The 144,179-nt window shown below is 44.8% G+C and overlaps 2 protein-coding genes across 5 annotated transcripts; one reads left to right on the forward strand and one right to left on the reverse strand.

The window, feature by feature from the left end:
* The first annotated feature begins 11,986 nt into the window (after positions 1-11,986).
* On the forward strand, positions 11,987-44,836 carry c6h1orf35 (chromosome 6 C1orf35 homolog). Its single transcript, XM_041189108.1, has 8 exons — positions 11,987-12,214; positions 14,877-15,027; positions 24,201-24,246; positions 25,463-25,545; positions 38,011-38,083; positions 39,639-39,721; positions 42,461-42,592; positions 44,396-44,836. The coding sequence occupies exons 1-8, from the start codon at positions 12,121-12,123 to the stop codon at positions 44,493-44,495; spliced, it is 762 nt and encodes a 253-aa protein (XP_041045042.1). The 5' UTR covers positions 11,987-12,120; the 3' UTR covers positions 44,496-44,836.
* A 256-nt stretch (positions 44,837-45,092) lies between these two features.
* Positions 45,093-68,639, reverse strand: arf1 (ADP-ribosylation factor 1). Of its 4 annotated transcripts, none has more exons than XM_041189113.1 (5): positions 68,502-68,639; positions 54,755-54,941; positions 54,040-54,150; positions 47,274-47,398; positions 45,093-46,808 (listed from the first exon to the last, which is right to left on the reverse strand). In XM_041189113.1, the coding sequence occupies exons 2-5, from the start codon at positions 54,900-54,902 to the stop codon at positions 46,647-46,649; spliced, it is 546 nt and encodes a 181-aa protein (XP_041045047.1). In that variant the 5' UTR covers positions 54,903-54,941; positions 68,502-68,639; the 3' UTR covers positions 45,093-46,646. The 4 variants fall into 4 exon arrangements, with proteins under 4 accessions (XP_041045047.1, XP_041045045.1, XP_041045046.1 ...); XM_041189111.1 differs by lacking the exon at positions 68,502-68,639 and adding an exon at positions 68,303-68,448; XM_041189112.1 differs by lacking the exon at positions 68,502-68,639 and adding an exon at positions 65,981-66,073.
* Positions 68,640-144,179: the final 75,540 nt, after the last annotated feature.

Here is a 144,179-nt window from a genome sequence, read left to right on the forward strand (position 1 = left end):
TGTGGATTAAATAGGGAAAAACTGTTCCTGTTTGCAGAAAGATCAGGAACCAGAGGACAGCAGTTTGAGGTGATTGGCAAAAGAAGCAATCTGAGGAAAAACCTGATTTATGCAGTAACTGATTAGGATCTGGAATGAACTGCTTGAGGTTATGGTAGAAGCAGATTCAATTAAAGCTTTCAAAAGAAAATTAGATAATTATCTGAAGAGAAATTTTTACAGGTCTATGGGAAAAAGGCAGGGAATGGGACGTCAGGGTGATTTGTTGAGAAACCTATGGAATCTGCTCTGGTTGCATCTGTCATTTACTCTGAAGTGTGGTGTGTCCAACCACAGTTCATCTGTTAATTCATATGTACCTCATGCTTATGCTGAATGTTAGAGTATAAGATACATACTGTGAATTATTTTATCTTTCTGAACTTGTATCGCAAATATTGTTTTCATTTGTTCAAAACCGGTGGAATCTTGTGGCTTTATTCGATAAGCAGGTGTCTTGAATCCCAACCTTTACCTACTTTAAACAAATGTTAATGGTCCCTAACCAGACCTTCCCCCCACCTCCACACATCCTGGGGTCTGACCAAGGATCATAACAGCTCAAATATGTGGAGTGCTACTTGAACCTACAACCTTTTGACTCAGGAAAGCAAGAGTATGACCACTAAGCCAAGGCTGACATCTGATAGTAAATCAATCTTCAATTAGTTTCTATTGCAAAAAGAAATCTCCTACAATCACTATGGCAATGACATTGAATGATCTCGCTTCAGGCATTATTCAGCTGGAGCCTGTCTGACAAAAGTCCTGCTCCCACTGAGTCCAGTGCAGCTGTTTGTATGAATTGATGACTACATCTGTTAATCTACAAAAAACTGCTGACTGCATTACAAGTCAAATTAACCCTTGTTGTGTGCGAATGCAAAGAGTCTTTTCTGCTGTACAGATTCACATTAACAACCAGCCACGCTCTGAAGTGTCACTCATGTGAATTGTTCTCGAGATGGAAGTCTGGTAAATGAACATTAGTAGACACTGGCATCACAGTTACGCCTGACCCTATCCTTCCTCAATATTCACAAACATGTTACAGCAGTGAGTACAGGGTACTGTGGAGGATCAAGAACTTGGGAGTAAGGAGGTTTTGTTGCTTCGCTGGCACAGGGCCATTGAGATTGATTATAGTGCCATAGTTTCTGCCTTGCATTTTACACTCCTCCTCACTCCCCTCCCCTAGCACCTCCTCTTTCTCAGGTTGACTTGTCACCTTGTAAGAACATTAGAAATAGGAGCAGGAGTAGGCCATTCAGCCCTTCAAACTCACTCTGCTCTTCAATGAGATCATAGCTGATCTTCTAATTCAACGCCATTTTCTTGCACTATCCCCGTATCCCTTGATGATTTTAATATGAAGAAACCTATCAATCTCAGTCTTGAACATACTCAATGATTGAGACTCCATAGCCCCTCTGGGGCAGAGTATTCCAAAGATTCACCACCTTCTGCATGAAGAAATTCCTCCTCATCTCAGTCCTAAATGACCTACCCTTTATTCTGAGTCTGTATCCCCTGATTCTAGACATCCCAGCCAGGGGCAACATCCTTCCTGCATTTACCCTGTCGAGCCCTATAAGAATTTTGTATGATTGAATGGGATCACCTCTTATTCTTCTAAACTCCAGAGAATAAATGCCTAGACTATTTAATCATTCCTCATAGGACAATCACCCCATCCCAGGTATTAATTTAGTGAACCTTCGTTGCACTCCCTCTATAGCAAGTATAACATTCTTTAGGTAAGGAGACCAAAACTGCATACAATACTGCAGGTGTGGTCTCACAAAGGCTCTATATAATTGCAGTAAGATATCTTTACTCCTATACTCTCAAACCATCTTGTAATAAAGGCCAACATACCATTTCCCTTCTTAATTGCTTGCTGTACCTGCATGTTAGCTTTCAGTGACTAAGAACAAGGATATGCAAGTCCCTTTGAAGTTCAACACTTCCCAGCCTCTTACCATTTAAGAAGTGCTCTGTATTTCTGTTTTTCCTACCATATTGGATAACCTCACATTTCTCCACGTTGTGGGCTGAATTTTCCCAGAATTACACTAAGTGCGGTAGCGGGCGGGTAAAATGAAGTTCTACCCGCCGATGAAAATGGCGGGTTTTCATGCCATATCTTCCTAAGCCCACCTCATTATATATTCACTCCCGCAAAACACGCCGTTTCCATGGTGAGCAGGCTCTCATTTGTCCGCTCGCCATCACCCCGCTGTTGTATCACGCCAGCTGCCATCTTTAAAAGGCAGCTGCCAGCAAAGCGCTCATCCCTGCCACCAAAGGAAAAATTACTGCAGCCCCCCTGCTCCAATGACAGGTCCCTTAAGCTACTGCTGGATGCCATGGAGGCCCGTCAGGATGTGCTCTACCCCCGCTCTGGCCGCAGGATGGGTAGCAATGTCACCAACCTGGCTTGGGACGTGATGACAGTGGTGGTCAGCGCCAATACCCTGCAGAGGAGAACAGCCACCCAGTGCTGCAAAAGGATGAATGATCTCCTCCATTCCGCCAAGGTAAGTTCATCACTCCCAACTCACACACTCACAAACCTATCACGCACCCACAGGGCCTTCACTCACTGCCAGTGCAATGGACATCACCATTCACTCTCTCACACACACCGTCATTGTCCTCATCCCATCCATGGGACTACTCAACACCCACACAGGCCAGCATACTTATCATCTGGCCTGGCAAGCTTCCTGATACACTCTTCCCATCTCTACCCATGCAGGGCAAACTGGCTCACAACAGGAGGGAAAGGTTGCAGACAGGTGGAAGGATGCCAGGATTCAAAGTTCTCCAGGAATTTGAAAACAGCCATCTAGCATGCCGGAGATGACCAGAACGGGTCCTGTGCTGATGGTGAAGTCGGTACCGATCCATTGAGTGAGCATCCAGCAATGCAACATTCATCAGACAACCATGCCATGAGTGATATGTCCTCTTTCACAGGCCACTGCCATGCACTAATTATCTCCCCTTGCTGAGGTGATAGCGCTAGCATTGAAATGCACTGAGGTCAACACTGCCAGGATGGCGGCCACCATGGATACCTTGGTCCAGGACATCACTCCTGCACTGCTGTGTGGGCTTAATTCCATCGCTGATGCTATAGTTGGCCTCCAACAGTGTGTATGCGAGAGGGGTGCTAGGTAGCTCGATCTCTCTCCAGCTAACCCTTCCACTCATGGAGTCAGCCAGGGACCTCGGGCACCCATAGGGAGGAGGATCAGCAGGTGCAGACTCTGGGGCCATCCACTCAGGTGACTCTGGGCGTGACTGGCCCATCCAAATCCCATCTTCCTGTGACCTCCACAGATCCAGCTTCACAGGCTGAGGAGGGTCCCACTGTCATACAGCAGGACCCCGAAAGCAGGCCGGAGCATCCAAATCTCAGCCCTCCAGAGGATGCCCACCAAAATCATCACAAGCAGGGTTTCACAGTCAGCAGGCTGCCTCCAAATCCACTGTGGGTGTCCAGGGAGCACCAAGATATAGCAGCAGTGTTAGGGCAGTTAAGGAGAATTAGCTCTTTTAAAAATTGAATTCAAATTCCACCATCAGCCGTGGTGGGTTTTGAACCCAGGTCCCAGACCATTACCCTGGGTATCCGGATTATTAGTCCAGTGACAATACCACCATGCCATCATCTCCCACAGCCTGGGCACGGTTGTTAATCACTTGTACATAATGTTCACTATTGTCAATAAACTCCCAAGAATGTCCCCCTGCCCATGGCTCCTTGTTCTGATGAGCAGTGTTCCTGTCACTCAGGTGTGAAACATTTCTGCACAAGATAAAAGGCAGGTGTCTCAGTCCAGGGCCTCTTTCCTGTGCTCTGTGTGGCCTTCAGACTACAGTGATGGTCCAGCCTCATATTCCCTGGAAACTTTACTGATGCCTGCACCTCGGCAGTGCTGGTCATTACTGCCAGAATGTAGCGGACAGGCACCACAGAGTTCTTTCATACCCTCTGTGTTCTCATCACCTTTAAGGTGGGGCTGACACCAGCATCTGTGACCAATAATGTTGTGCACCAGCTCCTGAAGGGCTGCTGAAGGCAGACACAGCATCAGATGCATCTAAAATTTCATGGCTGCGTCTCTGAGACGGCCCTGATCATGGAGCGCAAGTGAGCTGCCCTCGGCCAGACAGGAGTTGGACATTCTCAGAGGCCATGTGTAGATCTACGGAGTGTCCTCAGTGCATGTTGTCATCATGCCCCTGTGATCGAGCTACTATTAGGGCCTCCACTGCATCTCCATGATAGGAGCATTCTCACAGAGGGTCTTGTGCTGCGATAAGCCAGACTGGAATCAAACTTTCACAACTATGATGTGAGGATCTACGGGGACTCCTCACTGCATGTCGTCATCATCCTCCACAAATCTGGTAACTATAAGGGCCTCACGAGCATGCCTGCCTTTTCTCTCCAGTGCAAGAGCCTCATCCCTGTTGTCGTCACCGCTGAGGATCCCCTCACCCTCATCCCCGTCAGCGTCTTCCTCATCAGAGGAGACATGCAGCTTCTCCATCTCCTCCTCAACCAGTTCCTCACCCCGTTGCAGCGCCAGGTTGTAAAGGGTGCAGCATACGGCGATGGTGCGTGATACCCTCTGTTGATTGTATTGCAGGGCTCCACCAGAATGGCCCAGGCACCAGAACCGCATCTTCAACATCCCAATGGTCTGCTCCACCAAATTGCGAGCTGCTGTATGAGCCTCATTATAGTGTTGCTCTGCTGCAGACTGAGGCTGCTGCATGGGTGTCATCAGCCACGGCTTCTATGGGTAGCCCTTGTTGCCAAGGAGCCAACCCTGCAGCCTCTGTGGACCCTGGAAGACTGCAGGGATCTGTGAGTGACTCAGGATGTAGACGTCGTGCACACTCCCTGGAAATCGTGCGTATACCTGCAGGATACATTTCTGGTGGTCGCATGCCAGCCGCATGTTCAGTGAATGGAAGCCCTTGCGGTTAATGTATTCCACCGTGTGTAGCGACGGAGACCTGAGTGCCACATGAGTGCAGTCAATTGCACCCTGCACCTCTAGGAATCCTGAGATCAGGGCGAATCCAATGGCCCTTGCATCTTGGCTGTCCCAGTCCCAAGCGAAATGCACAAAGTTGTGTGCCATGGAGAAGATGGCATCCATGACCTCATGGGTGGCGGATTGTGAAATCCCACAGAGGTCACGTGTGGAGCCCTGAAAGGAGCCACTGGCATGGAAATTGAGCGCTGCAGTCACTTTCACAGCCACTGGCAGTGGATGCCATCCCTTTGTCCCCTTGGCGCCAAGCCCTGCAGGAAGTGGCAGATGTGAGCCATCAGGTCCCTAGACATGTGCATTCATCGGTGACACTGGTTCTCAGTCATCTGCAGGAATGGCAGGCGGTGTCGCGAGGCGCCGACCGGCTTTGGCTCCTTGTCGCTCCTGGTCAGGGTGTGTGGGAGCCCCTGGTGCTCCTTCTTCCTGAGGTTGCTGCTCCTGCTTTTGCGCATCCAGGAGCCTCAGTCGTTTTCTCCTCCATCTTCTCTCCTCTCTGTAGGCCATCAGGCATACAGCTAGGTCACCAGGATCTATGATCATGATGTGGTCCTCCTGCAGTGTGAAGGAGAGAGAGATGTGGTTATCATGGCTGTACTTAGCATCTTTTCTGGCTCTGTGTGACCTCCCCTTAACACTCCCCGGAAAGTGCTGGCCACCCCTGATGGCCAGAGATGAGTGCGTTGCATGGCTGCCCTGTCAACCTGCGACATGGAGGACACTGGTCCAAACCAGGATGCTGAGATTGCAAGGGGCTGTGAGAGCTTCCAGCAGTGACTGCTACATTCCCAGCGTTAGTGAGGAGATTGTGTAACGTGTGTAATCCAACTGCTCCACGGTCCAATAAAGTGATGGCGGGCGGACTCAGTCTGTGCCGGGGTGGGGTAGGGGGGGTAAGGTAGGGAGCACTTGGTGGCCCTTTGTTGCCTCCACGAAGCTTGCATAGGTGGGCAGGCTAGGAGCCTGACCCCAATTATATCACTGCGGCTGCGCCTGACCTGTCTTAGTTGCAGAAGCATGGTCAGTTTATACAGGTGTCCCTAATGTGTGGCAACTTCCCTCTCTTACCCTGCCACCCACCTCGATTGCCTGTATGCGGGATGCAGCGCCAGGGCAGCAGTTGACCCACCCTCCACACCACCCCCACCCCCCCACCCCACCCTAAACAGTCACCTCCAAGGTTGGCCAGCATTTGCCTCCAGACATCCCCCACCCCTTAGCAGTCGCCTGCGGGGCCAGGCATCAGTTTCACCCACCCCCCGGCACCCCTGATGCCTGTAAACAACAGGCGAGCTGAGGAGAACGCTGCTGCTCACTCACCTCAGTTCCACCAAAGTGAAGGCCGCCAAGTGCACGTCACCTGTGTGCTGTTGTAAAACATGTCAGCGAGCTTTCCCGCTGATGTAGATGGATGATACAGTCGGGTTTCAAGAGCCTGGTGGGATGGCCTTTTAATTATATGCTATTGTATTACAATTAGCTCCCCGCCGACCAATGGTGGGAAATGTGGCCCCGCCTATGGCGGGCTGAGCTGGAGCTCATAACTTGCCTTCATGCTGTTGTGAAGTGGGTCCCGCCATACAAGTACAAGTTTTTCCAATTTTATTTTGATTTGTGGCCAGATTTTTATGTCCTCCTGGAGTTGGAAATGGGGTCGGAAATCGCCAAAGCTTTGTTTATTTCACATCAAATTTAAATTTCCCATATTAAAATTGGGCCACGTAATCTTCCCATAGGCAGGAAAAGGTTTGGGTTGGGGTCCGATTGCAGCCCCGCATGGATGCCCTCTGAAGTTGGGGTCACCATTGACAGCCCTAGGGGAAATTTGTTTTTCATATCTCCAGGATTTTTGTCCTGTCGGGCAGGATTTGGCAGGCTTTGGAAAACCTGCCTTGTTTAAGAGCTCAGGAATCTTGGGAGAAGACTGCTAAGGAGTCAAGAAATGTCATTAATTAATTCTGTATTATAGGATAGAAGTGTCTTAACTGCAGTGACTGATCAAAGAGTTCTGTCCTGCAAAGTTAAGTTGACCATTACATTGACTAGCAATCTATCCACATAACTGAAGTTCCTCATCCCTAGAATCATTCCCATAAAATTTCTCTACACCCTTCCAAATACCTTCATATCTTTCCTAAAGTATGATAATTAGATCTGGACACAATACTCCAGTTGAAGCTGGATGACTGCTTCATACAGGTTTACCACCTTGAGATGCATTAGAGTACTTTTCCCATTGGAATAAGTGCCAAAATGCATTCAAAACTGTGGTAAAATGTGCTTGGGAAGCTTCCTGCCATGATCTGGACAGGGATTTAAATGTCCAGAGTTTTTTAAATTAGAAAGAAAATTGTGCTACTGCTGAAGTTTAGGAAGGAAATCCAGTCACCTATTACACTCCTTTGATTTTTTTTTTATTTGTTCATGGGATGTGGACATTGCTGGCTAGGCCAGCATTTATTGCCATCCCTAACTGCTCTTGTTCAGAGGGCATTTTAAGAGTCAACTACATTGCTGTGGGTCTGGAGTCACATGTAGGCCAGATCAGGTAAGGACAGCAGGTTTCCTTCTCTAAAGGACATTACTGAACCAGATAGGTTTTTATGACAATCAGAAATGGTTTCATGGTCATCATCAGACTTTTAATTCCAGATTTTTTTTTTTGAATTCAAATTTCACCATCTGCCATAGTGGGATTCAAACCCGGGTTCCCAGATGTTCCTCTGGGTCTCCGGAATACCAGTCCAGTGACAATACCAATACGCTACTATCTTCCCCATCGACAGGCCATATGGTCTTAAATAGACGAAAAACACCATCTGGTCTTCCAATTTCAATGGGCTTCATTGTGTGGAGCTACAAAGGTTTGTTTTGAAAGCTGAGGCCATTATGGATACTTGGCTCAGTTTCAAAGGCTGTTGAACCACTTAGCTCAGCAGGAGTACACAGTTTGATTGGCAATTTTAAGAGGTTGTTAAAGGATCATATGTTTTTGGCGTGGTTACTGAATCGATGTTTGTTTTTACAATTGAATGACTACTTAAGAGGATTTAATTTTTTTCAAAGGAATTGATTTTTTTCTGCATAGTATGGATGACAGTACGTTTGATTTACTGCTTAGATTGTAGGAGATTTAATATTTTTTTAAAGCCCATTACATGGCTCCTGGTGACTGTACATAGTAGATACTGGGTGATTGGCCATGGATGATAGATGGAGAATATGAGGAACATCGAGCAGTAAATGTTTTGTTTTGGGTTTTGGAAGAGTGGGCTGATTGAGCAACCTGCACTCTGCCTATTACAAACAACCGAAGGAACATGCTGAAATAAAAATAGAAAGTGCTGATGAACTCAGAAGGTCTGGCAATATCTTTGGAAAGGGAAACAGAGTAATGTTTCAGTCTAATATGATTCCTCTTCGGAATTACAAAGGAACATGCTGTTTGATTTGATCAGCAGGTTGCTGGGATATATGACCTATGTACTGAAAGTCACACACATTGTTGACCAATTGTGTGATAGGCAGAATTTCTACTGTTAGATGTGCTTCCATGATTGGGCAGCACTTGCTGAACAATCCTGAGTTTGCTAGTAGCTATGCTAACAACCAACTTAAGATAATCAGACGAGCTTGTAACGAAGCTCAATTATGATTGCTAGAAGTGACATACATTCATAGGCAGGGACCCATTCTCTGCAAATAAAAGGAATATGTTCAAGCCTTGCAACTTTTTTGAATTACCGGGAGTTGGTGAGCATATAGTTTTCCGTTACTTTAACCATGGGAACATCTCAGGCAATCGGAATTGGCTGTCCAACCAATCAGCACCCTTTTCTCCTGTAGCATACTGTTGCAGACAGGAGGGGTTTTAATTTAAACAGCTCTGATTTCTCCTTTCACCACCCATCCTTAAACAGAAAGGTATTTTGATTTGCTTCCACCTTTATAAGACTGAAGTTTCTTTGTTACCACAAGGCAATATTTCTGGTTCCACCAGCTAGGTGACATGTCACGTGACCCCGTCTCTTCATTTTGGCTTTGACAAAGGGTACATATTCCGTTCTCTAGGTCTCTGAGATTGTGAATGTTCCAACTATTAAGTCTTAACGGAGTTTGCAGGGTCCTTTGTTCATGCAGATGAATTGGTTCTGGTTGGCCAGGCCTGACTTATGAAACGTAGATGGCCTTTGTATAATTCCCTTTGAATTTGGTTTCTGCAGCCCACAGGGGATCATTAGGGTCTCTTCAGAAATAAGGAGATGTCAGTTGCTGCGAAACTGCCATTTTAGCTGGTACTGTTCGAGAGTCACAGACAGGCATAGCTTCAGCCATTTAAGAAAAAGATCTCTGTCCACTTTTTAAAATTTTATAAATTAGTCATGAGGATCTCGCTTTCTCTCTCTTTCTATCTATCTATCTATAGTATATATCCTGGCAATAAATTGTTGTGATTATTTGAAATTTGGTGTTCTTGCATTTGTACAGATGTGTGCAAGGTGAAAAGCTTTGGCAACATGCCTCTCTTTTCAGCAATATTTAAGACACTTGACCTTTTGTTTGAAAGGAAGATGGATAATATTCACACATTTGAAAATAATCTGGGAAAGAGCAGAAGCATTGCCACATATTTTCAATAATTCATGAAACAAAGGTGTAGTGCCAGAAGACTGGCAGATAGCTAACATTTTACCTATATTCAAGAAGGGAAATAGAACATGTCCAGGGAACGAGAGACCAGCCATCTTAACATTGGTGGTGGTAAAAATAATGGAACCTCTACTAAAAGAGAGAATAAAAGAAATCTAGAAACCAAAAATAGAATAATAAATAAGTTTTGGTACAACTCCCCATTTCTGTTAATCTCTCCCCAGTTTCTGTTGGTCTCACTATCCCTACCTCAATTTATGTTGCTTTCTCTCTCCTGCCAGTTTCTGCCGCTCTCTCACTCCTTCTGCACTTTGTGTTGATTTGTCTCTCCTCTACAGTTTGTGTTGTTCTCTCTCTCATCCTTCCCCAGTTTCTTTGTTAGGATTCACAGCACTTCCATATGATGTCCATCTGCCTCAGTGTTGTGACCCTCACAACTGATAAGCAACCGCTACATTCTGAATAGCAGTAGACAAGCAGACCACAAACAATGCAGATTGGTTTCAAGTCATGACAGCCTGGGTGCTACATATCCATGAATTGCACATAGAGAGACCATTTTCCTGCATTGCCAGCAACAACACTTAAGAGATCACTGCCAATTCCAAGTTCCTGTGTCATCGTGATCACCCGAGCTACCTTCTGCTTTATCTGGATGGTGAAAATGGATCATGTTCGCAGTGACACAATGTACAAACCTCTAGATAAAGGGGGAAAAAAACAAGCCCAATGTCACCCTCATCCTGATGGCCACCTTTATGTGCAGCTGCATCAAGCTTTGTGTAGACCCTCGGATGCAAACCCAAGTGTCACTGTATGTTGAGGTTCTACCTGTCCCCGCTGTTGTAAAGGATGTGTCTGGCCACATTGCCATGGAATTCTCCAAGTAGTTGGACCGCGCTGTATCACCTACCCCTCAATGGAAAAATTATGCAGTAAAATGCCTTTGATCACAGGTCCATCAAGGAGTGGTCTGCACGTAGTGTCCTGGAGGCTCTGTGGGAAAAGGAGATGGCAAATCCTGTTGGATGGTTCCCTGAGCAAACTGTCAAAGCCATTTTTCAGAATGCCTCATCTTCAGAACTTTCAAACAAGCACCAAGACGTAGCTTAGCTGATGGTGAGAAAGACCCCCCCCCCCACCTCTCCCCCCGTCAGATCCTTCCTATACCCTTGGAGTCTCAACCTCTCCACACATTGCCCTGCAGGTGGCTGTGGCAGGGAAGAGGCCATTGTTCACCTCTTTCTGGAATGTGCCTTTGCAAAGAAGGTCTGGCGAGAGATGCAGTGGTTTCTGCCGAGTTTCATCTCGAGCAGTTTTGTGAGGCAGGCCTCTGTGCTCCAAGGGCAAGGAGGAACCTAAGAGTGGAACATACAGTATTGAGGCAGGTAAAATTTTATTGCACTTGTAATCCTTAAGTTGAAATATTTTGTAATATACTTTTACAAATTTTATGAATAAAGTATATTTTTGGGGAAAATATGTTCCAGTAGACTCCAAAAGCCCATGTAGCATTGCAGGAGTGCTGCAGTGTCAGAGGTGCTGTCTTGCAGATGAGACATTATATGGAGACCTTTTCTGTTCTCGGGTCAAACTTAAAGATCTTATGGTACTAGCAGGGGGATTATCCCCACGTCCTCTCAACCAACACCAAAAAATTATCTGGTCACATCCCATTACTGTTTGTGAGGCACACACATTGGTTGCCACCTTTCTCACATTGTAACAGTTTCTACATTTAAAACATATTTTGTAAAGTGGTTTGGGATGTCCCATCTCACTGGTATTGAACTTACACTCAAACAAAAACATATTAATTATGGGGTTGGGGGGAAGGTGTTTGCCTGGTGAACATGGCCATAGCATTACCCCACAACAGCAGGCAGCGAGCACCAAGAGGGATATCCCCCTGCACAATGATAACAAACGCACAGGAGGAAAGGTTTGCTCTGCACAAAACTGGTGGGATATAACACAGAAGCAAAAGAAAAACTGCGGGTGCCGGAAATCTGAAATGACAGAAACTGCTGAAAATACTCAGCGGGTCAGGTAGCAACTGTAGGGAAAAGGAAACAGCGCAAACGAGCTCAGGGTTCTCGCTCCACCGACGCTGCCTGACCTGCTGTGTCTTTCCAGCTAGATACGCTGGAGGGCGGCAGAGATTTAGCTCCGCACAAAGATGGCTGCGCACGGTTCCTAATTGCACAAAAGATGCCCCTCAGTCAGATGGTGGCGCTCAATCGTCATCCACATGCGCCACCTCTCCGAAGGAAGTCGAAGTCGCTTTTCCTGCTAGGCCGTGGCTGTTGGACAGGATCGGTTCCCGTGTTTTAGTTGTCTTGTGTCAGGCTGTAAGATGATGGGCTCGGCCCGGGGAGGGGTACGCGGCGGACAGGATCAGTTCACCTGGGAGGAGGTGAAAGCGGATAAACATCGGGAGAATTACCTGGGTAAGGAGAGGCCCCGGGAAGGGGCGAGGGGAAAGTGGAATGAAAACAGAGAATGCTGGAGAAACTCAGCGGGTCTAACCGCGTCTGGAGAGAGAAACAGAGTTAACGTTTGGAGTTTGTATGACTTTTCTTCACAGCTAAAGAGAAGTAGAAATGTGATGGATTTTACGCTGTTTAAGCGGGGTGGAGCAGGTGAAGCTGGATGGAAGGGTCTGCAATAGGTGGGAGTCAAGGAGAGGTTGATAAAGGTGTCGCGGACACGACAAAGGGAGTGATAATGGTAGTGGTGAAGACTAAAGAAGGTGCTGATAATGGCATAAAGGTAAAAAAAAAAAGCAGAATGCGTTAATGGCAATACGAGGGTCAACACTCATGAAGGAACAAGTGACAGATGGCACTTTTGGGGGGCAGTGGGAAGTGGGGCTGGGGAAGGGGCGAGGGGGTGGAGAGATGGGAAGGGGCTGGGGGTAAAGGAAGGGGCAGGGGTGCAGGAAGGGCAGGGGAAGTGAAATTGGAAGGGGACAGAGGTGAGGAGGAAGGGGGCAGAGGTGAGGGGAAGGGGGAAATGGGAAGGGGGGAAGGGGTAAGGGAGGGGGAAGGGGGAATGGGGGGAGGAGGAGGGGAATGGGGAGGAGGGGGGAATGGGGGGAGGGGAAGAGGGAATGGGGAGGGGAAAGGGGTGAGGGGGGAATGAGGAGGGGAAAGGGGTGAGGGGGGAATGGGGATGGGGAAGAGGGGGAATGGGGAAGGGGAGGGAGGGGGAATGGGGAAGGGGAGGGAGGGGGAATGGGGAAGGGGAGGGAGGGGGAATGGGGAAGGGGAGGGAGGGGGAATGGGGAAGGGGAGGGAGGGGGAATGGGGAAGGGAGGGGAGGGGGAAGAGGAGGGAGGGGAGGGGGAAGGGGTGAGGGGGATGGGGAAGGGGAGGGAGGGGAGGGGGAAGGGGTGAGGGGGATGGGAAGGGGGAGGGGGAAGGGGTGAGGGGGAGGGGGGAAGGGAGGGGGAGGGGGGAAGGGAGAGGGAGGGGGAAGGGGTGAGGGGGAGGGGGGAAGGGAGAGGGGGAATGTGGAGGGGGAATGGGGGGAGGGGGAAAGGGGGAGGGCTAAGGGGAGAATAGGAAGGGTTAAGGGGGGAACGGAAAGGGACGAGGGGAACGGAAAGGGACGAGGGGAAAGGGTAAGGGGTGAGGAGGAAGGGGGTAAGAGGGGAGAGGGAAAGGAGAATGGGAAGGAGTGTGGGAGACGGGGTGATGGGGAGGAGGAATGAGAAGGGCTGGGGAGGGTAAGGGGGAATTGGGGAGGATAAAGGAGATGGGAGGAAGGGGGTGTGGAAGGTGGAAATATAGGGTAGAGGCAATGGGAAGAGAGCAGGAAAGAGGCTCAGTGGGGATAAGGATTTTTGAAGAGGGGAAAGGGTTTGTTGAAAGGGCTGATGTGGGGTGAAGGGGTTTGGGAGTGAGGTGGGGAGGGGGAAGGTGGAGTGGGAAAGAGGTACTGGTGGCTTGGGGAGGGGGAATGAGGAGGGAATAGCGACAGAATGGGGGGCATGGGGGTGTTTGGTTTGGGAGCTCTTGGAGGGACAGGGAAGTGGGATGCGTGCGGGGGGGGTGCTTTGAGGGGAAGGAGGTTTGGGGAGGGTGAAGGTGGAATGGGAAGGGGGCTAAAGGGGATAATTGCTGGTTGAGAGGGGCGAAAAATCTGGAGTGAGGGGCAGGGAGAGGGGTAATCCCTGGGAGGGGGGAGTAATCCCTGGGAGCAGTGGGGTGAGGCTAATCCTTGGGGTAGCGGGTGGGGGGGGGGCACAGTTAAGAGCCAACCACATTACTGTGGATCTGTAGTCATATGTAGGCCAGACCATGTGAGGATGGCAGATTTCCTTCCCTATAGGGCATTGGTGAACCAGATGGGTTTTTACGACAGCTGATGATAATTTACTTACTAACTTTATATTCTAGATTTTATTAATTGAATTTAAATTTCATCAGCCGCTATGGTGCGATTTGAACCTGTACCAGACCATTAGCCTGGGCTTCTGGATTACTAGCCCAGTGACATTGCCAATATGCGCCACTGTCTCCCCAATCCCTGAGTGAGGGGACAGAGGGAGTGATCACTGAAATAGGGGGGTGGGGTAGAAGGGGTAATCCTGAGTGAGGGGAAGATCTGAAAGGTGTCTTATCCCCAGTATAATGATGGGGAGGAGATGGGTGGTAGGTATGGGTGTAATCCCTGTGACAAAATCACTTAGCAAACTGTCACTCCAGTGCCCTGTGTCCCTGACTGTTTCTATACTGATAATAAACAAGCTGCTCACATTGACAGTCCCACATTGAGTAGCAGAGGCCCAGTATCTAAGTGAACAACATTATGGTACAAAAGTGACTTTTTAGATATGAAACATTAGAAGTTGTGAGTCCTTTTTTAAATGACCGGTTGCATGGACATCGAGGGAAAATTGACAGAAGATGTGTGCTATTGGCAGGAGATTGGTACAGATTATTATTGGAGCAACAGATTATGGACTTGTAATGAAGTGAATTTTTGTTGGGACATTTGGCACAAGGAGAGACCCTGAGCAACTGGATCTGAAATGGGGGTCTTACCCTAGGATTTGTTGTTTTAGAATATAGATGTTATTTATGTCTTGTTCGTGATGGCTTGCAGGAAATTCACTGATGGCACCAGTTGGACGATGGCAGAAAGGAAAGGACCTTACCTGGTACACAAAGGAGAAGAAAACAGAGGAGGCACAGTCTCGCAGCGAGGAATTGATGGCTGTTCGAAGAGCTGAGCAAGAGGCCCTCATGGCAGCACTGTGAGTGTTGAGAAAAGCCTGTATCCGCTCTCATTGTCTCCCTCCAGCCCTGAAAGCTCTGAGCTACAGTTCCATGGGCAGAGGTATTCCTGCAACATCTCTCGCAAGCTTCTATATGGAGTGCTGCAAAGCCATTCAACCGTGAGGGCCACACCTCATGTCAACACACCTGCCCGGGACTGGAGTGCAAAGTTATTCCTGATCTCGATATGAAGCAGTGTTTTTACCAATTAAGTCATTGGTGGCCTGGGGTGGAGGAGTGGGGGTGGTGGGGGGAAAAGAGTAGAAAAACTCCTGACTATAACAACAACTTGGATTAATGTGCTGCTTCTTATGTAGTTAAAATATTCCAAGGATTTTCCCATGATTGTATTTAGACCACCATTGATACTATGTCAAAGAAGGAAATATTGAGACAGTTGTCGAAAAGCTTGGTCAAAAAAGTAGGTTTTAAACAGCATTTAAAGGATAGAGATGGTGAGATATGACGAGGCAATTCTAGTGCTTAGGGTCTCGATGGCTGACCACAACCACTAAGGGTGGAGCGAAGGAAGTGGGAAATGCACGAAGAGGTGAAACATAGAAAAGAGGAGCAAGAGTAGGTCATTTGCCTCTTCGAGCCTGCTCCGCCATTCAGCATGATCATGGCTGATCCTCTATCTCAAAAGCCATAATCCTCTCTCTCCATTCTCCTTGATGCCTTTAGAGTCTAGAAATCTATCTATTCCCTTCTTAAATATATTCAGTGACTTGGCCTCCACAGCCCTCTGTGGTAGAGAATTCCACAGGTTCACCACCCTCTGAGTGAAGAATTTTCTCCTCATCTCAGTGCTAAATGGCCTACCCTGTATCCTGAGACTGTGACCCCTTGTTCTAGACCCCTGAGCCAGAGGAAACATCATTCCTGCATCCAGTCTGTCCATCCCTGTCAGAATTTTATATGTTTCAATGAGATCCCCTCTAATTCTTCTAAAATCCAGTGACAACAGGCCTAGTTGGCCCGATCTCTCCTCATATGACAATCCTGCCATCCCAGGAATCGGTCTGGTGAAGCTTCACTGTACTCCCTCTATGGCAATTATTTCCTTTCTTAGGTAAGGAGACCAAAACTGCACACAATACTTCATGTGTGGTCTCACTAAGGTCCTGTCCAGCTGCAGTAAGACATCCTTGCTCCTGTAGTCAATTCCTCTTGCAACAAAAGCCAACAAACCATTTGCCTTCTTAAAAAATGACATCACAGGAAAACTGTTACCTGATTGGTTGGTAGGAAATCTGCATTAAATTTGAAAAAAAAACACTGCAAAGCTAATTAATAAATTAATTATCTAAGTACAGATGGCTGGGCAGGTGATGTACTGTAGCTGTATGATGTGGGAGCTGGCAGATCCCATTACGTGCCGCAGTGACCACATCTGCAGCAAGTGTTGGTTGCTGGAGGAACTCCTGCTCAGAATTGATGAGCTGGAGTCCGAGCTCCGGACGCTGCGGCACATCCGGGAGGGGGAGAGTTACCCGGACACTTTGTTTCAGGAGGCGGTCACACCCAATAGATTAAGTACCTCAAGTCGGGTCAGTGGTCAGGGTCAGCAGGGTGTCTGCAAGTGAGGCAGCTAGAGGGATCCTCTGTTTAGGAACAGAGGAGCCTCAGCTCTTGACCTTGTCCAACAGGTATGAGGTACTTGCTCCCTGTGTGGATGAGGAAGAGGGCTGTAGGGAGGATGAGCCAGCTGACCACAGCACTGTGGCATAGGAGGCCATTCAAAAGGGGGGAGCAAAAAGACATGTGATAGTTGTAGGGGATTCTATAATTAGGGGAATTGATAGCTTCCTTTGTAAGCAGGATCGAGACTCCCTCATGGTATGTTGCCTGCCCGGTGCCAGGGTGAGGGACATCTCTGACCGGCTTGAAAGGATATTGGAGAGGGAGGGCGAGGATCCAGTTGTTGTGGTCCACGTCGGGACAAATAACATAGGCAAGACTAGGAAAGAGGACCTGTTTTAGGATTATCAGGAACTAGGAACTAAATTAAAGAACAGGTCCTCAAGGGTTATAATCTCCGGATTACTACCCGAGCCACGGGCAAATTGGCATAGGGACGCGAGAATAAGGGAAGTAAACACGTGGCTAAAGGAGTGGTGCGAGAAAGAGGGGTTCCATTTCGTGGGGCACTGGCATCAGTATTGGAACAGGAGGGATCTGTACCGTTGGGACGGTCTCCACTTGAATCGATCTGGGACCAATGTTCTAGCGAAAAGGGTAAATAGGGTGGTCAACAGGACTTTAAACTAGAAAGTGGGGGGGGAAGGGAAGGGTAAAACTCCAAGAAGTATGACTAATGGGAAACAAAGCAGCAGGTTGGCGTGTGGGCGGGTGGATTCAACTTCATGGAAAATTATGAAAAAACTGAAAAGAAAGGAGAGCCCAGGAGAGGCTATTAAAGTCTCCAGAACACAAAATAGGACAGTGTTTGGAAAGGGCTAGGAATCTAACTTCAAGCACATCAGATAAAGGGATGACAATGAGAAAGGGGACGGGAAATACAGGACTGAAGGTGTTGTATCTGAGTGCATGCAGTATACGAAATAAGGTAAATTAGCTTGATTGGAAATGGCAGGTATGATGAGGTGCGCATTATGGAGACATGGCTGCAAGGGGATCAGGACTGGGAGCTAAATATCCAAGGATATACATCCTATCGAAAAGATAGGCACGTTGGCAGAGGGGGTGGGGTTGCTTTGTTAGTAAGAAATGAAATTAAATCGATAGCAAGAAATTACGTAGGGTCAGATGATGTAGAATCTGTGTGGGTAGAGTTGAGGAGCTGCAAAGGTAAAAAAACCATAATGGGAGTTATGTACAGGCCTCCAAACAATAGTCAGGATGTGGGGCGCAAGATACACCAGGAGATAGAAAAGGTGTGTAAGAAAGGCAAGGTTACAGTGTTCATGGGGGATTTCAATATGCAGGTAGACTGGGAAAATCAGGTTGGTAGTGGATCCCAAGAAAGGGAATTTGTGGAATTGTCTACGAGATGGCTTTTTGGAGCAGCTTGTGGTGGAGCCCACTAGGGAACAGGCAATTCTAGATTTAGTGATGTGTAATGAGGCAGATTTGATAAGGGAGCTTAAAGTGAAGGAACCCTTAGGAGGAAGTGACCATAATATGATAGAATTTACCCTGCAATTTGAGAGGAAAAGGCTTGAATCAGATGTAATGGTATTACAGTTGAATAAAGGCAATTACAGAGGCATGAGGGAGGAGCTGGCCAGAATTGACTGGGAGATGAGCCTAGCATGAAAGACAATGGAACAGCAATGGCAGGAGTTTCTGGGAGTAATTTGGGAGACACAGCAAAAATGCATCCCTAGGAAGAAGAAGCATACTAAAGGGAGGACGAGGCAACCATGGCTGACAAAGGAAGTCAGGGACAGCATAAAAGCTAAAGAGAAAGCATGCAATGCAGCAAAAGCAGTGGGAAACCAGTTGATTGGGAAGCCCACAAAGACCAACAGAGGACAACTAAAAAAGAAATAAGGAGGGAGAAGATTAAATATGAGGGTAAACTAGCCAGTAATATAAAAGAAGATCGCAAGAGTTTTTTTTTTAGATATACAAAGGGTAAGAGAGAGGCATAAGTGGACATTGGGCTGCTAGAAAATGACACTGGAGAAGTAGTGGTGGGGAACAAAGAAATGGCGGAGGAACTGAATAGGTACTTTGCGTCAGTCTTCACGTGGAAGACACGAGTAACATCCCCAAAGTTCAAGAGAGTCGGGGGGTCGGGGGGAAACCAGGGGACACAGTATTATTGCTAATTTGGTTTGGCCAGTCTATATGTAGATTAAAGTTACCATGACTACTGTAGCATGCTTGTTACTTGTACCTTTAATTTCCAGTTTAATGCCATCCCCTACCTCATCACTACCGTTTGGAGGCCTATAGACGACTCCCACCAATGTTTTCCATCCCTTGTTGCTTCTTAGCTCCACCTAGACTGATTCTACATGTAGATTTTCTGAGCCAATATCCTTTCTTACTATTGCATTGATTTCATCCTTAACTAACAACGCATGCCACCTCCTTTTCTTTTTTTTGTCTGTCCGTCCTAAATATTGAGTACTCTTGTACATTCAGCTCCCAGCCTTGGTCACCCTACAGCCATGTCTCCATAATTACAATCAGATCGTACCCTCTTACATCTATTTGCATTGTTAATTTGTCTACCTTATTGTGAATGCTCTCTGCATTCATATACAGTGCCTTTAGACTTGTCTTTTTAACATTTTTACACTTTTTTTTGCACTATAGCCCTATTTGCTGTTAGTTCCTGTTTCTTCTGCCTTGCGCTTTTGCTTTCTACTTTTCTGTCTTTCATTCCTATCTTTGTTTCTCTCTCTTGTGTCTCCCCGCTCAGGTTTCCACACCGCACCCCCCCCCCATTCTAGTTTAAACCCTTCCCACAGTGCTAGCAAATACCCCTGTGAGGGAGAGACCAAGCGCAGACTAGGTGACCGTTTTGCAGAACACCTTCGGTCTGTCCGCAAGCATTACCCGGACCTCCCTATCGCTTGCCATTTCAACATTTCACCCTGCTATCATGCCCACATGTTGGTCCTTGGCCTGCTGCATTGTTCCAGTGAAGCTCAATGCAAACTGGAGGAACAGCACCTCATCTTGCGACTAGGCACTTTACAGCCTTCTGGACTGAATATTGAGTTCAACAATTTTAGATCATGAATTCTCTCCTCCATCCCCACCCCTTTTCCGATTTCCCCCCCCCCGGCTTTTTTTTCCAATAATTTATATAGATTTTTCTTTTCCCACCTATTTCCATTATTTTTAAATGTATTTCCGTCCATTGTTTTATCTCTATCTTTTAGCCTTATTCGATTCCTTCACCCCACCCCACCCCCATTAGAGCTATCTGTACCTTGCTTGTCCTGCTTTCTACCCTTAATTAGCACATTCCTTAGATAATATCACCACCTTCAACACCTCTTTGTCCTTTTGTCTATGACATCTTTTGGCTGTCTCCACCTATCACTGGCCCTCTATCCAGCTGTACTTGTCCCACCCCCTCCATTAAACCAGCTTATATTTCACCTCTCTTCTATTTTTATTTAGTTCTGTTGAAAGGTCATACGGACTTGAAATGTTAACTGTGTTCCTCTCCGCAGATGCTGCCAGACCTGCTGAGATTTTCCAGGTATTTTTATTTTTACCCCTGTGAGGGTATTGGTCCTGGTTCTGCTGGGGTGCAACCCACTCAGCTAGTACAGGTCCCATCTTCCCTAGAATCAGTCCCAATGCCTCAGGAATCTAAATCCATCCCTCCTACACCATCTCTCCAACTAAACATTCATCTGCCCTATTCTCCTATTCCTGATCTTGCTAGCATGTGGTATAGAGTAACCCTGAGATTACTGCCTTTGAGGTCCTGCTTTGTAATTTATTTCCTAGCTCCCTATATTCTACTTTCAAGATCTCCCTCTTTTTTCCTTTGTCGTTGGTACCAATATGGACCATGACCTCTGGCTGTTCAGCCTCCCCCTTCAGAATGTCCTGCAGCCGTTTAGTGACATCCTTGTACCGGGGAAGCAACATACCATCGTGGTGTCATGTCTGCGGCCACAGAAATATCTATCTGTTCCCCGTATGAGAAAATCCCCTATCACTATTGCTCTCCCACTTTTATTTCCCCCTCTCTCACCAAACCCCAGCTGAAGCACTCTATTGCAGCCCAAAGCAGCATTCCAGTGCAGACAAAAGCAGCACTGTAGATGGGTTGCTTTTATGCATCTGAATCTAGCTTCTGAAAACCTGTTTAAGTGAAGAAGTCGAGAGTTAGTGATGAAGGGGGTGAGGCAATGGTGGGATTTGAACACTGAAGATAAGAATTTTAAAATTTGTATTTTATTTAACAACTTCTTTGATTCAGTGTTTTGTTTATATACTATAGCGCACTGCATTTCTCAGTAGCTGTTACTGACTTCCTTCCTTACTACAGTGGTTTTGAACCCTGACTTCCTGCTGTTGAGCTGTAGTTTACAAACTCTGCCGCTCACAACTGCTTCCCAATGTGATAATAAGGTACGTCTGTGGATATGGTCCTGAAAGCACTGGATTCTATGTATGTATCCCATATAGTAAGGTTCAGTGTAAGACCTGCTTATTCAAACGTTGATGAATTGCTCCCTCGACCCAAGCAGGTATTTTTTTTAATCACACTGGGTGCTCATTACTCTGCACAAAGGATCCAAACTGATCTAGCTTCTATGCACTTCTGGGTCATTATTATTGTGTATAAACCATCCTAACCCTAGGCCATGATTAGCCTAATTAACTTTTTGACCATCAGAAAGTATAAATAATTAAGGCATCAGAAAGTATAAATAATTAAAATTTGCAAAGTGGGAACACTTTTTAAGGAAACATAACTGCGATAATTGTGAAAGGCTAGTGTTTATTTCAGTGCCCAGTATGTTTTATTTTATTCTTTCACGTGGTATGGGCTTCGCTGGCTAAGTCAGCATTTAGTGGCCATCCCTACTTGCCCTTCTCGAATTGGTGCAGTAATGTTACTTGGATTAGTTCTTTGCTCAACTGGACCACAATTCAATGAGTTCTCATTCACAGGAACAGCTTTAGAACTTGATTCCCATTGACTTCAGTTTTGCTAGGACTCCTTGATGCCATTCTCAGTCAAATGCTATCCTGATATCAAGGGCAGTCACTTGAGTTCAGCTCTTTTGTCCACGTTTGCACCAAGCCTGTAATGAGCTCAGGAGCTGAGTGGCCCTGGAGAAACCCAAACTGAGCATCAGTGAGCAGGTTATTTCTGAATAAGTGCCTCTTGATAGTACTGTCGACGACCCCTCCATCACTTTGCTGATGATGGAGCGTAGACTAATGGGGTGGTAATTGGCCATATTCGATTAGTCCTACTTTTTGTGGACAGGACATACCTGGGCAATTTTCCACATTGCCGGGAAGATCCCAGTGTTGTAGCTGTACTGGAACAGCTTGGTCAAGTGTGTGGCTGGTTTTAGAGCACAAGTCTTCAGTACTATGGAATGTTGTCAGAGACATTGCCTTTGCAGTACCCAGTGCCTTCAGCCACTTTTTGATATCACATGAAGTGAATTGAACTGGCTGAGCCTGGCATCTGTGCCTTGTCTTTTGCATTGATGTGCTGGGCTCCCCCATCATTGAGGATGGGGATATTTGTGGAGCTTTTTTCTCTGGTTAGTTATTTAATTGTCCAACACCCTTCACAACTGGATGTGGAAAGACTGCTTAGCTTTGATCTGATCCATTGGTTGTGGAAGCGCTTAGCTCTGTCAATTGCTGCTTCTGCTGTTTGGCATGTAAGTAGTCCTGTGTTGGAGCTTCGACAAATTGACTCTTCATTTTCGGATATGCCTCTTGTTGCTCCTGTCATGCTGTCCTGCACTCTTCATTGAACCAGGGTTGATTCCCTGACTTTGTCTTTTGAAAAATACAACCTCGCTGTAATTATCTAATAAGGCTCTGAGGAGCTGTGGAGAGTTTTGGTCAGTGTTTCCAATAAAACTAACTGACTTGGCACGGATGTGACTACAGTGATGCCATTTTGGCCACATGCACTCATTTTAGTAGAAAATGCTTCACACAACAGGTAATTGTATATTTACATAAACATTTGTCACCGTTCTGTGACTAAGGAAGTAAAGCATTGCTTTTCATCTTACATTCTCAGCAAAAAGTTTAAAGTTTACATGAGTTTACATATATCATGTATATGAATATTGAAATCTCATGACCAATGATGGTGTCAATGACTCATTTAATTATTAATCAGAAAAGCTTTTTTTCCACATCTAGATGCCCACTAGGCTGCTTGTCCATTACATTAGCCGACAGCCACAAAACTGGTTTAGAAAACACAGTTGTTTGAATGTACTCTCAACAAGGTGCCTACCCTTCAAATCAGGAGACCTCAAAGGCATTCCACAGGGATTGTGTGATGCAATGTTTCTGCAGTGCTTTCCTTTCAATTCATTCTATTTCGTGCGCAACACCAATCTGACCTTTTGGAGACCAAGGTCCGCCTTCACATTCACTTCATCACATTGAGTGGCATTATGTAGGATTGCATTGGATATATGGCACTACCACCTCAGGTCATTGCTGCAGATGTTCCTTAGGACTGTGTTCTAGGCCTGACCATCTTCAGCTGCTTCAGCAATGATCTTCCCTACAACCTAAGAACAAAAGTGGGGATGCTCACTGATGATTGCACTGTGTTCAGTTCCAAACTCTTTCAATAATGAAGCAATCTGTGCCCATATGTAGCAAGCCCTGGACAACATACAGGCTTGGGCTGATGTGTGGCATGAATGTTATTGCCACTTAAGTGCCAGATAATGGCCATCTCCAACAAGAGAGAGTCTAACTGTCTCCCTTTGATATTGGAATTACCATCACTGAATTCCCCACCATCAACATCCTGGGAGTTACCATTGACCAGAAACTGAACTGGACCAGCCATATAAATACTGTGGCTACAAGATCAGGTCAGAGACTGGGAATTCTACAGTGAGTAACTCATCTCCTGACTCCCCAAACCCTCCCCATCATGTACAAGGCACAAGTCAGGATTGTGATGAAATGCTCCCCACTTGCTTGGATAAGTGAAGTTCCAAAAATATTGAAGAAGCTCAATACCATCCAGGACACAGTTGCGTGCTTGATCAGCACCCCATCCACCACCTTAAACATTCACTTCCTCCACCACAGTTGCAGCAGTGTGTACAACCTGGGCTGTAACCAATGTCAGTGTTTTCTGGGATAGTGTAGAGGAAGCTTTACTTGGGAATGTTTGATTGGTCAGTGAAGAATGGACCTTATGCTGTAGCTAATCTGCTGTACCTGCCCTTGAGTGTTTGATGAGACAGTGTAGCGGGAGCTTTACTTTATAACTAATCCTTGCTGTATTTGAACTCTGAATGTTTGATGGAGTGGTGTAGAAGGGACATTACTCTACATCAAACCTGTAGTATTTAAATTGGGAGAATGCGTTCTATTTCAGAATACTCATCAATGGCACTTATCAAGCACCATAAAATAATAAATTCCTCCAACAGGAAGTTACCATAAAGCTGATGATATTTTCTTCTATTGTCATTAGAGGGTACAAGAATCCCAAAAGAAGACCCACTGGAGTAACTAAAGAGGTAAGGAATGAGTGAAGTGTGCTATAATGAATGTTTCCATAGCAGGTGTGTGATCTTTTATGATAAACTGCACCCTGTGTGTGTGATCTTTTAAGATACACTGCACCCTGTGTGTGTGATCTTTTACGATACACTGCACCCTGTGTGTGTGATCTTTTACGATACACTGCACCTTGTGTGTGTGATCTTTTACGATACACTGCACCCTGTGTGTGTGATCTTTTACGATACGCTGCACCTTGTGTGTGTGATCCTTATGTAATACCGTCTGTGCATTTATACATCGCCTTTCACAACCACTGGACATTCTAAAGTGCCTTTCAGCCAATGAAGTACTTTTGAAGTACTTACAGTAAGGAGGATAGTGACGGACTTCAAGAGGGCATAGATAGGCTGGTGGAAGATTACATTTATCGCAGAGAAATGTAAAGTGATACATTTTAGTAAGAAGAAAGAGGAGAGGCAATGTAAAATAAAGGATACAACTCTAAAGGGCTGCAGCAACAGAGAGATCTGGGGGTACATGCTCACAAATTATTGAAGGAGGCAGGTCAGGTTGAGAAAGATATATGGTATCCTGAGCTTTATAAGTCGATGCATAATAATAGAGTACAAAAGCAAAAGCGGTTTGATGAACCTTTATGAAACACTGGTTCAGCGTCAGCTAGAATATTGCTTCCAATTCTGGACACTGCACTTTAGGAAGGATGTGAAAGCGTTACAAGAATGCTTCCATGGAAGAGGGACTTCAGTTACGAGGATAGATTGGAGAAGCTGGGGTTGTTTTACTTAGAGAAGGTTGAGAAAAGATTTGAAAGAAGTGTTCAAAATCATGAGGGATCTAGACAGAAGGGTTGTGAACCAGTCAACACAGGGTTAAGGTGACTGGCAAAAGAGTCATGAAGAAAAACTTTATTATGCAGTGAGTGGTTAGGATCTGAAACACATTGTCTGAGAGTGTGGTGGAGGCAGATTCAATTGAAGCTTTCAAATAGGAATTCGATACCACCTAAAGAGAAAAAAACTGTGGACTACAGAATAAGATTAGAAGAGCAGAGCTAGCTGAGTTGCTTTTGCAGAGAATTGGCATAGACTTGACAGGCCAAATGGCCTCCTCCTGTGCTGTAACCATTGTATGATTTTATGATTCTGTGGATAGCGAGGTGTATGTTGTTGAATGCTGCCTTTTTAAACATTCATTCTCATCTAATTTCAGGAACTGGCAGAGGTCTGTAAGCGTGAGGTCGTAGAACCAGACAGTAAAGATGTTGACCGAGTCCTTGGGCTTGGCAGTTCCAGGTAGGGAGAAACATGTCTTAACGGTTCTAGTTCTCCCATATCTATCCATTATATACTGTACCATATATTACTGTGTATAGCACTCTCAAATATTATATACTAACCTATCATTACTGGATATAACACTCCTTAATATTTTATAATAACTTATGTGCTACTGGATATACCTTCCTGCATATATTCATATCCCTGAAACCTTATACTTTTACTCTAATCACTTGACATATTTATGCTGGTCAACTGCTTCTATATTTTCATAAGATTCTTTCGGAGACAATTCTTTGCAAGGCTGAAGACTCTTAGCCTATTTAGTTCTGCCTTTTGGTTAACTCCCAGAACCAGGCATAGAACTACATTGCTCTCCTCTGTGCTGGAGAGTCCCCTCTGTGGCAGAGTCCACATGTACGTTCAGTTGTGTCCTGACCAGTGCCTTGCACAGATCCAGCATGAAACTGTACATCCAACTGGGGGGGGGGGGGGGGGGGGGGGGGGGGCGGGGGCGGGGGGGGGGGGGGGGGGGGGGGGGCGGTTTGGTAGTGTGTGGAGGGGCTTGCTGGTAATGCTGGCATTTTTCCCATCCCACAATGACTCTGGGCAGGTGGTGCTGGGCCCCACTATTGGCAATGTTGGCTTTCTGTACTGAAGTGAACTAATGTAATGCTGAGGCTTAGCCATTAATTGTCACCATAGGTTGAGTTAACTGAGATATGAGGCTTGGGGATAGATCAATAGAGAAGCAGTGGCAGGCGTTTAAGGGGATTTTTCAAAATACTCGGAATAAGTACATTTGTACTATAAAGAAAAATTCTAAAGGGAGGACCCACCATCCATGGTTAACTAAAGAAGTTAGGGAAAGCATCAAACTTAAGATAAAAGCATATAACTGTGCAAAGATGAGTGGCAGGTCAGATGATTGGTCAGAATATAAAGAACAGAGAATGACTAAAAGGTTAATCAGGAGAAAGAAATTGGAGTATGAGAGGAAGCTAGCTAGAAATGTAAAAATGGGTAACAAGAGTTCCTACAGCTATTTAAACAGGAAAAGAGTAGGTAAAGTGAGTGTTGGTCCTTTGGAGAGTGGGATTGGGGGTAGCTAATAGTACATAATAAGGAAATAACGGATGAAATGAAGAAATGTTTTGCTCTGACTTCATTCTAGAGGATACAAGAAACATTTCAGTAATAGCTGTAAATCAGGAGGTGGAAGAAAGAGGGGAACTTGGTGAAATTACAATCACTAAGGAAGCGGTACTGAGCAAACTGATAGAGCTGCGGACTGACAAGTCTCCAGGTCCAGATAGACTTTATCGTAGGGTCTTAAAAGAGGTGGCTAACGAGGTAGTGGATGTGTTTGTGTTAATTTTTCAAAATTCCCTAGATTCTGGAAAAGTTCTATCAGACTGGAAAGTAGCAAATATAACCCCTCTATTCAAGAGACCAGTCAGGGTCAATCTGCCTGATTTAAATTCAGACAGTGCTTGGCAATTAACTGTCAGTCACCATCACTGGTGCATTCTCCACGGCAACGCCTCTACCGATCAGAGTCCACTTGCCAATAATCAGCACTCTCTTCACATAAAGTATATATTGTTATTTTTCCCTGGTATTGGTATTCTTGAAAAGTGTCCTCATGAGCGCAAGATGAAAAGCTTCAGCATGTCTCTTTTTTCAGCAATACTCAATTTATTAGAGTTCTTTGAAGGAGTAACTTGCTGTGGATAAAGGGGACCCTGTAGACATACTGTACCTGAATTTCCAGAAAGCATTTGATAAGGTGCTGTATCAAAAGTTATTGTGGAAAATAAAAGTTCCTGGTGTGGAGGGTAACATATTAGCCTGGATAGAAGATTGGCTGGCTGGCAGGCAGAAAATGGAGAGTATGCATAAATGGGTCTTCGTCTGATTGGCAGGATGTGACAAGTGGAGTCCCGTAGGCATCTATCCTGGGGCCTCAACTTTTTATAATTTACATCAGTGACTTATGAGGGGAGCGGAGGCATTGGAGCTAAAGTTGCAGATGACACAAAGATAAGTAGGCAAGTATGTTGTGAAGAAGACATAAGGAGTTTGCAGATGGATATAAATAGGTTGAGTGAGTGGGAAAAAGCCTGGTTGATGGAGTATAATGTGGGAAAATATGAAGTTGTTTACTTTGGCAGGAAGAGTAAAGTATAATTTAAACGAGGAACGACTGCAGAATTCTGAGGTGCAGCAGGATATAGGTGTTCTCATGCGTGAGTCACACAAAGTTAGTATGCAGGTATAGCATGTGATCAAGAAGGCTAATGGAATGCTATCCTTTATTACGAGAGGACTTGAACATAAAAGTAATGATATGCTTCAGTTATACAGGGCATTGGTGAGACTGCATCTCAAAGACTGTGCAGTTTTGGTCTCCTTGTCTAATGAAGGATGTAAATGCATTGGAGGTGGATCAGAGGAGGTTTACGAGATTGATACCTGGAATGAGTGGGTTGTCTAATGAAGATGGATTGGACAGGCTGAGCTTGTTTCCACTGGAGTTTAGAAGTGTGAGGGGTGACTTGATTGAAGTATATAAGATCCTGAATGGCCTTGACAAGGTGGACATTGAAAGGATGTTCCCTCTTGTGGGTGAGTCCGGATCTAGGGGGCACTGTCATTAAATTAGGGACAAGGATGAGGAGAAATTTTTTCTCTCCAAAACTGACTTTGGAACTCTTTGCCTCAGGCGGTGGAAGTGGTGTCACTGAATATTTTTAAGGTAGAGGTAGATTCTTCTTAGGCAAGAGAATCAAAGGGTATTGAATGTGGAAGTGTAGAACTCAACACAAGCAGATCAGCCATGATCTTATTGAATTGCGGAACAGGCTCGAGGGGCTGAATGGCCTACTTCTCCTATTTTGTATGTTTGTAATTATTGAGGGTGAGCAGGAGATGGGATCTGTAAATCTCACTCAGTTGAATCCTCCTCCTAGCTAATTTGGGTCAGTGATTTGAAATTAGTTCTCAAAGAATTAACCTCACAAGCAATGGATCAATTAGTTAGAATAATAGAAAACATAAAATGGTTACAACACAGAAGGAGGCCATTTGTCCCATCAAGTCCGTGCCAGCTCTCTGCAAGAGCAATTCAGCTAATGCCACTTTGCCGCCTTTTTCCTGTAACCTGTAATTTTTTTCTCTTCAGATAATTCTCTTTTGAAAGCCTCAATTGAATCTGCCTGCACCACACTCTCAGGCAGTGCATTCCAGATCCTGATCACTTGCTATCTAAAAAAGCTTTTCCTTATGTCACTATTGCATTTTTTGCCAATCACCTTAAATTGGTGTCCTCTGGTTCTTGAACCTTCCGCCAATGGAAAGGATTTCTCTCTATCTGGATGCCTCATGGTTTTGAAAACCTGTATCAAATCTCCACTCAATCTACTCTAAGGAGAACAGCCTCAGCTTCACCAATCTACCCACATAACTGAAGTTCTTCATCATGGAACCATTTTCATAAACCTTTTCTACATCCTTACTAAAGCCTTAACATAATTTTTACAGTGTGGTTCCCGATTTGGACACACTGCTCCAGTTGAGGCTAAAAGAGAATTTTATAAAGGTTTTATGTAATGGTTCTTGCTTTTGTACTCTAAGCCTTTATTTATAAAGCCCAGGATCCTGTAAGCCTTATTGATTGCTTTCTCACCTGCCTTGATTTGTACACTTATATCCCCAGGTCTCTTTGTTCCTGAACTCTATTTAGAATTGTTTCCTTTATTTTATATTGCCTCTCCTTATTCTTCCTAACTAAATGTATCACTTCACACTTCACTGCAATAAGTTTAATCTGCAACATGTCTGTCCATTTCACCATAGGAATTTAGGATTAGGAGCAGGAGTCAACCATTTGGCCCATCTGAGCCTGCTCCATCATTCAGTATGATTATGGCTAATCTGGCTGTGGGTTCAGCTCCACTTTCCTGTCTGCCTCCCATAACCATCAAAAATCTATCTACAGCCCGTCTATATCCTCTTGATATCTATCACTATCCTCTCAGTTCACAGTGCTTCCAAGTTTTGTGTCATTTGCAGATTTTGAAATTGTGCCCTGGACACCCCAACTCTAGGTTATTAATATGGATCAGGAGAAACAGTGGTTCTAGTACCGATTTCTGGGAAACCCACTGTATATCTTCCTCCAGTGTGAGAAAGAACTGTTCACCATTTAATTAAATTTGTTTTTTTTTCCCTCTCCTTTGTTTTGTTATTGTGTGAGGATTGTCTGCTTTCTCAGATCACTGTAGAATAGAGAATAGATTATGTTCCAGACTCTACCTCATCTCTAACTGTGGGCCGAGAGCAGTTTGTAATGCTTTTTTCCCCCTCTGCAACAGGTTATAGAGTTCATATCCTCCCCCAGAGACTTGAGCACATTATCTAAGTTGACACTACAGTGCTGCACTTTCGGAGGTACCATCTTTCCGATGTGACAATAAACTGAGACTCATTCTGTCTGTTCAATTGGATGCTAACTATCCTGTGGCAATACTCAAAGGAGAGCAGAGAGTTCTCCCCAAGTCCTTTCTGCTTATTGGGAGCTGTGTTTGTTTCTCCCACAGTGATTGGTTTTCTCTACTAGCTGCTAGGTAAATGCGACTCACTTAACACTAACAGAATTACCTGGAAAAACTCAGCAGGTCTGGCAGCATCAGTGGAGAAGAAAAGAGTTGATGTTTCAAGTCCTCATGACCCTTCAACAGAACTGAGTGAATCTAAGGAGAGGGGTGAAAGATAAGCTGGTTTAAGGTGGGGTGGGGCGGGGGGGGGGATGTTGGGTGGGGGGGGGAAGTGGGGGGGGTGGTGGTTGTAAGAACAAGCAAGCAGCGATAAGAGCAGATAATCAAAAGATGTCACAGACAAAAGAACACAGCGGCGTTGAAGGTGGTGATATTATCTAAACGAATGTGCTAATTAAGAATGGAAGGTAGGGCACTCAAGGTACAGCTCTAGTGGGGGTGGGGTGGAAAGGCTAGCAGGGCATAAAAGATTTAAAAATAATGGAAATAGGTGGGAAAAGAAAAATCTATATAAATTATTGGAAAAAACAAAAGGAAGGGGGAAGACACAGAAAGGGGGTGGGGATGGAGGAAGGAGTTCAAGATCTAAAGTTGTTGAATTCAATATTCAGTCCGGAAGGCTGTAAAGTGCCTAGTCGGAAGATGAGGTGCTGTTCCTCCGGTTTGCATTGGGTTTCACTGGAACAATGCAGCAAGCCAAGGACAGACATGTGGGCAAGAGAGCAGGGTAGAGTGTTAAAATGGCAAGCAACAGGGAGGTTTGGGTCATTCTTGCGGACAGACCGCAGGTGTTGTGCAAAGCGGTTGCCCAGTTTACGTTTGTTCTCTCCAATGTAGAGTTACCGTATTGGGAGCAACGAATGCAGTAGACTAAGTTGGGGGAAATGCAAGTGAAATGCTGCTTCACTTGAAAGGAGTGTTTGGGCCCTTGGACGGTGAGGAGAGAGGAAGTAAAAGGGCAGGTGTTGCATCTTTTGCGTGGGCATGGGGAGGTGCCATAGGTGGGGGTTGAGGAGTAGGGGATGATGGAGGAGTGGACCAGGGTGTCCCGGAGGGAACGATCCCTATGGAATGCCGCTGGGGGGTGGGGGGTGGAGGGGTGGTGAAGGGAAGATGTGTTTGGTGGTGGCATCATGCTGGAGTTGGTGGAAATGGAGGAGGATGATCCTTTGAATGCAGAGGCTGGTGGGGTGATAAGTGAGAACAAGGGGGACCCTATCATGTTTCTGGGAGGGAAGAGAAGGTGTGAGGGTGGATGCACGGGAGATGGGCTGGACACGGTTGAGGGCCCTGTCAACGACCGTGGGTGGAAAACCTTGGTTAAGGAAGAAGGAGAACATGTCAGAGGAACTATTTTTGAAGGTAGCATCATCAGAACAGATGCGATGGAGGCGAAGGAACTGAGATAATGGGATGGAGTCCTTACAGGAAGCGGGGTGTGAGGAGCTGTAGTCGAGGTAGCTGTGGGAGTCGTTAGGCTTGTAATGGATATTGGTGGATAGTCTATCACCAGAAATTGAGACAGAGAGGTCTAGGAAGAGAAGTGTTAGAGATGGACCATGTGAAAATGATGGCAGGATGGAGATTGGAAGCAAAATTAATACATTTATCCAAGTCCTGACGAGAGCATGAAGCAGCACCGAAGTAATCATCGATGTACCGGAGAAAGAGTTGTGGAAGGGGGCCGGAGTAGGACTGGAACAAGGAATGTTCCACATACTCCATAAAAAGACAGGCATAGCTGGGGCCCATGCGGGTACCCATAGCCACACCTTTTATTTGGAGGAAGTGAGAGGAGTTGAAGGAGAAATTGTTCAGTGTGAGAACAAGTTCAGCCAGATGGAGGAGAGTAGTGGTGGATGGGGATTGTTCAGGCCTCTGTTCGAGGAAGAAGTTAAGGGCCCTCAGACCATTCTGGTGGGGGATGGAGGTGTAGAGGGATTGGACATCCATGGTGAAGAGGAAGCGGTTGGGGCCAGGGAACTGGAAATTGTTGATATAAGGTGTCAGAGGAATCACAGATGTAGGTGGGAAGGGACTGGACAAGGGGAGAGAGAAGGGAGTCAAGGTAACGAGAAATGAGTTCCATGGGGCAGGAGCAAGCTGACACGATCGGTCTACCGGGACAGTTCTGTTTGTGGATAATTCCAGGTAATTCTGTTTTTGTTTTGGATTTCCCGCATCCGCAGTTTTTTGTTTTTATCTCATTTAACACACTCTACTTATAATGTGGCTGCTTCAAATTAATTTACTGTTAATCGAATTTCCTGCTGACCCAATTCCCCAGTAAACTTAAGCTCATCTTGAATTCTGCTACCTATATCCTAATTTGTGGTCCCCAAGCACCTTAATTTAAAAAAAATCATCCTTGTGTTCAAATCACACCATGACTATGCCACTCCCTATTCCCAACCTCCTTAAGCCCTACAGCCCTTCAAGAATTTTACATTCCTCCATTTCTTTAACCCCGCTGTTGAAGGCTGTGCCTTCAGCCATCGAGGTCCTGATCCTAAATTTTCCCCTAACCCTCTCCCTGCCTCTCCACTCTCTCTTTTCATCTTAAAATCTTTGGCCACTTACCCTAATCACTTTCCCTTTGCCATTTTTTTGTCTGATTACTCTCCTGTGAAGGGTATTGGGAAGTTTTGCTGTGTTAAAAGGCAGTGCAGAATTGCATGTTGCATGATCTGCCTGATCTCAACCAGGGCAGTGAAGGAGGCAACACATTTAGCCCTTGCCTTCCTAGAAGAGGATAGCTCAGTGAAGTTTCCACCTTTTAATTGATTTCTAGCACTGTTTGTTGGAAGGTACGTGCGTGGACAAGCCTGGGTTTGGCTGTGATCCCAATTTCCTGGCGTTCCCCCATTGTCAATGTGTCTGCTGACGGTCCCTTTCTTCGGTTCAGTGATAGACTGTGGCCATTTGTGAGGGAAACAAGAGAATAGTCAAAACCTGGGGACGTATATCCTAGGACAGGCTGCACTTCGGGAGAAGGGGAGAGAAATATCGTGAACTGATTGTGGCCTCAACTCAACTTTCCTGTCTAACCTTTGGCTCCCTTGTTAATCAAAATCTGCTTAACTTGGCCTTAAAAGTATTCAACAACCCTGCCTCCACTGCTTTCTGGGGAAGAGAATTCCATATACTCATGACCCTCTGAGATACTCATCTCTATCTTAAATGGGAGACCCCTTATTTTTAAACGGTGTCCCCTAGTTCTAGTATCTTCTACAGGAGGGAACATCCTCTTGGCACTGTAAGACTCTTAACTAGGGGGTCTCACTACCCTCTAAGGTCCTCACCCTGTACTTGGTATCAAGCAAATGATATGAAGCAAACCATGGATACAATTTCCACTTAGTGTGGAAAACGATTATTAACCCACTAAGCAATTAGTGTTGTAAGCACATACTATTGCTTGCTGTAAATATATACTATTGCTACTAGTGAGACCCCCTGGTTAAGAGTCTTAGAGACTTTTGGCAACCACGAAAGGTAGAGAAATGACGAAACCAACTATAGCTGAGTTAGTCACAAAATATGTGGCGGGGAGACTGCCCGTGAAGGAGGGGTGGGTTAGGGTGATTCTGGAAACAGATGATCCCCTAATAGAAACTGATGAGTGGATACGAATCCACACGTAAACAATCATTAGTAAAGGTGGTCTGGTTGATGGCATATCAAAGGAAGTGCTGTGAAATGGAAGCAGAACTGATTACACTGAGAAAAGAGAAAGAGGAAAGATCAGCTGCAGTGAGAAGAACCATGGAACAATTAAGGCAGAAGAGAGATAAAGAGAGAGAGGATCAGGATAGAGAAGTGGAGAGCCGAGTAAGACACAATACCTAGAGAGTCAGTGTGTCCATAATCAGCAGCAATGCAAACTCTGGCCTGAGAACGAGACAGAACAAAGAATGAGGGTGGAGCATGCTGAGAGAGAGCGAACGAACCAGATGATATCAGGGTAGCATACAAGGTCCAACAGCATGAAAGGAACAGGCTTGCTGACCACACAGGCTGTCAGCGATGTATTGAGGTGCTGGAAACAAAATGAAAGAAGCATCAGGGTGTCATTTGCATGCTAATGGGAGGAGAAGCTGTAGACGGTGGAGTTTGAGGATGGCGAGTGGGGAGAAACTACATTTATGCTGGATGGGCAACATTCACCCTGTCAACTCCCCTCAGGATCTTGTATGTTTCCATAAGATCCTTCTAAACTTCAATGGGTATAGGTCCAACCTGTGTAACCTTTCCTTTTAAGATAACTCCTTTGTTCCAGGAATCAGTTGAATGAGCCTTCTCTGAACTGCTAATGCAGTTATATCCTTTAAGGAAATCAAAACTGTACACAGTATTCTAGATGTGGTCTCACCAATGCCCTGTACAATTGTAACTTCCCTACTTTTATACTCGATTCCCCTTGCAATGAACACCAACATTCCATTTGCCTTCCTAATCACTAGCTGAACCTGCATACCAGCTTTTTGTGATTCACATACCAGGATACCCAGATCCCTCTCTACCCAGAATTCTGCAATCTCTCTCCAGTTAAATAATATATTGCTTTTCTAATCTTCCTGCCTGAGTGGACAAGTTCACATTTTCCCACATTATACTCCTGCCAAATTTTTGACCACTGAGTTAGCATATCTATATCCCTTTGAAAGCTCCTTATGTTTTCACAACCTACTCTCCTACCCATCTTTGTGTCATCAGCAAATATAGCAACCATACATTCAGTCCCTTCATCCAATTCATTGATATAGATTGTAAATAGTTGAGGCCCCAACATTGATCCCTGTTGCATTCCACTAGTTACAGCTTGTCAACCTGAAAATGACCCATTTATCCCTTCTCTCTGTTTCTTGTTGGCTAACCAATCTTCTATCCATGCTAATATATAATCCCCTACACTGAACTCTTATTTTGCATAGTAACCTTTGACGCGGCACCTTATCAAATCATAGAATCACAGTGCAGAAGGGGCCCTTTGGCCCATCGAGTCTGCACGGACACTTGAGAAACACCTGACCTACCTACTTAACCCCACTTACCAGCACTTGGCCCATAGCCTTGAATGTTGTGATGTGCCAAGTGCTCATCTAGGTACATTTTAAAGGATGTGAGGCAACCCGCCTCCACCACCCTGCTGGGAAGTGCATTCCAGACCGTCACCACCCTCTGGGTAAAAAAGCTTTTCCTCACATCCCCCTAAACCCCCTGCCCCTCACCTTGAACTTATGTCCCCTTGTGACTGACCCTTCAACTAAGGGGAAGAGCTACTCCCTATCCACCCTGTCCATGCCCCTCATAATCTTGTACACCACGATCAGGTCACCTCTCAGTCTTCTCTGCTCCAACGAAAACAACCCAAGTCTATCCAACTTCTCTTCATAACTTAAATGTTTCATCCCAGGCAACATCCTGGTGAATCTCCTCTGCACACCCTCCAGTGCAATCACATCCTTCCTATAATGTGGCAACCAGAACTGCACACAGTACTCCAGCTGTGGCCTCACCAAGGTTCTATACAACTCCAACATGACCTCCCTACTTTTGTAATCAATGCCTCGATTGATAAAGACAAGTGTCCTGTATGCCTTTTTCACCACCCCACTAACATGCCCCTCCGTCTTCAAAGATCTTTGGACAAAATAACTTTTGAAAATCCAAGTACGCCACATCTGTAGGCTCCCCTTTATCCATGTTCCTTGTTACTTTCTCAAAGAACTCTAATAAATTAGTTAAACACCATTTCCCTTTCACAAAACCATATTGACTTTTCCTGATTACTTTAAGATTTTCTAAATGTCCTACTATAACCTCCTTAATAATGGATTCCAGCATTTTACTTATGACAGATGTCAAGCTAACTGGCCTATAGTTTCCTGCTTTCTGGCATCCTCCTTTCTTGAATAGAGGAGTTACATTCACTCTTTTCCAATTTGATGGAACCTTTCCAGAGTCTGGGGAATTTTGGAAAATTGTGTAGGCAAATGCATTTTGCACTAAGATCCCACAAACAGCAATGAGATGAATCGCTGGTTGCTGTTTTTAGTGGTGTCAGTTGAGAGAAGAATGCTGTCCCAGGACTCTGCTTCTCTTTATATAATGTCACACGATATTTAACGTTAACCTAACTAAGTAGATAAGTTCTTTCTTTAATGTCCCATCAGAAGGATAGTTTACTGTTGTACCAGAGTTTTGGCCTACATTATGTATTCAAGCCTTGGAGTGTCCATAGACATCTGGAACAGGAATAGATCATTTAGCCCCTAGAGCCTTTTCCCCCATTTAATGAAATCATGCTTGATCTGAGCTCTAACTCCCTATACCTCCTTTGTTTGCCTGATATCCTTGAATACCTTAGGCTAACAAAAATCTATCAATCTCAGTTTTAAAATTAAAAATTGATCTAGCATCAATTGCTGTTTCTGAAACAGATCTTCTACCATCATTCATGTGAAGTGTTGCCTAATTTCACTCCTGAAAAGTCTGAGTCTAATTTTTAGACTATGCCCCCTTATTCTAGACTGACCAACTAGTTTTTCACAATCTTCCCTAACTGTTTCCCTTAATATTTTGAAAACTTTAATCAAATCCCCCTTAAATTTCACGGAGTAGAAGCAAAGTTCTAAATTTCATGGAGTGGAACCCTAGTTTGTTTAATCTCTCCCTGTAGCTTAACCCTTGGAGTTCAGGTATGATTCTAGTAAATATACACTCCACTGCTTCCTTAGTGTGGTGTCCAGAACTGCTGCGGTCTAACCAGAGCTTTGTATAGCTGACAGATGACTTCTATTTCCTTATATTCTAGTCCTCTTGACATAAAAGCCAGCATTCTATTAACCTTGATGATTTTTTTTATCTGTTCATGACATTTTAATGCTCTTGAGTACTTGGACCCCCGAGTGTCTCTGGGCCACCACTATTTCTAGCTTTTCATTAACTGGGGTTTTACTTGAGGACATATAAAGAGAAACCTATTGACATTGTAGTGTGATTCAGTTAGGAGGTGTAACTCTTTCGAGTACAAACCCGTTTCCATCTGTTTCAGATGAAGTTACATTGTTTCATAGTTTGCCATTGTGAGAATTGAACTCTTGATACTCTTTTGAGTAAACCTGTTTCCATCTGTTTCAGATGAAGTTACATTGTTTCATAGTTTGCCATTGTGAGATTTGAACTCTTGATTTTTTTATATATATATAGGCCTCAACTGTAACTCTTTCGAGTACAAACCTGTTTCCATCTGTTTCAGATGAAGTTACATTGTTTCTTGGTTTGCCATTGTGAGATTTGAACTCTTGATCTTGGGGTTACAAACCCAGTACCATAACCACTTGGCTGTTTAGGCCAAGCCAGTTAGGAGGTGTATGCCTGCATTGTACCACTTTGTCAATAAATGAGTAATCATTGGCTGCAGCTGGCTTTCTGGAATAGAATATTTGTGAGGATATTATTCTGACTGTGCTGGCTCCATCCACCTCAGTGAGGAGAACAACAGCAGGAAGGAAGGAATTCTTTTCATCCATCCTGTTGGAGTGTTATAAAGCTTTTAGTGAGGAGAGCACCGCTTGTAGAGGTTTAATTTTTTCTTCCTCCACTCATTCCTTTAATCTCCAAACTTCTCTGGATCTTGGTCCCATTGTTGTGCGAGTGTAGACTTACAGCACAGAGGAACACTTTGCTGCTATGCCTCTGTCATCCATCTCCTTGCAAGCTGGTAGAGTGGCCCTGGCAGAGGTCTGAGATCAAGCTACCTCACAGAGTCTTGAGACTTGAAAGCAAGCTGCTTAGCTGCGCCCTTTATGCCCAGCCCATTGAGACCAGGAAAAAAACTCTTGGACATGAAATAAGGCGCCAGCAAGGGTAAACTGGCATCTGATTAACCAGCCTGTTCCAACCTGTTCCCTTCTAGTGGGACCGCTCCCAGAATGATGCTGACTAGAGAGGACCGTGAGGCGGCTAAGCTCGGACTGGCTATTTTTACGGTAGGAAAAGAGGCAATGTTCAATCATGTTTAAGATGGTAGAGAGGCTGGATTACAAAAGTGAGAAAGTTATGCTACAGTTGTACAAAACCTTGGTCAGGCCTCACGAAGGACATATTGATTTTGGAAGGGACATAGTGCAGATTAATTCAAATGACATCGAAGTTTAAATGGTTAAATTATGAGGACAGGTTGCATTAACTTACAGTATATTCCTTTGAAGGAGGTCTGATCTAATCAAGGCGTTTTAAATGATAAAGGGATTTGATAAGGTAGGTGCAGGGAAAACATGCCCTCTGATAGGGGATCCAAAACAAGGGAGCGTAATCTTAAATTAGAGCCAAGCCATTCTAAAGACAAGTCAAAAAGCACTTTTTCACACAGAGGGCAGTGCAAGGGTATGACGAGATACAGATCAAAGATGGGCAAATGGAGCTGAGATACAGATCAGCATGGAACGTATGACTCTTGTATTGATGTAGTCATGACTTTCGATCATCTAAAAACTAAATATGTAAAGTGAGTTATTCAAAATTCAGCAGTCGTTTCCATGAAGGTTCAGTTTTCAAAATGAGGCTTTGAGAGCTTAGGGGTCCCGCAGCAATTTTGAGGGGCTCCCTATAATTAATAACTATTTGCCTGACTCCCAGTAGGTTTCCATGTTTTACTAATTTACTAGTACATTGTTTCTGATACATAGTAATTTTTGCAATAATGCTTTGGAAAGCTGATGCTACCTTTCAGAATTGCAGACACGGAGTCTCTGTATGTGTGCCAATATTGGTTGGAGGTCCTAGGGAGTGTGCTAATATTGGCAGTGGTTTTCTGCAAGTGTGTTGATGACTGGTAGGTGCTCATATCAATTGCGTCGGTATTACTGTATGGTCCCCAAGAATCCCCAGCTAGGACAGTGCCGGTCTTTAAAGGGACACCCGGGACTGTGCCTATATATTCGAAGGTTTCCTGGGACCGTGCTGGAATTAATAGGGATTCCCCAGAACTGTGCCAGTATACTTGACAGTTTTCCCGGACTGTGCTGGAACGAATAGGGATTCCCTGGCACTGTGCCGGTATCTTTGGGGGTCCCCTGGGTCTGTGCTATGAAGTCCGGCGGTGCCCTGGGGTGTCTTGGAACTCGTTTTTTCAGGAGTTGCTGCAGCATGTGCTGATATTGGTAAGTTGGCGGGGGGGGGATCCCCACAGAACACGTAAATCACTGTTGTACATCTGATCACTTCCCCTGAATCCTACAAGATGGGAGTCCTTGAATAAATTGCACTGTTCACTTGTCGAATACAGTTCAATAGTATTACTGGTCTTAACAGAATATACATAGCTGTCAGATCAATCAGAAATGAAAGCAGGAAAGTGATGGAAATGAATTGTAGGCTTGACAGTACCTTGGGGAGAATTTGATTAGCCAAGTTCGAACCTAAGATGACTGCCCCAGAAGTTCACTCTACCTTGTTATCTGCACCTGCTGCTTATTTTATTATATTTAATTCTCAGGTTTCTGTTTCTCTCCAGTATTCAATTTCTTTCCTCACTTGTTACAGCACCAGAAATCTGACTATATTGGGGAGTCATCGAGCCAGAAGCGGAAATCAGAGCAGCAGAGCGGAGAGCCTGAGACCCTGAGGTAGGATGCCATGGATGGTTGATGCTGACCAGTGGTCAGAGTTGCTGTATTTTTATTTGCCCCATTTCACTTTCTCATCTCCTTCTGAAGATATTGACTCTTGTATAATGAGAAAGGAGAATAGAAAGTTTTTTTCTTTGTACTCCAGCCCGCTGAAGATAGAATGGAGGAGGTTATGTTTCAGTTGTACAGAGCCTTGGGCGGACCCCACATGGAGGAAGGTGTTCAGTTTTCGGCACTGCATCTCAGGAAGGGTATATTGGCCTTGCAGAGGATGCGGTGCAAATTCACCAAAATGATTCTGTGGTTTAAAGGGTTAAGTTGTGAGGCTGAGTTGCATAAAATTGGACTGTATTCCCTCAAATTTACAAGGTTGAGGGGCAGTTTAATGACGTTTAAAATTATTGAAGGATCTTTTGGTGGACGAACCCAGAACAATTGATAGGAAGTGACTCATGGTGTCTCGCAAGGATCTGTGTTGGAACCTCAGCTATTCACCATATTTACAATTTGGATGATGGGATAGAATCCTAGAATGGTTACTTGAGGACATTTGACCTTTGTGCCACCTCTCTGCAAAAACAACTCTAGTACCACTTCCCAGCCTTTTCTCTATAGCCCTGCATTTTTTCCCTCTTCAGGTAATTATCCAATTCTCTTTTGAAAGCTTGGTTGAATCAGCTTCCACCGTACTTTCAGGCAGTGCATTCCAGATCCTACAAATTCATTGCATAAAAAATAATTTGCTCTCTCACTTTCTCTCCCCCTCTGCCAGTCAGCCTCTTCTCCCTGTGGCCCCAGCACTCCGTTCCCCCGGGCCCGAACCCACCACCGCTGGTGTCACTACTTCTGCAATCACAGACTGTTTCTCTCTCACATTTGTTGCTGATAGGCTCACTAGTAAGAGAAACAGCATGTGATTGGAGGAGCTGCTCCTTGCAGAATCTTCCATTCCAACTTACTTGTTTGACAGGCATTTTGAGAACTGCCTACATGGGCCACATAGAGGGGTTTCACGGGCCGCATGTTGGACAAACCTGTACAAAACAGTTAAAGGGACTGATGCAAGAGCAAAGTGTTGTGGATACCTGAAACCTGAAGAGAAAATGCTGGAAATACACAACAAATTTAATGTTTCAGGAGAATTAAATGATGGTGGGTCATTGACCTGAAACATCAACTCTTTCTCTCTCCAAGATGCTACCAGACATGCATTTCCACTGTTTTCTGTTTAATTAAAGGGACTGTCGTCTAAGGGTGACTAAAAAAAACTTTTTGTTTAAACAAAGGCTCGCACTCAATTTGATAGCAGCCTGAAGGAGAAGGATGGATAAGAGAGTTAAAAATGAATGGAAAGTAAACCCAAAGTGAAAATACATAACACAGCAGCCCTACATCACTCCATTGGTCACCAATGAAGTATGCCTACGAGATGGAATCAAGCTTCAGACCACAGCTGGTGATCACTATGTTTCAGCTCTATTCTACATGGCTAAAAGGCAGCAGTTCATCTGCTGTCAATGCCAGACAGGTGTGACAATGTTTGCACATCTGATTTTTGCATGTGTGACCAGTCAGGTGCATTGTCTGCTGGTCATTTTAGGCTAAATTGTAGCACTCTTACTGTGGAAGAGGTTTGTGGCTTCAGGCCCCGCTACAATGAATTAGTGAAGTAGTGCAGCACTGTAAGCAATGCTAAAACCAAAGCCCCATTGGCCCTCTGACGTTGATGTAAAACATGTGGCACTGTTCAAAGAGCAGTGGAGTTTTCCTTGTCTTAGCCAATATTTGTGCAAATTGGCTGCTGACTTTCCTACATTACAACGGTGACTATACTTCAGAAGTATTTAATTGATTGTTAAACACTTTTTTTTATTTAATAACAGGATGTGGGCTTTGCTGGCTGGGCCAGCATTTATTGCTCATCCCTAGTTGCCCTTGAGAAGGCGGTGGTGAGCTGCCTTCTTGAACTACTGCAGTCCGACAGTGTTGGTACACCCACAGTGCTGTTAGGGAGTTCCAAGATTTTGACCCAGAGACTGTGAAGGAACAGCGATATATTTCCAAGTCAGGATGGTGAGTGACTTGAAGGGGAATTTCCAGGTGGTGGTGTTCCCATCTATCTGCTGCCTTTGTCCTTCTAGATGGTAGTGGTCATGGGTTTGGAAGGTGCTGTCGAAGGAGCCTTGAATTCCTGCAGTGCATCTTGTAGATGGTACACACTGCTGCCACTGTGTGTTGGTGGTGGAGGGAGTGAATGTGGTGCCAATGAAGCAGGCTTCATTGGGAGCTGCACTCATCCAGGCAAGTGGAAAGTATTCCATCATACTCCTCCTGACTTGTGCCTTGTAGATGGTGGACAGGCTTTGGGGGAGTCAGGTGAGTTAGTCATTGCACGATTCCTAGCCTCTATCCTGCTCTTGTAACCACAATATTTACATGGCTAGTTCAGTTTCTGATCAATGGTAACCCCCCCAGGATGTTGGTTTAGGGTATCCTGAGGACATAGAAGATTTCTTCCACATAGACCACTGAAAGCATTACACATGATAAAGGCCCTATTGAGAAGGAATTCAAAAGTATGGTTGGTCAGGTAATAACAGACCTTGGAGGTTGCGGTTGGGTGGTGATACTTTTTGGGCTGGTGTCTGACTGGATTCCAGATGAACAGATGGGGTCCGCATGGAAGTTTGTGTATGTCTCAATTTTTCAGTATAGTCTGTTGATCCCACACTCTAGGTTTGAAGGCCGGAAGCGACACAAGAAAGAGAAAAAGAGCAAAAAGGAAAAAAAGAAAAAGAAGGAAAAAAAGAACAAGAAGCACAAGAACAGGGAAAAATTATCACCATGTGTATCAAATCATCGAGACAGGTAAATGGGGCAGTGGGGAATGGAGTGACTTGCATCTGTTCATAAATAGGGGTGAACACTATTAGTTTGAAAGTGTTTTTCTTTAAACATTCACTGGAAACAATGCTTTGAAAGAAACAAGTTGCATTAACCTTTTCCTGCAATTTCACCTTGTGCCACGTGAGGGCTCTGCCAACAAAGCTTGACCATCACCCACTTAATTGTAGAAATGAAACACTGCTTTGGGTGCAGTTGATCCAACACAACATAAATACATCAGGAAATTTTAAAGAGTGGTAAACTGCATTTTATTAATACAGCAAAAATATTTTTAATGTGAGTGACCTGCTTTTGAATAACTGAAAATGACTAAGAAATGCTAGAGCCATTTAGTTATATCATAGCCAATGAAATATTTGCACTTAAAAACAAATCTTAGTTTTAAGAGGCTCCTTAAAGGCACACAATAGGAAAAATTCAGCAGGAACTCACTAGGATGATCAATTTAATCTGGGGTTGAGGTCGATTTAAACCAAAAAAAAATCATGGAAATGCAATTTGTGCTAGACTTAATTTGCCCCTGAAATTCCACAAACTTTTAGCTGTTCTGCAGTGTCATTGTTGGACTGTAATTCTCATTCTAGCCCAGTCATAAGGATTTAACATGAACAGTCCACACCACTGTAAAAACATTCTTAAAGATATTTGTATTTGGTCAGTGAAGTCCAAGGACTGATGTATACAGTAAGCTCACATCTGAGGCATATTGTTTAATGTGTAGAATGAGTTTTCATTCCATTTAACCTGTGCTGTACACAGTGGTGGAAGTGTTTTGTCCTGTGGTTCAGCATCTCTAACATGGGTTCCCAAAACTGTGGGTCATGAACCCCTCCTTCCTGAGTAGCAATGGCAACTGCCCAGTCCAAAGGCTATAGCAGATTAGCCCTGGACCCTCTCGATGTCAGTAAACAGCAAAAGGGGTGGGGTTGATGTGTGTGTGAGTGATGAGCTTCAGAGTTGTCATGAGGGAATATGGAGAGCTTTACTGAATCCAATGACATAAAATAACATTTTACAAAGGGCTTTAAAAAAATTTATCTTCTGTATTTATGTTGATCTATAATTCATGAAGCTTAATTATATACTGAATGTTACTCGTGTGTGGTTGAGAACATTTTTTGGACTGATGGCACCACATGATTAACCACTGCAGAGTAGCAGCATGAAACAGCTTGCTTAACCCGTCCAAAGTACAAAAAGACGTTCTGCCCACTGCACAACGAGCAACGTTGTATATGAATTTGTGCTGGTGTGATGCCAGGTACATCAATAGTTGGCTGTTCATAACAGGCAGAGTACAGACCATACGTGACTCATCCACGCTTGTAAAATCCAAAACAAAATGTCAGATGTGAGATTCCATGATTGGACAGCACTTGAACAGTGCTAATAGCTACATTAACAAGCAATTTAAGATAATCAGATGAGCTCATTATGGCTCATTTACACTTCCTAGAAGCAACATACATTCACAAACAAACGGAAAATGTTCCAGCCATTTGCTTTCTTTGAATTAGCCAGGTGTTCGGAGACACTATAGTTGTTGTTTTCTCCATGGCAATGCCTCAGCCAATCAGCACCCTTTCTCCTGCAGGATAAATTGTTGCCAAATTTCAAACAATTGTCCTGATGTGTGCATGTTAAAGTTTTAGTAACTTGTCTCTTTTCAGCAATATTTAAATGTTAAAATTGGGTCACAATGGAACATAATTTCTAAAGTACTGCTCTAATGCCTCTTTCTTTTCCTGCCCTGTGATTTGCCAGAAAGCACCATTCATCAGCTGAACAGAGGACACACAGTAGACAACGGCACGATACGGATTCTAGCGTGGGTAGTGGAACCTCCCTTCATCATGGCCAGTAATACAGGGCAACATTCAGCATGCAGAGAACTAAGCTCAACAGCATGGGACAACTAGATTAAACTCATTGTTACCTGATATATTAACCATTGAGTATCGAAATGTTAGGATCTGCTTTTTGAACTTGTAAAAGAAAAATTAGCATACCAGGTATGAAATTTTTATACTGTATTCACAAGCTGTCTTAATTCTCAGCAGTACAAATCTAGACTAGTCAGTACTGCTGTGTTCAAGGTGTCCACCTCTTGATGTGTACAGGTGCAGTATCTATAATTAAAAAGGTGTAAATATTTTTACGTTTTACTGAATGTTTACATTAAACAAAAATGCTGTTCACCATTTATATGGAGAGTCATCTTCTTTCCACCCCCCCCACCAACCCAACTATTGGAGTGCTGATGTATTGCTCCAGCACACAGCCTATTTGAGCTTTTATTTAAATGGCAGTGTATAGAATATGAATTGATTCTTATATTGTAAAGTGCAAAAAATTTAAGATTTTCAGTATCATCTTTTTATAAATTTCAGTTAAATTCTGAGTAGTAAGAAAAGTATGACTGCATTTACAAAAAGCTAAGCAAGGGCAGGAACCAAAATCATTAATCTTAAGAGATTTTATTCTAACAGCTTTAATTACAGTGCTTGTCAAAATGAAAATTGAAACAAGTATACAAAACATTTGATTAGTAGTGTGTGTAATGAAAGGATTAACTTCACACCAATAACCCATCCTGATCAGACCCAGCTATTTACTGTCCATATATTTCTCAGCCTTAACTAAGGTAAAGAAAAAAAAAAAACAGCTTTCTGCTGGCAAACCAGGTCCTTGCAGTATTCATGTATCGGGTGGATGGGTCTTGCTTTGAATTCCAAACATTCAGGATGGCATGGGGGAGGGAATAGGAATTGATGGAAATATGTCTTGCACAACACCAAAAATGGAATGACTCAGATGCAGTTTCAACACACTGGAGAAAAACAAAGAGGGCAAGGGGAGGGGGTTTAGGTGCATTCACTGGACATTGCTACCGACTATACACGAGCCAAGGGACAAGCTAATGAAAGCCAAAAATAAGCTTCTTTCTCATCTGACCCAACAGTGCCTGCATGCTGTGGTCAGCTTACTGTCAGTATGGGGTGAGCTATGAGGGAGAAAGGAAGAGTCAGCACAAGACTCCAAATTCAAACAGGTGATATAAATTAGGCATTCTTGGCTACTCATCTTTTTGCTTCACTTAATAGTTCAAGACTTATTACTATGGTCACTAACTTTCTCTTCCCTTCTTTCTCTCTTGCTCTTCCCTGACAATTCACGATATTGTAAAGCTAAGTTTAACAGTGGCCCCTTATTCACAAGAACCTCCAGCACTTCACTGTAAAATAACTAACCATCAGCTCATTTTAAATTAAGCTATTTAAGAGTTGGACTTAAATTATTCAGAAGGCAGAAAAAAGTGGGTTAGAATATATTTTATTCTGTTGAATTTCAAATCCAGCCTGCATAGGTCTAGGAAAGGGATACTTGGGCAACCTTTGAAACTGACTCGCAGAATAGTGCAAGAGAACCTGAACCTAGTAATCACAAGTGTAATGTTAGAATTTTAAAATAAAATCACAAGCAGTCCTCAACTCCTGAAATCCCAGATTTGGGCAATGAGGAAAACAAGTTGAAAAATCAAAGTCACATGCAAGTTTCCCTCCCTCCAACAAAAAGAAAAGCCATACCCACACCATGGAACAGCCTTTGCAGTGCGTTGTACTGTTGGGAGCATACATAAGCATCTCCCATTTCTAAGCTGTTTGTATATCCCTTTCCTACACTTAATACTTACAAGTCAGTTTAAACCTTCAAAAGAAGGGAAAACAAAGAACAACCATGGGGGTAATATATTGCATAGGAGTAGCAAGAAACTGCCTCATTACAAAAAGAGGGACGATATATACACAAATAAGAAACAGCATATTTCCTTTCAAGTCTGTACTTCTCACCCATACAGCATGATGTTATTTATAGTTCTAGTGATTGGATGTAATGAAGCAGGTTCCTGGTACCCAATACCACAAAGTAGCAGTTTGCCACACTACATAATAAAGCAGGAAGGAAAGGACGGGCAGGAGGGGAGGGAGGGGATGGGGGGGTAGGGAGAGAGGAGTTATTTGTTGCTTTTGAGTTGGTTGGACAGCCAGTCCAGTCCTTCATACAGGCCGTCACCACTGGTCGCACAGGTTGCCTGGATGAACCAGGTCCTCTGACGGAGCTGATGCAGACCCAGTTTATCTGTGATCTCTGCAGCATTCATTGCGTTAGGCAGATCCTGGAGGGGGGGGAGAAAAAAAATGTAGAATTGGAAGCAGATCTAACAGATTCAAGTCCTGGCCCATCTTTGGTGTTGCAGTGACATCTTTGGGAAAGGAGCAGAGTTTGACTGAAGGCACTCAGCAGCTAAAACAGATCATACAAAATTAACAAGCTGGATTTGAGTGGTTAAAATGGAAACATTACCCATGTTAATAGTAACCAGATCAAAACCAACCAATACAATGATGGCATGGGAACACAGCGCACACGTGAATGTTTAACACCATGAAATTCCAACAGATGCCAGGGCTCTCCCATGCAGCCGGCGTGCTCAAGCCAGGAAGACAAATTGGAAAACAGTGGTACATCTGTAAGGCAGCCCAGGGTACTATCATAAGGTTGTGTGGCTGGCAGGTCTCCGTTCGAGTGCTGTCCTGAAGGCCAAGACCTCAGCGTTGTCTGTCCTGAGTCTAGTACTCACCTGTTTGTTTGCAAAAAGTAACAACACAGCATCTCGTAGCTCATCTTCAGCTAGCATTCTCATCAACTCTTCTTTAGCTTCGTTCACTCTCTCCCTGTCGTTACTGTCAACCACAAAAATCAAACCTGAAACACAAGTAAATATTGATAATAGGGAAGGCAGTTTCTCACCCCCATCCGACTCCCCACTACATTACAGCTACTTTTTAAAAAACATTTCTCAGGGTGTGGGAGCTACTGGCAAGGGCAGCATTTGTTGCCCACCCCTAACTGTCCTTGATAAAGGTAGTGAGCCATCTTTTTGAACCACTATGGTCCATTTGCTGCAGGTACACCCACAGTGTTGTTAGAGAGGGAGTTCTAGGATTTTGATCCAGCAACAGAAAGGAACAGTGATTTAGTTCCAAGTGGAGGATGGTGTGGGGCTTGGGTGGGAACTTGCAGGGGAAGTTCCCATGCATCTGCTGCTCTTACTAGGAGGTAGAGGTCATATTTGGAAGGTGAAGGAGACTCAGCAATTTGCTGCAGTGCATCTTGTAGGTGGCACACACTGCTGCCACTGTGTACCGTGAAGGGGTGCCAATCAAGCAAAATTTGTCCTGGATGGTGCCAAGCTCGAATCTTGCTGAAGCTGCACTCATCCAGGCAAGTGAGAATTGCATCACACTCCTGACTTGACTTGTAGATGATGGACAGGCTTTGGGAAGTCAGACGAGTTACTCGCCAGAATTCCTAGACTGACTTGCTCTCGTAGCCACAGTATTTATATGACCAGTTCAGCTTCTTGGTCAGTGGTTAAGCCCCATGATGTTGATAGTGGGGGTTTCAGTGATGGTTATGTTATTGAATGTTATGGGGAGATGGTTAGAATCTCTTATTGGAGATGTCATTGTCTGGTACTTGTGGGCATGAATGTTACTTGCCACTTAGCAGCCCAAGCCTGAATGTTGCCCCAGGTCTTACTGCATTTCAACACACTCTGCTTCAGTATACAAGGAGTTGCATATGGTACTGAACACTCATCCTCTGTGAACATCCCCACTTCTAACCTTATGGGAGGAAGCTCACTGATGAAACAGTTAAAGACGGTTGGGCCTACGACACTACCCTGAGGAACTCCTGCAGTGATGTCCTGGAACTAAGATGATTGGCATCCAACAACTAGTCATCTTCCTTTGTGCTAGGTATGACTCCAACCAGTGGAGCATTTTTCCAGGTTCCCACTGACCTCAATTTTGCTATGACTCCTTGATGCCACACTATCAAATGCTGCCATGATGTCAGGGGAGTCACTCTCACCTCACCTCTGGAGTTCAGCTCTTTTGTCCATTTCTGGACCAAGGCTGTAATGAGATCAGGAGTCAAGTAGTCCTGGCAGAAACTAAACTCATCAGTGAGTAAGTCAATGCTGTGCAAATGCTGCATGATAGCACTGTTGACGACACCTTCCATCAATTTTTTTCATAAAAGTGACTGATGGGACAGCAATTGGTCAGATTGGATGTGTCCTTTTTTTTTTTTATGGACAATATATCCCTGGCCAATTTTCCATATTGCCAGGATACCAGTGTTGTAGCTGTACTGGAACAGCTTAGATCAAGACACAGCTAGATCTGGACTACAAGCCTTCAGTACTGCTGCCACAATGTTGTCAGGGCCAATAGCCTTTGCATTTCTTCTGATGGGTTTTTGATATCACACAAAGTGAATTAAATTGGCTGAAGACTGGATTCTGTGATGCTGGAGACCTCAGGAGGATCATCCACTCAGCACTTCTGGCTAAAGACGGTTGCAAATACTTCAGCCTTGTCCTTTGCACTGATGTGCTGGGGCTCACCCATCATTGGGGATGGGGATATTTGTGGAGCCTTCTCCCATTAGTTGTTTAATTGTCCACCATTATTCACAACTGAAAGTGGCAGCACTGCAGAGCTTCAATCTGATCCGTTGGATGCAGGATCTATCAGCTGTCTGTCACATGCTGCTTCTGTTGTTTGGTATGCATGTATTCCTGAGTTGTATGATTATCAGGCTGTTGCTTGACTCATCTGTTGGACAGCTCTCAATTTTTGTACCAGCCTTTAGGTGCTAGCAAGGATGACTTGCTAGGTGTGCCATTATTGTTTCTGGTGCCTAGGTTAATACTGGGTAGCTTATATGGTTTTATTCCTTTGAATTTTCTATAATGGTCTGCCACAACTGAGTGGCTTGCTAGACCATTTCAGGGGCAATTAGAGTTAACCACATTGCTGTAGGTCTGGAGACGTACGTGGCCAGACCAGATAAGGTTAGCAGAGTTTCTTCCCTAAAGGACATTAGCGAACCAGGCAGGTTTGGGTTTCTATGACAATGGTAGTTTCATGGTCATCATTACTGAGACTCAATTGAATTTACTAATTCCACTAGCTGCCATGGTGGAATTTGAATCCATGTCCCCCTGAGCATTAGCCTGGGCCTCTGGATTACTGGTCCAGTGACATTACCACTACACTGTCTCCCTCTGGACTCTCACATAACAGCCTCCCTTGGTGACCTAAACTCGACTGAATATTGTGGAAATCCCAACTGAAAAGGAATTGGACTAAATCCTTGCATGGAACCGAAACCTTCATGGGTCAATCTTGCCAGAAATTGTGGGTGGGTTACAATATGGAGATAGTAATGTCTGCCATTGGTTGCACATCTCTAGTGAAAGGTCTCTAATGATTGGGGTTAAAGCAAATTGCGCTGGAACATAAGAGGAGAGTCAGTCCCTGGATCCAATCCACATTTTAGCTGATCTAGGTATGTTGACTCTAATGCTCAAATTTTTTTAAATTGTTTATTCATTCACAGGATGCTGTCTTCGCTGGCTGGGCCAGCATTTATTGCCCATCCCTAGTTGCCTTGAGGTGGTGGTGAGATGCCTTCTTGAACTCACAGGTACACCCACTGCTGCTAGGGAGTTCCAGGATTTTGACCCAGCCACAGTGAAGGAACGGTGGTATATTTCCAAGTCAGCATGGTGAGTGACTTGGAACTTACAGGTGGTGGTGTTCTCATCTATCTGCTGCCCTTGTCCTTCTAGGTAGTAGTGGTCATGGGTTTGGAAGATGTTGTTGAAGGAGCCTTGGTGAATTCCTGCAGTGCATCTTGTAGATGGTACACACTGCTGCTACTGTGCGTCAGTGGTGGAGGGAGTGAATGTTTGTGGATGTGGTGCCAATCAAGCAGACTGCTTTGTCCTGGACAAAGTCCAGCTTCTTCAGTGTTGTAGGAGCTGCACTCATCCAGGCAAGTGGGGAGTATTCCATCACATTCTTGACTTGTACCATGTAGACGATGAACAGGCTTTGGGGAGTCAGGAGGCGAGTTACTCGTCGCACGATTCCTAGTCTCTGACCTGCTCTTGTAGCCACAGTATTTATTTGGCTAGTCCAGTTCAGTTTCTGGTCAATGGTGTCCCCCAGGATGTTGATGGTGGGGAATGCAGTGATGGTAATGCCATTGGACATCAAGGAGCGATGGTTGGATTCTTTCCTTGTTGGAGATGGTCATTGCCTGACATTTCTTACTTGCCACTTCTTAGCCCAAGCCTGGATATTGTCCAGGTCATGTTGCATTTGGACATGGACTGCTTCAGTATCTGAGGAGTCACGAATGGTGAACATTGTGCAATCATCAGCGAACATCCCCACTTCTGACCTTATGATTAGAAGGCGGGTCATTGATGAAGCAGCTGACAATGGTTGAGCCTTGGACACTACCCTGAGGAACTCCTGCAGTAATGTCCTGGAGCTGAGATGACTGACCTCCAACAACCACAACCATCTTCCTTTGTGCCAGGTACGACTCCAAACAGCGGAGAGTCTTCCCCCTGATTCCCATTGACTCCAGTTTCTATACTCGGTCAAATGCTGCCTTGATGTCAAGGGCAATCACTCTCACCTTGGGAGTTCAACTCTTTTGTTCATGTTTGAACCAAGGCTGTAACGAAGTCAGGAGCTGAGTGGCGCTGGTGGAATCCTAACTGGACATCAGTGGGCAGGTTATTGCTAAGCAAGTGCTGCTTGATAGCACTGTTGATGACTCCTTCCATTGCTTTACTAATGGAGAGTAGTCTGATGGGGCAGTAATTGGCTGGGTTGGATTTGTCCTGCTTGATTACAGGACATACCTCGGCAATTTTCCACATAGCTGGGTAAATGTCAGTGTTGTAGCTTTACTGGAACAACCTGACTTGAGGCGCGGCAAGTTCTGGAGCACAAGTCTTCAGTACTATTGCCAGAATATTGTCAGGGCCCATGGCCTTCGCAGTATCCAGTGCCTTCAGCCGTTTCTTGATATCACGTGGAGTGCATCGAATTGGCTGAAGACTGGCATCTGTGATGCCGGAGACCTCCAGAGGAGGCTGAGATGGATCATCCACTCAGCACTTCTGGCTGAAGATTCTTGCGACTGCTCCAGCCTTATCTTTTGCACTGATGTGCTGTGCTCCTCCATCATTGAGGATGAGGGTATTTGTGGAGCCTCCTCCTCCAGTGAGTTGTTTAATTGTCCACACCATTACGACTGGGTGTGACAGGACTGCAGAACTTAGATCTGATCCACTGGTTGTGGGATCGCTTAGCTCTGTCTACCACTTGCTGCTTACGCTGTTTGGCACACAAGTAGTCCTGTTTTATAGCTTCACTGGGTTGACACTCACTTTTAGGTATGCCTGGTGCTGCTCCTGGCATGCCCTCCTGCACTCTTCATTGATCCCCTGGCTTGATGGTAATGGTAGAGTGGGGAACATGCTGGGCCATGAGGTTACAGATTGTGTTCAAGTACAATTCTGCTGATGGCCCACAGCACCTCAATGATGCCCAGTCTTGAGTTACTACATCTGTTAAACCTATCCCGTTTAGCACCGTGGTGGTGCCACACAACACGATGGAGGGTATCCTCAATGTGAAGGCGAGACTTCGTCTCTACAATGACTGTGGGTTGGTCAATCCTGCCGATACTGTTATGGACAGATGCATCTGTGGCAGGTAGGTTGGTGAGGATGAGGTCAAGTATGTTTTCCCTCTTGTTGGTTCCCTCATCACCTGCCGCAGACCCAGTCTAGCAGCTGTGTCATTTAGGACTCAGCCAGCTCGGTCAGTAGTGGTGCTACCAAGCCATTCTTGGTGATGGATGTTGAAGTCCCCTACCCAGGAGTACATTCTGTGGCCCTGCCACTCTCAGTGCTTCTTCTAAGTGATGTTCAACATGGAGGAGCACTGATTCATCAGCTGAGGGAGGGCAGCTGATTTCCTTGCCCATGTTTGACCTGATGCCTCAAGATTTCGTGGGGTCCGGAGTCGATGTTGAGGACTCCCAGGGCAACTCCCTCCTGACTGTATGCCACTGTGGGGCAGGACATACCCAGGGATGGTAATGCTGGAGTCGGGGCATTATCTGTAAAGCATGATTCCATGAGGATGACTGTCAGGCCGTTGCTTGACTAGTCTGTGAGACAGCTCTCCCAATTTTGGCACTAGACCCCATGTTAGTGAGGACTTTGCAGGGTCGACAGGGCTGCGATTGCCGTTGTCATTTCCGGTGCCTAGGTCGATGCTGGGTGGTCCGTCCAGTTTAGTTCCTTTTTTGTTTCTTTGTAGCAGTTTGTTACAACTGAGTGGCTTGCTAGGCCACTTCAGACGGCATTTAAGAGTCAACCACATTGCTGTGGGTCTGGAGTCACATGTAGGCCAGGTAAGGACAATAGATTTCCTTCCCTAAAGGACATTAGTGAACCAGATGGGTTTTTACAACAATTGACAATGGTTTCATGGTCACCACTGGGCTTCCAGATTTTTACTGAATTCAGATACCACCATCCCATGGCAGGATTCGAGCGTAACCCTGGGTCTTTGGATTACTAGTCCAGCAACAATACCACTATGCCACCGCCTCCCCCTGATGAATTATGAATTAAAAGAGACTCCACCCCAGAGCATCGACAGCTGTTATTAACAAATGGAAAGATCCAAAAATATATTGTTAAAAAGGAAGGGGCAAGCTCTGAACCCACCAAGGGCTACATCTGCTTGTCTCATTCTGGAAGGTATCAATTATTCAGTTTCACATTATATCCAAAACTGGAAAAAAGTGGATTCGAATCTTGTACTGTAGTCTGCTCAGAGCTTTTAGTAGCAGTGAAACCTGCCTGTTGCCAATCATTCTTTCATGGGATGTGAACGTCACTGGCAAGCTCAGCATTTGTTGAGCAGTGCTAATTGTCCTCAAGAAGCTGGCAGTGAGCAACCTTCATGTACTATTCCTGCCCAACTGGACCAAGTACACCCACTGTTGTTAGGCAGGAAGTTCCAGGAGTTTTGTCCAGTGACAGTGAAGGGATAGTGATATAGTTCCTAGTCAGGATGGTATGTGACTTAGAGGGGAAACTAGCATATCCTGGTGCTCCCATGTGTCTTTCTAGGTGGTAAAAGGTCACAGGTTTGCAAGGTGCTGTCAAAGGAGCCTTCACAAGTTGCTGACTCAAGGGCTCTTTTCTTGATAATGTAATAGCTTCCGGCCTCAGTGGGAAATTGAGAAGGCTTGGCTCCTCTGTGGTTGACACCAACAGCTATGCAACTGAGCACAAATCGCACAACTTCCTAGTCAGCCTGTGTGCTCACCACACAAATCTTTTCTCCATCATTGAAAGAGTTAGCCAGTTGGGCGAAAAATATCATTGTCTTTTGGAGAAATCCAAACGAGCAGTTCTCAAAATCAAAGCAACATCAAAATGCACCCACCTTGTGTATTTTGAAAGTAGTGGCGCCAAAGTGGACGGATCTTGTCCTGTCCACCCACATCCCACACTGTAAAACTAATGTTCCTGTATTCCACAGTTTCTACGTTGAAACCTAGGAAAACAAAACATTTACAGAAATTTATATAGAATTGGCTGTCCTTGTATCTTCTAACCATTACCTCCTAGGTCCACTCCTGATCTGTGCAACACCCTTGTTGGTGGCAGGAGCAATCCCGCCCTACTAAATTCCACAGGTTAGCCTATTGCTCAAGATAGTTTGTGGAGCCCACTAGCCAAAGAGTGACTCCTTCAAAAATAGACCATCAGCTTGTAAAAGCTGGATCGTATTTCCCTCCCTCCATGCAAAACAGTCCATTTTGAAGACATTGATCCAAAATTGCATCTGGCAATACAAGAAAATTATAGAACATTTGGCCAACATTAAAGAAAAATTTAAATACCGTTAAAAGCAAAGCACTTCAAAGCAATGCATCATACGTGAAGTGCTTTAATGTTTCTGATAAGGCACCATATAAACAGCTTTTATTTTAAAAACATATTGCCATTTTCTGTCCCTTCTCACTTACATTGCTATGGTCACAGGTTGGGCAGATTTTTCTACCACCTTCTCATATGCAAGAAAAATCTCAATAATATAACCATCTTTATAGTTCACATGTAAACAAATGGGATATTCAAACTTTAAGCTCACTTACCTATAGTGGGAATAGTGGTTACAATTTCACCCAATTTCAGTTTGTATAAAATGGTGGTCTTGCCAGCTGCATCGAGACCCACCATGAGAATACGCATTTCCTTTCTTCCAAGAAAGTTTTTGAGGAATGAGTTAAGTGACAATCCCATGGCTTAAGCTTCTGGTTAGACTTGAGGTTTAATATTAATCTGAAAAAGATTTTTAAAAAATGTCAGACAAATACAGGAGGGGTGGGTACAAGCATTCTGAGACAATCATGTTGCAACACCCTTGCCAGTTGTCAAGCATTGTCCAACCAAGGTTGAACTGCCCACTCGGAGCACTGATGGAGCTCTGTGGTCTGATACTGAGCATCTGCAACATGGGTTTCAGTTCTTTAGTTTTTCCAGACTAGAAAATGGTAAAGTGGTGTTCTATGAATCCTTTTTTTAAATAAAAGATATAGTATAGATAATACAGATTTTGGAATGGAGTCAAATTTCAAAATTTGATGATCCCAGAAGATTCTTGGAGGTGTGATACCAACTGACTGCAATAGGGCATAAGACAGGCTAGTAAAATGGGCAGATGGAATATAATAAGAGGGAATTGGCAGAAGCAACAAAGAGAGGCAATATAAACTTAATAGCATAGTTCTGAAAAGTGTGCAGGGACAGAGAGACCTGGGTATTAATATGCATACATATTTGAAGGTGGCAGGACCAGGACATATTGAGAGGGTTGTTCGCAAAGTATATAGGATCTTGGTATATAAATAGAGGCAGTGTGCTCAAAAGCAAGAAAGTTACACTCAACCTTTATAAAGCTGTGGTTAGGCCACAACTAGAGTGGTGCAGCCAGTTCTGGTTGCTACACAAGAGGATGCAGCACAGATTTGCCAGAATGTTTCGAGGGATGGGGGAATTTTAGCTACATGGTTAGTTTAGAAAAGCTGGGGGTGTTCGCTTTGAAGCAAAGGAGGTGAGGGGAGAACTGATAGAGGTGTACAAAACAGCAACAGGTTTAGACCAGGCCAAAAAAAGCTGATGGTATTGGAATGAGGGGACACAGATTCAAGATCTATAGCAAGAGATAGAGGTGATGTGAGGCAGACATTTTTTTGTATATTGCAGCAAGCAGTAATGACCTGAACTTGCTGCCTAAGAGGAGGGTGGTAGCAGAGTTGATCAATAATTTCAAAAGGAAATTGGATACATGAGAGAAATAAGCTTGCAGGACTATGGGGATAGATCCAGGGAAACGCGACTGACTCGAATGCTCGAGAGAGAGAGAGAGAGCTGGCACAGAAATGATGGGTTGGATAGCCTCCTTCTGTGCCATAATGACTACAACATGCCAAGAACAGAGATGAGAGCTTTAATAATACTTGCGGCAGAAATTGGGTTTGGGGCATCCAAGATAACCTAAAATTATGTTTTGCAGATCATGGGTCTCCTCAAATGATAATTCCCATAAAACGAATGTAGCAGAGCAATGGAAACACCTGGCTTGAGAACAACATGGAGGGCACAAGATCATAAACTAATAGGTTATATCATCTAGGGAATTGTGGTGAGACAGGTTTAGATTGTAACCGTTAAAAGATATTTCAGGACTGCAGCTTTAAATTTAGGGTAAATGAAGGGGGTGATATGACTTGTTCTGAAGTCTTCCAGACAGTAAGGCCGGGTGTTTCTATTGTTATAGATCAAAGGAAGGCTTAGATTGTTTTACTGAGAAGGTACAAGGCATTTACATTTGGAGACAATGGCGGAGTTCACTATGAGTAGACCAAGTCTCCCCAAGTCCAAGAAGGTACCAGACTCTAAATAGTTGTGCTGTGAACTGTCCACTGACTAAGATGAAAGGGAATTGGAATCAAAGATTAGCAGTTCTACCTGGATGCAAGGTTAATGTGTTTCACATTGCCATAGGGAGGGCTGGGGCAGAGGAAGCTATTTTTGAGATCAAATTACAGGCTTCCCTACAGATCAATGAATATCACAGGCAGACAGAAGTTTGTGTGGTCAGCTTTGCGAGCTACCACAGCCAAAAACGCAAAGGAGATGGTTTCTAGTCGAAGATACGCACCCTGCAGCCATCTAGGGAGTCTGGGAGATGCACCCTGGCATGGAACAGGCTTTACTGCAGGTGGTGGATTTAAGAAATTCCAAAAACTGTGGAAAGCACCTGGAGATGGTCATTCAAAGTTACTATTCGATGAAACAGGGACCCACTGGAAGCTGGGAGCAACTGCAGACTGTTTGTACTGTCCACGGGATTACAGTCCTTACAGCAATATGTGATAATTTTAAAAAGGGAACAATGCGCTCTGTAGTTGAAAGCATAAGTTGCCTACAAAAAGAGGTGTTTAGTCAATAGTACTTTTTTCATGATTTGTTACAGTATAAATTTTAAACATGGAATCTTGTTATATCATTCTTTCAGCTAACTGGAAGCTCAAATCTCTTTAAAAGTTTAGGTCTTTATGGGGACCATAACAAGCGTGATGGTGGAAGTAAGAGCAGCGTCAAGGAATACTGTTACAGAAGTGTGAAAGGATGCCACAGCAGCAGTGTTCAAATCATGGTAGTGAGCCCTGGAAACATTTCTACTTGCTGCTAATTTCTTCTACTTGAATTTCACAAGCCTGGGAAGGCCTTCCCAACACCAGTCCCTACTGTTGCACAATTCCTGAATTCGTCAAGAACACGCAACACCAATCTGCCAAACCGGTGAGCTTCAAGTGGAAAACCCAGCAATCAAGAAATGCAACTAGCAATTGTCAAGATCATCAGATTAGAGAGAACAGCCCAGGCCAGCACATGAAAAAAAGAGATGCAAATATGCCAGCACATGGGAGAGATGGAGCAGAGGGAAAATAACACTAGTGTCTGGCTGCAAAGTTACATTGTTGTTAAAAGTGAAAGGTAGTGACTCTCAGATTGGCAGGTCCACTCCTTTGTAACTCCACCCATCTCCTCCCCTCCACTGTTTTAAAACCCCCATTGCCTGTGCATATATTTCAGTATAACCTACAAGTTAAAGCCACCTGATTGTTTGTGCTTTTTAAAAAATTTATTTTATTAAATTTTAAGACTCTGCTCACATTTAATTTTCTTGGTTCTTCTGCCTACATTGCTCTGCCAGACTAGACTCTATGCCCTGGCTGCCATGACTCTGCTCTGGTGCTAATCTCAAGTTTAAGATCACCTCTTCCAGCCTACCTGCTGGAAACCAGGACCTTACTGTACTAGACATAAATCTGCTTGAATCTTGGGGCCAAATTAGATTTCTCCACTGGCCTAAGTGCTTTGCTGTGACCTCTAACTTCACCCCATCACTTCCGCTCAAACTGCGTTCTCCTCCAACACTGGAAGATGTTGCGGTTAAGTCCGAGAGTCCCACCTACTGCTCCTTTGATTCAATTGCCACTAATCCGCCAACCACAACTTCCCTGCTTGGTCCCTATGCTAGCTGACGTAATAAATGGTATTCTTTCCTCAGAAATAACCCCCACTCCCTTGGGAAAACTGCAGCAATTTCCCTACAATTTATTTGCAAATTACTGCACCAAGCCTTCTTGATCTACACTGGCTCCCAGTCCAACGCCTCAGATTTAAAGTTCCTATCCCCATCTTTAAATCCTTCTTGGCCTCAACTCTCCTCCATCTTTAAACTCCTCCAGCTCTACCCCCACCAGAACACATTGATCCTGACTTTGAATATCTGCTCTCTATACACCCTCTTGCCCCACCATTGATAGTTGCGTCTTCAGTTGCCAAGGCTCCATGCCCACAAATTTCCTCCCTAAACTGGCAATTACTCTGCCTTCTCAAAACACCAAGCTTCTGGTCACCCATCAAAATATTTCCATTAGTTAGTGTCCTTTTTGTCAGTAGACCTCTGAAGCACTTTAGGGCATTGTATGTTTTATAAATGCAAATTATTGTCCTTATTCATCAACTTAATTTCCTCTCATCATTAATGCCATTATTAACTATGGCATCCCTAAAGTTACAAGTTCTCATGACAACCTAAAAAGGAAAAATTTGGTGGTTACATTGTCGGGTGTTCTTTACATTCACACACTGAACATTACATACTTCACTAGTATTCTAGCGACACTGCTTCAGTCCAATAGCTTAAGGGGCAATATTTACTGAGTCATTGGTGAATAAATACCCAGCCCTATGGGTCTTCATAAAGTGCTCACTGATGCCATAAAATATTTGGTAAACATTTTGATGTAGTGGTACAAGGATGGGTTTAAACTACACTTATCTCATTTGATGTTTGGTTCCAGTACAGCTGGAGGCAGTGCAAATGCTCAACAGCCTTTGTTTGTTTGGTGAGAGTTTACAATTTCCCTAACTGTTATTTATTCCCCTGAAAGGAAGAACAGGCAACTGGTGGTTTCAAAAATTTGAGAAATTGGTTAAGCTGAATCAGATATCATATTGATGAGGACTCAAAACAACAGGACAACGTTAAAAAAAGTGCGTACACAACAAATTGAAGGATGACTTATACATACGGTATGAATACGTAGTAAACCTCCAGTACATTGACAACTCTGGCATGTACCCAATAATGTGAAAACTGCCCAGGTCCACAAAAAAAGACAAGTCTAATCCAGTCAATTATCAAGTCTATTCTCAATCAAAATGGTAGGTGTCATCAACAGTGCTATCAAGTAGCATTTAAACAGCAGTAACCTGATGCTCAGTTTGGGTTCCATCAGGACCACTCGGTTACAGGCCTCATTACAACACCTAGGTCAAAACATGACAAAAAAAAACAGCTGAATTCAAGAGGCAAGGTGGCACTGGCTGCCTTTGACATCAATGCAGCATGTGTGCGATATCAAGGAGCCCTAGCAAGACTGAAGTCAATGAGATCAATGAAAACTCTCCAGTTTGGAGACATGCATAGTGTAAAGGAAGATGGTTGTTGATATTGGAGGCCAAAGATCTCAGCCCCAGGTTATCACTGCAGAAATTCCTCAGGATAGCGTCCTCAGCCAAACTTCCCTCCACTTTCAGGTCAGAAGTAGGAAGGTTCACAGATGTTTGCTTCAGTATTTGCGACCCTTCTGATACTGAAAAGGCCCATGTCTACAAGCAGCAAAACATGGACAACATTCAGGTTTAGGCTGCTAAGACAGGTAATTGCCCAGCACTTCTGTGGTGCGCACATGACCATTTCCAGCAAAAGAACATATAACAACACCCCTTGGCATTTATGGCATTATCATCAAATCCTCACCATCAATACCCTGGGGGTCACCACTGATCAAAAATTTAACTGGACGAGCCTTCAGATCTGCAGTAAGTAACTCGCCTCGATTCCTCAAAGCCTGCCCACCATCTACAAGACAACAATGTGATGGAATACTCTCCACTTGCCTGGACGAGAGCAAATCCAGAATCCAGGACAAAGCAGCCCACTTGATTGGCACCTCATTCACAACCTTAAACATTCACTCCCTCCACCGCTGGTGTAGTGGCAGAAGTACCACAAGATGCACTGCAGCAACTCACCAAGTCTCCTTCAACACCACCTTCCGAACCAGTGACCTATACCACCTAGAAGGACAAGGGCAGCAGACACACGAGAACGCTATCACCTGCAATTTTCCCTCCAAGCCACTCGCAACCTGACTTGAAATTATAATCAATGTTCCTTCACTGTTGCAGGGTCAAAAAAGTCCGGATTCCCTTCCTAACAGCACTATATACTTACAACTGATGGACTGCAGGGTTTAAGGAAGGCCACTCACTCATTTTCTCAGGGACAATTAGAGGTGGGCAACAAATGCTGGCCACACCAGTGACATCCCATGAAAGAATAAAAAAAGTTACTTGATTAGCCAGTATAACTGATTCAAGTGATTTCATTTTAATCTTTCCAATGTATTACTTTTGGTTACCTGCTCAGCCTTCAAAAAGAGCCAGTACAGGCAAAAGGGCTGAATGGGCTTTTTTAATGCTGCAAGATTGAGACATTCAAATGCCAAAGTCAGCGAATTTGTGACAGCTGCTGTATTCCTCCAACCTACGGCACAACATTTCATTAGAATCTTTAATGATTTCTATACATATACCCCAGGTCTCTGATCCTGCAAACCCTTAAGAATTGTACCCTTCAGTTTATATTGCCACCTCCTTCCTATCAAGATGTGTCACTTCGCCATGTTAAATTTCATAAGCCACTTGTCTGTCCATTCCAGGAAATCTACAGGGCTGGGGGGGAAAAATGCAGGAGAGAGGGACTAGGTGAATTACTCTTGCAGAGAGCTGGCACAGAAAATGGCACAAATGGGCCATGTACATAGATTAAAATGTCACGGACAGGTACAAAAAAAAGGCTAATGTTGGCCATTATATTCTAGGTGACAATAATACAAGGACAGAAGTCATGCTGCACCGATACAAAGCTCTGGTAAAACCCAGAATAGTGTGCTCAGTTCTGAGCACCACGCCTTAGGAACAATACATCAGCCTTGGATGGAGTGCACTGTAGATTTAGCACAATGATAATCCGAATTTAACCCTTGGAATCATGGAGAGGCTTGGAAATTAATATTAGCGGACACAGCCTAAAAATCAGAGCCAGGCCTTACAAGAGTGAAGTTGGCAAATGCTTCTGCATGCAGAGAAGTTTGGAACTATTTTCTGCAAATGGGAAGTTGCTGCTGAATCATTTGTTGATTTTAAATCAGAGATTATAGGTTGGAATTGTTCAAAGCAAGTTGTATTTAAAGAGCTGGATAAAGTAACAAAAGATTACAAAATTATAAGCATAAATAAGTTGCACCAGAGTATCTGGTCTTTCACAGAGCCATACTCCCAAGTCAGAAAGTCTGCCAATCGCACACATTCCACCAAGATTCACATGCCTATAGCCATCGGTGGCCACATTAAGCCAATCAATTGAAGCCACAGGCGTACCCTATTGGTGCAGAAATCAATTATATTAAACAGAGAAAAGTGTTGTTTGCCTTGTGGTCTAAAGGATCAGTTTGAAGGGGAAGTGTTTTTCTTTTCCTTACCTTTTATACATCCTAGCACCTCCAGGCCCAATGGTCCTGTGCCAACCACAGGTCAAATACACAGATTCATGGGAGATTTTACACTCAGGCTTCTTATTAAGTTTCTGTGCATGCTGAGTGTTGAGGCGTGATAAAGCGAGGAGCTTGGTGAAAGGTAGAGATTGATTGAATGGACAGACATGTGGTAGGAGCATTTTAAAGTGGATAAGTGTGAGGGAGAAGATTTTGGGAGGAAAAACGAGGAATGGGAGTATACATTCCATGAAGAGACACTTAAAAGTGTGGGTGACCAGGAGCTGCATGTTGATTGAGCTTTACATAGAAATTCAGAGTACATAATTAAAATCCATTTATACAAAACACTGAATACTGAAGTTTTAAATAGCCCATTAAAGCCATGGAGGGCACACAACAGAATCTTAAGGTTTATGTCAGGATGGAAAACTGTCATGGAGGTACCTAAAGTACTGGAACAATTTCAGGCTAAGATTTAATTTTTTTTCAAAACTTTTGGCAGACACACCTAGGTGTTTAAATATACAATTCCCTGCAAGCGCAAATGCAGATAAAGCAATAAAAATTTAATAAATTTAGTTCTACCGATGTTTTAAGAAAAGCAAGATACAGGGCTGTGTGTAAAGATTGGGGCAATGGAACTAGCTTTATCAAAATGCTTTCACAGATGAAATAAGGCAAGTGGCCTGCTTCTGTGCTGCAAACTTCAATGGTCTTATGGCATTGTGAGAATTACTCCACTACAGCTTTCTCACATTTGAAGCAACATCTGCAAACTGTCAAGACACAAATATTATAACCGTTAGCATAAGCTCCTGTACAGATAAAGGTATCAATTTTGGTTGTAGCATTCACCACTTTGAGCCAGGAGGTTGTAGGATTCAAATCACTAAATTCAAATGCTTTCCCTTACACTGAAATGTAATTTCACCTAGTTCAAAGGACTGCAAAACATGCAGAATGAAGACACACATCCCATCTGCAAGACCATCTAATGTAGGTTTACCTTTTATTTCATCCATTCAGAAAGCACACAATCAACCCCTTTCACCCACTCTCTTGGCAAATAATACCTTCCCCCATCCAGAAAGCCTGCCATTTGGAGCTAACTTGCATGTCTAGAGTATAGTGTAGGAAACAATATTCCTGCATTATTACTGACACTCCAAGTAGAATATGGGCCAGTCATTGTAACTATTTTGTTGCAACAGTTGGGTATCTGTAGGGGATTACAGAGATGGGTCACATGACATGCCAAGTGAATAAGGAACAGAGTATAGTTCCCAATGGTCCAAAGCAGGAAGGTTACAGTAAATGTCGTGCAATCCAAGCTTCTACTAGTGCAGTTATTAGCCTGAAGCTAACGAGAAGAAATCAAATGTATGTATCTACGTAACAATTGATACTTACCTGCAAACCATTAATAGTTTATGATGGTGCCCAATAATAAAGGTGGGGGGGGGGGGGGGTGCAGGGAAGAGAATGATCACCCATTTCAGGTGGAAACCACAGAGGCAGACATTCAGCCCTCAGGTGAAAAGGCATGCTCATACCACCCTCTCTGAAAAAAAAAATTGATAGAGTGTACAGATGTAGGAGGGAAGAGAGTCAGCTAATGCGGAACATACAAACAACTCTGAACTAGGCTCATGGAGGGACCTAGCAAACACACTGCAATCACTCAAGATTTAGAGCCAGTTTTCAGTTCATTTTAATGAATCTGAGAGATTGACATCTATAACTTAATCTCAGTTTGAAAACTATTCTCAGTGACAGAACAAAATTGTTTAAAATTTCTCACCACTTTACCTATTTTTTGGTAGTTTTGAAAACAATATTTAAGTATCACTTGCATTATTTATCAGACCCACCCAGACATCCAAAGATGGGACAGATAGCCAAACCTTTGATTCTCTTGAATACTCAAAGTTTTGAGACACTCAGGAAATTACCAAACAATTGGACTTGCTCATTATGATAGCTTATCCAAGATTTGACTCAAATGTGTCAGTGAATGACACGGTTACAGGTTTACCAAAGCAAGAGAACATTGCTGTTGTTGTGCTGGAAGTTTAATGATGCCAGCATAAAAGTATTTCATGCCAAGGGGTCTTCTCCAAAAGCTAAACTATCAGACAGAGAAATCACACCCTGCACCAAATACTGAAAGTGAAACCATAACTCATCAGTTGAACAAATCTGTAACACACAATGAACTACAGCCAACTTCACAAACTGCAAATCTGAACTGTATTTTCAATTAATGTACAGGCATATAATCGCTCATTATATCTCTGATCATCATGCAAAACATTAAGTAGATTAAATAGATATCTGCAAGATTTGGCAATGGACTATAACACCATGCAAACATTTGGCGTACTCATTAGAAAAGGCAGATTTCAGAGAAGATTCAACCTTGCAGTTGATATATCAGTGTTACTTCAGATCTTATCAGGTTTTCAATATCATTTTAATAATTCATAGTTTGGTAAGCCTGTAACTAGGTTGATGAGTCTAACTAGGGTAAATTTAAGAGCAGCAAAAGGAAGGAGAAATTGTCTTTCGCAAGAATTAAGGCAATGAATACTCAACAGAAAGTGATTTAAGCAAAATCTAGGACAGCTTTTAAAATGAAGTTAATAAATATCAAAAAGTGAGATGTTAAAATATCCTGTAGCGCCATTTGAAAGTTCTCTCACTACATTGGCCAATACCTGTGTCTCACCCAATATCATTTTAACAAGGTTAGCTGTCATTAGATCTCATTGCTGTTTATGGGAACTTGCTGTGCACAAATATATTGCTGCAGTTCTCCAAACAGTGACTACATTTCAAAAATACTTCATTAGTTGTGTAGTGCTATGGGGCACCCTTGAGGCTGTCAAAGACTCTCCATAAATTTGAGTTCTTCAACTGCTCTTTTTTGGCAAAGCCCATGTAGAGCAGTAGTCTCAAGTGAAGAGGCATTAGAGACAAGGATGCTAATTGGATTAGGTCTGTAGAAAGAATTCAGCCACACATTCAAATAATCTTAAAACACAGAAAACTCTATTTAGCCCATAGTGTTTGTGTCAGTTCATTGAAGATCTATCCAACAGTCCCAATGCCCCAACTATTTTACCATAGCCCAGCTACTGTATCCTTAATAGGACACCACCTATGGTGTCCTTAAATTTACATCCAATTTCTTTTTGAAAGTCACTCTTGAACCTACCTCCACCTTTCGAAGTCAAGCAGTGCAGCCCAGATCATTACTCACTGCGTAAATTTTGTTTTGTCTCTCTGGTTTTGTGTTTCCATTATAAATTCCTACATTTACAGTGGAAACTGCCCATGTAAAGTTTTGCTTTGACTACACTCACCTTCCAATGAAGGTGCAGTAGCACCACCACTGACAAGTACTTAGAATTACGGCAATGAGGTGTTTTGTTCCGACTGAAAATGTAGATTTCATAGCGAAGTGAAGTAGTTGTCAGCACACGGGTAAATACTGAACATAGTGAGTCAGGGAAAGGACAGGGAATTAGAAGTCGACAGTTTTTTTTTAAAAAAGGACGTGAATGGCTGTCCCCTGAGCTGTAAAATTCCAAAACTTTTTCAAGTCAATAGTCAGTGCTTTTTGTCAGCTCTAATTGAGTTCAACGTAACCCAAAGTATTATTCAGTGGGAAGATACAAATGTATACTACAATCATAAGGAAACATCTCTTTCCCTTTCAATCCGACTACAGTCGCGGTATATCCGTAACAGGATTATTCTTAAATAATTAAATATGAATTGAAAAAAATTACGTCCATCTCCATCGCTTCAACCCAAGATGGCGGCACTCAAGGCCCCATGCCTGGACCGAGGTCATACAACTCGGCTCCGCTACCGAAAGCGCGGAAAAAAACTGATGAAGCAGAAACAAGGGGATAGTTGGGGAGGCTCCGGTCAACGTGTAGGCAAACGCTCCCCGTGAACACTGGCAGCCGAATTCATATACAGTATTATCGGTTCGCAAGCCGCAGCCCCGCTCGAACCGTTACACGACTTTTCTTTTCTCTCGATAATCGGATAGTCATCCGCTTATGTCCCGCTGCTTTTTACCCGTTACTGTTCTTTTTACTTGGAAGCACCACCCCTCCGCTCCTCATCCTCAGCCACAAGCCGCTCCCGGTCATTTCATTTCCTCACCTCGGCTTAAGATGGCGGCCACAGCTCGCTGGAGCTTTCTCCCTTCTCCCTCTCTTTGCGCCACGTCAAGGGGAAGGGGGAGGGGGTGGGAGGGGGCGACGAGGCTGAGGTCATCCAATAGCGAGTAGGGACGCGCCCACTTTCCCCCATGACATCACATGACAGCCCAGCCCCCTCGGGATGGGTCACCATGGTAACCCAAGGACGGCCAATGTCATTCCAACAGTCGCTGGAGCAAAAGGCCGATTGGCTGGGGGGGTAGTCACAGACAACCACATTCTGATTTTAATTTGATACGTTTTTGTTTTATGGCTATTATTTTCATAATTATTTGTGCCCCTTTTGAAAGAGACACTTAAATTGATGTGAAAATCATCGCTTGCCTCTTAATTGGCAATTAAAAAAGGGAAGACTGTTCTATTATAAAGGAAGGTTTTCCAGCCTCACGTGACTAATAAAATATCAGGCTCCACATGCACACTGGTGACATCCAGCTCTACTATCAGGTGCACCACTACCTCTCTCTCTACTCCTCCTCTGCTTCTAAATGATCAGACAGCTTATCCAATGTCCAGTACTGGATGAGCAGAATTTGCCTCTGATTGAATATTGGGAAGACTGAAGCTATTGTTCACGATCCCCACTTCAAACTCTGCTTCCTCACCACCTACTCTGTTCCTCTCCCTGACAAATGTCTGCGGCTGAAGCAGACTGTTCAGAACCTTGGTGTTATATTTGTCTTTGAAATGAGCTTCTAAACACATTTCCCTCCATCACTCCACTCATATAACATCACCTGTTTGGCCCCTGCCTCACCTCATCTTTTATTGAAATCCTCATCCAATTTTCCAGTGCACTCCTGGCTGGCCTTTCTTGCATCCTACAAAACCATGAACTCATCCAAAACTTTGCTGCCAGTGTCCTAACTTGTACCTAATCCCATTCACAAATAACCCCTGTGCGTGTTGACTTTTGTTTGGTTATGGGATGTGAACATCAAATAATTTGTTGCCCTTCCCTAACTGTCCTTGAGAAGATGGTGGTGGGACACCATATTGAACTGCTGCAATCCCTGTGGTGTAGGTTTCCACTCCCCACCCCGCAGTGTTGTTAGGGAGCAAGTTTCAGGATTTTGACCAAACAGCGATGAAGCAATGCTGATATAGTTCAAGAATGGTGTGTGTGTGACCTACATTGGCTCCTGGTCTGGCAGTGCCTCAATTTTAAAATTTCCAAATCCCTCCGTGGTGTCATCCTTACCATCACTGTAGCCTCCTCCAGCCATAAAAGCTTTTGCTATATCTGCACTCCTCCAATTTTGGCCTCTGATTTAAAAATCGCTTCACCCTTAGTTGCCTATACCCTAAGCTCCCTTAAACTCACTTCCTTTCTACCTCCATACAGGCTTTTGGTGATCTGGCTTAATATCTCTTTGCGACTTGGTGTCTAATTTTGTTTGACAATACTCCTGTGATGTGTCAGCACAACTTCTTCAGAACCATTGGGAACTTGATAGGTTAACTCAGTTTCTCTCTCCACAGATGCTGTCAGACCTGAATTTTTACAGCTTTTTCTGTTTTTATTTCATATTTCCAGCATTTGCAGTACTTTGCTTTTATATTATTAGGGAGTTGTTTCCTCCCCCTCCAAAATCGCAAATTAAATATATAGGCTTGAAATAATTGATATATAAACACAATCTAGTACAATAAAAAGACGATGCTGGACATATTCAGCAGGCCTGGCAGCAATGTGGAGAGAGAAAGAGGCTTAAGGGGCTACATTTTCAGGCCCCCATGATGTCAGGCTTGGCGACGGGAGAGTTTCCCATGAGTGGGGACCTGCCTGAACCACGGAGATAGGGTAACCTGATGACGGACACGATTCAGGCCCGCCAACGCTTCGCCGTGAAGCGGCGTCCAGAGGCTGGGCGGGCCGCCCGGAAAAGCGGCCAAAGAGTAGCCCGCGCCACGCATCCCCGACGCAACCGCGGCAAACGTCAAAACGGTGAAGGAGGAAAAGAGAGAAAGACAAAAAAAAAACCATCCGAGTGGAGGAAATATCAACGCTTTGCCGCGAGTGGAGCGGCCTCCCTGCCACAGGCTGGGCTGGGTCAGGTCATCGGAGCCGAAAGCTCCATGTCTCAAAGAGAGGGCCCGTAGGCTGGAAAGGCCTAAATCCGCAGCCTGTGCAATGTGCCCAGGGTAGGGTAGGGTGGGGTGGGGAGGGGAGGGGGTTATCCTCCGCTTCGAGGGGTGCAATGGCCTCGCAACTCCGAATCTTAACTTTCAAGACATGTTGAGGCACCCTCCGGTTACCCACCTCTCCCACCGGGACTTCCGAGGCTGCAGAATCGCCGCCCTCTGACTGAGCCGTTAGCATGGAAACCCTGCCCACCGTCTCTAATAACAAGAGGCAGCCCAATGCAGGAAGCTGCGACCCGGGGACAAATTTGCACCGTCCGGTGCGCTGCCAGGAACTAGGGGCGTGGATCCGCGCGGCGCCGCGCCGCCAGTCTCACCGTCCCGAAGCCCCTGGGAAAATCCAGCCTCAATGTTTCAGGCCTGTGACCTTTCATTCCGAACCCTGGCACCTTCCGAACCAATCTAATACTTTATCACAAGAGCTGTTACGGTGTAGAAGGAGGCCATTCGGCCCATCGCGTCTACATTTTAACTTGGTGCTGGTGTCCTGCCTGTTCCCCCGCAGCCCTGCACATTGTTTCTATTTAACTAATCACCTAATGCCCTCTTGAATGCCTCAGTTGAACCCGCCTCCACCACACTTCCAGGCAGTGCATTCCAAACCCTTTCTGCTCACTTTGTGAAAAAGTTTTTTTTTTCCCTTGCATTGCTTCTTTTGCAAAAGACTTTAAAACCGTGCCCTCTGGTTCTCGATCCGTTCATGAGCAGGAACAGTTTCTCCCTATCTACTCTGTCCAAACCCCTCATGATTTTGAAAACTTCTATCAAGTATCTTCTTAACTTCTCCTTTCCAAGAAAAAAGTCCCAACTTCTTCAATTTTCCTCATAACTTAAGTGTCTTATCCCTGGAACCATTCGTGTAAACAACTTCTGCACTGTATCCAATGTGTTCACATCCCTCCTATAGAATTGCACTCAGAACTGTACACAAAACTCCAGCTGAGGTCTAACCAGTGTCTTATATAAGGTCACCATAAGACCTAGCAGCAGAAATTAGGCCATTCGGCCCTTCGAGTCTGCTCTGCCATTCAATCATAGCTGATAAGTTTCTCAACCCCGTTCTCCCACCTTCTCCCTGTAACCTTTGATCCCCTTACCAATCAAGAACTTATCTATAACAAAAACAGAATTACCTGGAAAAACTCAGCAGGTCTGGCAGCATCAGATGCTGCCAGACCTGCTGAGTTTTTCCAGGTAATTCTGTTTTTGTTTTGGATTTCCAGCATCCGCACTTTTTTGTTTTTAAGAACTTATCTATCTTGGTCTTAAATACACTCAATGACCTGGCCTCCACAGCCTTCTGTGCCAATGAATTCCATTGATTCACCACTCTCTGGCTAAAGAAGTTTCTCCTCATCTCTGTTCTAAAAGGTCTTCCCTTTACTCTGAGGCTGTGCCCTCGGGTCCTAGTCTCCCTTACTAATGCAAACATCTTCCCCACATCCACTCTATCCAGGCCTTTCAGCGTTCTGTAAGTTTCAATCAGATCCCCCCTCAACCTTCTAAACTCCATCGAGTATTTCCCAGAGTCCTCAAGCGTTCCTCATATGTTAAGCCTTTCATTCCTGGGACCATTCTCGTGAACCTCCTCTGGACCCTCTCCAGGGCCAGCACATCCTTCCTGAGTTACGGGGCCCAAAATTGCTCACAATATTCTAAATGTGGTCTGACCAGAGCCTTATAAAACCTCAGCAGCACTTCCCTACTTTTATATTCTAGTCCTCTCGAAATAAATGCCAACATTGCATTTGCCTTGCTAACTGCTGACTCAACCTGCAAGTTAACCTTAAGAGAATCCTGGACTAGGTCTCCCAAGTCCCTTTGCACTCCAGATTTCTGAATTCTCTCCCTATTTAGAAAATAATCTATGCCTCTATTCTTCCTACTGATGTGCATGACCTCACACTTCCCCACGTTGTATTCTATCTGGGACTTCCCTGCCCATTCTCCTAACCTGTCCAAATCCTTCTGCAGCCTCCTCGCCTCCTCAATACTACCTGTCCCTCCACCTATTTTTGTATCATCTGCAAACTTAGCCAGGATGCCCTCAGTTCCTTCATCTAGATCATTAATGTATAAAGTGAAAAGTTGTGGTCCCAACACTGACCCCTGCGGAACTCCACTAGTCATCAGCCGCCATCCTGAGAAGGTCCCCCTTATCCCCACTCTCTGCCTCCTGCCAGACAGATTATCTTCTATCCATGCTAGTACCTTGCCTCTAACACCATTTGCTCTTATCTTACTGAGCAGCCTCCTGTGCAGCACCTTGTCAAAGGCCTTCTGGAAGTCCAAGTAGATAACATCCATTGAGAACTGTCGGCGTGACATTAGTCATCTCAATTTCTCTGCTCCTCTCACCCATTCTAATCTGTCTCTCTCTGAACTTACTGCACTCCGTTCTCTCGGTCCAACCCCAACGTTGTCATCAAACCTGCTGACAAGGATGGTGCTGTTGTTGTCTGGCGCACTGACCTCTACCTTGCGGAGGCTGAGCATCAACTCGCAGACACTTCCTCCTACCTCTCCCTGGACCATGACCCCCCCACTGAACATCAAGCCATTGTTTCCAGGACTATCACTGACCTCACCTCCTCTGGAGATCTTCCTCCCACAGCTTCCAACCTGATAGTCACCCAACCTTGGACGGCCCGCTTCTACCTCCTCCCCAAAATCCACAAATAGAACTGTCCCGGTAGACAGATTGTGTCAGCCTATTCCTGCCCCACGGAACTCATTTCTCGTTATCTTGACTCCCTTCTCTCTCCCCTTGTCCAGTCCCTCCCCACCTACATCCGTGATTCCTCTGACACCTTATGTCACATCAACAATTTCCAATTCCCTGGCCCCAACCGCTTCCTCTTCACCATGGACGTCCAATCCCTCTACACCTCCATCCCCCACCAGGATGATCTGAGGGCCCTTAACTTCTTCCTCGAACAGAGGCCTGAACAATCCCCATCCACCACTACTCTCCTCCATCTGGCTGAACTTGTTCTCACACTGAACAATTTCTCCTTCAACTCCTCTCACTTCCTCCAAATAAAAGGTGTGGCTATGGGTACCCGCATGGGCCCCAGCTATGCCTGTCTTTTTATGGGGTATGTGGAACATTCCTTGTTCCAGTCCTACTCCGGCCCCCTCCCACAACTCTTTCTCAGGTACATCGATGATTACTTCGGTGCTGCTTCATGCTCTCGTCGAGACTTGGAAAAGTTTATTAATTTTGCTTCCAATCTCCACCCCTCCATCATTTTCACATGGTTCATCTCTGACACTTCCCTTCCCTTCCTTGACCTCTCTGTCTCAATCTCTGGTGATAAACTGTCCACCAATATCCATTACAAGCCTACCGACTTCCACAGCTACCTTGACTACAGTTCCTCACACCCCGCTTCCTGTAAGGACTCCATCCCATTCTCTCAGTTCCTTCACCTCTGTCACATCTGTTCTGATGATGCTAGCTTCAAAAACAGTTCCTCTGACATGTCCTCCTTCTTCCTTAACCGAGGTTTTCCACCCACAGTCGTTGACACGGCCCTCAACCGTGTCCAGCCCATCTCCCGTGCATCCGCCCTCACGACTTCTCCTCCCTCCCAGAAACATGATAGGGTCCCCCTTGTCCTCACTTATCACCCCACCAGCCACCACATTCAAAGGATCATCCTCCGCCATTTCCGCCAACTCCAGCATGATGCCACCACCAAATACATCTTCCCTTCACCTCCCCCCACCCCCCCCCCCACAACCCACGGCGGCATTCCGTAGGGATAATTCCCTCCGGGACACCCTGGTCCACTCCTCCATCAACCCCTACTCCTCAACCCCTACCTATGGCACCTCACCATGCCCACGCAAAAGATACAACACCTGCCCCTTCACTTCCACTCTCCTCATCGTCCAAGGGCCCAAACACTCCTCTCAAGTGAATCAGCATTTCACTTGCATTTCCCCAACTTAGTCTACTGCATTCGTTGCTCCGAATGCGGTCTCCTCTACATTGGAGAGACCAAACATAAACTGGGCGACCGCTTTGCAGAACACCTGCGATCTGTCCGCAAGAAAGACCCAAACCTCCCTGTCGCTTGCCATTTTAATGCTCCACCCTGCTCTCTTGCCCACATGTCTGTCCTTGGCTTGCTGCATTGTTCCAGTGAAGCCCAACGCAAACTGGAGGAACAGCATCTCATCTTCCGACTAGGCACTTTACAGCCTTTTAGACTGAATATTGAATTCAACAACTTTAGATCTTGAACTCATTCCTCCATCCTCGCCCCCTTTCCGTTTCTTCCCCTTTCCTTTTGTTTTTTCCAATAATTTATATAGATTTTTCTTTTCCCACCTATTTCCATTATTTTTAAATCTTGTATGCTAGTCCTGCTAGTCTTTCCACCCCACCCCCACTAGAGCTGTACCTTGAGTGTCCTGACGTCCATTCTTAATTAGCTCATTCGTTTAGATAATATCACCACCTTCAATACTTCTTTGTTCCTTTGTCTGTGACATCCTTTGATTATCTGCTCCTATCACTGCTTGCTTGTCCCTACAACCACACCACCTCCACAGCCCCCCCACCCCCCTCCGCTTAAACCAGCTTATGTTTCACACCTCTTCTAATATTTACTCAGTTCTGTTGAAGGGTCATGAGGACTCGAAACTTCAACTCTTTTCTTCTCCGCCGATGCTGTCAGACCTGCTGAGTTTTTCCAGGTAATTCTGTTTTTGTTTTGAACATCCATTGGTCTCCTTTGTCTAACCTACTCGTTACCTCCTCAAAGAATTCTAACAGATTTGTCAGGCATGACCTCCCCTTGATGAAATCATGCTGACTTTGCCCGATTTTACCATGCACTTCCAAGTATTCTGAAATCTCATCCTTAATAATGGACTCTAAAATCTTACCAACGAACGAGGTCAGGCTAATCGGCCTGTAATATCCCGTCTTTTGCCTCGCTCCCTTCTTAAACAGGGGGGTTACATTAGCAATTTTCCAGTCCTCTGGGACCCTCCCTGACTCCAGTGATTTCTGAAAGATCACCACTAACGCCTCCACTATCTCTTCAGCTATCTCCTTCAGGACTCTGGGGTGTAATCCATCTGGTCCAGGTGATTTATCCACCTTCAGACCTTTCAGTTTTCCTAGCACCTTCTACTTGGTAATGGCCACCATACTCACCTCTGCCCCCTGACTCTTGAACTTTGGGGATGTTATTCGTATCTTCCACCGTGAAGACTGACGCAAAGTACCTATTCAGTTCCTCCGCCATTTCTTTGTTCCTCACTACTACTTCTCCAGTGTCATTTTCCGGTGGCCCAATGTCCACTTTTGCCTCTACTTACCCTTTATATGTCTAAAAAAAACTCTTACAATCTTCTTTTATATTACTAGCTAGTTTACCCTCATATTTAATCTTCTCCTTCCTTATTTCTTTTTTAGTTGTCCTCTGTTGGTCTTTGTGGGCTTCCCAATCCCCTGGTTTTCCACTGCTCTTCGCCGCATTGTATGCGTTCTCTTTAGCTTTTATGCTGTCCCTGACTTCCCTTGTCAGCCATGATTGCCTCGTCCTCACTTTAGTATGCTTCTTCTTCATAGGGATGAATTTTTGCTGTGTCTCCCAAATTACTCCCAGAAACTCATAACCTCTATGCTCCTATTAATGAAGTCTAGAATACTGTATGCTTAAGAAACAGCTCTCTCTACCTGTCCAGCTGCCTTTAGTGACTTATACACCCAGGACACTCTGCTCCTGCATACCCTTTAGAATAGTATCCTTTATTTTATACTGTCTCTATATGTTCTTTGTACCAAAGTGTATCACCTCCCACTTCTCTGCATTGAACTCATCTGCTACCTGTCTGCCCAGTCTACCAATGTGTCAATGCTGTTTTGAAGTTCTACACTGTCCTCACAGTTGACAATTCTCTCAAGTTTTATGTCAGCTGCAAACATTGAAATTGTTCCCTGCACACCCAGATCTATATATATATCAGGAAAATCAAGGGTCCCAATACTGACCCCTGGGGAGCTGCTATACAAACCTTTGTCCAGCCAGAAAAATACCCATTAACCATTACTCTCTGTTTCCTATCCCTCAGCCAATTTTGTATCCACGTTGCTACTCTCCTTTCTATTCCATGATCTTTCTACTGACTCTTCTATTCCATGCTTTATAAAACGCAATCAAATTTTTAGTCAGTACTAAAGTATCCAAACTCAGTTTTGAACCCGCCCTGGTATCAAAGGTTTTTTCTATTTTTTTTATTCATTCACGGGATGTGGACGTCGCTAGCTAGGCCAGCATTTATTGCCAATACCTAATTGTCTTTGAGCTAACTGGTGGTGAGCTGCCTTCTTGAACCACTGCAGTCCATGTGGTGTAGGTACACCCACAGTGCAGTTAAGGAGGGAGTTTCAGGATATTGACCTAGTGATAGTAAAGGAACGGCGATATATTTCCAAGTCAGGATGGTGAGTGGCTTGGAGGGGAACTTCTGGGTGGTGGGAATCTTGTGCATTTCAGCCCCTCGTACCTGTTCCATCATTCTGTTACATCATGGCTTGTCTGAACCTCAACTCCATTTCACCTTTGCTTCATGTCCCTAGATACCCTTACCAAACAAATATCTAATCATATTGGGTATCAGGCCCAAACACTCCTTTCAAGTGAAGCAGCACTTCACTTGCACTTCCCTCAATTTAGTCTACGGCATTCACTGCTCCCAATGCGGTCTCCTCTACATTGGAGAGACCAAACGCGGACTGGGTGACCGCTTTGCGGAACACCTGCGGTCTGTCTGCAAGCATGACCCAGACCTCCCTGTCGCTTCCCATTTCAACACAGCACCCTGCTCTCATGCCCACTCTTGGCCTGCTGCAATGTTCCAGTGAAGCTCAATGCAAACTGGAGGAACAGCACCTCATCTTCCAATTAGGCACTTTACAGCCTTCTGGACTTAACATTGAATTCAACAACTTCAGATCATGAAAACTGTTCTCCATCCTCATGACCTTTTTGATCCCCTTTTTTCTAATAATTATTATTTTTTTATATATATATTTTTCTTTTCCCACCTATTTCTATTACTATTTTTAAAATTTATTTCCATCCATTGTTTTATCTCTGCCTTTTAGTCTATTTCAATCCCTTCCCCCCACCCCACCTCCACTAGGGCCATCTGTCACTTGCTCATCCTGCTTTCTACCCTTAATGTCACCATTAGCACATCCTTTAGCAAATATCACTACCGTCAACACCCCTTTGTCCTTTTATTTATGACATATTTGGCAATCTCTCCTTTGCCTCCACCTATCACTGGCCTTCTATCCAGCTCCACCTGTCCCACCCCCCCTTAAACAGCTTATATTTCACCACATTTCTATTCCTCTTCAGTTCTGATGAAGAGTCATACGGACTCAAAACGTTAACTCTGCATTCCTCTCCACAGATGCTGTCAGACCTGCTGAGTTTTTCTAGCAATTTTTGTTTTTGTTTCAGATTTCCAGCATCCGCAGTATTTTGCTTTTATCTAAATATCCAATAATCATAGCTTCATCAGATGTTTCATGTCCTCCTGAATAGGCTGATGGAGTGGCATTTTAATGTCTCTGTTGTAAGATGGCACCTCTGACGATTACAGCATTCCTTCAGGACTGTATGTAATGTCAGTCCAGACTATGTGCATTACAACTGGTGTGAGACTTTCTAAAAATCAATTCTAAGGACATGGTTATGCTGGAAAAATGAGTTCATTGCCTATTGCTGCTGATTTGCTAGCTAGAGCTCTTTATAGGGTTGTTTTGAATCAACCACAAGTGTCTGGCATGTATAGACCAGATTGTGTAAGGACAAAGGCAAAATACTGCAGATGCTGGAAATCTGAAACAAAAACAAAAAATGCTGGAAAAACTCAGCAGGTCTGACAGCGTCTGTGGAGAGGAAGACAGAGTTAATGTTTCGAGTCCGTATGACTCTTCTTCAGAACTAAAGAGAAGTAAAAATGTAGTGAAATATATATTGTTTAAGGGGGTGGGACAGGTGAAGTTGGATAGAAGGCCAGTGATAGGTGGAGGCAAAGGAGAGATTGTAAAATATGTCATAAACAAAAAGTTGAAGGGGTGTTGATTGTGGGGTGGGGGGAGGGGACGGTGTGTGGAAAAAAGAGTAAAATAGGCTAAAAGGTGGGGATAAAGCAATGAATATAAATGGAAATACATTTTAAAAATATAATAATAAAAATAGGTGGGAAAAATATATATATAAAAATTAAGAAATAAATATTTGAAAAAAGGGGATCAAAAAGGGATGAGGATGGAGGAGAGAGTTCATGATCTGAAGTTAGGTCCGGAAGGCTGTAAGGTGCCTAATCGGAAGATGTGTAAGGACGTTATGTTTCCTTTCCAAGGGAATATTTCTGAACCAGTTGTTTTTTGAAACAATCTAACGACTTCATGGTCACTTTTACTGATATCAGCTTTTCTTCCCCCAGATTTCATTTTGAGCCCAGAATCTTTGGATTGAGATATTACCAAGCTTTTTCAGAGAGTAACTTCTGATGGTTTCTCCATCCTTTGTGCATATTGAAAATTTTGCCTAGAGTTTAGCATACAATAAAGAAGAAAAGGCCTGCATTTATATGTAGCACCTCACACAACCTCAGGTTGTCATTAAGTACCTTACAATCAATGAAGTAATGTAAGGTAGAAAACATGGCAGCCAAATTGTGCACAGCAAGCCCTGGTAAACAGCAGTATGATATTAAGGGATAAATATTGTCCATGGTACCAGAGATAACTACCTTGCCCTTTGACGTAGTGCCATTAGATTCCTTTACACCCATTTGTAATGTCTGATGAATCATCTGAAGTTATTGAAGAGGTGACAAAAGCAATGGACAGGGAAATATCAAGTGATGTTATTTGTCGATTTTTTAATTAATCTTTCATGGGAGGCGGGCTGGCAAGGTCAGCATTTGTTGCCTACCCCTAGTTGCCCTTGAGAAGATGGTGGTGAGCTGGCTTCCTGAACTGCAGCAGTCCATCTGGTGCAAGTACACCCACAGTGCTGTTAGGAAGGGCTTTCCAGCATTTTGACCTAGAGATAGTGAAGGAACAGTGACATAGTTCCAGGTCAGGAAGGTGTGTGACTTGGAGGGGAACTTGGAAGTGTTTGAAGTTCCCTTTAAGCTGTGATGCTGCACGGAAGTCCAGAATATATTGCTCAGATTGGCTGTGCACAAAGTGGTCCCTTTAAGTTAGAGTCCATTATTAAGGATGAGATTTCAGAATACTTGGAAGTGCATGGTAAAATCGGGCAAAGTCAGCATGATTTCATCAAGGGGAGTTCATGCCTGACAAATCTGTTAGAATTCTTTGAGGAGGTAACGAGCAGGTTAGACAAAGGAAAGCCAATGGATGTTAGCTACTTGGACTTCCAGAAGGCCTTTGATAAGGTGCCACACAGGAGGCTGCTCAGTAAGATAAGAGCAAATGGTGTTAGAGGCAAGGTACAAGCATGGATAGAAGATTGGCTGTCTGGCAGGAGGCAGAGAGTGGGGATAAGGGGGTCCTTCTCAGGATGGCGGCCGGTGGCTAGTGGAGTTCCGCAGGGGTCAGTGTTGGGACCACAACTTTTCGCTTTATACATTAATGATCTAGATGAAGGAACTGAGGGCATCCTGGCTAAGTTTGCAGATGATACAAAGATAGGTGGAGGGACAGGTAGTATTGAGGAGGTGGGGAGGCTGCAGAAGGATTTGGACAGGTTAGGAGAATGGGCCAGGAAGTGGCAGATGGAATACAACGTGGGGAAGTGTGAGGTCATGCACATCAGTAAGAAGAATAGAGGCATAGACTATTTTCTAAATGGGGAGAGAATTCAGAAATCTGGAGTGCAAAGGGACTTGGGAGTCCTAGTCCAGGATTCTCTTAAGGTTAACTTGCAGGTTGAGTCAGTAGTTAGGAAGGCATATGCAATGTTGGCATTTATTTCGAGAGGACTAGAATATAAAAGTAGGGATGTGCTGCTGAGGCTTTATATGGCCACATTTAGAATATTGTGAGCAATTCTGGGCCCCATATCTCAGGAAGGATGTGCTGGCCCTGGAGAGGGTCCAGAGGAGGTTTACCAGAATGATTCCAGGAATGAAAAGCTTAACATATGAGGAACGTTTGAGGACTCTGGGACTATACTCGATGGAGTTTAGAAGGATGAGGGGGGATCTGATTGAAACTTACAGAATACTAAAAGGCCTGGATAGAGTGGATGTGGGTAGACGTTTCCATTAGTAGGAGAGACTAGGACCCGAGGGCACAGCCTCAGAGTAAAGGGAAGACCTTTTAGAACAGAGATGAGGAGAAACCTCTTTAAACAGAGAGTGGTGAATCTATGGAATTCATTGCCACAGAAGGCTGTGGAGGCTAGGTCATTGAGTGTATTTAAGACCGAGATAGATAGGTTCTTGATTGGTAAGGGGATCAAAGGTTACAGGGAGAAGGCGGAAGATTGGGGTTGGGAAACTTATCAGCCATGTTTGAATGGTGGAGCAGACTCGATCCGCCGAATGGTCTAATTTCTGCTCCTATGTCTTATGGTCTTAAGATGTGCACTGTGTACGGCTATGTGGCAATCTTAAAGGGACTGCAATGTGCAACATAAGGGCTGCAACAGTTGGACCGCAACAGTGAAAGGAAATTTGAGGGAACATTGGTGATGTTCCCATCCACTTGGTGCCCTTGTTCTTGTATTTGGCAGAAGTTGCGGATTTATAGTGTTGTCAAAGGAGCTATGGAAAGTTGTGGCAGTGCACCTTGTGGATCATGCTGCTGTCACTGTGCATTATTGGTGAAATGAATGTTTAAACTGGTGGATGAGATGCCAATAAAGTGGGCTGCTTTGTCCTGGATGGTGTCGAGTTTCATGAGTGTAGTTGGAGCCTCACTCATTCCGACAACTGGAGAGTATTCTATCATACTTCTGACTTGTGCCTTGTAGATAGTGGACAGGCTTTGGGGAGTTAGGAGGTGAGTTACTTATCGCAGAATTCTCTAACCTGCTCTTGTAGCCACTGTATTTATAGCTGAACCAGTTGCATTTCTGGTCAATGGTAACCCCCAGGATGTTGCTAGTGGGAGATTCAGCAATGGGAATGCCATTGAATCTTAAGGGGAGACTGTTTGATTCTCTCATGTTCAAGATGGTCAATGCCTGACACTTGTGTGCTGTAAATGTTATTTGCCATTTGTCAGCTCAAACATGAATGTTATCCAGGTCTTGCTGCATGATGGCACAAAATGCTTCACCATCTGAAGAGTTGCAAATAGAGCTGCATCTGTGAAATTATCAGCAAATATCCCCCTTCTGAACTTATGATAGATGGTCATTGATGAAGCAGCTAAAGATGGTTGGATCTAGGACATTTCCCTGAGAAACCTCTGCAGCAATGTCTTGGGGCTGAGATAATTGACTTCCAAAGCCATCTCCCTTTGTACTAAGTATGGTTCCAGCCAGTCGGGAGTTTTCCCCGCCGACTCTTATTTACATCAATTTCACTAGGGCTCCTTGATGCCACACTCTGTCAAATTCTGCCTTGATGTCAAGGTCAATCACTTCTCACCTCTGGAATTCAGCCCTTTTGACAATAGTTGGGCCAAAGCTGTCATGAGGTCTGGAACCAGGGCATCAGAGAGCTAGTTATTAATGAGTAAGTGCCATGTGATAGTGCTGCTAATGACACCTTTTATCACTTCACTGAAGATTCAGAGTAGCCTGATAATACAGAATGAATTTGCCCTGCTTTCTGTGGACAGGATGTAGGACAATTTTCCACTCTTTTCGGTAGTTGCAAGCGTTTTCGCTGTACTGGGACAGCTCAGCTATGTTTGTGATGAGTTCTGCAACACTACAATGGGCTTGTTGTCAGGATCCATAGCCTTTGCTGTATCCTCTGCGCTAAGCGTTCTTGATATCACGCAGAGTGAATGGAATTTACTGTAGACTGGCATTTGTGATGCTGAGGACCTCAGGAGAAGGCCAGGATGGATCATCCATTCAACCCTTCTGCTGAAGATGGCTGCAAAAAAATAAAATCAGCCTTGTCTTTTGCATTCACATACTGGGATCTGCCGTGATTGAGAATGGAGATGTTTGTGGAGTCTCCTCCTCCTAGTACATTTTCCATCACCATTCACGACTGGATCTGGGAGAACTGCAGAACTTTGATCTGCTCCATTGATTGTAGGATCCCTTAGTTTTCCATATAGGATCCTGCTTCTGCTATTTAGCATGCATGTGTTCATTCACCTCATTTTCAGATGTGTCGGGTACTGTTCCCTTCACTCCTTCCTGGAGGCATTTGCTAAAGTTCCTCATAAGAGCCTGTTAGCTAAAGTTGAATCCCATGGAAATGAAGAAAAGTTATTGGGCGGAATTTTCACTGCCCACTGGCTTTGGGCGTCAAGGCGGGCGTGAGTGGACAATATGGCGGGCAGGACAAAAATTAGTTTCATGACATCGTGAAACAGTTTTCAATCACCTGGTCTGCCCCCATCTATGGTGAACTGTGTTTCCCACTGCCGCACATTGGGAACTTCATTGTAATACATCTGCATATCATTATAAGTCCAGCTGCCGGAATCATCCCCACATGTTGGATCATCTAAGAACATCAGCGTGATTGCAACGATGTCCAGAATGCGTCCCAGGGCTCCATCATGAATCAGGGGACTGCAGTCTTCTTGCCTTTTGGGGCCATGTCTTCTGTGCAGCAGTCCCGGGTGGAAGTACTGCAAGGTGTATGCGCGGCTGCACTTTAAATATGGTGCCCAGTGTGAGGAAGTGGCGAGGTGAATGGTGGGTGAATCGGAGGCCGCCCGCCAGCAAAACAGCATATTTCCTGGGAATGCATGATTAACGAGGCGGAATTGGGACGATAAAACGTGAAAAGCCGCCATTGCAGCCGGTGGGTAAAACATATTTTCTCCTGCCTGGTACCACGCTTAGTGCAAATCTGGGACAATTCTGGCTATTGACCTGGTCATTTATTAATGACTTAGATAATTGGGTAGAAAGCTATATTTTCAAATTTACTGATGATATAAAGAAAGGTGGCATTGTAAGCAGTGTAGATGGAAGTGTAAAATTACAAAGAGATACTGATAGATCAAGTGAAGAAGGAAAGCTGTGGCAAATGGATTTCAATGTACTCAAATATGAAGTCATCCACTTTGGACAAACAGGATACTTTATAAATAGTTAAAAAAAAGGGCATTAGAAGTGGAGATCCAAAGTGACTTGGAGCTCCTGGTATATGAAATATTAAAATGGCATAAAAAGGTATAAAATTAATCAAAAAGGCAAATGGAATGCTAGGATCAGAATACATGAGGTAGAAATCATACTTCAGCTATACATATCCTGTTTAGATCACACCTGGAGTATTGTGAGCAGTTCTGGGTACCACACCTTATGAAGAATATATTGACCTTGGAGGAATACAGTATGAATTTACTAGAATGATAGCTAGACTGCAAGGATTAAATAACGAGGACAAACTAGCATTGTATTCCTAGAATTTAGAAAGTTAAAGGTTTATTGGATCAACATTTTCAATATATTAAGGAAAACAGTTAGGTTAGATAGGTTAGATAGAGTAACTTTCTTCTGTTTGGGGAGTTGAGGACTAGGGGTTATAGAGTTGGATTTTAGAGCATCCACTCTCTCCACCACACAGTTGTAGCAACGTGTACCGTGCAATGCAGGAACTCACCAAGGCTCCATTGACAGCACCTTCCAAACCTGTGACCTCTACCACCTCAAAGGACAAGGGCAGCAGGTGCTTGGGAACACCACCACGTGCAAGTTCCCCTCCAAGCCACACACCATCCTGACTTGGAAATATATTGCCGTTCCTTCACTGTCGCTGGGCCAACATCCTGGAACTTCCTCCCAAACAGCACTGTGGGCGAGCCTAAACCACATGGACTACAGTGGTTCAAGGCGGTTGGCAGGGAGGGGTAGCATACTTCAGGGAGGGGAAGGAGAGTCATTTCCAAACTGACCAACTTTGAAAAGGCCGCCCTGCAGCAATAATGTGCTTCAGGCGGCCTAAAAAATTAGAGCCAGGTCTTCAGGAGTGAAGTTAGGAAACAATTCTGCTCACAAAGGGTGGCAGCAGTTTGGAATTTTCTTCCCCAAAACAGCAATTGATGTTAGAACAATTGAAAATCTAAAACTGAGATTAATGGATTTTTGTTATTCAAAGATATTAAGGGATATGGGCAAAGGAGTTAAATTGCAGAGTAGCCATGATCTCATTGAATGGCAGAATGGGAACGAAGGGCTGAGAGAGTAGATGGGGCTTCAGTTTAATGTCTCACCCTAAAGACAGCACCTCCTACAATGCAGCACTTCCCCAGTACTGCATTAGAGTGTGAGCCTGAATTTTGTTTGCTCAAATCTCTGGAGCAGGACTTAAACCAACAACCTTCAGCTAAGAGGCAAAGTGCTACCCACTGAGCCACAGTTTCAGATTTTCTAGTTGGGGGTGTGGACTCTACACACTGGGAGGGAACATGTATCAGAAATAAAGCTCCTCACCAGGAGTGTGAAATTATAAACCTTACTTTTTAGTTTTAGGCTACATTTGGAGAAATATGATTAAATTCAGAAATATTGCAGCTAAAAGGTAGAGATACACCACCAGATGGAGTTGTAAGTGCCCCCTCAACTGTCAGCATGCCAACACCAAGTTGAGCTGAACCACCAGATGGAGCTGTAAGGCCTTGCCATCCCCTACTGCCAAGCTAGAATAATACCATGCAAAGCACATGAAAGTTTTAAATGAATGTAATTGCACTGCTTTTTGCTTCACTCTCCAGTCTGTAGCTGTGACCCAAATGTCTGATCCAATTTCCGTCACCTCCCTTGGAACCTTGCTTTGATATTGGGCCTGGTATTAACTTTGATTTCCCTCAGTTTCTCACTGCTAACTATCGAGTAGGACTTCCTACCAAAGGTGTATGACAGGAAAGTATTAAACTCTTCAACGATGCCCTACACAGATGAATAACCTACTGGCATTGCATGATGCCCATATGTCTGGAAATTGACAGGCTGTGTCTAAGGTAAATAATTTGGGGGTTCTGGGTGACGGGGGGGGGTGGGGGGTGGGGTGGGTTTGTCAGTCGGAGGTCCAATGTGTGTTGGGGGGTGGAGTCAGAAATCTGTGGGGGAGCTGGTCTAGCAGGGAGGTAGGGGTGAGTCCGAGGTCCGGTGTGGGGGGGGGGGGGGGGGGGGGGGGGGGCGGGTGCGCGGTTGTGGGGGGTGGGGTCTGAGGTGAGAAGGAGTCTGAGATCTGGGGTGGGGCGGGGTGGTTCAAAAGTTTGGGGGAGGTGCAAAGAGGGGGGGCTTGTTGGAGGTCCAAGGGGGCTGTGTTGGTGGGGTGGGGTGTGGGGGGGTAGTCTGAGTTTGGTGGGGGGTGCAGTGTCTGAGGTCTAGGGATGTCGGGGTTGAGGGTTGGGCAGTTTGGGGATGGGAGGGTGGGGTGAGCCCTGTGGAGAGGGTCCCGTGGGGTTGGTCTGGGTCTGGGTGGGGGGTGTCCAAGGTTCCAGGGGTGGTTGTGGGTCCGAGGCAGGAGGGGACATTGGGGGCTCAGAGGTTGGGGGTTGGGTGGGTCAGGGACTTGGGGGGTGGGAGGGAGATCTGTGGAGGTGGGGTCAGGATCTTTACAATAGGTACCCAGAAGAAGAGATTTTAATTCTTTTAGTTTTTTCTGAATAACTATTGGTATAATCCTTTTGAAACCATCCGAAGTTTGCGATTTAAACCGCAGTTTCAAATGGTTCCCAGCACAGTGCAACACAATTGTCCAGAGCAAGTGTGCACCTCCTGGATAATTGCCATACAAGCCTTTATCTGGGAACCTCCGAGAGGGATTCCCTGGCACATCTTTGGGGTACCCCCCAAATCTGACGCTGGGGAGCTTGGAAGTTATGGGCTAGATTTTTTAAAAAACTGAATGGAAATTCTGAAACTTCCATGCTGAGATTTGAATTTGGTCTCTGGATTACAAGTCTTGTGACACGATGATAATGCTACTATTTGAGCCAGTAACTGGTTGAAACAGAGGCCCAGCTCCACGTATACAATACTCAAGCCTGTATTCTGGAATCTACTGAGCCAGTACCTCTCTCAACTGCTCATTATTCGCCTGTGAGCCTGAGCCATGGCAGTTAGCAAGCTGTTCAACTATGAGCCAACTCTGATCCTGTGACCATTCACATGCATTTCCTGGTAGTTATTTGGAGCGACACTAGGGCTTGAATGCCATCTTGACAGAGACCAACTAACCTGGGATCAAATTTAGGACCTCTGGGTCTGTGTGGCTCAGTTTCACAATGGGAGTGCATTTACGAACTGGGCCATTGACACCATTATGATGTTCTTATTTTGATTGACCTCCCTGTAGTTAGCATGGCTGCACTATGGGCCTTACAGCATTTGTTTATTCTATAACATGATTCATTGTCAGCTTGTTTCTGATGGTTGCGGTTCAAACTCCATTTCAGGATTGGAGCATATAATCTAACCTGATATTTCAATGAATTCTGCACTGTTGGAGGTGCTATCTTTTAGATAACATGCTAAACTAAGATCCTGTATACCTTTCCAGGTGAATGTAAAAGTTCTATCAAAGTCCGATTTTCTCAGAAAAGTAAGGGAGCTCTCCCAGTTTCCTGGCCAACATTCATCCCTTCATCAGCACTGCTAAAGATTAGGTTAATGGATCATTCATTCATTTGCTGTTTGTGCGAGCTTGCTAACTGCTTACATAACAGTAACTATAGTTCAAAAATAATTTACTGGCTGTAAAGCGCTTTAGGATATAAAGGGAAAGACAGAAATGTATTTATATTTTGCCTTCCACTTCCTCAAGATATTCCAAACCAGTTTACAGGCAATGAAATAGTTTTGAATCACTGTTGCAATAGCAGCCAATTTGCACACAGCAATGTGATAATGACCAGATAGTCTGTTTTATTAATTTTGATTAAATGATAATTGTTGGTTAGGAACGAGATGAAAGGTGCTATTTAAATACATGATCTTAAAGAAGCAAATAAAATGTCAAACATTTAAGGAGAAACTGCAGATCCCTGTGATCTTCCCTTAAGATGGCAAGTGCTGATTATTGAATTTTCCCCAATCTTAAAGAGTATAACATCAGATATCTGTATGTTTTTTAAAAAAAAATAATCTTTCATGGGATGTGGACATCACTGCCCATCCCTAACTGCCCATGAACTGAGTGGGGCTTGTGAGGCCATTTCAAAGGCACACTAAAAGTGCTGTGGGTCTGGAGGAGCCATATGTCGGCAGACTTCCTTCCCAAAAGGACATTAGTGAACCAATGTTTTATGGTCACCATAAATGAGATTAATTTTAATTCCAGATTTAGTAACTGAATTTAAATTCCACCAGCTGACTTGGTGGGATTTGAACTCACATCCCCAGATCATTAGCCTGGGCTTCTAGATTATTAGTCCAGCAATGTCACCACTTCACCAGCATCTCATCCCCATTCGCTGATGTCTCCCAGTCATTCCTCGTTACCCAACAGATACTCATTAGCACATTACAATATAGAAAAGTAAACAGTGAACAGTACCGTCTCTTTTTCACATAAAATGTCTTCCCCAGCTAGAATAGAGATTTAGGCCTAGACGTCAACTTAATTTACAAAGCAACTTGATGCTGCAATGAGAAGACAGTAGATTTTGTACTTCTTGTAGAAGGACTTCAAGTTGACTAAAGGGTCTTCATCATCTGATCTTACTTTGTGATCATGTGACCTCATGGTTTTTGCTGATTGTCTCCTTGTGTGAAATCACCAATGACATCATGAATGAGGTTGCTATCCAGAATCTGTCTAACCCATGAATCCACAAGAATAGGTGGGCTAGATAGATTAAAGGTTTCCTGTCTGAAAATGTTATGGTAGTCCAATATTGGGATATTTTGTGGTGCAGTGATAGTGTCCCTACCTCTGAGATAGAAGCTCTGGTTTCAAGTCCCACTTCAGGAATAGATGGCCATGGGAGGCACATTCATAACATAGTCAAACAGGTAGATTACCACCTGTAAATCCTTCCAATATGCCTCATGGCAGGCAGTGAGAGCAGGAGAGTTTACTGGTCAGTTATACTGCAGAAGGCAACAGCAAGCCTCTGTACACCATATGGGCTGCAGCAGTTCAAGAAGGCAGCTCACCACACCTTCTCAAGGGCAACTAGGTTTGGGCAATCAATGCTGGCTCAGCCAGGGAAGCCCACATCCCATGAATGAATTTTTTTAAAAAGTACTTTGCCAAGCATAACTGTGGATCAATCCAATGGAATTCCATGGTTGCCACTGTGACCATTAGAGAATGGTACCTGAAGAAGGAGGAGTCCAGTATTAGCAGAGAGGGAATTGAATGGGCAGAGTTGGAGATAAGGTGAGCACCAAGATCCCCTGCCTCACTCCACTGATCTCGGCAGTGAAAGAGTTTCATCTTTGCACCCTCAGTCGGTTACCCACCTGAAACACTGGCCTCAAGGAAATTTTTTTTTAAGTTTTAAAACACTTACCTATTTGGATTTCTTCTACCTCTGAAATCTCTTCCAACTTTCTTCACCCAGCAGTAAAGCCACAGTGATTTCCCCTCAAACCCCCAGTTAAAATTGCCATCTGTACCCAATGATATCATAGTATCTGTGTATTTAAAAAAAAGGACCCTTCCAGCTTCAGTTGGGCATCCTTGCCACCTGCTGAGAAGAGCAGGTTAAAGTAGAAACGATCAGGAATGGAGAGAGACACAGTGTGTATGCCTCCAGCCAGTTCTAACTGCCTGCCGACCTGGTGCCCTTTGCAAAAGCAAAATACTACAGATGCTGGAAATTTGAAATAAAAACTGAAAATGTTTGAAGCAGATCAGGCAGCATCTGGGCAGAGGAACATAGTTAATGGGCAAAACTTAATCCAAGCAACAGGGTCTCACCCACTGACTGGAGAGTCAGTGAGAGCCCTTCCTCCTTTGGGGAAGTCCCACTGAACTACCTAACAGTCAGGCACTTAAGTGCCCCATGGCGGGTCTGCCCCAGGATCAAGGACCCCGGGGTGGAAATCCTGCTGCCCGAGATATACCAGCCAGAGGTCTGCAGCTCTCCATTGCAGGCAGCGCCAGCAGGATGTAATGGCAGCTGCCAGAAATGCACCCACCATAGATTAGTGAGGAACCTAAGCCATTGGTGAGCAAGGGCAGGTTGGGGGTCGCGGGCAGGAGTCACTAGATCGGGGTTGTGGGGAAGGGGTTCAGAAGAAAGGGCATGTGTGGGGTGGCTCTCAACAAGATAGAAGTCTGGAAGCGAGGGAGTAATCTAGAAAATGACAACTCCTACAGCGAAGGATGGTTACCGGCATGTGAAGCTGGATGAGAACACCAGCTTTCTAACTATATTCTGGACGCCATTTGGGAGATACAGATGGTTGCGCATGCCGTTTGGTATTTCCACGCTCCAGAAGAGTATCAACAAAGACAACACAAGATAGTGATCTTCCCAGAGTGGAAGCCATAGTGGATGATCTACTAGTCTGTGGATGTGCAAACACAATGGAAGAAGCCATAGCTGACCATGATCAGAATCTAGTCTGACTGCTGGAGAAAGCTTGCCAGATGAACCTGAAGCTAAACAAAAAAAAAAATTGCAATTGAAGATGCCTGAAGTCAAGTACATAGGTCATATACTGACAACCAAAGGGTCTTTGCCCAGATCTTGACAAGGTGAGAGCCGTAGCAGCGATGCAGCAACCAATAGATGTGAAAGCAGTGCAACAATTTGTTGGATTCGCGAATACCTAGCAAAACTTTTGCTAAATTTGTCGTTGGAGTGTGAACCATTACACAAGCTCACTGCCAAGGATATGCAGTGGTACTGGGGAACAGAACAAGAAGCAGCATTCACTAAAATCAAACAACTAGTGATAACAACGCCAGTGCTGAAATACTAAGACGGCAATGATGAAGTCACCTTGCAGTGTGACGCCAGTGAGACAGGTCTCAGAGCAACCCTAGTGCAGCAAAGACAACCAGTCACATTTTCATCCAGCGTATTAACAAAAACTGAACAATGCTAGAATCAGATCAAGACAACGTTCCTGGCTATTGATTTTGCTTGTGAGCATTTTCATCAATACCTGTATGGGAGTGACAAAGTAACAGTGGACTCTGATCACTCGCCACTTCAAAGCATTTTTCTCAAACCGCTACTATCTGCTCCAAAGTGACTGCAAAGAATGTTACTTCTTTTACAGAGATATCATCTGGACATGATGCACAAGCAAGAAAAACAGATTTATATCACTGACATGCTGCTGAGAGCAGCATTTCCAATGAAGAAAGTTGAGGATGTTACAACAGAATGTGAAATCTTGCAGATTCAATGTGAAGCAGCTGCTAGACATGATCTGGAAGTCATCAACCCAGCAGAGACATTAATCTGACAGATAAGCACCTTGCTCAAATCAAGTGAACTACTGAACAAGATGCAACTCTCCAAATGCTACAAGAAGTAGTGATGAAAGGATGGCCTGAGAGCATCAAGGACATGCCTGTGGTCACAAGACCATACTGGGCATACCAAAATGAATTGACAGCCCTGGGACCCCGCAAGTAAATCTGACAGGATTTGTTTTTCGGATTCCCTGTTGCCTTACCTACTGCTGGTTTAATACCAATGGCAGCAGGATGAGGCCCTTACGCAGGCATTAATTGCCCATTTAAGGGCCTCAATTGGCATCTTGGCAAGAAGGCTGTCCATGAGCCTCCAAACTCACCACAGAGCAGAGCATTAAATTCCAACCAATGTTTTAGGTTGTGCCCCTTCATTGGAACTGGCAAGGGCATTCTGAAGTGAAGCCAATGCAATAATGATATTATTTCAACACAGCAAATATGGTGAGATGAAGAGCTGCTTAGCAGATATCAAGGAAAGAAAGCTCAGTGAAGCAATGCCAAAATAACATTGATAAAATAGAAACAGGAAAGGTTGTGTAGAGGGTAAGATTGGAGTCAAGAAGTGAGACAATCACATTGGGGGATGTATTATAATTTCTTCTCAGGATTTGGGTGACACTGGCAAAACAGTCATTTATTGCACCTAGTTACCCTGCGAAGGTGGTGATGGGTCTTAGCCTGGAATTGTGAATGATGAACCACTGGTTTTCATCATTTTTTTCAGGCAACACCTAAATTTCTTTTATTCAATTCCATACTTTGCTGTGATGGGATTTGAGCTCACTATCTCTGAGTTGCTTGTCCATTCTAGTACCATGACCATTGCAACACTCTATGTATCTTAAAGATCATGTGAAGTGTGAGAAGGTCTTCCCTGGACATGGGAGCATGAATCATACCTTAAATGGATTTGGACTTTGTAGTGTCAATGAACATGAAAATGTAATGAGAAAAACGCTCTTTGAGCTTTGGCCTCAGCCTCATTGTCAAATTACTCCATTACTTAGATCCATCCTGGAAACCTTCTCAAGCACTATGCCGTAGTTTGGACTGGTGATTTTATGGTTCTTTAAATTACTGACTGCGTCTCCTCTTGACCACTGAAGATAAAATTTTCAATCACCATGTGTTAGTTCCACGAATTGTATGTTGAGGAAGAATGAATCTGAAGCTAGCCTATTCCTTAAAGCAGGTTTATTTCCAAGACAACAAAGCATAATAACAGACTCCCCCAATTCCTCCTCCCCTCAGTATTCCAGCTGTCCCTATACTCTTTTGAGCATAAATAATCAATCAAAGCTGTCCCCATAGGTGGACCAATGCCCATCACCTGTTTAACAATGCAATATCCTTAATAGCTAGGATTTTCTGTGCCCACAGGCATCAGACGTGCTCGGTGGCATGAGCAGACAATATGGTGTGAAGGCCAAAACAAAAAATTCGGTTCCACAATGTCATTGAACCAATGATCGTGTGCTCCGCTTATCAATGACAGGCCATGTTCCCCGCCATCGGACATCGGGAACCTCATTGTAATATATCAGTAAATCATTGTAAGGCCATGCCGCTGGACTCATTCCCGCCCCCTGACCACTGGTTCGTTCACCCACAACAGTGGGAAAACACGCCGATGTGTTTCACAACAGCATCTATAAGGCATGCACTTGGCGGGCTGCACTTCACTTGGGATTTCAAGGTTTGTTTGCCTACCTTGCTTCAAGCAGCACTTGCAGTTATCAGTGCCAGGCTTCACAGACAGCTCCACAACACTTTTAGAGGAGCTCATGTGTAGATCTCTACCTACCAGATCAGCCATGTGTGGGTGGCTTTTCAATGGCTGCAGGGCAAGGCCTTGCTTGGGGGAATAGAGAGAAGTAGCCTCAGGCAAGGGAAGATGCTGCAGGATGAGAGCTGTACTGAGGAAGGAGGGTATTAGAGGATGTTTTTGGGTGCTCACATTGACCTGTGCAAATGGCCTCAAGATGGTGAGGGCTAAGGAGGCAGCCTACAGAGGAGATGAGGCTGGATGGACTTGAGTGTATGTGTGTGAGAATGGGTGGCGATGTCCCTTGAGCTGGCGGTGAGTGAGATGCCAGTGAATGTGTGATGGGCTTGAGGTGAGTTTAGAGTGATGAGATAATTGTTATTCCCTGGCTGCATGGATGAGATCATTCATCCTCTATCTGCATTGAATGGAGGTGATGGCATAGTGGTATTGTCATTGGACTAGTAGTTCAGAGACCCAGGGTAAAGCTCTGGGGACCCAGGTTCAAATCCTGCCACGGCAGACGGTGGAATTTGAATTCAATAAACATCTGGAAACAAAAGTCCAATGATGACCATGAAACCATTGTCAATTGTTGTAAAAACCCGATTGTTGATTGTTGTAAAAACCCATCGCTAATGTCCTTCAGGGGAAGGAAATCTTGTCATCCTTACCTGGTCTGGCCTACATGTGACATCAGACCTACAGCAATGTGGTTGACTCTTAAATGCCCTCTGAAATGGCCTAGCAAGCCACTCAGTTGTAACAAACTGCTACAGACACAAAAAAGGAAGGAAACCGGACGAACCACCTGGCATCAACCTCGGCACCGGAAACAACAATGACAATGGCAATCGCAGCCCTGTTGACCCTGCAAAGTCCTCCTTACTAACATGTGGGGGGCTAGTGCCAAAATTGGGAGAGCTGTCTCACAGACTAGTCAAGCAACAGCCTGACATAGTCATCCTCATGGATAATGTCCCAGATTCCAGCATCACCATCCCTGGGTATGTCCCGTCCCACCGGAAGGACAGACCCAGCAGAGGTGGTGGCACAGTGATGTACAGTCAGAAGAGAGTTGCCCTGGGAGACCTCAACATCGACTCCAGACTCCTTATGTCCTTATGGCATCAGGACAAGCAGGGGCAAGGAAACCTCGCTGATCACCATGTACCGTCCTCCCTCAGCTGATGAATCAGTGCTCCTCCATTTGGAACATCACTTGGAAGAAGCACTGATGGTGGCAAGGGTGCAGAATGTACAGTGGGTGAGGGACTTCACCAAGAGTGGCTCGGTGGCACCACTACTGACTGAACTGGCTGAGTCTTAAATGACATAGCTACAAGACTGGGTCTGCAGCAGGTGGTGAGGGAACCAACAAGAGGGTAAAACATACTTGACCTCATCCTCACCAACCTGCCTACCACAGATGCATCTGTCCATGACAGTATCTGTAGGAGTGATCTCTGCACAGTCGTTGTGGAGACGAAATCCTGCCTTTACATTGAGGATATCCTCCATCATGTTGTGTGCCACTACCTCCATGCTAAATGGGATAGATTTCGAACAGATCTAGCAACTCATGACTGAGCATCCATAAGGCGCTGTGGGCCATCAAAAACAGCATAATTGTACTCAAACACAATCAGTAACCTCCTAGCCTGGCATATCCCCCACTCTATCATTACCATCAAGCCAGGGGATCAACCCTGGTTCAGTGAAGAGTGCAGGAGGGCATGCCAGGAGCAGCACCAGGCATACCTGAAAATACGGTGTCAACCTGGTGAAGTGACAAAATAGGACTACTTGCGTGCCAAACAGCATAAGCAGTACTTAGACAGAGCTAAGTGATCCCACAACCAATGGATCAGATCTAAGCTCTGCAGTCCTGCCACACCCAGTCGTGAACGGTGGTGGACAATCAAACAACTCACTGGAGGAGAAGGCTCCACAAATATCCCCATCCTCAATGACGGAGGAGCCCAGCACATCAGTGCAAAAGATAAGGTTGAAGCATTCACAACAAGCTTATGCAAAGGCTATGGGTCCTGACAATATTCTGGCAATAGTACTGAAGACTTGTGCTCCAGAACTTGCTGTGACCCAAGCAAAGCTGTTCAAGTACAGCTCCTACATTAGCATCTACCCAGCTATGTAGAAAATTGCCCAGGTATGTCCTGTGCACAAAAAGCAAGACCAATCCAACCCGGCCAATTACCACCCCATCAGTCTACTCTCGATTACCAGTAAAGTAATGGAAGGAGTCATCAACAGTGCTATCAAGCAGCACTTGCTTAGCAATAACCTGCTCACTGATGCCCAATGCCAGGGCCATTCAACTCCTAACCTCATTACAGCCTTGGTTCAAACATGGACAAAAGAACAGAAATTCCGAGGTGAGGTGAGAGTTACTGCCCTTGACATCAAGACAGCATTTGACCGAGTGTGGCACCAAGGAGCCCTAGCAAAACTGGAGTCAATGGGAATCAGGGGGAAAACTTTCCACTGGTTGGAGTCATACCTAGCACAAAGGAAGATAGTTGTGGTTGTTGGAGGTCAGTCATCTCAGCTCCAGGACATCACTGCAGGAGTTCCTCAGGGTAGTGTCCTCAGCCCAACCATCTTCAGGTGCTTCATCAATGACCTTCCTTCCATCATGAAGTCAGAAGTGGGGATGTTCGCTGATGAATGCACAATGTTCAGCACCATTCATGACTCCTCAGATACTGAAGCAGTCCATGTCCAAATGCAGCAAGACCTGGACAATATCCAGGCTTGGGCTGACAAGTGGCAAGTAACTTTCATGTCACTTAAGTGTCAGGCAATGACCATCTCCAGCAAGAGAGATTCCAGCCATCGCCCCTTGATGTTCAGTGGCATTACATCACTGAATCCCCCACTATCAACATCCTGGGGGTTACCATTGACCAGAAATTGAACTAGTCATATAGGTACTGTGGCTACAAGAGGCTAGGAATCATTACTCACCTCCTGACTCCCCAAAGCCTGTCCTACCATCTACAAGGCACAAGTCAGGAATGTGATGGAATACTCCCCACTTGCCTGGATGAGAGCAGCTCCTCCAACACTGAAGAAGCTGGACACCATCCTTGACAAAACAGTCCGCTTGATTGGTACCACATCCACAAACATTCACTTCCTCCACCACCGACGCACAGTAGCAGCCGTGTGTACCATCTACAAGATGCACTGCAGGAATTCACCTGAGACAGCACCTTCCAAACCCACAACCACCACCACTACCACCTAGAAGGACAAGGGCAGCAGATAGATGGGAACACCTCACCACCTGGAAGTTCCCCACCAAGTCACTCATCATCCTGACTTGGAAATATATCGCCGTTCTTTCACTGTCGGTGGGTCAAAATCCTGGAACTCCCTTATTGGCAGCACTGTAAGTGTACCTACACCACATGGACTGCAGCAGTTCAAGAAGGCTGCTCACCATCACCACCTTCTGGAGGGCCACTAGAGATGGGTAATAAATGCTGGCCCAGCCAGCGAAGCCCACATCCCAAGAAATGAATAAAAAAAAACCTCTTGTGTGCAACACTGGCAGTAATCACCACTACCAAGCTGGAGTGCTAATGTATCCGCCCCTCCTGCAGACAGAGTGGGGGTAGAGGACATCACAGTAGGCATCCAAGATGCGCTTCAGGGCTACAGTCTTCTTGTCTTTCGGGCCATGTCTTCATTGCTGCAGTGCTGGGCTGGAAGTATTGAATCACAGAATTAGAATCAGAATCACAGAATCACAGTGCAGAAGAGGCCCTTCGGCCCATCAAGTCTGCGACATGTGAGAAACACCTGACCTACCTACCTAATCCCATTTACCAGCACTTGGTCCATAACCTTGAATGTTATGACATGCCAAGTGCTCATCCAGATACTTTTTAAACAATGTGAGGCAACCCGCCTCAACCACCCTCCCAGGCAGTGCATTCCAGATCGTCACCACCCTCTGGATAAAAAAGATTTTCCTCACATCCCCCCAAACCTCCTGCCCCTCACCTTGAACTTATGCCCCCTTGTGACCGACCCTTCACATAAGGGGAGCAGCTGCTCCCTATCCACCCCGTCCATATCCCTCATAATCTTGTACACCTCGATCAGGTCACCCCTCAGTCTTCTCTGCTCCAACGAAAACAACCTAAGTCTATCCAACCTCTCAATAACTTAAATGTTTCATCACAGGCAACATCCTGGTGAATCTCCTCTGCACCCCCTCCCGTGCAATCACATCCTTCCTATAATGTGGCGACCAGAACTGCACACATTACTCCAGCTGTAGCCTTACTAATGTTCTATACAACTCCAACATGACCTCCCTACTTTTGTATTCTATGCCTCGATTGATAAAGACAAGTGTCCCATATGCCTTTTTCACCACCCCACTAACATGCCCCTCCGCCTTCAGAGATCTATGGACACGCACGCCAAGGTCCCTTTGTTCCTCAGAACTTCCTGGTGTCATGCCGTTCATTGAATACTTCCTTGTCAAATTACTCCTGCCAGAATGTATCACCTCACACTTTTCAGGGTTAAATTCCATCTGCCACTTATCTGCCTATTTGACCATCCCGTCTATATCTTCCTGTAGCCCAAGACACTCAGCCTCACTGTTAACCACTCGGCCAATCTTTGTGTCATCAGCATACTTACTAACCTACCCCCCACATTGTCATCTATGTCTTTTATATAAATGACAAATAATAGGGGACCGAGCACAGATCCCTGTGGTACGCCACTGGACATTGGCTTCCAGTCACTAAAGCATCCTTCTGTTATCACCCTCTGTCTCCTACAACTAAGCCAATTTTGAATCCACCTTATCAAATTACCTTGTATCCCATGTGCATTTGCCTTCTTTATAAGTCTCCCATGTGGGACCTTGTCAAAGTCTTTGCTGAAATCCATATAAACTACATCAACTGCACTACTTTCATCCAAACACCTGGTCACCTCCTCAAAAAATTCAATCAAATTTGTTAGGAATGACCTCCCTCTGACAAAGCCATCTCTGATCAAACCTTGCCTCTCCAAGTGCAGATAGATACTCTCTTTCAGAACTTTCTCCAATAGTTTCCCTACCACTGACGTGAGACCTACTGGCCTGTAGTTCCCTGGCTTATCTCTACAGCCCTTCTTAAATAGCGGAACCACATTAGCTGTTCTCCAGTCCTCTGGCACCTCCCCCGTGGCAAGAGAGGAATTAAGTATTTGGGTCAGAGTCCCTGCGATCTCCTTGCTTACCTCCCTCAGCAGTTTGGGACACAAATCATCTGGACCTGGAAATTTGTCCATTTTTAAGCCTCCCAACACCTCCAACATCTTGTCACTCCCTATATCAATTAACTTAAGAACCTCGCAGTCTCTCTCCCCGAGTTCGATACCTTTCTCCTCAGTCTCTTAGTGGAGATGGATGTGAAGTATTCATTCAACACTCTAGTGATGTCCTCTGGCTCCACCCATAGATTGCCCCCTTGGTCCCTTATGGGCCTTACTCCTTCCCTGGTTATTCTCTTCCCATTGCTATACTTATAGAACATTTTGGGATTTTCCCTAATTTTACCAGCTAGAGCTTTCTCATATCCCCTCTTTGCTCTCCTAATTACTTTCATAAGCTCCACCCTGCACTTTCTGTGCTCCACTAATGCCTCTGCTGATTTACTCCCCTTGTACCTGCTAAAAGCCTCTCTTTTCCTTCTCGCCGTAACCTGAATATCTCTGGTCATCCATGGTTCTCTGGGCTTGTTACTCCTTCCTATCACCCGAGAGGGAACATGTTGAGCCTGTACCCTCCCCATTTCCTTTTTGAACACCCCCCACTGTTCCTCTGTAGATTTCCCCACAAGTAACTGTTCCCAGTCTACCATGGCCAGATCCTGCTTTATTTTACTAAAATCCACTCTCCCTCAATCCAAAACCATTTTTGTGCAATTTGTTGATTTCTTTGTCCATAACAAACTTAAACTGTACCATGTTGTCGTCGCTATCGCTAAAATGCACGCCCACCACCACCTCAGCCACCTGTCTGGCTTCATTCCCCAGAATTAGTTCCACCACTGCGCCGTCCCTTGTTGGACCCTCTAAATGTTGACCTAAAGAGTTCTGTACACATTTCAAGAAATCCACTCCATCCAAGCCCTTAACATTATGTCTATCCCAATTAATGTTGGGAAAGTTGAAATCGCCTAATATAATTACCCCATTGTTATTGTTTTTACACGCCTCCACAAATTGTGCACATATTTGCTCCTCAATTTCCCGCTGACTATCTGGGGGTCTATTATAAACACCTAACAATGTGGCTGCCCCTTTTTTATTCAATGCCCCCTCCAAGATATCATCTCTCCTTACTGCAGTAACTCATTCCTTAACTACTAATGCAATGCCTCCTCCTCTTTTACCCCCTCCCTTGTCTTGCCTAAAGATTCTATATCCCGGAATGTTGAGCTGCCAATCCTGCCCTTCCCTCAACCACGTCTCAGGGTTGGCTACTATATCACAATTCCACATGTCAATCCTCACCCTTAACTCATCCATTTTACCTGTAATACTCCTGTCATTAAAGTAGAGGCCATCCAGCCTTGTCTCACTCTCTTGAAGCTTAATGCAGCTGTACTCCCTCGCACTTGATTGTTTTACTGTATTATGATGTGTCCCTATTCTGTTAACATTCTGTGTCCCCTCCCCCTGCTGAATTAGTTTAAACTCCTCCTAACAGCACTAGCAAACCCGCCCGCAAGGATGTTGGTCCCGCTCTAGTTCAGATGTAGACCATCTCGCTTGTACAGGCCCCACCTTCCCCAGAAACTGTCCCAGTGATCCAGGAATCTAAAACCCTCCCTCCTGCACCAACTCTTAAGCCACGTATTCATCTGCGCTATTCTCCTATTACTGTGCTCACTAGCACGTGGCACTGGGAGTAATCCAGAGATTACAACCTGAGAGGTCTTGCTTTTTAGTCTACTTCCTAAATCCCTGAATTCTTGATGCAACACCTCATCCCTCTTTCTACTTATGTCATTGGTACCAACATGTACCATGACCTCTGCCTTTTCACCCTCCCCCTTCAGGATGCCCTGCAGCCGTTCAGTGTCATCCCGGACCCTGGCACCAGGGAGGCAACATACCATCCTGGAGTCACGTTGACAGCCACAGTAGCGCCTATCTGTTCCCCTGACTATAGAATCCCCTATTACTATTGCTCTTCCTCCCTTCTTCCCCTCCTGTACAGACAGGCTGCTTGTGGTGCCAGAAGCTTGGCTCTGTCTGCACTCCCTGGAGGAACCAGCGCCCTCATCAGCCTCCAAAATGGAATACCGATTTGCGAACAGAACCCCATGGGACTCCTGAACTATCTGCCTGTTTCTCTTGGACTGCCTGGTGGTCACCCATTCCCTTCCTTCCTCAGCGCAGCTTTACTTTAAATGTGGTGTCTGGCGTGATGATACAGTGAGGTGATGGTGTGGTGGGTGAATTAGTTCCTATCTGCTGTGTTTCCTGGGAATGCATAAGTATTGCAGTGGGTTTGGAATGATATGGCGTGAACCCACATGCTACTGCATAGTACAAATCTGGGACAATTGTACCCAATGTAATTGCCATTTAACAAAGTGATTGCCATTGGACATTAACAATGTGATTATAAGACATTGACCAGTTCTCCTCGTTTATTTTAAATTATAACTTTTGAAAATTCAAGAACAATATTTCAAATTAAACAAAAGAAAACAAAATCAAGTGTTTTCTGCCTTGCATGTTTCATATGATATTATAATCAACCATTAATAGACCCCACATTCCCCCCTTCTTTAAACAACCGAAAATTTCTTTATTTTTTCTTTTCCACATATATATGAATAATTACAAAGCAAAATAAAATATTGATCTTCCATTTCATCATTTTAGCAGAAGATACCTCTCTTCCAGTTCACAGAGTAATTTCTTGGAGCAGGCATTACTTTTTGTAAAATAGTCCGATAATTAGTGACTTGCGTTAACCCATCGTATCTTAGAGATCTCTCACTCTAAAATATTTTTATGATAGCTATTCTTATCCTTTTTTCAATGACACTTTTCATTGAATGAACATTTTCCGAAAGAGACTGGTTATCAACATAGCATTCTATGAGCTAACTTTCCTCAGGTTGCCCCTTCTATAGTATTTCTGTCAGTATATGAGATAAGTAAACCGCCATATCTATTAATAAAAACAAAAAAACTGCGGATGCTGGAAATCCAAAACAAAAACAAAAACAGAATTACCTGGAAAAACTCAGCAGGTCTGGCAGCATCGGTGGAGAAGAAAAGAGTTGACGTTTCGAGTCCTCATGACCCTTCGACAGAACTTGAGTTCGAGTCCAAGAAAGAGTCGAAATATAAGCTGGTTTAAGGTGTGTGTGTGGGGGGCGGAGAGAGAGAGAGAGAGATAGAGGTGGAGTGGGGGTGTGGTTGTAGGGACAAACAAGCAGTGATAGAAGCAGATCATCAAAAGATGTCAACAACAATAATACAAAAGAACACATAGGTGTTAAAGTTAAAGTTGGTGATATTATCTAAACGAATGTGCTAATTAAGAATGGATGGTAGGGCACTCAAGGTATAGCTCTAGTAGGGGTGGGGATCAGAGTTCCTTTCTCAAGTCCGTGAACTTTTCCTAGGATGACGATTACTTTCTGGTCCACTTCCAGAACACACACTGCATTTTCTGGCCTTCCACATTTTTACTTTGTTTTGCTAACCCATGGATCTTACTTCCTGTCCTTTGTCCTGCACATTAGCCAATGTTGGTATTTGACAATGGCTTTTCCTGCTATACCTGTAATAACGGCTTCACTCCACACACTGGCCCCTACTGGCATATATGTTATTCTCATTCCTATTTTGGGTGGTAGCTGCCCTTCTGGATGAATAGCCTTATCCTGTGTTTCAGTGTTACTTTGTTCATAGTCAGTCATCCCTCTATGTGCCATAGTCTGTTCCTCATAACTGTTCAATATACACATATGTGAAGTGCATGATGCCTCTTCATTTTCTATGCCCTGTTCAGAATCAGTAAAGGTATAATCTGTGCCAATTAGCCTTGAAGAATGTACCCTAACAGTTTGATTCTGATGTTGCACAATCACGGTCTTTTCCATTGCTGCCTATAATCTTACCAGCCCTTTCTATTCTTTCAGCCCTTCCCTTTTGTAATATACCATGTCTTCATGATTAAACTATATTCTCAATGGCCTTATGCAGTGCCGTAAGGCTTGCAGAATCTTCTGAAACCTCAGCTTTAATGAAATCTTTCCTGCCTGCATGCAAGGTGTTCAAGTGAGCAGAATAAGTAGAGCTAATGCCAGTCCCTTCAAGAGTAGGGGGAGCATCCGATAGTACTGAAGGCAACTTCAGATTCCTTCTGTACACCAACTTGTATAGACTGTACTTCTCAACAATTTGCAAAGAGTTCTTTGCATATACTGCCTATGCCAGTGCCATTTGCAATTTGCAATCCAGTTGATCAGCCAGTATTTCATGTAACATGTTGTTCATCACAGCGTGATTCCTCTTGCACGAACCATTACTGAATGGGCTCACAACCGCAGTATGCAAAACAATGGTATTCAAATTTTCACATGTTCCAGAATTGGTCATTTGCAAATTCCCCACCATTATCTGTCAGGAATTTTGCTGGGTTTCCTAATCGGTACCCACCAATTTCTCCATGACCTTATTGACAATGATCCATCTGTCCTTACCACCTATTACCGTAGATAGATCTGGTCACCATGTCTACAAAAAAAAACCTGATCCTTAACACATACCGTTGCTGCTGCATCATTAAGTTCCCTGACCAGTGGCAGACTCACAACAGGACATGGTTGTGTCCTTTGATATTTAGCACAAATGTCACATTGAGCTTTGACGTGCTCAATAAGGTCAGTGTGTTCTTTATCAACCACTCCAGCATCTCGCAGTAGTGTTTTCAGTTATTGTGACCTGAATGTGCAAATTGTCTATGCAACTTCCAAATGATCTTCCTGTCCACCAAACTTTTATCCCCGGAAGTTAACAAGACTGCTTGAACTCTTTGACGAGAAGTACCTGGCTTCCTTAATGGCAGGCAATAATGGCCTGACCGAGTAAAACGTAGATCCACAATTTTCCCAAACATAATTGCTCTGTCATTCTCCATGTGTAGCTTCATCTGTGCTTTTTCATCAAAGATCTGCCAAACATTAGGGGTATCTCTCAAGAGAACACATAAGTACTGATGAAGAGACTGATGCCAGCTATGTTGCAAGGGAAAACTACTCTTTTTGAAGACATTAGCGTGTTATCATCCCCAAATCTGAAGCAGGTAGAGCTTCCATATTCCTTATGGGAGGAAATGGCATAGTGGTTTAGGGGGAGGCAATGGCATAGTGGTATTGTCACCGGACTAGTAATCCAGAGACCCAGGGTTTGAATCCTGCCACAGCAGATGGTGGAATTTGAATTCAATAAAAAATCTGGAATTAAAAGTCTAATAATGACCATGAAACCATTGTCAATTGTTGTAAAAACCCATCTGGTTCACTAATGTCCTTTAGGGAAGGATATCTGTCATCCTTACCTGGTCTGGCCTACATGTGACTCCAGAACCACAGCAATGTGGTTGACTGTTAAATGTCCTCTAAACTAGGGCACCTAGGGATGGGTAATAAATGCTGGCCTGGCCAGCGACACCCCATATCCCATGAATGAATAAAAAGAAAGATCTGTGTCATCGAGAAACTCCAGGCAGCAGTTAAGCCAATCCACAGGCCACACACTGTGGAAGTACAACCGTTATCCAAAACTATGCAGTTGAATGAATCAGCCATCAGTGACCAACACAATTCCTTCATGACATACACCATCATAATTTTCAGCCTTGGAGTTATCTCTTTCACTTGTTACTTCAAAAGATGGATTATTTTGCTGCGAGCAACTCATTGTGTAATGATACTTAGAATCACACTGATAATACTGATTATGGTCACTGTCCCAGACCTGCTTTTTGTCTCGACTCTCAAATTGGCTAAAAGTATGACCATCATCAGACCGCCTATCAACAACCCTGTCTTTGTACTGGAATTCGCGTTTGCTATTTTGTCGACCTCAGAATTCTGCCACCATGGAATCCTCCATCCTTTGCTTTACCACAGAGTTATCTGTATGCAATAGGAATGTAGCTGGAAATGACTGTTGCTAAAAAACTTTTCAAGGCAGCAGCCATTTGACCTAACAGCGAGTCTTTGCCATTGAATTGAACCACCGTCAATACCAAAAGTCTATTGACATGAGAAATGCGTGCACAGTCGAGTAACTTAACTACTTAACTGCCAATACAGACTCCAGGATTTCAAGGGGCAAACTTTTTCAGTCTTGTATACCACTTATCAAAGTCCATAACGTATTCCTCCATGGACTAATCATCTGTTTTCTTAAATCTATCAAAGGTTAATCAGGCTTCATATGCTTCCAAGAAATCACCCTTTAATAAAACTTATCCAAAAGCTGTCATAGAAGGATCAATTCCTCTTCAGTTTCCAGGTCACCCATATTCAATTCTGAAAATACTTTGCTCTAAATCTTACATTTGCTGGTAATGACAAAGCTAAATCTAAAGCCATACCTTCTTCCAGGGCAACAAAGTAACATCTCAACTTCATTTTTCCATTGCTAATATAGTTACACCTCCGAAAAAAAGTGGTGGTTAGTCAAAGCCTGAGATTTTGCAACTTTTTCTGCCATTCTGTAGTAATAGAATGCTTCTTTTTCTCTCAGAGGATACAAACAAAAAAAACTTCTCACTCAGCAACCAAGCACTAAAACTTAATGTTCATCCCCTGCTACCATGTTAATTCCACTAATTGTATGTTGAGGAAGAATGAATCTGAAGCTGGCCTGTACCTTAAGATACCCAAGCAAAGTAACAGATTCTCCCCGTTCCTCCTCCCCTCAACATTCCAGCTGTCCCCATAGGTGGACCAGTACCCATCATCTGTTTTACAATGCAACTACCTTAATAGTGTAATTGCCACTAAACCTTTCCAGTGTAATTGCCATTTAATGAAGTGATTGCCATTGCACCTTAAATTACCTGGTCGGATGACACCAATTGAAAACGAGTCACTGGAATCCTATCAACAAAATTGTTGTAAAACTGTTTTCACTTTCTTTTGTTGAAATTATTTGTGTTACTGGATGAAACTAGCTTGTTACCTTGAAGTAGTTTATTTATAGCATTCAGTTGAGCCATGGTAGTGTTAAGAGACCTTGCAGACTGTGGTATTAAAGAGTACCTGTACTTTGAGATACATTGTCCAATAAATGATATGTTGCGAGTTTGAAATAAAAAACAATGTATTAATAAGACATTGACGCCAAGTCCCTGTTCTCTGGAATTCTTTTCAAAAGCTATGTATGTCTAAATATTTTTTCCACCTCACTCTCTTATCTGAGTTTGGAACCAATTACAGCTCAAAGCGTCCCAGCCTCCACAATGGACACAAATTCCTGGTGTCACCTGAGACTGAAGGAAGCCATATGTGATTAAAGTTTCCACTTTTATTTTGAATACTATTTATTTTGAGTATTAAGGCTCCAAATGGCAATGGAAAAGACAAGCACTGAGATAGAGGCAATGGACAATTTCAGGTACCTTGGCTCAACGATAAACATTAAAGTTACTGAAATCGAGGTCAGATTTGCCAAGGCAGGAGGCATGACCAGTGATTTAAATAGTGTCTCGAAGCCCAAAAGTAGCAACATGAAGTTGAAAAAACATGTAGTACTGTCACTAGTTTGAAGTGTTGCACTCTGTGGATGTGAGATTTGGACTCTGAAGAAAGAGGATGAGAGGCGGAGAACAGCTTTTGAAATTTGGGTATGGCAGAGGGTGTTCAGAATCTGCAGGATGGAAAGAAAGACAAATGAGTGGGTTAGATCAAGAGTAGAAATTTAGGAATCAAAAGGATTACTAAATTAAAGAAAGAAAGATAGCCAAGTATGGGCATTGGAAATGATGACCTTACTGGAAACATTGGAACCAATATGACAAAAGCAAAAAACTGCGGATGCTGGAAATCCAAAATGGATGGAAATACATTTAAAAATAATGGAAATAGGTGGGAAAAGAAAAATCTATATAAATTATTGGAAAAAAAGGGGGATTGGAGAGGGGGTGGGGATGGAGGAGAGAGTTCATGATCTAAAATTGTTGAACTCAAAATTCAGTCCAGAATAGAGCACCTAGTTGGAAGATGAGGTGCTGTTCCTCCAGTTCGCGTTGAGCTTCACTGGAACAATGCAGCAAGCCAAGGATGGACATGTGGGCATGAGAGCAGGGTGGAGTGTTGAAATGCCAAGGAACAGGTAGGTCTGGGTCATGCTTGCGGACAGACCACAGGTGTTCTGCAAAGCGGTCACCCATTCTGCGTTTGGTCTCTCCAATGTAGAGGAAACCGCATTGGGAGCAACAAATGCAGTAGACTAAATTGAGGGAAGTGCAAGTGAAATGCTGCTTCACTTGAAAGCAGTGTTTGGGCCCTTGGATGGTGAGGAGAGGAGAAGTAAAGGGGCAGGTGTTGCACCTTCTGCGGTTGCATGGGAAACAATACCTTATTCTGGCAACAACTGAAGGAGAAATTGAGGGTAAAAAGCATAAGAGGAAGAAGAAAAGTCAGTTGGATAACATTGAGATGTGGAGCAAGGGAGGCTTGAAGAAAACCAAAGAAGAAGGAAGACAATGCAATGGCCTCAATTAGGCTGTGGTGAAAACAAACTCTTACCTTTCAAAAGTCTTCTTCAAATCCAAATCTTGGACTCTGCTTTTGGTTCTCCTTGAAGTTCCTGAATTTCTTAACTCCTTGCTTAGCATCCATCTGCAACTTTTGTAAAACACTTTGAGATATTCTTTCATGTGGGAAAAATGTGATAAGATGCTATTTAAATGCAAATTTATTTTCAATCCTGCTCACTAACTCCCACTTTGAACTGTTGGTGACCTGACCATTGTTGATGACTCAAACTACACAAAACAGACTTCCTGTGTGATTAATTTCATGCTTCTGCCAGTGTTAGCATAGTGTAAATATGCACTGAAAGGGAAAAATTAAGAATTACCTGGCCAATTTCAGTTGTCACATTCACCACTCAGTCAAACGATCATGGGCGTGAGCCCCCTTTCAAATTTGAGCATTTGAGGTCTGTTGGCATTTTCAGTGAAGTACTGAGGCAGTGTTGCCCTATTATATTTTGGATGAGAATTTAAACTGAGGATGATTCTGTCTTGCTGAAAAAGAGGGAATGATTTAGAAGCTTTTCATTTTGCCCTCTCAGGACAGATTCGCAAGAATACCGAATTTCAAAGGGAACAAAAATTTATATTGCATGAGAAGAGGGTGCTGATTGGTTGCCGAGTTGACTCTGACTGGTTGAGGCGTTGCCATGGAGAATGTACCGGGGAACAGTTAGCTGCCAAGCTTTTGTTTAAATTTAAACCAGGCAGGTAGACTCTGATTGGTAAAGACACTGCCATGGGGAATGGATGCCCCCAAGCTTTTATTTAGCTTCTAGCACATGTAAGTAAGCCACACTGTGAGCCTGACTGATAAGCTTAAACTGGTTGTCAGTGTAATTCTTAGCACAATCAGAATTGTTTAGTAAGTATTGCCCAATCGTGGAATCACATCTAATGTTGGACAGTGTGTTCATAGTTTTTCAAGCAAGCATAGGCTGGTTGAGTAGGATCAGTACTTTGCCTGTTGTGAACAGTCAAAGGGATGTGCTGTTGATACGATCCACCAATCGTTGGAATGTACAGCCTGCATACCTGACATCACACCAGCACTGAAATTCATATGAAATCCGCAATGTCAGGGTTGGACCTGAGAGAATGGAGTGCTCCCTCCCCCATCCCCACCCCCTTTCTGTTTCCCCCTTCCCTTTTTTTTTCCCAATAAATTATAAAGATTTTCCTTTTCCCACCTATTTCCATTATATAAAAAAAAAACCCCACTAGAGCTATACCTTGAGTGCCCTACCATCCATTCTTAATTAGCACATTCGTTTAGATAATATCACCAACTTTAATTTTAACACCTATGTGTTCTATTGTACTATTGTCGTTGACATCTTTTGATGAGCTGCTTCTATCACTGCTTGTTTGTCCCTACAACCACACCCCCGCCCCCCCCGCTCCACCTCTTTGTCTCTCTATCTCTCCGCCCCCCCACACACACACCTTAAACCAGCTTATATTTCAACTCTTTCTTGGACTCGAACGCAAGTTCTGTCGAAGGGTCATGAGGACTCGAAACGTCAACTCTTTTCTTCTCCGCCGATGCTGCCAGACCTGCTGAGTTTTTCCAGGTAATTCTGTTTTTGTTCTGAAATTCATATACCACATTACCCATTTCTGTGATAGGCAGAATGACTTTTTGACTTGACAGCAGCATCCTTTTAGTGAATAATATCACTTGTGATGCTACTGCATACTAGCAGTGTGAAATGGCTATCTTCACCCGTTGCTCAAATATTTGAGACACCTTACACTTCCAGGGTAATTTGAGCCGAGTTCCCAGTCACTCGCAATCAGCATCCTCTTCTCATGCAGTATAGCCTGATGAGTGCAAAATGAAAATTCGACACATGTCTCTTTATTCAGCAATACTCAAGTTCTGTGCTACCAAGTGACTATTCTGTCTGTTCTGTTGGACTTGAAAAATTCCCTGGTATTTTTTGAAGAAGAGCGATGAGCTCTCCATGTGTCCTGGCCATTATTTCTTCCTCAAGCAAAATCACCAAAAATTGGTATTTGTTCATTTATCTCACTGCTGTTGGTGGGATCTTGTTGTGTACAAACTGGTTGCTGTGTTTTCTTACATAGAGCCATAGCATAATTACAGCACAGAAGGAGGCCTTCTGGCCCGTCATGTCCGTGCCAGCTCTGTGCAAGAGCAATTCAGTTTGTCCCATTCCCTTGCCCTTCCCCTGTAACCCTGCACATGTTTTTTTGTCAGGTGCTCTCCTTTTGAAAGCCACAGTGGAATCTGCTTCCACCACATTCTCAGATAGTACATTCCAGATCCTGATCACTTGTGGCATAAAAAAGTTTGTCTCCATGTTTCCATTGTATTTTTTGCCTATTACCTTAAATTGGTGTCCTCTGATTCTCATTCCTTCCAACAATAGGAATAGTTTCTCTTTATCTACTCTATCCATCTGAAGCCCTCATGATTTTAAACACCTCTATCAAATCTCTTCTCAACCTTCTCTTCTCTAAGGAGAACAATGCCAGTTCTTCTAATATATCCTCATTGCAGAAGTTCCTGATCCCTGGAACTATTCTCATAAATCTTTTCTATACCCTCTCCAAAGTTTTCATGTCCTTCCTAAAGAGCAGTGCCCAGAATTGACACAAATGGGCTGAATTTAATGGAGCCTGCCAGAGCCAGCATGATTGTGAAGGCCTGAGAGAATTCATGGGATGCCTGGCATTAGGAAACCTGTCCCCTATTAAGTTAGAGGCAGGAACGACCCATGATTTCAGGCACGTGTAAGTAGACCACATGCACTCACAAAGCCCGTGTGCGTGGCAGCTTGGAAGCAATATCAAACCTAACATCACCAGGAATACACTCATGTCGCCCTGACACCTGCTCCCAAAGTGGAGCAACCTAACAGAGAGATCTTTCAGGCAAAACCTTTACAAATCACTGGTAAAGCCTCAGCTGGAGTATTGCGCTCAATTCTATCAACATCCTGGGGGTTAACGTTGACCAGAAACCAAACTGGACCAGTCATATACAAACGTACGTCCGAGGCTGGGAATTCTGCAACGAGTAACTCACCTCCTGACTCCTCAGAGCCTGTCCACCATCTACAAGGCACAAGTAGGAGTGTGATGGAATACTCCCCACTTGCCTGGATGAGTGCAGCTCCAGAAACATTGAAGAAGCTCGCCACCATCCAGGACAAAGCAGCTTGCTTGATTGGCACCCGTTCCACCAGCTTCAACATTCATTTCCTCCACCGCAGATGCACAGTAGCAGCAGTGTTTACCATATACAAGATGCACTGCAGCAATTCACCAAAGCTCCTTTGACAGCACCTTCCAAACCCACAACCTGCCATTCAGAAGGACAAGGGCAACAGATGCATGAGAACACCTACAAGTTCCCCTCCAAGTGACATCCTGACTTGGAACTATATCACCGTTCCTTCACTGTTGCTAGGTCAGAATCCTGGAACTCCCTTCCTAACAGCACTGTGGGTGTACCTACACCACATGGACTGCAGCATTCAAGAAGGTGGCTCACCACCACCTTCTCACGGGCAAACAAGGATGGGCAATAAATGTTCACATGTCAGCAGTGCCCACATCCCGGGAAAGAATAAAAGAAATTCTGGCACCACACTTTAGGAAGAGTGGCAAGGTCTTGGAGTGGGCACAGAGGTTTACCAGGATGAGAGTTACCAGGGATGAGAGTTATGTGGAGAAACTGAAAAATCTGGGCTGTTCTCCATTGAGCAGAAGAGACTAAGTGGAATCCTAAGAGTGATATTCAGAATTGTGAGGGGTGTTTGTTGATAGAGTGAGCAGGTAGAAATAGTTTTCTCTGACAAGTGTGTCAGTAACCAGAGGTCATCGGTTTAAAATAAATCGCAAAAAAAGAACTAAAAGGAAAGGAGGTGATGCTTTTTCACACTGAGCGTGGAATTTTCCATTTTTTACATTAAGTGCGGTGGCAGGCAGGATAGTCAGCGTGTTTTCTGCTGATTGGCGGATGGGTTCTCACACCCCACCTTCCCCTTGAAAGCTGATTAATTATGCATTGGCGAGCTGCTTGCCGAATCATGTGGTAGGGCAGGCACTGATTCGTTTGTGCGCTGTCACCTCTTGGGGTCGAAGTTACTGGCGTCATATTTAAGCAGCGCCAAACATACATTCGCTGCCTGCAGGCCAGCTGTGTGGTGTGACCAAACAAAATGTCCACCTGGGGAAGCAGGCCCTGTGTGCCACGATTGAGCCATGACTCCCTAATGTCACCAGAGACAATGGTACATGTCCTCTTCCCAAGGAATGGCAGCAGGAGGGTGACCAACCTGACCTCGCTGGCCAGGGAGGAGGTCGCCAGGGATGTCTCTGCCAATGGCACACAGAAAAGAAATGCGTTGCAGTGTAGAAAGAGGATGAATGATCTCATCCATTCCACCAGGGTAAGTCTATCTCCTACTCATTGTAGGCCTATACTCTTATAAGTGCATCAGGCCCTCTAAAGGTTACAGTCCACAGAGATCTCACGCACCATTAGAGATGGGACATCTGCAATGAATGTCTCACATACACTTGAACATTACCACCACCTCATGTATCATCCTGCACAATCAACATCTGAGGAGGGCAGAGCACACACAACAGCCATGCATGCTTCCCAACTTCTCTTCCATCCGTTCTCATCACATTTCATTCCATCTGACAATGGCAACATGTCCTCTTCCCAAGGGATGGCAGCAGGAGGGCGACAAAGGCAGGCAAAGATAATCCATAATAAGTTGGAGAGACCCCTGAGAAACAGGAGCTGACTCCCTTTAAGGAGGAGGCAGCCAGGTTGGTAGGGGAGGACACGGATCGCCCCTATGAAGAAGGCGAGATTGGCCTCCCCCAGCAAAGTAGATGAACTCTCCATTAGTTAAACACATCATGAACTTCACAGTGAATTAAATGTAATGTTGGATTCTGCCCACTCTGGAACTAATTCTACCTTCTCTATCTTCCAGGCACCAGCAGGAGCCAGCCGGGAGAAACCTCCAGCCAGCCCCTCAGCCCTAGCCCCAGCCCCGCAGCCCCAGCCCACAGTTCACCTTGGATGATGATGCTGAGGACCCATTAGATGTTGAGCCATCACTGCATTCAGCTGCACTGTCCACCAGCACAGAGCCACACAACTCAGGCATATGTCTCCCCAGCAGTCAGAAACAGTGACAGCCCAGGTCTCTGGCACTCAGAGGACGACTTGAGATCAGGCCCCTTCTGAGTCCAAGTCAGATGATGACTCTGCAGTCAGCCATTGCACATGCTGGAAATGCAAAGAAAGACAGGGAAACATCAGACAGAGTTGTCGGAGGTAGTTCCCAGACTCAAACGAAGGATGGAGAAGTCCATCTGTGTTCTCTCTTATGTCATGGCTCCAGCATGCGAGTGCATGAAAGTCTCAATGGGAAGGATAGCGGCCGGCTTGGAGACCACCATCCAGCAGTTTTTACCAGATTTGCACATGGACCTGTATTCCATCACTCTAAGCATATGTGGGATCCATCAGTGGCTAGGCAAGAGGGGCACCTCAACCTCCTTCAAGGTGCCTCCCTCTCTTCAGGGAGTCAGGCAGGGGCTCTTAGGCACCCAAAGGGTGGAGGAGAGTCTGCCAGTCACCACGGGTCCATCCACACAGTTAACTCCAATGGTGTCCAGCCGTTCCCAATCCTGTGATCCCATCTTCTCCAGCTGCTCAGGGTGAGGAGGGTGCACATGCCCCACAGCATGTGGGAGATTCAAAGCAGCCCTAGGACCTCTAGGCCTCAGGCTTCCAGAGGTTGCCTGCCAGAGTCATAGACAACAGGCATAGCAGTCAGCAGGCTGCCTCCATCTCTGCTGTGGATGTTAGGGCTGCACAGGCATAGCGGTAGAGTGTGTAAAGTTAAGAAATTATGATCGGACATTGGTGGCATGAGTGCTTATTCATTATATATAATGCACCTTTGTAAATATAATTTGATTTTATGACCCAACATCTCAGGATGTGAATGCCTCTTGCATCTGATTCTATATGCTGTCTTATTCCAAGGTCTTATGACCTAAGCTCCCACTCTTCAATGGTCTGCCTTTATGTCTCTTAGATTCATGTTATGTTTAGCAAAGCCATGTTAGTCACTCCTCCCTTGGGTCATCTAATGGAGATGTGTCAAACCAGAGCCTGAAAGTGCATATAGATAGAAAAATGCTCTTTTAAGTCTTGCAACACACAATTGAATTATGTGTGCTCCTGTGTCTTAGAGGGTAATGTCTAATATTGTGGCATCAGCACAGAGCTGTGTTCCTTGTGAGTGTGAAAGCATACTTCCTGGATGCATTATTTTCAGTGCAACCGAGTCCAATTCTCAATGATTGCTGAAAGTGTTGGGTGCTGGTGGCAAAGACTGCACATGTGCAGTTGACTCAGGTTGCGCACTGCTGTGCTGCCTTTCACATCGCGCAGTACCACATGCTGTATTGGGTGCAGACCTTTCCAAATCTGATCCCTATGTTATCTATGAGGGTTACTGGTCCCAGGTTGAATAATGAGCTTGTCTGAGATGTCAATGATTGGAAAGAACTTCCTGGTCACTTCCATACCTCAAAGAGACAGGAGAAATGTGCACTTGTCACCTTGTGTGGATCTCACTCCTGCTGGAACCTAGTGGCAATCAGCGTGCCATGGACACATCTTCCATGTCGTGCCACTGCAATGGCATCCTCACATGGAACATCCCCATCCTGGCCCTCATCAGTTTCGGACCTTCCAAGTCATCCTCATCCAAGGAACTCTCTGCATCCTCCATGTCTCCCTCTGGCAAGTGATCTCCCCTTTGAAGCGCCAGCTTGTGCAGTGCACAGCAGACCAAGATGATGCAGGACACCCTCAGTGGAGAGTAATGCAGAGCCCCACCTGAATGGTCCAAACATCAGAAGCACATTTTCAGGATGTCAATGGTTTGCACAATGACAGACCTTGTCACAGAATGTGCTGCATTGCATCTCTCCTCTGAGGTACTTTGAGGATGACACATGGGTGTCATAAGCCAAGTCTTCTGCGGGTGCCCCTTAACATCTAGCAGCCAATGCTATAAGTGCTGCAGGCTCATATCCAAATATTCTTTGGTACACCCTGGGGCACCTGGGAGTGACTCAGGATGTAGGAGTCACGAGAACTCCCAGGGAACCTGGTACAAGCAATCATGATATTCTGATGATCACAGACCAGTTGTATGTTGAGGGAGTTGAACCCTTTCCTGTTTATGAAGATCAGTGACTGCTGCCATGGAGCTCTCAAAGTGACAAGTGTGCAATTTATGGCAGCCTGCACTCATGGGGAAAATGGAAATGGTTGCAAATCCCAGAAATCTAACTGCTTGGCTGGCTTCATCCATCCTGAATTTGATATAATGATGTGCCTTACTGTAAAGAGCATCTATAACTTCCCTTATATATTTGTGCAGGGAGGACTGAGCTGCACTGCATAGGTCCCCAGTTGATCCCTGGAATGAACCACTTGCAAAAGATGCTGTGGTCACCTTTGTAGCCATTGGCAAGAGATGGTCTCCCAGCCCATGCAGCATCAGATCATCCCTAAGAATGCGCCAGATGTGAGCCACCACACCCCTTGACAAACGAAGGCATCTGCGGCACTGTCTCTTGCTCATATCCAAATATTCTTTGGTACACCCTGGGTTGCAGCAGTTGCCTCTGTGGGATGGGTCTCACCTCCTCAGCCACTGGATCTTCCTGGGGCCCCCCTGGACCATGCACCTCAGGCCAAGGCTCTTTTCTAAGCCCTGCCAGATGGCGACAGGCTCTTCTTCTCCTTCTTATTCTCAACACAGCCATCAACAAGGCAGCATTGTCCACAGCCTCCATTCTACACTGCTCCTTCTTCCTGATAGATCAAACACTTAAATGCAGCTTACCCTGCAATGATCAACCTCCCATTCCAAGGCAGAAAATCAGTGTGAAGCTCTTAGGCTGTGCTCATTGGATACGTGTCATTCCCAGTTCCACCTCCCAGTTAAGGCGCTAACTCATATGTGCCTGATAATCCCCCAGCAACTAGACAACACAATCACAGACAGGATTGGAGAGAGTTGAGCGTAGCTATGTGATTTCAGACTCATCCAAGGCACTGTCAGACTGCCTCATTTGGATTTGAATGCACAACTGCCCTGCACATATTGAATATTTGGAAGCCTTGTGCCCTGTAAGCCATGTCTATTCCACAGTGTAATGTACAGGGTCTCATGAACCATCTTGCATATGGCGTACGCCCTCCCCCAGTAACCCTGGAACGCATTGTAATTGTTGCAGACATTACTGACCCCTCCGTGCCGAACCCATCACTGTACATGCCCCTATGCTCCATGTGGCTCACCCCTCCCCATCTTGAGGCCGTGTGTACTGTCTCATACTGAGACCACCCCCACCAGATCTTCGAGTACCGCCCTCATCCCCTGTATTACATGTTCCCCATCTACAGGTCACAGATTCCTCTCCTGACCATGAAGCCCAGTACCGAGCCATGCAGCCCCAGGACGCCCGGATGTGAGGCACCGATTACACCCTGCACATCATTCTGTGCACCACCCCTTTTGCCCAGACGGGCCTTCCTCCTTCCTGGACCGGGACCACGATGCCCGTGCCATGCATAGTCCTGCAGCATGGACCTCAGAGCCCCAGGACTGGCTTTATGTTTTCACCCCGACAATGTGGTCCAGAGCCAAGACTACATGACCGATTGCCACTTACCCTCCAGTTCTTTGAAACCACCACTCCCCAGTCATGAGTCAGTGTGCACCCCCCACCCTCTTGTGCTCTAATCACCCCTCTCTCCAAGTCATGAGTGTGTGTGCACTCCCTCCCTGTCATGCTCTAATAATCACACCACCCCCCAGTCATGAGTCTTTGTGCTCCCTCTCTCTCATGCTCTCATAGCCACCCCACTCCCCCCTTCACCTCCTCATGAGTTTGCATCCACCCCTCCCATTTGGGCTCCAGTTCCCTCAGTCCCAGTCATTCTTCTGTATGCCAGCCCTCCCCTCCCTTGTTCCTCATAACCCCACCCACCCCCAGTTATCCCTCTGCCTGCCATCCCCTCATTCCTTCCCTTGGTCATCTGAAGCCCATATCCTGCTCCCATCCTGGCATGACTCTGCCTATTCCCCTGCCTTCCTGTCTCTGGGTTGAGTGCAACCCTGCCTGTGCCACACAACAGTCTCTCCTGGTAGAGTGCAGCTCTCCTTGTGCCCATAGCAGTCTGCAAAAAAGATCACGCAGCAGTTATATTTGAGCTGTTGAAACCATAATAACAGTGTTTGTCAAAACATATTGCAACTTGGGATAATCACACCTGTCTTTATGAAGAAGTTTGTCAGGTACAAAATGCTCATTGGAATTCTAAGTCATTTACACCATGAAACAAGGAGACAAAACAAGACACAGGAATCAGCTGATCTGCAATTACAATATGTTTTTATACAACTGACAGATTCTTTTTGGGCTTTACAAATAAGGGTATTGACAGCCCACCCTGCCCTTCTCTTGCCTGAGAGGGCAGCATTGCTAGCAGTCAGGAGTTGGAGCAGCGGCAAGGGATGGCTGTGAAGGGTAGGTGAACACTGCTTACATGCACCTTGAAATTGAGAGTGAAGTGAAGGTGGAAAGATGCACGCCACTTTTATCCAGTTGTAAATCAGACCGTTCTAATTATTCACTGACATGACATTAAATTAGGAGGGAGAACATGTTTCTGGTGAGTTGCGTTTTTGATGAGTATTCGTGACATGCTAATGCATGCAAATGGAGTTTCCGACATGGATCAATGGGAAAGTCGATACATTATTAGACTGTCATGAAAGTCCTTAGGGGAAAATTCCAACTTATTTTCGGTGGATATCCAACTTTTGGTTTCATGCCCAATTTTGCATTCACGCCCACAATGATTCCTGTTGCTGGCGGGAACTGAAAATTTCACTCTGGGAGTTGTTAAGGCCTGGAATATACTATCTGAAAGAGTGATGGAATCAGTTTCCATAGAAATTTTCAAAAGGACTTGCAGGGTTATGGGGAAAAAAGGCTGAGACATAAATTGGACAGCTCTTTCAATGAGTGAGGATGGGATGAATGCTTGTAAGATTTCAAGATTGTATGAACACATAATCTTGTGTGTTCATATCCCTTTATTAACAATTAGCCAACCAGTGGGAAAAAACTTCCATTATTTATCCTTCAAAACAGTTTATAATTTTTAAAAAATCAATTATATTTCACCCATCCCCTTAACACTCTCTATTCCTGTGAAGACAGCTACACCCCTTTAAGCTTTTAACTCTAACATTTCATTCCTAGTACCATACTACTGAATCTCTTATGTCATTTTTCTGGACTCTATATGGTTCCTGTAATGAAATGATTAGAACAGCACATAATACTCCAGATGTTACAAACTTAATGTCACATCCTCATTTCCATTTTCAATACCCTCATTTGTAAAACCCCAAAAGAATCTCTGTCAGTTGTATAAAAACATATTGTAATCGCTGAACAGCTGATTGCTGTGTCTTGTTTTGTCTGCTTGTTTCATGATGTGAATGACTTAGAATTCCAGTGAGTATTTTGTAATTGATAAACTTCTTCATAAAGACAGGTGTGATTATCCCAAGTTGCAATATGTTTTGATGAACACTGTTATTATGATTTCAGCAGCTCAAATACAACTGCTGCGTGATCTTTTTGTAGATATTCAATTTTCCAAAAATTGCCCTTAGAAATGGAATATGAGTTAAATGAAGTGCATGTCAAGTTGAAAACATATCAAACAGAATATATAATTAAGTGGAGCGCATGTCAGATGGAGTCCATGTCCAGTCGAATGCATGTCAAACAGAGGACTCATCAAGTGGAACACAAGTCCAATGGATCGCATGTCAAATGAAACACAAATCAATGTAGAGAAATGCAAAGTGCTTCACAGTGTGGGAAGGGTGTGGGGGGGGGGGGGGGGGGGGGGGGTATAAATAAGTACTCCAGGAAGGGACTATTACTTATCTGAAAGAAAATAAGGTGCTTGGAAAATGAAAGCGGTATGGTGAATCTTAATGATAATAAGGTGAAGCCATCAACAATGCTCGATGAGTCACAAGTGGCCTGCAGCCAAAGCAGCTAGGGTAAAGCAGATACAGAATTACCTGGAAAAACTTAGCAGGTCTGAGTTTTTCCAGGTAATTCTGTTTTTGTTTTGGATTTCCAGCATCCGCAGTTTTTTTGTTTTTATCTCTGGGTAGAGCAGGTGTCTGCCCACCGGAGAGTGAGGTTGCACACTAGTTCTACTACAGGGGACTTAGACGTGGACTTTGATGTAGTGGTGCACAGGAAAAGGCATGTACACAGAAATGCTTGATGCAACCAGAAAATTTGTGCCAAAGAGCATAGAGGTGACCGCCACCAACTTGGCATAGGGATTTGTGCAGAGCTTGGAGTCTATCCTTTCAAGCATGGGAACAGTGGTTAATCATGAGAATGATTGCAGACTCCTGTATGGTGCAGTATCTGATAGGTGATGTTTCAGCTTCCAACTGCAGCACAGGCAGAAGCCCTCCACCATCTGAGTGCTGCCGTGGAACACAGATTGAAAGCATGCAAGCTCAGCTTGATGCCATCTAAGTTCAGACTACTGCCAGCATGTCTGTGAATACCAGTGCTCAAAGGGGCTTACAGGGTTTCACAGCAATTGAGCAATCTGACCCCCAGCAGATCACTAGGTTTTCTGTGGTGCTGCCCTGGGGAAGTGGCAGAGTCAGCATTGCCCACTCTTAGAATGACAGTATTCATTCTCCACGACTATCACTCATTGTCAGTGTCCTGCTGTTGCCTGTCAGCCAGCCAGCCCAGACTGCTGAGGTGCTGCAATCCAAAGCTGCGCTTTCTAGGGCTAGAACTGTTTGAGGACATCCTGCAGTTCCCTCCATTCAAAGTCAGCAGCCTTCCGCTAGCCATGCTGCAACCAGTGGGGTAGCACTATATTGCACAAGGGTGATTAGTTGACATTTGGATGGAATATTGGATGGTCTGTTTGATGAAGTTGATTTGAAATGTTTGTTTTCTGGTGGCATTTATTTTAGCATTGTGGCCAAAATGGAACCTGTACACTGAAAAACGGGCACTACGGAGCCAAAGTTTGTGGCCTGTGAGTTATTTCAGACATAACGTGGTAAGTGCAATTTGCTTGGCTGGAATGTTGAACTTGTGACTTCTGGTCTTAAAGCTCTTGACCGCTGGGGTTTTCCTCATGCCATATCTGGGCCTATTGCAGACTTATTAATAAAGGTTTATTGCTATGATTAATCAACAGCTTAATTATCATTATATCATGTGATTACCAGCTTCTCTTGTCTCCCCAGTAACTGAAATCCCCATAAATGCTTTTATTCTGGTAAATCACCTCAACACCCTAAGACTTAATATATATTGAACAAGTATTAATACCATACTGAATATGGAATTTAGAAGTTTATAACACAAAGGAGGCCATTTAACCCATTGCATCTGAGATCTTTATTGGAGCAATCCAAAACTAATACCTCTGTCCCAACTATTCTGATAACCGTGCATCTCCCTTTACTTCAAATATTGGAATAACTACATTTATTATTACTCCTTTACTCTTGGTATTCAATGCCTCTAATTGTTGATTTTTTTACTGACTCTTATCTACCTGCATTCACATTTTCAGGGAACTGTGCATTTGAATCCTGTCTTTGTTCATCTGCACCCTTCAGCGTCTTTCAACGGAGCAAATATTCTCATTCCTGGCCTCTTCTACCAAAACGTATTACTCATAATTATCCACATTAAATTGCATCTTCTATGCTTCTTCCTCTAGGTTCCACAAAGCTGCCTGTTTTCCTGAGATTCTTTTACAGTCCTCCTTAGTGGTTGCTAAACCTTTTACTTTTCTGTTGTCGGAAGAGTTCAAAGTACCCGTACAAATTGTCTGTTGATATCAACAACTAAAATAGGCCCAGCATCGGCTATTGGGGCTTTCCATTTCCAAACCTTTTCCAATCTACAGAAGACCCATTTGCTTTAACTCGTTACATAGGACATAGGGCTTAGGAGCAGGAATGGCCATTTGGCCTGCATCATAAAAGGCGCTTTACGTATTTGTAGAGTTTGGAAGATTATGGGATGATCTAATCAAAGTGTTTAAGGCGATTAAAAATTTGGAACAGGCAGATAAGGATGGATGGAGGAATTCAGACAAGGAGCATAACCCCTATAACCTCTAAATTAGAGCTAGGTCTTTCAAGGGTGATGTCACAAAGCATTTCTTCACACTAAAGGTAGTGGAAACCTGAAACTCATAGCCTCAAAAAGCCAATTGCAAATTTCAAAACTGAGATACTGTTGTTACATTTTGTTGGGTAAAAATATATGGAGCAAAGATGGATAAATTGAGTTGAGATATAGAACAGCTTTGATCTAATTGAACGATGGAACAGGCTCAAGGGGCTGAGTGCCCCCATGCCCTGTTCTTATACTCATTTGGATTCATTTACAGTAGAGAGAGGCCATTCAGCCCATCAAATTTATCCTGGATGTTCTTATCTCATTGCCTTTTTGGGACCTTTGCTTTGCTCAAATTGGCTGACATGTCTTCTACATTGCAACAGAGACTACATTCCAAAAATATTTCATTGGCTGTGAAGCACTTTGTAACATACTGAGGACATGAAAGGTGCTATATAAATACAAGTCTTCCTTTTCATTAAATATGCAAACAAAGGCAGTATAGAGCAACAAACAGAGAACATGGAAAGTCCAAAGCTACAAGAGAAGGACCGCCAGTACCCTGAGATAAATGAAAGCAGCAGGTTCCTGTGCCATTGTTGGTGCATCTGATAAAGTCGGGGATGGGTGGATATTGAGATGATGGGTTGCCATTTGTTTCCATAAGTTCCACCCACAGTGGCAGAAATTGAAGGGGCAATCGACCCTTTGTAAACAGAGCTGATTTGCCCATAATCATGGCACAATATCTTCCAGGATCCATTAATTGGAGTGAATGCTTTGCTTTTTCCTGATATACTGATTGTCTGTCGTGTGGATGGCAGAGATAGTGCCATTAAAGAAGGAACTGGGCTTGGAACTTGGATCCTAACCTCCTTGATTCCACCAGCACTTATATGTGGTGGCTGGAGAATGGGATAGGTGGCTGGTTAATCATCAACAGCAACCATGGAATTTGGCAAAAATGTATTCAGCATCTCTGCCCTCACTCCATCTTCCCCTTCTAAACCTAAAATGGGACTGGTTATCAATCCCGACATCATAGTTTCCTTCCTCCAACAGTGACTCATTCATTATGATAAGCAGCAACATATCACCCGCTTCAACAGGTTGAGACGTGATCAGTTTGAAATTGTCCCTGGTCTCGCTCAGTGAGATCAGCAGCAACTGTTTGGTGGGAGCCTTTAATTAGCAGGCTGGCAATTACAGGCTCACTGACTGAAAATGAATATGTATCAGGATTAGATCACACACAGTCTCGCCAATAATATATTTTTCAGTTCTCTGTACAAGATACAGAGAAAGGGTGGGGGTGGGGGGAGGGGTTTTGACATTCGGGTTCAGCCATCGAGAGAAAACATGTAGCCCCCTTCCCCTTCCCACAATCATTGCATCAAGCTGATTTCATTCACTACCCTACTTATGTGTTAATGGCTCTGAAATAAAAGCAGAAATGCTTGAAATACTCAGCACCTCTGGTGACATCTGTGGAGAGAGAAATAAAGTTAACATTGCCAGTGTGTGAGCAATCATCAGAACTGGAACAAGATAGAGATGTAATAGGATTTAAGCAATTGAAAGGGGAGAGGGCAGAATAAAGATCAAGGGAAGATCTGTGAGTTTTTTTTAAATTCTCTCATGTGATGTGGGTATCACTGGCTAGGCCAGCATTTAGTTGTTGCCTATCCCTAATTGCCCTTGAGAAAGTGGTGGTGAGCCACCTTCTTGAACCGCTCCAGACAATGGGCGGGATTTTCCAGCCTTGCCCACCACTAGGAGTGTCTGGTCCCGCCGAAAGTCAATGGACTTTTGGCTAGCCCGCAGAATCTCCCTCAGCGTGTCCCGCCACAATAGGCACGGAAAATCCCAGCCCATTTGTTATAGATACATCTACAGAACTGTTAGGAAGGGGGTTCCAGTGACCAAAGAAATGGTGATGTAGCTCCAAGTCAGGATGGTGTGTGGCTTGGAGGTAACTTGGAGTTTGTGGTGTTCCCATGTGTCTGCTGCCCTTGATCTTCTAGGTGATAGAGGTCGTGGGCTTAGAAGATACTGTTGAGTGAGGCTTGGCAAGTTGCTGCAGTGCATCTTGTGTATGGTACACACTGCTGCCACTGTGCATGGATGGTGGAGAGAATGAATGCTGAAGGTGGTGGATGGGGTGCCAATCAAGCTGGCTGCTTTGTACTGCATGGTGTTAAGCTTCTTGAATATTGTTGAAGTCGCACACATCCAGGCAAGTGGGGAATATTCCACCACACTCCTGACTTGTGCCTTGTACAAGTTCACAGATTTTGACGACACAGGAGGTGAGTTACTCACTGCAAAATTCCTAGCCTTTGACCTGCTCTTATAGCCACAGTATTTATGTGGCTAGCCCAGTTCAGTTTTTGGTCAATGGTAACCTCTTAGGATGTGGACGGTGGGGCATTTAGTGATGATAATGCCATAGAATGTCGTGGAGAAATTGTTACATTCTCTCTTGTCAGGGATGATCATTATCTGGCACTTGGGTGGCGTGACAGTTACTTGCCACTTATCAGCCCAAGCCGAAATATTGTCCAGGTCTTGCTGCACATGGACACGGACTGCTTCCGTATCTGAGGAGTCAAGAATGGTACTGAACGTTGTGCAATCATCAGTGAACACCCTCACTTTTGACCTTGATGGAGGGAAGATCATTAATGAAGCAGCTGAAGATGGCTGGGCCTTGGACAGTACCCCGAAGAACTCTTGCAGCGATGACCTGAGACAGATGAGAAAGTGGTGGCGAGCCACCTTCTTGAACCGCTCCAGACAATGGGCGAGATTTTCCAGCCCTGCCCACCACTAGGATTGTCTGGTCCCACCGAAAGTCAATGGACTTTTGGCTGGGCCGCAGAATCTCCCTCAGTGTGTCCCGCCACAATAGGCACAGAAAATCCTTTGTGCTAGGTATCATTCCAACCAATGGAGAGTTTTCCTCCTGATTCCCATTGACTTGAATTTTGTTCGGAATTCTTGATGCGACACTCGGTCAAATGCGGCCTTGGTGGGCAGTCACTCTTGCCTCACCGAGTTCAGTCCTGTCTATGTTTGGACCAAGATTGTAATGAGATCAGGAGCTGAGCGGTCCTGCTGGAATGCAGCCTGAACATCAGTGAGCAGGTTATTGCTATGTAAGTGCCGCTTGGTAGCACTGTTGTTGACACCTTCCATCTCTTTGCTGAGGATCAAGAGTAAATTGATGAGGTGGTAATTGACTGGATTGGATTTGTCCTGCATCTTGTGGACAGGACTTAACTGGGCAACTTTCCACATTGCCAGGCAGGTACCAAGTTGTATCTGTACTGGAACAGCTTGGCAGGGGTGCAGCTAGTTTTTGGAGCACAAGTTTTCAGTACTACTGCCAGGATGTTGTCATGGCCCTTAGCCTTTTCAGTATCCAATGCCTAGAATCATTTCTTCATACCATACAATGAATTGAATTGGCTGAAGACTGGCATCTGTGATGATGGGACCTTCAGGTGGAGGCTGAGATAGGGTAGAAAGCAGGAGAGATTAAATGACAAAATGGTACAAGGCCAAAGGAAGTGGTAATTGACAAATAAAGAAACAAAGAATGTGTCTGATGTAAGTGCAACTGGCAGAATGATGAAAAGCTGCCTTCCAGAAACAACAAAAAGAGACAAAGAGGAGAGAAAACCAAAGCCAGCAAAGAAAAAGGAAACAAATTGAGGGCCGAGGTTACGATCTATAATTGGTGAACTCAATGTTGACTCCAGAAAACTGTAAAGTGCCCAGTCAAAAAATGAGGTGCTGTTCCTCAAGATTGTGTTGAGCTTCATTGGAACACTACAGCAAGCCAAGATCAGAAAAGTAAGAGTGGGAGCAAGGTAGAGAATTAAAATGATAGGCGACTGGAAACTGGGGATCATACTTATGGACTGAATGAAGTTCTTCCATAAATCTGTGAACCAGCCTGCATTTAGTCTCCCAACCTAAAGAGACCACATTATGAGCTGTCTATACAGTACACTAAATTGACAGAAGTACAAATGAATCTAAAGCAGGCAACTTGATCCTGATTGGTCAAGGCATTGCTCTGAGGAATGAGTGAGTGAATGGCTATCAGTTATTTTGTTTGCTGCTGAAGCAGGCGCAATGGGTGAAATCATCCCAGATTTGCACTTAGTGCGGTAGCGGGTGGATAGATGGTGGGTTTTCAGGCTGTATCATCCCGAACCTGCTGCATTACTTATGCATTCCAGGAAACATGCTGTTTCCATGGTGGATGGGCTTTCAGTCGCCCACCACATCATCATCTCACCTCTTCATCATGCCAGGCACCACATGTAAAGTACAGTCATGCTCAGTGCTTCTAGCTCAGGACTGCAGCAAAGAAGATATGGCCCCAAAAGTTAAGAATATTGCAGCCCTCAAGCATCTTTTGGAAGCCATGGAGGCTCGCTGTGATGTTCTCTACCACCGCTCTGGCCGCAGGAGGAGCAGCTGCATTACCACCCCAGCTTAGTAGGCAATGATGGTGGTGATCAATGCCAAGGTTGCACAGAAGAGGTTAGCCATCCAATGCAGATAGAGGATGAATGATCTCATCCATGCAGCCAGGGTATGGCAACCATCTCATCACTCTAAACTCACATACTCAAGTCCATCACACATTCACTGGCATCTCACTCATTGCCAGCTCAAGGGGCATCTCCGCCCATTCTCACACACATACTCTCACATGTCCATCTGGCCTCATTTCCTCTGGAGACTGCCTCCTCAGCCCTCACCATCTTGAAGCCATTTGCACACATCAACATGTGCCCCACAAACACCCTTGGATACCCTCCTTCCCAGTACAGCCCTCATCCTGCAGCCTCTCCCCTTGCTTGAAGCCACTTCTCCCCTTCCCCAAGCAAGATCTTGCTCTGCAGCCGTTGAAAATCCTCCCACACATGGCTGATCTGATGGGTAGAGACCTGCCTGTGAGCCCCCCTGATAGTGATGTGGTGCTGCCTGTGAAGCCTGGTGCTGATGACTGCGAGTGCTGACCGAAGCAAAGTAGGCAAACAAACCTTGAAGCCCCGAGTGAAGTGCAGCTCCCCAGGTGCACATCGCTTATGTGTTGTTGTGAAATGTGTCAGCATGTTTTTCTGCTGACGTGGGCGGATGATCCAACGGGCGGGGGGGGGGGTGGGGGTGGGTGGGGGTGGTGAGTCCAGCGGGCTGACCTTATAATGATTTCCTGAAGAATTACAATGAGGTTCCTGACGTCCATTGGCGGGAAACACAGCCTGCCATTGGTGAGCGGAGTGAACGATCACAAACTGGTTTCACACCAATCGCACCATAATGTCTGCTCATGTCACCAAACACGCCCGACACCAGCTCGCACAGAAAATCCCAGCCAATGTGTCCAAACGTTTTTTCTGGCTGCAAAGAACAGGTCCCTGTGTATTAATATTTATACCTTCCGGTACATGCAAAGGCACCACTCTGCAAGCCTGACTGTCAATCTTAAATTGGTCATCAGCGTAATCTTTAGCACACTGAAGATTATTTAGCAAATGTTTTCCAATACAGAATCACATTTAATATTGGACACTGTGTTTTCAGTTTTGCAAGCATGGGCTGGCTGGGTACAGTCTATACCTTGTCCATTGCAAACAGTGGCTGGGCATGCTGTTTGATACGATCCACCAGTCTTGGGACATATGGCCTACATACCTAGCATTACACTGGCACTGAAATTCATGTACACATTACTCATTTGTGTGATAGGCAGAATGTCTTTTTGGCTTGACGGCAGCATCCTGTTAGCAGCGAATACCACTTGTGTTGTTATTGCATAGTAGCAGCCAATCCTCTATCAGTGCTAATATATCACCCCCAACACCATGAGCTCTTATTGTGTGGAGTAACCATTTATATGGCACCTTATAAAATGCCTTTTGGAAATTCAAATTCACTACATGTAATGGTACCCCTTTATTTACCCTGCTTGTTACTTCCTCAAAGAACTCTAATAAATGCGTCGATCATAATTCCCCTTTCACAAAACCATGTGGACCCTGCCTGATTATATTATGATTTTATAAATGTCCTGCTACTACCTACTTAATAATGAATTCCAACATTTTCCCAATGACAGATGTTAGACTAATTGGCCTATAGTTTCCTGCTTTGTGTATCCTCCTTGTCTTAAATAGAGGTGTCACATATGTGGTTTTCCAATGCACTGGGACTTTTCCAGAATCTAGGGAATTTTGGAAGGTCACAACCAATGCACCCACTATTCTTGCAGCAACTCCTTTAATACCTTTGGATGCCTGTCATCAGGTCCAGCGAACTTGTCAGCTGTTAGCCTTATTAGTTTTCATAGTACTTTTTTGCCTCATGATTGTTTTAAGTTCCTCCTTCCCTCTTGCCTCTTGATTTTCTGTTATTCTTGGGATTTTTTGTGTCCTCTACTGTAAAGACAGATACAAAATACTTGTTCAAAGTCTCTGCCGTTACTCTGTTTCCATCATTAATTTTCCAGTCTCACCCGCTAAGGGACCAATGCTCACTTTGGCTACTCTTATTCTTTTTATATTCGTGTAGAAGCTTTCACTTCTGCTTCTATATTACTTGTTAGTTTCCTTTCATCATCCAATTTCTCCCTCTTTATTTTCCATTAGTCATCCTTTGCTGGTTTCTAAACTTTTCCCAATCTTCTGGATTTCCATTAATGTTTGCAGCATTATATGTCTTTCCTTAATTTCCTTAGTTAGCCACAGATGTTGCATCCTTCTTGTAGATTCTTTCTTTCTCAATGGAATATATCTATGTTGAGAGTTATGAAAAAACTTCTTGAATGTCCACCACTCCTTCTCTGTTGTCTTACTTTTTAACCTAGTTTCCCAGTCCACTTTAGCCAACTCTGGGCCGAATCATCCCAGATTTGCACTAAGTGAGTTAGCGGGCAGGTAAAACAATGTTTTACCCGCTGGTCCCAATGGCGGGTTTTCACGCCGTATCGTCCCAAACCCGCCGCATTATTTATGCATTCCCAGGAAACATGCCGTTTCCATTGCAGGCGGGCTCTCATTCCCACCCGCCACCATCACCTCGCTGCTTCAGCACGCTGGGCTCAAGTCAAGCTGCGTGCACACCTCTCAGTGCTTCCAGCCCACGACTGCTGCTGGAAAGATGCCCACGAAAGGCCAGAAGACTGCAGCCCCCAGGTTTAACTGGAATGCTTTTTGGATGCCGTGAAGGCCCGCCATGATGTCCTCTACCCCTGCTCTGGCTGCGGGATGGGCAGCGGTGTGACTAACCAGGTTTGGGAAACGGTGGCAACTGTGGTCAGCTCCAATGCCCTTCAAAGGAGGACAGCCACTCAGTGCCACAAGAGGATGAATAATCTCCTCCATTCCGCCATCTCACACTTTCAACTCAACACTCACAAACCCATCACACATCCACCGGAACCTCACTCACTGCCAGTTCAAGGGACAGCACCATTCACTCTCTTACACACACCTTCATTGTCCTCATCCTGTCCATGGGACCACAGCACCCATACGTGCCAGGCATACTCATCATCTGACCCAGCAGGTGTCTTGCTTACACTCTCTCCATCTCTATCCATGCAGGACAAGCTGGCACATAACAAGAGGGAAAGGTCACAAAGTGGTAGAGGAATGCCTGACATCAAGCTTCTCACAGACGTTGTAAACAGAGCCATCCAGTTGGCTGACCATGATCTGGACCAGTCCTGTACTGACGGTGAGGTCAGCGGTGCTCTACCAAGTGAGGGTCCAGCAGTGTAACAGCCATCAGACAACAATGCTGTGAGTGTTGTGTCCTGTTTCACGGGCCACTGCCATGCTCTAATTATCTCTCCTGGCTTCCACAGGCACATCTGGGAAACAGTCGGCGGAGTCTAAGACCTAGGGCCTCCAATCAAGCCCCGAAGAAACCTCTGAAGAGGATTCTGGAGGCACCGTCCTTGAAGTCCTGTCACATCACTCACCCACACCCTCCACCAGCGCAGAGACACACACCTCGGTGGGACCTAGTTTTAGAATAGCCTTGGGATCACAATCTGGTGAGCATAATGCACTGTCCACAGCAGGCAGCGGCAGGGACTTCTCAGTGCTCAGCACTCAGAGGACTGCTGGAGACCAGAAATTTGCTGAGTCCAAGTCAGACGATGAGCCTCTGGATTCGGTCATGTCACGGTTGCTGGAGCTGCAAAGGGAAACTCGGGAACATCAGGGAGGGATGCCTGCTGCATGGAGAAGTGATAACACTGGCATGCCAACACACCGAGGTCCACACCGTGGTAGCATGGCGGCTGCCAGGGAGACCTTGGTCCAGGATGTTGCTCCTGCACTGCTGCTCAGGTTCAGCTCCATCATTGATGTCATAGTTGGCCTCCAACAGTGTGTACGTGAGAGGGGTGCAGGGCAGCTCGATCTCACTCCAGCTACCCCTTCTCCTCAAGGAGTTAGCCTGGGGCCTTTGAGCACCCATAGGGAGGAGGATCAGCAGGTATCCCCCCGGGGCTATCCACCCAGGTGACTTGTGCATGTCCAGCCCATCTGAATCCCCTCTTCCTTTGACCCCAGCTCCAGCTCCACAGGTCGAGGAGGGTGCCACTGCCACACAGCAGGATCCCAAAAGCAAGCTGGGGCCCTCCAAGTCTGGGCCCTCCAGAGACACCTGCCAAGGTCATCGCAGACATGGCGCAATAGTGATCAGGTTGCCTCCACCTCCGCAGTGGATGTTTGGGGAGAACCAAGATGTAGTGGCAGGGTTAGGAAAGTTAAGATGTAATTCTTTTGTTACAAACAAATAAATTAAATTAACAAAATCAGAGACAAATTAAAAGGCAGCCCCTTGAATGGAAACTGCAAAAACAAAAGGCAACATTTAAAAGAAACTTACAAACATTAAACCAAAATGTGATTAAAGATGTAACTATTTTGTTACAATCCAATTAAACTAAATTAACAAAATCAGGGACAAATTAAAAAGCGGTCCCTTAAAGGGAAACTGCAAAAACAAAGACAAAATTTAAAGGAAACTTGCAAACATTAAACCAAAATGTGATTAAAGAAGTAACTCTTTCAGAGTCAAACAATTAAACTAAATTAACAAAATGATGGATAAAGTAAACATAGCTCCTAAGTTAGGTCAGCTGTAAAACCAAAGACAAAGTTTAAAAGAAACTTACAAACATCAAATCAAAATGTGGTTAAAGATGTAACTCTTTTGGAGTTAAAACAATTAAACTAAATTAACAAAATAACGGATAAATCAAGCACAGCCCCTAAGTCAGGTCAGCTGTAAAACTAAGGACAAAGTTTAAAGGAAACTTACAAACATCAAATCAAAATGTGATTAAAGATGTAACTCTTTTCGAGTTAAAACAATTAAACTAAATTATCAAAATTAAGGATAAATTAGGCACAGCCCCTAATTTAGGTCAGCTGTAAAGCCAAAAACAAAGTTTAAAGGAAACTTACAACTTTAAACCAAAATGTGATTAAAGGGGTCAATAAAGCACCCCAGTCCCCGCGGTGCTCACCAAGCATGGAAGGCCTCGAGTGTGCCAGCAGACACCGCGTGCTCCCTCTCCAAAGACACCCGGCCACGAACGTAGCCGCGGAAGAGGGACAAACAATCGGGCGGGACTCCCCCGTCAATCGCCCGCTGCCTGGACCTGTTAATAGCCAACCTGGCCAGGCCCAGGAGCAGGTTCACGAGGAGGTCCTTCTCCTTCCCGACCCCCTTCCGCACTGGGTGGTGATTAAAGATGTAACTCTTTCGAGTACAAACCCGTTTCCATCTGTTTCAGATGAAGTTACATTGTTTCATGGTTTGCCATTGTGAGATTTGAACTCTTGATCTTGGGGTTACAAACCCAGTACCATAACCAACTTGGGCATAGGTGTTAATCACTTGTACATGCCATTCACTATTGTCAATGCATTTCCAACAATGTCTCTCTGCCTATGGCTCCTTGTTCTGATTAGCAGTGTTCATATCACCCAGATGTGAAACTTTTCTGCACAAGATAAAGGCAGAGGTCTCAGTCTAGGGCCTCTTGTATATGCTTTGTGCAACCTTCAGACAAAGGGTTGGTCCAGCCTTACATTCCCTGGATGCATGGGTGTACTAAGAACCTGTCCTGGTTAAGTGTGAAGGCCCTTTAATGCATCTTGAAGAGTGTTGGTCACCACTTGGATGGCTGCTTCCCCACACCCCCGCCAAGGGCTGCTCATGCCCCACCCCCAGCCAAGTCACCTCAACCACAGGGCTGTCCTTGACACCCCCTCCCAACACGCCTCAAGTTTGATGTCCAAAAGGCGACTTTGGTGAATGCTGCACAATGTTACTGTGTACTTACCTCCAAGTTCCCCCCAAAGTGCAGCCCATATAGTCCAAGTCTTTTATATGCTGTTTTGAAACACATCAGTGTTTTTTCCTGCCGGCCTGAGCGGATGATGCAGTGTGGGGGGACAATTCTGGCAGACAGGCATAACAATGATATGCAGATGTATCACAATGAGTTCCCTGACGTCCAATGGCCAGAAACGTGGCCCGCCTTTGGTGGGCTGAGCAGATGATCACAAACTGGTTTCACACTGTCTTGAAACCGATCGCATAATATTGTCCGCTCATGCTACTGAACACGACCACGCCGGCGGGCACAGAAAATCCTACCCTGTCTTCATAACATTGTGCTTGCCTTAAATTAAGTCTAAGACTCTAGCTTCAGATTCAAATTCCTCATCCTCAAACTGAATCTGAAATTCTACCATGTTATGATTACTCTTATCTAGATGATTCTTTATTATGAGGTCATTAATTAATTCTGTCTCATTATACGTTACCATATCTAAAATAGTTTGTTCCCTGGTTGTTTCTAGAATGCATTGTTCTAAGAAACTGTCTCGAATACACTCAATGAACTCATCTTCCAGGCTACCTTTGCCAACTTGATTTGTCCTATCTATATGAAAATTAAAATCTCCCACAATTATTGCTGTAACTTTCTTATAAGTGTCCCCACCCCCACTTTAAGTTGCTCTCCAGTCCTGTGGAGGTGTCCTTAACCCTGGCACTGGGCTAGCAACATGGCCTTCAGGACTCATGCTCTCGGCTGCAGTGGACAGTATCCATCCTCCTAACTATGTTGTCCCCTACTACAACTACATTCCTTCTTAGTCCCCAAACTTGATTGGCCCCCTGCACCACGGTGCTGTGGTCAGTTTGCTCATCCTCTCTGCAGTCCCTGCTCTTGTCCACAAAACTATGAGAACCTCCGACCTGTCCTTCAATTGCAAGGGCTGAGGCTCCTTTATTGCTACCTTCTGGATCCCCATGTCTGCCTCTCCCACAGTCACCCCCTCCTGTCTCATACCATAGACCAAATCTGAAGTACCTAAACTAAGGGATGTGATGGTCTCCTGGAACAAAGTTTCCAGGTAACTTTCCCCCTTCTGATGCATTGCTATGTGCAACTGATGTTCTGAATGTTAGTCTCTATCACTCACAATGGGAATGGGATGTGGTGCATTGAGAAGTTGCTGAGACTAGTGGTACAGTTGGTGGGATATGGCATTTGAAGATGAATTCACTAACCTTGATCACTTGCGTGAGAACATTGAACTTCTTGTGGCATTGCATCCAGATACCTGAGGCTTAATTCCTGTCATTGACCATCGTGGCAATCTGACCCCACTGCCTTCTGAGAGTTTGTACAGAGAGTATCTTGGGTTCCTGTGGATACAGTATGTCTCTTCACCTCTGCACCTCCTTAACCATAGCCTCCAGTGCATCATCGGAAAAACTTGGAGCTCACTCTCTCCCGCGTTGAGTCATTATTGAGTGTTTCCCAGGTCAGAATCTGTTGTAGAATGACTTTCAAAACCTGTTGCAGCCATAATGTGCCTCCCCTTTAAGAGGTGCAGGCTAAGTTTACAAACTGTAGACTAGCTTTAACCACTGGTGGCCTCTCATGGGGCATAATTTTATGTTGCCCCTTCAGCGGGTTTGAGGCCAAGGGGCCCATAAAACCCCTGGTTGACCTTCCTGCCATCCTCCCACCCACACCAGACCTGTGAATAGTTTCATGTGGCGTGGATGATGCCTAGGAGGGCCTGTAACCCTCCTAGGCTCTCTGAGTCAGGATTTCCGCTTCAGTGATTGGCGGAACTCATGTCTCCAGCCAATTAATGCTCCTCAGGGTGTTAAATGGCTATGGGACTGCTAGGACCAGTGGGGTTGTGTTCCCTGCTGCATCTTCAGATGGTGGAGTAGGAAACCCTGCCATTGGAAAAATCCTACCCATGAGTTTGGTTCCACTGCTTGCTGAGGGGTGAAGTTAGCTCTGGCTATCATGTTAATTAGCATGCAGCATGAAGTTGACATGCTGCCTGTATCACACTGAACAGGCAGGGGTTAATAATTCTAATCTTGAAGGGTCATGAGGACTCGAAACGTCAACTCTTTTCTTCTCCGCCGATGCTGCCAGACCTGCTGAGTTTTTCCAGGTAATTCTGTTTTTGTTAGGGGTTAATACTGCTTTGTCATCCCTGCACTCCACAAAATTCGATAGCCCGTGATATTTTCTAAATGGTGACAACAAAGAGGTATTGTTGAGAAGCAAAGGGTCTTGGTGTGTACACAGTCCAAGGGCACAAATCATTTAAAGTAGGTAAACATGTAGAAGAAAGCAATCAAAAAGGTTAATAGAATTTTGTGAATGGTCTGGATTACAAAATTGTGAAAATTGTATTTGTAAAAACTATTAGTGTGGTAAGGTGGAGTGCTATGTACCTTTAAGAGAATATAGTAAGTTGACCATGTGACTGCATTGCAGGCTATTTTGGTAACAGTAAGTCTAGAGCTGGAGGTGATTGAAGAAGCATACATAGTGTTAGTGCTCTGTTCTTAGTTCCAATAAACTACCAGTGTTTGTTCAGTTAATCGATCTCTCTGCCTATATTGTTTCATGCACCAACTAATGTGTTAATATCAAGGGCGCAGTTAGCATTCGCCAGACAGACGAACCTGATAACCAAAAACATAAAACTGGCGATAAGGATAAACTGACGGCAATCAAGAAAGCCGCGGTAAGCCAGCTACATTACTTCGCTGCTACCTTGAAATCTGTTTGAATGCGCAATCTCCTTAGTCATTGAGTATGCTGCGGTTTGGGCATCTTGAACCATTCAATCCTATTTCTGATGACTTCTAATGATTATTACATCGAACACCTAGCATTCTTCTTTACTGCTAACGATATCATCGGGGAGGAGAAGAAGAGGGCGATTCTTTTGTCCACATGCGGGAGCAAAATGTATGTGCTGATCCACAGCCTCACGTCACCAAACACCCACAACATGAAGACTTTCGATGAGATAGTAAATATGGTAAAAAAAACACCTGAAGCCAAAGCTCTCAGTCACTATGCAGCGGTTTAAATTCAATTCGATCAATAGGCTTCCAGGAGACACAGTTGTTGGCTGTGTAGCTGCTTTAAAGGGATTAACGGAATATTGTGAGTTCGGAACTTCAAGCAACGACATGTTGAGAGACCCATTGATATGTGGAATTGGGGACGATGCTATTCAAAAGCAATTGCTATCTGAAATTATTCTAGACTTCAGTAAGCCATTAGAATTGGCAACAGCCATGGAAAGCGCTGTTAGAAACTCAGAGGCAATAAAAGATACACAAATGGCGCTGTCCATTTTGTAGGGCGGGAAGGGCTGGTAACACAAGGCACGAAATCAGGAATGCCCAATATGTACAGACCATTGAAGAACAACAGGACTACAGTGGAAACCCAGGACATTAGTGAGAGAAGTGCATCCAGGCAGCCTGCAAGTGATTGACAGTTCGAAAAATATCAAATGCTTTTCTGCCACTGCAGTGGTCACATAATGTGGCACTGTCAAGATTGGCTGAGACAGCATTTTAAAAACAAAGGTAGAAATCATGAAATCTGTCTCTTGAAGAACCAGAGGAAGCAGAATCTGACATCTATTCATTATACAACCTGAAAGTGGGTAGAACTGGGCCAATCCAGGTAGTCATTAAATCCAATGAACAACCCATCAAGATGGAGGCTGGTCCTGTGGCATCAATGTCAGTCATAAGAGAACATACATTCAGACACTTGAATAAAAGAGTCCATCCTTTAAGTTTGCAAGAATCAGACACTAAGTTAAAAACGTATTTGGCAAAGAAATAAGAGTGAAAGGGATACGTCAAGTTCTGGTGTAGTATGGGGATCAGTCTGCAAATTTACCCCTATAGTAGTAGCTGGGGCAGGCCCTGGTTTAACTTGTCGCAACTGGCTCAAAAGGATTAAATAGCAATGGGCCAAGATTTTTCAAATCAGAACAAGCAACTTACAGGAATTGTTACAAAAGTACGCTTCCATTTTCAGTGATGAGCTAGGAAGGATTCATGGGCTACAAGCCAAAATCCGCGTAGACACAAATTCAACCCCCAGATTTATCAGAGCCAGACCAAATCCTTATGCTCCACGGGACAAAGTTGAGACTGAGATAAACAGGCTTGAAAAGTTGGGTATCTTAGAACTGGTGCCATTTTCTGAGTGGCGGCACCCATAGTTCCTTTACTGAAGCCAGACAAAAATGTTCGCTTATGCAGTGACTATAAGTTAACTGTAAACAGAGTGGCCAAACTTCATAGACACCCAATAGCAAAGATTGAAGTATATTCAAAATTGGTAGGGTGCATCACATATTCAAAACTCGACATGAGCCATGCCTACCAGCAGGTAGAGTTGGAAGAAGGCTCTGGGGAATTCGTAACTATTAATACACATCTAAGATTGTATCGATATACTCGACTACCCTTTGGGGTCTCAGTGACATGTGCTATTTTCCAGTGTACCAAGGAAAATCTGCTTCAGGGACTGCCCCATGTCGTTATTTATCTGGTTGATGTCTTTGTCACTTGATGAACTGACAAAGAACACTTAGCTAATTTGGAGGAGGTGCTGAAATGCTTCTCACAAGTGGGGGTGAGCTTGAAATGAGAAAAATGTATTTTCAAAGCCAAAGAGGTAGTTTACTTGGGCCATAAGATCGACAAGCAGGGCCTGCGTCCTACAGAAGAAAAGCTCAAGGCTATTTGCGAGGCACCTGCACTGAGAAACACTACAGAACTTAAGGCCTTCTTAGGCATGATAAATTACTATGGGTCATTTCTCCCAAATCTATCAACCATACTGGCTCCATTATATGTATTGCTTAAGAAAAACCATAAATAGATTTGGCAAGCTCTGCACCAGGATGCCTTTCTGAAGGTAAGGCAATTGTTCAGATCTTCGGCCCTACTGGTCCACTTTGATCCAAAGAAAGGATTGATTTTAACTTGCGATGTGTCCCCTAATGGAGTAAGGGCTGTACTTTCACATTGGATGGCGGATGGCTCTGAACGACCCATTGGTTATACATCTCGCATGCTAAGTGCTGCAGAGCAATGATATTCTCAAATATAGAAGGACGGCTTGTCTGTTGCGTTTGTTGTTCGAAATTCCATCAATACCTCCATTGTCACCATTTTCACATTATGTCCGACCACAAGCATCTGCTGGGATTATTTAGAGAGGATAAGGTGATACCCCATCGCATCTGCTCGCATCCAGAGGTGGGCACTGATATTGGCTGCTTACGGATATACTTATATTCACCGATTAGGAAGCCAAATCACACATGCTGACGCGCTGAGCTGCCTCCCTCTGCCTGATAACAACATGAAGGCTCAAATTCCCCAGAAACTTGCCTTAGTGCTAATTTTTTTGGATTCTTCCCCTTTCCAGGCCAAACAAATCCGTGAGTGCACAAGCCAAGATTGACTTTTATCACATGTCCGGAAGCAGGTCCTGAATGGATATTCAGGCAGGCCAAAGTCTGATGGCATGAAGCCCTTTTCCAATTGCAGATACGAGCTTCCCTGCCAGGACGGCATATTGGCCTGGGGAGCAAGGGTATTGTGCCCCCAAGAGGGCGAAGGCCATTACTGGCTGAATTATATGGTGCTCATCCTGGCATTAGTAGGATGAAGATATTCACTTACAGCTACTTGTGGTGGCCAGGGATGGATGCAGATATTGAAACCCTAATCAAAAGTTGTCTTCAATGCCAGCAGGTACAAAAGCTACCCAACTTAGCTCCATTGCACCCCTGGGAATGGCCAGGACGGCCATGGCCCACCTCCACATCAACTACGTGGGGCCTTTCTTGGGCACAATGTTCCTTTTACTAATAGAAGCCCACTCCAAGTGGATGGATGTCTGGTCACCCATGTCTGCTGCCACCATAGACCGTTTGCGACAGAGTTCTGCAGTGCACGGGTTACCAGAGGTACTCGTGTTAGACAATGGGACTGCATTTACTAGCAAGGAGTTCCACAGGTTTATAACCCTCAACGGATTAACTCATATCAAAACCTCGCCTTACCACTCCAACTCGAATGGTTTGGCTGAGTGGGCAGTCCAAACTATTAATTCTGGGATGACGGGGATTCCAATAGCACCAGATTGTCATAGTTCCTATTCACATACTGGACAATGCCACACAAGACCACTGGTATTGCCCCCATGAATTACTAATAAAGGGAGATCTCCGCACCAGTCTAACTCTTTTTGGGCCGAATTTAGGGGGGAGGGTGGAGAGAAGCCAAGAGGCCCAGAAGGCTAGACATGATGGCCATAACCCTAAAGGAAATTTCACTTCGCGAGTACAGTTCTCGCGAAGAACTTTGGAGATGGGCCCAATTGGCTATTAGGCAAAGTGAATGCTGTGACTGGACCTCTCTCCTATAATGTATTGGCAAATAGCCAGATAATTGAACAGCACGTAGATCATCTCCAGAAAAGAGAGGCAGTCCCACAAAAAGGAATGCCTTATTATTTGCCCTGGAGTCTGCGCCGCATGTGGGGGAAATGTCACATGACTTGGAAATACCGGTAGGGCCTGTTGGACCCGAGAGGGCTGAAGACACAAACTTGACCGCTTCCACCGAAGAGCTTGGTGGACAATTGACCCCTGAGAAGGGGACTCGGAAAAAACAGCCAAGGTCGTCGAGCTACGTCACTCGACATATCCGAGGAAGCCTCCTGAGAGACTTGACTTGTAAATAGTTATTCATGTAAATGATTGGGATGTTGTGATGCTTGTCAAATGTACTTTCAAGTAAAGGGGGAGGGATGTGGTAAAGTGGGGTGCAATGTTACTTTAAGAGTATGTAGATAGTTGACCATGTGACTGTATTGACCAATCGCTACACAATGCAGGCTTCTTGGGTAACAGGAAGTCTAGAGCTGGAGGTGATTGAAGAAGCATACATGGTGTTAGTGATCTGTTCTTAGTTGCAATAAAGCACCAGTGTTTGTTCAGTAAATCGGTCTCTTTCTGTCTGTATTGTTTCAAGCACCAACTAATGTATTAATATCAAGGCCGCAGCTAGCATTTGCTGGACAAAATGAACTTGATAACCAAAACATAAAACTTAGTTAGATCCTATCTAAAGTATTTGCATATGGCACCTCAGGGATGGCATATTGAGCTTAGAAGTGGTGCAGTGCAGATTCACCAGAACGATTAGAGGCTTAAATGATGAGGGCAGGTGACATACACTAGACTTCTATTCTTTTGAGGCAATTGTGGTGATCATTGCTTCCAGTGTGCCAGCTTAGCCTTCGGCTGACTCAGGAAAAGAGGATTTGAGTAGCAGGATGACTCAGGAAAAGAGGATTTGAGCAGCAGGATCTCAAAGCCGAGACTAAGGTCCTGTTTACCAGGCAGCAGTGATCCCCACACTGCTATATGCTTCAGTGACTTGGGTGACCTATAGCAGGCTCCTGGACAAGTGCCACCAGTGGTGCCTTCACAAGATCCTCCAAATCCGGAGGCAAGAAAGGCAGTCCAATAGGAGCTCCCTCTCTCAAGCCATCGAGGTGCTAATCACTCAAAACCAGCTCTGGTGAGTAGGACATAGCATTCATACACCTGACACCAGACTCCTAAAGCAACTGCTGTACTCGGAATTCAGCCACAGCAGGAGACTTCCCAGGAAAAAAAGGAGGAATAAGCTTAAAATTACAACTAGGCCATTAAGGAAGGAACTTGGGAAGCATTTTCTAGCAAATAAGTAGCAGAAATCTGGAATTCTCATCCCCAAAAAGCTGGATAATTGAAGTTTTCGAGATTGAGATTGTTAGATTTTTGTTAGATAAATATATCAAAGAATATAGAGTGGAGGAGGTAAATGGAGTTGTGTTCAAATCAGCAAGATCTAATTAAATTCAACTCAGTAACTGACTAAGGCTCCTTGAACAGCACCTTCCAAACCCACAACCTCTACCAGCTAGAAGGAAAAGAGCAGCAGATGCATGGGAACACCTGGAAATTCCCCTCCAAATCACATCCTGACTTGGTACTATGTCGAGATTCCTTCTCTGTCACTGGGTCAGAATCCTGGAACTCCCTCCCTAACAGCATTGTGGGTGTACCTACACCACATGGACTGCAGCGGTTCAAGAAGGCATCTCACCACCACCTTCTCAAGGGCAATTAGGGATGGGTAATAAAGTCAGCGAAGCCCACATCCCATGAATGAATGTAAAAAATTGAATTGGCTTGAGGGGTCAAAATGTTTTCTCCTATTATGATGTTCCTCTCTATAGCATTGAAAGTGTGGCCATTTTGGATCTGAAACTGCAAACAGCCAGTACTTGATGTAGCACCATAAATTTCTCTTGATCTTTTGAATAAATTATGATTTCTAAAATTGATGGATAGATTCCAATGCTGGAAAATGGGAATCATGCGAAAGATTCCTTCAGTTAAAAATACTTTCTTTAAACTGCCTTTTTACATTGCATCACTTGGAAAATCTATTAGTAGATCTGATGTATGTGGCATTGCTCATTAAGTTGGAGGATGTGTAATATGCAATGCATGATCTGGCTGCATCAATAAAGCAGATTATTTGTTGATAATCCCAATGCTGTTTGTGCCTGTACACAAATTGGTTTCTGTGTTTCCTACTTTACAACAGTTGCTAAAAGTTCTGATGACAGGTCATCAACCTGAAATGTTAACTGTTTCTCTCTCCAGAGATGCTACCAATCTGCTGAGTATTTCCAGTGTTTTCTGTTTTTATTTCAGATTTCCTGCATCCACGGTATTTTGCTTTTGAACCAAACGTACTTCATTCGCTGCAAAGTTCTTTAGGTTGTGAAAGACGCTGTATAAATGTAAGTCTTGCTTGTTGCTAAAAGGTGCTATCCAACTTAGGACCATGATGAGTGGAATTTTCTGTGCCCGCTGGAGTTGGGCATGTTTGGCAGTGCGAGCAGACAATATGGCATGAAGGCCAAAAACTGGTTTCACAATGTCATGAAACCAGTTTGTGATCGTCTGCTCAGCCTGTTGATGGTAGGCTGCGTTTCCTACCATTGGACATTGAGAATGCACTGTAATACATCTGCATATCATTATAAGGTGAGCCCGTCAAAATCATCCCCTCGCTGGATCGTCTGCCCATGTTGACGTCATAACAGCATATATAGGGCGTGCACTTGGTGGGCTGCACTTTGAGAGGAACTTGGGGTGTGAGTGCACAATAACATTGCGCAGCACTTGCAAGGGTTGACGCATTGTAGGGGGTAAGGGGTGCCCAGTGGTTGAGATGACGTCGGGGAGGTGTGGGGTAAGGGCTCTAGCTTACCTGCCCACTCAAGCAACGCAGAGACATGAAAGTGCCACCAAGTGCTCCAGAGCTTTTCACCCCTCGGGCACAGACTGCAAACTAATGAGTGTTTTAGTGGATTGCAGAACAATTGGATGACTGGGCACATTGTACAATCTCCTTGCTAAAGCTGGCTATAGCTTGCTAAAGCTTCCACTGGTGGAAGTGCTCACAGCCCCTTGCAATGCCTTCATTCTGGTTTGGACCAGTCTCCCCCATGGTTCAAGCTAACAGTGCAGCCTTGCAGTGTGGGTTAGGAGAATCCCTGAGCCTGAGCTGAGAGCGCAGCATGCAGTCCAGTGGGCATGGCTGCCGCCAATTGGTCAGGTGGATGGGGGCAGCCATGCAGCGCACTAAACCCTGGCCATCCAAGTGGTGGCCAGCATCTCCGGGATGCATTAAGGGGCCTTCAGAGTTAACCAAGAGAGGTTCATAGACCATTCAAGCTAACCCACACATCTCTCTCTTTCATCCTGCAGGAGGAGTAGATCAGGAGCATGGAGCCTGGTGAACTAGCTGTATGTCTCGTGGCAAACAGAGAGCAAAGATGACAGAGAAGAGAGTGGCTGAGGTGTCTGACTGTGCAGAGGGAGGAAAAAGGGGTGGATGGGGCTCCTACACATGCCGCCGAAGAGCCACAGCGAGCTGTCACTGGTGACCCCCAGCTAGACTCAGGGTCTACAGACACCGCCTTTCATTCCTGCAGATGACCGAGAACCAGTGTCACTGAAGACTGCACATGACTAGGGAACTGGTCAGTCACATCTGCCACCTTCTGCAGGATTTGGTGCCACAGGGACATGGAGGGCGCCCACTGACAGTGGCCGTGAAAGTGACCAGGGCCCTCAACTTTGAAGCCAGTGGCTCCTTTCACGGCTCCACAGGTGAACTCTGTGGGATATCACGGATACTATCTTCGTGAGGGCAAGCAACTTTGTGCATTTTGTCCAGGACCAGGACAGCCAGGATGCAAGAGCAATTGGCTTTATCCAGATCCTGGGTTTCCCATAGGTGCAGGGTACGATTGACTGCACTCACATGGTGCTCAGATCTCCGTCACAACATGTGGTCAACAATGTCAGTTGCAAGGACTTCCATTTGCTGAATTTGCAGCTGGTGGGTGACTACCACAAACACATCCTTCAGGTGTGCACACGGTTTCCAGGGAGTGTCCATGACTCCTCTATTCTCAGTTGGTCACAGATCCCTGAAGTCTTCCAGGATCCACAGATGGAAGGGATGTCTCCTTGGGGATATGGGCTACCCACAGAGAACGTAGCTGATGACGCCCATGTGGTGGCCTCAGACTGCAGCAGAGCGAAGATATAATGAGGCTCACGCTGAAACTCGCAACTTGATGGAGCAAATCATCGGGACGCTGAAAATGAGGTTCCGTTGCCTGGACCGGTCTAGTGGAGCCCTGCAATATAATCCACAGAGGGTGTCACTCATTGTCATCGCCTGCTGTGCCCTTTACAGCCTGGCGCTGCAACGGGGAGATGAGCTGGCTGAGGAGGAGATGGAGGAGCTGCACATCTCCTCTGATGTGGAGGACATCAACAATATGAGGGTGAGGAGACCCTCAAAGGCGACGATGATGGGGATGAGGCCCTCATACTGGCCAGACAAGTCTTGTGCACTCGGGGAGTCCTCATAGCTGCTAGATTTGTGAAGGCTGATGACGACATGCAGTGAGGAGACACCATAGATCCTCAAATTGCATCTATGAACGTTTGACTCAAGTCTGGCTTTGGCAGCGTACATACTCTCTGTGATAATGCTCCTGTCATGAAGATGCAGTGGAGGCCCAAATAGTCGCTCAATTGCAGGAGGATGATGACAACATGCAGTGAGGAAACTCCATAGAACTTCACATTGCCTCTGAGAATGTCCAACTCCTGTCTGGCCAAGGGCAGCTCGCTTACATTCTGTGATCAGGGTCATATCATGGCGACGCAGTCATGAAACTTTAAAAGCATCTGATCCTTTGTCAACCTTCAGCACCTGCGTCACTGGTTACAGATGCTGAAGAGATGGGGGCCAGCCCTACCTTAAAGGTGCTGAGAACACAGAGAGAATGATGGAACTCTGTGATGCCAGCCCACAACATTCTGGCAGCAATAACAAGCACCACCGAGGTTCAGGCATCACTAATGCGTTCAGTGAATGTGGAGCCGGACCATCACTTTGGTCTGAAGACTGCACAAAGCACAGGGAAGAGGCCCTGGACTGAAACACTTGCCTTTTTCTTGTGCTGGATGGTTTCACATCTGAGTGCCATGAACAATGCTCATCAGAACAAGGATCCACAGGCAAGGAGATGTTCTTGGGAATTTACTTACAAGGGTGAACATTAAGTACAAATGATTAACACCAGACCCCAGCATCTTCCTAGCCCTGCTGCTAGAGGCGCTCGGTGCTCCTTCGAAATTCCATAGCGGACGTGAAGATAGCCTGCTGACTGCTACTACTCTGTGATGACCATGGTGGGCGTCCTCTGGAGGGCCAAGACCTGGAGGCCCTGGCCTGCTTTTGGGGCTCTGCTCTGTAGCAGTGGTACCCTCCTTGACATGTGGAGCTGGAGCTGCTGGGGTCACAAGAAGAGGGGATTCGGATGGGCCTGACAATCCCAGAGTCACTTTGGTGGGTGGGTCCGGTTTGTACACCTGCTGATCCTCCTCCCTATGGGTGCCCAAGGGCCCCTGGCTAACTCCTTGAGGAGAAAGAAAAGCTGGAGTGAGATCGAGCTGTCCCACCCCTCTCTTGTGTACACAAAGTAGAGGCCAACTATGGCATCAGTGATGGAGTTGAGCCAGCGCAGCAATGCAGGACCAAGGCCTCCATGGCAGCCGCCTTCCTACCAGTGTTGACCTCCATCATGCCTTGCAATCAGAGGAGTGCAGCGGAGATCCCCTTCTGATTTTACCAAGTTTGCCTTTGCAGCTCCAGCAACTGAGACATGACCGAATCCAGAGGCTTGTGATCTAATCAGGACTAAGCAGATTTCTGGCCTCCAGCAGTCCTCTGAGTGCCGGACACCTGGGAAGTCCCTGCCGCCACCTGCTGTGGATCAGACAGTGCGATGTGCTCACCAGATTGTGATCTCGAAACTACTCGAAATCTAGGTCCCACTGAGGTGTGTGTCTCTGCACTGGACGATGGTGTGGGTGAGCGCTGTGATGGGATTTCAAGGAGTGTGCCTCCAGATTCCTCTTTAGAGGTTTCTTTGGGGCTTGATTGGAGGCCCTGGGTCATGGCCTCCATTGGCTGTTTGGCAGATGTGCCTGCAAAAGCAAGGAGAGATAATTAGTGCATGACAGTGGCCTGTGTAACAGGACACATCAGTCACAGCACGGTTGTCTGATGAATGTTGCACTGCTGGACCCTCACTTGGTAGATCACCACCGACCTCACTATCAGCACAAGAAGATCCTCACCAGCCAGCTGGATGGCTCTATTTTCAAAGTCCACGAGGACACTGAGGTCAGGCATTCCTCCACAAGTCTGTGACCTTACACCATAAGACTGTAAGACATAGGAGCAGAAATAGGCCATTTATTGAGATCATGGCTGATCTGATAATCCTCAACTCTCTCCTTTTGGTTGTGTGCCAGCTTGTCTTACATGAATACAGATGGAGAGAGTGTAAGCAGGATGCTGGCCAGGCCAGATCAATAAGTATGCTTGGCGTGTGTGTGTAGTGAGTGGTCCCATGGACGGGATGAGGACAATGACTGAGTGTGAGAGAGTGAATGGTGATATCCCTTGAACCGGCAGTGAGTGAGATCCTTGTGGATGTGTGATGGGTTTGTGAGTGTGTGAGTTGAAAGTGATGGGAAAAGTGAATTACCCTGTGGAACGGAGGAGATCATTTATCTTCTTACGACACAGGGGTGGCTGTCCTCTTTTGCACCACTGCCACCACCTCCCAAGCCAGATTGGTGATGTTTCTGCCCATCCTATGGCCATAGGTGGGGTAGAGGACATCACAGCGGGCCTCCATGACATCCAAAAAGCACTCGAGGGAAGCATCATTAAACCTGGGGGCTGCAGTCGTTTTGCCTATAGGGCTGGACGCACTGAAAGCTGTGCGCGCAGCTGCACTTTAAATATGATGCCCAGCGTGATGAAGCGGCAAAATGATGGCATGGCGGGTGAATGAGAGCCCGCCTGCCATTGAAATGGTGCAGTTCCCTGGGATGCATGAATAATGCATCGATGATTCCACCGATGTGTTGGTCCTGTTAAGTTAATGTGGTGACGTCAACCAGAGTTTAATTGCAAATTGGAATACGCTTGGTCAACTCTCTTAACTCTCTTATTTTCATTAAGATTATTTTACATTTGTAATGAAATGTGATATCTGGTCTGTGATGTCTGACACCTGGTATGTGAATGTGGTGTGTGACTTCTGGTATGTGATACCTGGTGTGTCATGTGCCATCTTGTGTGCGCTGCTTGGGATCTTACTTTCTGGTGCAAGTGACGTCTAGGATATTTGTCGAGTGTGTGACGTCTATAGTCTGATGTTTGGAACATGTTGTCAGGTGTGTGTGACGTTTGGAATGGTGTCTGATGTGTGACACCCTGGTAAGTGCGACATCTAGAATATGATGTCTGTTGTTTGACACCTGGGGCTGGATTTTCCCAGCCCCAGTTGGACAGAAATAGTGGTGGGCCCTAGAAAAAAATGGCCTCTGAGCTGTGTGACTGGAAGGCCCGGCTTCATTTCTGCCCTCTCCCATTTTCCAAAGGGCCAAGGAGGGAGCAGGCCCTGAACAGACCTGCTCCTATTAAGGAGCTAATTTACATCGTTGTGGGCTTTAAGAGCCTGCCTCTGGTAGTTTTCTTTAATTCCCAGTGAGGCAGCTGGAGCTTAGCAGCTGTCTGGCATCAGACCAGCTGCATGGAGGTTACAACTATGAAATGGAGGCAGGAAGAGTTTTAAAAGGTGAGCAAAATGGTTTTGCCTCTCAGAATTAACAGGTGTAAATTCAAATTCTCCCATTATTGCACTTAGCATTTGATAAGTGAAGCTTTAAACTTATGTTTCAAACGTATGTTCTAGTAATACTGGAATGTTTAAAGTGATGAAATTTGATGCAATTGTTTCCTCTTCTATCCACTAGCTCTGTTAAAATAATACACATTTAAAGATATTTAAATAGTTTATGTGCACCTATTTCCTGCAAAATATTTGCTGAGCGCAACCATTGATTATCTGGAATGCAGTATGTTTGAGGATGGTATGAATAAAGTTTGTATTCTTCTTCTACAGAAGTATGCTTCCAGTCCAACGAGAAAGGAAGCTAGACCTGGTTCTTGGGAATGAGGTGGGCCAAGTGCATCAAGGGTCAGTAGGAGAACACTCAGGGGACAATGATCATTGTATCATAAACTTTAGGTTGGCTATGGAAAAGGACAAAGACTAATCCAAAGTAAGAATAATTAACTGGCGGAAAGCCAACTTCTTCAAAGGGGTAAGAATGGATGTGGGCTAAATAAATTGGAGTCAAGATTGGTGGGAAAAACAGTAGCTGAACAATGGTCTATCCTCAAAGAAGAGATTGTTTGGGCACAGTCAAGGTATATTCCCTAAAAAGGGAAAGATAGGACAAACAAATCCAGAGCATCATGGATGACAAAAGAGATAGAACTTAAGATAACGAAGAAAAAGTGTGCTTATGACTGATGTCAGGAAGAAAATACAATTGAGAAGGAGACTGAATAAAAAAGGTTCAGTGGGGAGGTCCAAAAGCAAATAAGAGAAGCAAAGAAGGAGTATGAAAAAAGATTGGCAGCCAACATAAAAGGGAATCTCAAACTCTTTCTACAGGCATATAATATGGGGATCTGATTGAAACTTACAGAATACTGAAAGGCTGGATTGAGTGGATGTGGTGAAGATGTTTCCATTAGTAGGAGAGACTAGGACACGAGGGCACAGCCTCAGAGTAAAGGGAAGACCTTTTAGAACAGAGATGAGGAGAAACTTCTTTAGCCAGAGAGTGGTGAATCTTTGGAATTCATTGCTACAGAAGGCTGTGGAGGCCAGGTCATTGAGTGTATTTAAGACCAAGATAGATAGGTTCTTGATTGGTAAGGGGATCGAAGGTTATGGGGAGAAGGCGGGAGAATGGGGTTGAGAAACTTATCAGCCATGATTAAATGGCGGAGCAGGCTCAATGGGCCGAATGGCCTAATTTCTGCTCCTATGTCTTATGGTCTTATGGAATTACTTTTCTCAAAGGGTCGTGAATCTGTGGAATTCACTACCTCAGAGTGCAGTGGATGCCAGGATGCTGAATAAATTTAAGGAGGAGATAGACAGATTTTTAATTAGTAACAGGTTGAAAGGTTATGGGGAGAGGGCGGGAAATTGGAGTTGAGGCCGAAGTGAGATCAGCCATGATTGTATTGAATGGTGGGGCAGGCTCGAGGGGCTGAATTGCCTACTCCTGCTCCTAGTTCTTATATTCTTATGTTCTAAATAGTAAAAGGATGGTAAAGGGAGGAGCAGGGCTAACTACGGACCAAAAAGGGGATTAACACATGGAGGCAGAGGGCATAGCTGGTGTATTAAATGAATACTTTGTAATTGTCTATAGTAAGGAAGAAGATGCTACTCAGATGGTGGTGAAAGGAGGTAGCTCAGACACTAGAAGGATTTAAAATTGAAAAGGAGGAGGTTGCCTGTACTTAAAATAGGGGAGGCGATGATGTAGTGGTATTATCGATGGACTAGTGCTCCGGGAACCGGGGTTCAAA

The sequence above is a fragment of the Carcharodon carcharias genome, chromosome 6 (assembly GCF_017639515.1).
Source record: "Carcharodon carcharias isolate sCarCar2 chromosome 6, sCarCar2.pri, whole genome shotgun sequence".
Taxonomy (NCBI): Eukaryota; Metazoa; Chordata; class Chondrichthyes; order Lamniformes; family Lamnidae; genus Carcharodon; species Carcharodon carcharias.

What these genes read in the sequence shown, in the direction of transcription:
- arf1 (XM_041189113.1), bottom strand. Translation starts at nt 54,902, where the DNA reads ATGGGATTGTCACTTAACTCATTCCTCAAAAACTTTCTTGGAAGAAAG. An exon ending in AACCACTATTCCCACTATAG is followed by an intron (nt 54,151 to 54,754) that starts GTAAGTGAGCTT and finishes TTGTTTTCCTAG; the next exon opens with GTTTCAACGTAGAAACTGTG. An exon ending in CTACTTTCAAAATACACAAG is followed by an intron (nt 47,399 to 54,039) that starts GTGGGTGCATTT and finishes CTTGTGTTTCAG; the next exon opens with GTTTGATTTTTGTGGTTGAC.
- c6h1orf35 (XM_041189108.1), top strand. Translation starts at nt 12,121, where the DNA reads ATGATGGGCTCGGCCCGGGGAGGGGTACGCGGCGGACAGGATCAGTTC. An exon ending in ACATCGGGAGAATTACCTGG is followed by an intron (nt 12,215 to 14,876) that starts GTAAGGAGAGGC and finishes GATGGCTTGCAG; the next exon opens with GAAATTCACTGATGGCACCA. An exon ending in GTATCAAATCATCGAGACAG is followed by an intron (nt 42,593 to 44,395) that starts GTAAATGGGGCA and finishes GTGATTTGCCAG; the next exon opens with AAAGCACCATTCATCAGCTG.